Raw genomic sequence first — 112,570 nt, forward strand, 5'->3', positions numbered from 1 at the left:
GATTGTCAGTTTGTAGACATTTGACTCTGTTATAGAAGGCTTTGGCCTAAATCTGATTTTCCCCATTCCTAATCAGTTAGAGCTCTTCTCCTTCCCTCTTTGTAAGGGACCAAGCCTTGGGAAAGAGCGGTGACTTAAGAAATTGCCCAGGACCACAAACTTACCAAATCGAATAGCAGGGCAGCAAAGATTGCCTGCCCCCTGAGAAGTCTTAGAACCTTGCTCAGGGCCAAAGCTTTCCTGCATAATAATGGTGACAGTAAGGATGAGTGACTGCAATGACACAGAGCTACCTTATTCAGTTCAGTTCAGTTCAGTCGCTCAGTCATGTCCGACTCTTTGCAACCCCATATACTGGACACCTAATATTGCCAGGCATGGGACTTCTCTGGTGGTCCAGTGGCTAAGACTTCATGTTCCCAGTGAAGGGGGCGCAGGTTCAATCCTTGGTCAGAGAACTAGATCCCACTTGCTGAAACTAAGAGCTTGCATGCCACAGCTAAAGTGGTGCAATGAAGATGGAGGATCCCACATGCCACACCTAAGACCCAGCACAGCCAATAAGTAAATAAATATTTTTAAAAATTATTTCCAGGCATTACGCCGGTCATCTTTAATATGCGTGTGTGCTAAGTTGCTTCAGTTGTGTCTTTTTGAGCCCACGGATTGTACCCCACCAGGCTCCTCTGTCCATGGAATTGTCCAGGCAAGAATACTGGACTGGTTTGCCATTCCCTTCTCCAGGGGATCTTCCCAAACCAGGGATCAAACCCAAGTCTCCTGCAATGACAGGTGGCATCTTTACCACTAGTACCACTTAGGAAATCCCTATCTTTAACATAATTTGGCATAAGATTCTCACAAGAATCCAGTTTAAAAGGTACCAGCATGCCCATTTTAGAGATGAGAGACTCAAAGAAGGAAGCTAAGTAAGTTATCGCTGTAAGCATCTGCTGCTGCTGCTGGTGCTGCTAAGTCGCTTTAGTCATGTCCGACTCTGTGCGACCTCATAGACAGCAGCCCAACAGGCTCCCCGTCCCTGGGACTCTCCAGGCAAGAACACTGGAGTGGGTTGCCATTTCCTTCTCCAATGCATGAAAGTGAAAAGTGAAAGTGAAGTCACTCAGTTGTGTCCGACTCTTAGCGACCCCACGGACTTCAGCCCACCAGGCTCCTCTGTCCATGGGATTTTCCAAGCAAGAGTACTGGAGTGGGGTGCCATTGCCTTCTCCGCTGTAAGCATCTAGTAGGGTTCAAACCCGGATCAGCCTGAAAGTGCTCTGTGTTCTTTCCATCCCCCTACCCGGCCTCCACACGGCCAGGTTCCAACAAAACACCCAGCGTCTCCCTCAGACACTTTGAAAAACTGTCTCGAGGACTTTAGATGATGTACATGAACTTTGGGGCTGGAATTGCTTCCCAGGAGACTAGAAGCATGCTCAGACACCAGCCTCCTGAGTTTTTATTCCAGTTTCGTTCATGGCCTCTTGAAGAGACTGACTAAATAAACCTGGTTCCATCAAGCGGCCTCCATCTCACCCCGCAGAGAATGAGCTGATCCTGCCCAGCTCCTGATTTCCGCGCCCTCAATGTGAAGCCAACTACCCGCCCACGTGGCCAATGCAACTGCAAATAAACAGTTCTGAAGTTTTACTGCGCTTATTTGGGGATACAGAGTAAGACCATAATGGAGAAATAGTATTCATAGCACATTCTGGTACTTACATCACTGAAAGGGTCCATTGCCAGCGTGGTCAAAACACACTGCACGTGCTGGCTCTCTAGCTCAAAATAACTGCAGAATTAATTATTTTAAAAGGCTTCAAGAAACTTAAAGTGAATGATTTTTTTAATGATTCTACAAACCAAATGACCTTCAATGAAACAGAAGAAACAAACTGTGATCCAGTCATACTGTGAACTATTAGAAATTAGTAAAGACAGATGAAGTATATTACAGCTACTTGCAACAACACAGATGAATCTTAGAAACATAATAACCAGGCAAGACATAGGATCAAATGACTCAAAACCAAGAGGAAAAATAAATACATAAATAAATAGATAAACAGAAAAAACAATGGTGCAGATATTAGTTATCTAATGGGAAAATTGAAATAGTTATTATTTATGCATTCCACCAAAAAAAAAAAAAAAAAGGAAGAGAAAGGATAGAGAATATTACCCAAGAACTGGAATCTGTTTAGGAAAGAGTCAAATGGAAACACATTTGAAATGAAAACAGGAAAATTACTGAAATTAAGAACTGAAAAGGGACTTCCCTGGCGGTCCAGTGGTTAAAACTTTGCCTTTCATTGCAGGGAGCACAGGTTCAACCCCTGGTTGAGGAGCTAAGATCTCACACGCCTCATGGCCAAAAAATAGACAGAGAGAGAAAATAACAAAACATAAAACAGAAGCGATATTGTAACAAATTGGGCCAAAAAATAAACAAGAAAGAAGAGTTGAATAGAGGGAATTCCCTGGTGGTCTAGTGGTTAGGACTCAGCACTTTGAGTGCCGGGACCCTGGTTCAATCCCTGGTCAGGGAACTAAGATCCCACATGCCTTGGGCTTTCCAGGTGGTGGTACTGAGAATGAACTCGCCTGCCAATGCAGGAGACGCAAGTGAAAGTGAAAATGAAGTCGCCCAGTCGTGTCCAACTCTTTGTGACCTCATGGGCTGTAGCCTACCAGGCTCCTCGGTCCATGGGATTCTCCAGGCATGAATACTGGAGTGGGTTGCCATTTCCTTCTTCAGGGGATCTTCCCGACCCAGGGATCGAACCCGGGTCTCCCGCAAAGACATAAGAAACGCTTTCAATCCCTGGGTCAGGAAGATCCGCTAGAGGCCACGGCAAAATCCACCCCAGTATTCTTGCCTGGAGAATCCCATGGACAGAGGAGCCTGGCTGGCTACAGTCCATAGGGTCGCACAGAGTCAGACATGACTGAAGCGACTTAGCACAAAGAGGGTATTATGCTAACTGAAGTATTGATAAGTCAGACTGAAAAAGACAGGTGCAGTGTGATTCCACTTGAATACTAAACAAACAAAATTATTAACATGAACAAATCAAGTATAAACACATATAAACAGAGAACAGAGTAGCGGTGACCAGAGGGGCAGGGGGAGGGAAGGGGAAATGAGTAAAGTGGATCACCTGAACGGTGACAGATGGAAACTGAATTTTTGGTGGTGAGCACACTGTTGCATATACAGAATTAGACATATAACACTGCGCACGTGAGACTTCTATAATATTATAAACCAATGCTACCTCAATTTTTAAAATTTAATTTAAAAATGCCCTGTTAATCAGCTATATCCCAATATAAAATAATAAGAAAAAGTTTTTAATGTTTTAATCTGAAAAAAAAAAGGAAAAAAAGATTTTCTACAAACTCCAAGCAAGATAAATACAGAGACTGTTCCTAGATAATCACAGGAAAATTACTGAAAACCAAAGACAAAGAGAAAGATCTTAAAAGTAGCCAGAGGGAGGGGAAAATCCACATTTTTTTTTCTAAAGAGCAACAACAAAGCTGACAGCTAAAAGCAATAGAAAAAAACAGGAAGTAGAAGACAGTTAAAGGAAATTTTTAAAGTGGTCAAAGAAAGTAATTGCTAACCTAAAATTCTATGCTCAGTGAAAATAATCTTCAGAAGACATACTACAGATATATTCAAGCAATGAAAATCCGAGAGAATTTATTAGTAGTATATAGAACACTAAAAGGATTTTTCAGGCAGAAAGTAAATACTTCTAGATGGAAATGTAATAATGCACAAACGAATAAACAACACCAAAAATGTAAAATGGATGAGCAAATCTAAATTAATATTTATTTACCATATAAGACAATAATACTAGTGTTTTGGAGGGTTCAGAATATATAAACAGAATTAAATATATGTTAACAATAGAACAAAAGACAGAAAGAAGGTAATGGAGTTAAAGTGTTGTAAGATTCTTTTATTGTCCAGGATGTGAAACAAATACTCATTTAAGGTAGGTTATAATAAAATAATGGTACATGTTGCAATCTCTAGGGTAATCATTAGAGAATGATAAAAATAATGTACCAATAACAAGCTAATGGAGCAAGGAAATTGAATAATTTTTTAATGCATGATTAATCCAAAGGAGGAAAGAAAGGAGAACAACTTTAATAAAATACACATGCAGCAAATAGGAAGTAAACAGTAAGATCAGTTTAAACCTTAGTATCAATATTTACTTTAAATATACATGGACCAAAGTCTCCAATTAGAAAACAAAAATCATGAGACTGGATAAAAATAAATAAAATCCAGCCATATGCAACACACAAGTAACACATCTTAAAACGTAGAAATACAGGAAGAAAAGTTGTGTGACAGTTTTAAAACCTAGTCACAAATCCTTTTGCACTCCTCTCATTAAGAAGTGGGGGTTTAACTCCCCTGCCTCGTCTGGACAGGCTTGTGACTCCTTCAATCAATAAATAATGGCAGCAATAACACTATGATTTTTTCAAGGCTAGGTAATAAAAGTCTATGCAAATTTGGCTTTATTCAGTGAAATGCTCACTCTCGGAGCTCTGAGCCACTATATAAGCAGGCTGACTGCCCAGAGGCTTCCAGGATACCCCAAGTTACATATAAAGTCCTCACTGAGCCCAGTCTCCAGTTATCCTGGTCTGAGTACCAGCCAGTAAGTGAAAAAGTCATCAGATAACTCCAGCCCACAATCATTCAGGTGTTCCCAGCCACAACTCCAGACATCGTAGAACAGATATGAGACATCCCTGCTATGCTCGATCCAAACTCCTGACCTAAAAACCTATGACAGAGACAAAAGAGGTGTTGGTTTGTCCACCAGGTTTTGAGGTGCTTTGTTAACAGAGCACTAGATAACTGGAAAATATTGAAACCAAAAGGATGGATGGAGAAAGATACTCACAGCAGAGATCAACTAAAGAAAGGTGGTGTATCCAGACAAGTATCAGACGAAGCAGAGTTTAAGGCAAGGAGTTTTACTGAATAATATTTCCTAATGAAAAAGGGGTTGATAAAACAGAAAAATATAGGAATTACAAATTTGTACACACATAATAAGATAGCTTCAAAATATATAAAGCAAGAACTGACAGAATCAAGGGAGAAAATACAATCCACAATTTAGAGATTTTTTCTTATACTTCTATGTGTGTACTTTAAAGGGTAAATGTCATTCAGATACACTCTCTGATGACAGTTAAACTGAGCAAGAGACTCAAAACAGAAACTTAAACAGGAAACCCCCAGATGTCCAGAAATTAAGAAATATACTTTTCTAAATAACCCATTGATCAAAGTAAAAAAAAAAAAAAAGGTGCATTAAAATATCGTGTCTAACAAACAACAAAAACTACATCAATAAAAAGAAAAGGCAAACACAGATTGGGAGATATGTGCCATACATATGGAAATTAGAAAATATTTTGAACTGAACAGCAGTGAAGCACCAAAATTAATAGATACAACTGAAATACAGATCAAGAAAAACAGCCCACTCCACTCACCAAAATGACTAAAAAATTCTTGCTTAAATAACAATACCAAGTACTATCAAGGATGTACAGCAACTAGAAGTCAAACGGTGCCGGTGGTACGGCACATAAACTCTACAACCACTTGGGAAAGTTGTTTGGAAGTATCTATTATAATGTGTTCATACTTTATGACACAGTAATTACACTCCTCTTACACCTAACAGAAATGAGTACAGACGTGTGCCAGAAGACATATGCAGGAAAGTTCACGGCAGCCTTATTTATAACCACCAAAAAATGGACACAACACACAAGTCTATTAACAGTAGAAAGAATGAATAAACTGAGTGGTTTATTCACAAATGGAATATCACTCAACCTGTGAAGAAGAATGAACAACTAATACGTACGGATAGATGAACGTGGATGAATCTCGCAAATACAATGCTGACTGAAAGGAGGTAGACAGAAGGATAAAGTAAGTGGAAGTGTCTGTGGCTCAGTCATGGCCAGCTCTTTGCCACCCCGTGGACTATAGCCCGCCAGGCTCCTCTGTCCATGGGATTCTCCAGGCAGGAATACTGGAGTGGGTTACCATTCCCTTCTCCAGGGGATTTTCCCGACCCAGGGATCAAATCTGGGTCTCCCGCACTGCAGGCAGATTCTTTATTGTCTGAGCCACAAGGGAAACCCAGACATAAGGATATATACGTAATAATTCCAAAATTAATTTCCGGTGACATGATTCAGAACAGTGGTTACCTTATGGTGAAAGAGGGTGAGAAGGGATGTCAGAGAAGCTGTTAGAGTGTCAGTAATAGGTCATATCTTGATCTAGGTGTAGTTATATAAGTGCATACTTTCTAAAAAAAATAATAATTAGGCTATACACTGAAAGTTTGTGGGGTTTACTGTGATGTATGTTATACTTTGATTTTTTTTAGGTGTTTTTTTTTTTTAAAGCAAAGGGGTAATAAACATGAGATTCAGGATAGTGGTCACTTCTGGAGGACAGACCAGAAAATCAGATAGGAAAGCACACAGATGCTTTAAATTTACATACCGGATGCAAACCTATACCCTTTTGTATGTATCATATATTACATTAAATGTGAACAAAAATCATTTTAGTTAAAAAAAAAAAAACCTACTCAAATATTTAGAATCCATGTGCTGCACTCAGGAAGAATTTGTAAATTAAGTTCATATAAATGACCTTCAGAGATATTTAAATACAGGAAGACAGTTGCATTAATTGAATAAGTGCCCTCCGAGCATCACGCTGATTGTCCCTTCAAGAATCCACTTTGTATGAAGCTGAGCAATAATAATGACAGGCATTATTGAGTATACACGACACTGTCTGTCGAGCATTGTTGTGAATGCTTTACATGCATTTAATTGTCGTATAACCCTATGAGGCCGGTACTGTGATCACCCCAATTTAACAGATGGGGAAACACACACAGGGAGTTCAAGTGATTTGCCCGTGGCCTCACAGCAGGCAAGCATGAGAGCCAGCCTCGGAAGGCAGGTTTTGAATTGCAGTCTGGTTTCAGAGCGCACTCACTTAACCTCTGCAGCACTCTGCCTCCTGCGAGAGGCACATCTCCAATTTCTGGGAGTTCTCAACCATACCCAACTTCCAACAAGGCCTGAAATGGAATTCCAGTGTTTTAACACCTGCCTCCTAGAGAAGGGTGTAATGATGTATCCTCAGTAACAATGACAATCAACCATGTTGTCATTACCTTCAATAACATCAGCAATAAATAATAAATAAAGCCCACACTGTACCATATTACAGAGAGGATTTGAAAGTTGCCATGATGGGACAGTTAACATGTGCCTGCATCCCAGACCCTCATTAAGAAAGGAGGAACCTAGATAAAATATCTTTTCTCTCTGAACTTTTTCCTGTCCTTTCTTGGCTTATAGCATCTAACACCTTAAACTATACACTCAATTTATTTGTGAGGTGTATCTTACCTCTCCTCTGGGAGGACAGAATTAGTTTCTGATTCTTCCTTGCCTTCCTGTGGTCCACATTACATAGACGTAGTAGATGCTCAGCAAATACCTATGTGATGAGGGCATCAGTCAGTTCAGTCACTCAGTCATGTCCAACTCTTTGCAATCCCATGGACTGTAGCACATCGGGCTTCCCTGTCCATCAGCAGCTCCTGCAGCTTGCTCAGACTCATGTCCATCGAGGCAGTGATGCCATCCAACCATCTCACCCTGTTCCAGCCCCATGTCCTCCTGCCTTCAATCTTTCCCAGTGTCAGCATCTTTTCTAATGAGTCAGTTCTTTGCATCAGGTAGACAATATAAATAAAGATGAGTTCAAACACTCCAGTTCTTTAAAAAAGCATGCACGTATCCCTTGACCTTGCCCATCAAATTCACTGCTATATTCCTGGGACTTAGAAAAGGACCTGTAAATTGGTAAATACATTTTGGTTGATTGAATGAAAATATGAAGGACAGACAATTCTCCCACACTGTAAAGTATCTATATCCAATTTCTCAACTGTGCAAATGGTCTGACTGACACTTACAATGGGTCAACATGTCTGTCAACTCAAAGGAATAAGGAATTTGCTGCTGTACTGCTGGGTCTTGATGACAGAAGGAAGAGTTTACGGTAGAGTGATGGGCAGCTGGCTTGAGAGAAACCCTGCCCACTGGCCCAAGCCTGTGGCTGCAGTGGTGGTGGCCTGCCTTTGGGGTATGCAGTGAGCACTTCCTATCATGCAGTCTGGGGGAGGATGGGGTTGACTGTAAATGTCTTGAGTATCTTCAAGAATTTTCTTTTCCCCCGATCCAGCTTTATTGAGATGTAACTGACGTATGCGTGCTAAGTCATTTCAATCGTGTCTGACTCTTTGTGACCGTATGGACTGTAGCCTGGCTCCTCTGTCCATGGGGATTCTCCAGGCAAGAATACTGGAGTGAGTTGCCATGCCCTCCTCCAGGGGATCTTCCCCACTCAGGGATTGAACCCCCATCTCCTGCAGTTTCTTCATGGGAGGTGGATTCTTTACCACTGAGCCACTGGGTAAGCCCATATATCTTCTATATATACCTATATATCTTATAGCTAATATACCTATATATTTTACAGATATAAATATATAGATATAGATATTGTATCTGCTTTATCCATTCATCCAGTAATGGACCCTTAGGTTGCTTCCCTGTCTCAGCTATGGAGAAAAAGGCTGCAGCGAACATGGGAGTTCAGGTATCTGCTGAAGATCCTGTTTTCATTTCCTTTGAATATACACCCAGAAGTAGAATTGCTGGATCACATGGTAGTTCTATTTTTAACTTTTGAGGAACTTCCATGCTGTTTCCATTGTAGCTGCACCAACTGAATTCCGTGTGAGCATGCACAAGGGTTCTCTTTTCTCCACATCCTTGCCAGCATTTACCTCTTGTCTTTTTGATGACAGCCACTCTAAAAGATGACTTTTCCTTGTGGTTCTGGTTTATACTTCTCTGATGATTAGTGATACCGAGCACCTTTTCATGTACCTGTTGAATATTTGTTTTCTTTGGGAAAATGTCTACTCGATTTTGCTGCCCATTTTTTTTTAATAAGATTGTTTGAGCTTTTGCTATTGAGTTGTATGAATTCTTTTATGCTTTGGATATTAACTCCTTATCAGATATATGATTTGCAAGTCTTTTCTCCCATTCTGTGGGTTGTCTTTTCATTTTGTTGATGGTTGCCTTTGCGGTGCAGAAGCTTTTTAGTTTGTAGTTCCCAATTGCTTAGTTTTGCCTTTTTTACCTTTGCTTTCCATGTCAAACCCAGAAAATCATCACCGAGACTGATGTCAAGGAGTTAACCACCTAGGATTTTTCTAGGAGTTTTTACAGCTTCAGGCCTTAAGTTTAAATTTTTTTTTAATTATTGAAGTATAGTTGACTTGCAAATTATGTTAGTTTCAGGTGAACAATGTAGTTATTCAATATTTTTATAGCTTACACTCCATTTAAAGTTATTATAAAATATTGCCTATATTTTCTGTGCTGTACAATATCTCCTTGCAGCTTATTTATTTTATACCTAGTAGTTTGTACCATGTTCAAATCCTTAGTCCAGTTTGAGTTGATTTTTGTGTAGGGGGTAAGACAGAGGTCCAGTTTCCTTCTTCAGGATTTTCTTTTTTTGTCCTGTAAGAAGTCATCACCATAAAGCAATTATCCTCCAATTAAAAGTAGATTAAAAAAATTTTTTAAAAGAAGTAACCAGCAACATCCAGCTTTGTGGTGGGGAGAGGGAAGGAAGTTCCCCTCCTCAGTCTCCCCTGCTCCACGCCCATCTCCCGTTTTCCTTGGGGCATTATTCCTCTAGCAGTGGGGAGGCACATGCTGGCCCTTTTCATATAGGCAACATCACGAGGAAGGGTGAGGGACGCCTCGAGGCACCTTCTGGAACAGACGTCTGGGGAAAGACTGTTCTTGCCGTCCCTTACATAGCAGGCCTTGTTCCTCCACCCGGGACACTAACCCCCTTCCTCTCTCCTCCCCAGTCCTTCGCCTCCTACCCCGCGGCTCCTTCAAGCTCAAAACATAGCTGTCCTGTCCTCTCTTCCTCCCCGCCTCCTCCTTCGGGTCTGCCCCGGGGAAAGCCAGAGCCTGGTCTCAGGAGCAGAGAGAGTCTACAACACAGCCCACGGAGCCTGGAAGAAATGCCCTGGAACGAGACTGGTTCTTGGGGGCCTGGCTCACCAGAGCATCAGAACTCGACACTCAGCCCAGCTTGTCTGTTCAGATCCTTTCATTGCACAAAGTCCACTTCTGGTCACTGTATATTGAGATGTCCCCTACAGGGCATCCATCCGTCAGCAAAGCACCCCGCTTCCCTTGGCTGAGCCACATTCGAGGGGGGCTGCCCTGGGGATGGGAGGAGCCTAATCCTGATCGCTCTCTGACACTGAGGCTCAGAACCCAGTGACTGAGAAGTTTCCTCTAGACGCCTCCTTGTCTTCTAGAAGCATCTATTCATTCTTAACGCTCTGGGTGAGTTTTTATGGCACCTATTTCAACCCCTCTGGGTGTCTTCCAGTGATGTCTGCCTGGGTCCGTTCTCTCGGGCGCTCTCTCCATGTCTTTTTTTGGCTCCTTCTATTTCTTTTTGCCTCTCTCTGTGTGTCTCCCTCTGTCCGGCTCCAGGCCTCTGCACGTTGCCCCGTGTCCCTGCCTCCTTTTCTGTCCCTGGGTTCTCCTCTCTCCTCCATCCTCCAGGAGACCCTGGGAACGAAGCTCGTGGCGCCAGCGCTTTCATCCCGATCCAGGTGGCTACAATCCAGGACAGGATTTACGGTGCCCTGACCCTGAGCCGTCAAGAAGGAACAGCCAGATTAATGGGGTGGGCGGGCTGTGGTAATAATCGTTTGTTTGATGTGACAAGCCTGATAGGCGTTGATTTACTTACAGACTGATGGGCTTTTAATTGAGCACCTCCATCCCAGGCACTTCAAAGGCGGGGGAAGTTGACAAGGGGCCCCTTTCACGGAGGGCTCCCGGTGATTGACAGCCCCCCTTCTGCCCGCGCTCCCCTCGCCCGAGGATTGGGCCCGGCAGCCCTGACCCGGCCCCGCTGGCAGAGTAACACGTCTTTCTGTGCAACTCAGAAATGGCCTTTTGTCTGCTGCCAAGGAAGGCAGGCCCTGCTCGGAAGGGCCGGCCGGTCTCCCAGGAGGATGAGGCGTGGAGGGGAGTCTGAGATGCTGAGAACCGGTCCACAGGACTAAGGCGGGGGCAGCGGGGCCTGCGAACCGGAACCGCTTCTTTGTTCTTCCGATTGTTGCTGGGCCCGCTGGCTTCCGCTCACCTCTTCCTCCTGTCCTCACTTCCTCTCTCTGTTTCAACTCTCCTTTGCTTGACTCCCCAGCTCATGGCCTCTGCCTTCTCCTCCACTTTCCCCTCGCACTTCTTCCTTCTGCGGGGAAAGGCCCCACGAGGTGGAGTTGGCATTTGCTGTCCCCCGGCCTGACCTGTTGACACCACCCCGCTCCCCCGGGACGGCCGCCCTTCCCTTCTCAGGCTGCAGGCGGCGAGACCTCAGCTGGGAGCACCCTGGGACCCCTCCTCGCTGCACTGGTGTAGATGGCCATACAGTGACCAGGGCCACAGAGGCCTAAGGGCAGGGACTCAGGTCCAGTGGGGTTTCCATCCCATTTCTGTTTGGGCTAGAAGAAGCTTTAATCATAGAGGTTTTATCGTGTTCAAGATTTTGAGTATTGAAGGCTAGGACTTCATCCCCACCCATGGGGAGAGACCCTAGACTCCCGTAGGGTTTCCTCAGGCTTCCTCACTAAGTCAGGGGTCAGTGAGACACCCCCGCCCCCTCAGCCAGCTTCAAGTTCTAAGTCAAGCTTCTTTAGTGACTGTGGGAAGCCATGTTCCCTGTGTTTCTCTTCTTCCTCTGTAGTAACTGAACCAAGATCATTGGGCCAGGAAGTGAAAGAGTAGATACCTGGCTAGAAAGGCATCATAATAACTCACATTTGCATAGCATTGCAGAGTTTGGAAAGTAATTTCACATATATTATCTTAATTGGTCCTTTAACCACCATGTGAGGTAGTAAGTGGGATGTTGTTATGGCCATTAGAAGGTGTTAAAATTGAGACTCAAAGGATACCATGTTCCCAAGAGGCAGAATTGGCTCTCAAACTCAGGTATTTCCCTCCAAGTCTGCTCCTTCCTTTGCCACCCCCACTGTAGCTGGAGACTATTGAACTGTTCCTTTGTTGTTCTTTTAATTATTGTTAAATAATTAAAGGTCTTAGTTTTGGCACTCCGGATCTTCGACCTTTGTTGTGGTATACAGGGTCTTTAGTGGTGGTGTGCAAACTCCTGGTTGTGGCATGCGGCATCTGGTTCCCTGACCAGGGATCGAACCCCAGCCTCCTGCACTGGGGTTGGGAAGTCTTAGCCACTGGACCACCAGGGGAGTCCCTGTCCCGTTCCTTTGGAGGCTGCATTTTCTTATGCCAAGCAGATGGTTCCTTCCTACTTTTATTTTTTTGTTTTCCCCCTTTCCAGGCCCTGTCCCAGCTCCCTACCTTCCTGGTCTGGGTGTCCAGTGACACAGCCTCTGGTCCTAGCACCGAGGGGCCGAACCTCTGCCTCTGTCTCTGCCCCCAGAGTCTTGCCTGCTTCCGAACCTCGCCTGAGAATGTGGTGTTCCCTTAAGAGCTGCTGCATTTGGTTCTCTGGTATCGAAGCTTGTCACCTATCATTTGACAATCCACCCCACAGACTCCTCTCAGAGGCCAGAAAACACATGTCCCTTTCTGACCTGCTGCAGGGGCAGCTTCTTCTACAGAGCCAAGCCCCAGGGCAGAGGCTTTCAAGCAACTAACCATCTCTCCCTTTTCTGCCTCTCTGCTTTGGATGTGTTTCCTGGTTGTGCTTAGCGTCCCACATTATAGTGATCTGTTTCTATGCTGGTCTCCTCACTGGAGTCCATGGGCAAGTACACGTCTTTGCATCTTATAGTTCCAGTGTACAAAGTGAAATTTTAAAATATTTATTTATTTGGCTGCACCAGGTCTTCGTTGTGGCAGGCAGGATTTTCCATCTTAGTTGCAGCATGTGGGATCTAGTTCCCTGACCAGGGATCGAACCCAAGCCTCCTGCTTTGGGAGCATAGAGTCTTAGCCCTGGACCACCAGGGAAGTCCCTGAAAATAATGTTTTACCATAGCTGATTCATAATATTATCCTACTTTCAGGTGTTAAACATAGTGATTCAATATTTTTATAATTATATTCCACTTAGTTATTATAAAGTATTAGCTATAGTCCTCCTCCTGCTGTACAATATATCCTTGTAGCTTGTATATTTTATACACAGTAGTTTGTACCTGTGGTCCCTACCCCTGTCTTGCCCCTCCTCCCTTCCCTCTCCCCACTGGTAACCATTAGTTTGTTCACTATATATGTGAGTCTGTTGCTGTTTTGTTATATACATTCATTTTATTTTTTTAGATTTCACATATACATGACAATATACAGTATTTATCTTTGTCTGATTTACTTCACTAAGGATAATACCCTCTAGGTCCATCCATGTTGTTACAAATGGAAACATTTCATTCTTTTTTATGTCTGAATAATAGTCCACTGTATATATGTATCACATATCATCCTTTATCCATTCATCTGTTGATGAATACTTAGGTTGCTTCCATATCTTGACTGCTGTGAATGATGCTTCAGGAAGCATTGGGTTGCATGTATATTTTCAAGTAAGTGCTTTCATTTCCATCAGATATACATCCAGGAATGGAATTACTGGATCATACTGTAATTCCATGGTTTTTCCAGTAGTCATGTATGGATGTGAGAGTTGGACTGTGAAGAAAGCTGAGTTCCGAAGAATTGATGCTTTTGAACTGTGGTGCTGGAGAAGACTCTTGAGAGTCCCTTGGACTGCAAGGAGATCCAACCAGTCCATTCTAAAGGAGATCAGCCCTGGGATTTCTTTGGAAGGAATGATGCTTAAAGCTGAAACTCCAGTACTTTGGCCACCTCATGCGAAGAGTTGACTCATTGGAAAAGACTCTGATGCTGGGAGGGATTGGGGGCAGGAGGAGAAGGGGATGACAGAGGATGAGATGGCTGGATGGCATCACCAACTTGATGGACGTGAGTGTGAGTGAACTCCAGGAGTTGGTGATGGACAGGGAGGCCTGGCGTGCTGCAGTTCATGCGGTTGCAAAGAGTCAGACACAACTGAGCGACTGAACCGAACCAAACTGAACTGTAATTCTATTAACAGTAAAAAAAATATTTTCACGAATGAATCATTTTACTCTATGATTGCAGAGTGGAGATCTTTCTAAAGCATAAAAATCAGAGCCCAGAAGTCATAAGAGAAATGATGGATAAATTTGTCTACATAATTTATCTTTACATATTTTGCAAGCAAAGTCAGATGACAATAAACAGGTGTGTAAGGAACATTTGTACAAATAAATGTGTAAGAATAGTATCAGCATTACTTCATATAATAATAGAACATTCAGAAAACACAGCCATTAAAGGGACCAGGTAAGTACATTCCGGTACATAACGGTGAAATTTTTGTTGAAATGATTCTTGCTGAACTATTTGATGAAAGGCCACAGTATGGTGTGGCAGTAGAGTCAAACAGCCTAGGATATATTCCTAGTTGCACTGCTTGCCCTCGGACAAATCATTTAAATCTTACATTGCCTCAGCTCCTCATCTGTAAAATGGGACAAAAACACCACCTACCTCATAAAGTTATTGTAAGGACTGAATGAGTTAACAACACATTTCATCTAATCATCTACATTACACCCTTATTTCACGTCCAACAACAAAAGAAAAATGCTGCAAAATAATCTGTGATACAATGCTCTTTTTAAGAAATCAATGTCAGAGACATTAAAATGCAAAAAAAAAAAAAACAAACTTAGAATTGATTAAATTTTTCTGTGCAAAACACTTAGAAGAGAGGCTGCACAGTCCACGCTAAGGGAGCTACTGTCCTCATCACTGAATTGCATTCTCTCAAGACTTCTGTCTGAAGAAGGCAATGGCACCCCACTCCAGTACTCTTGCCTGGATAATCCCATGGATGGAGGGGCCTGGCAGGCCACAGTCCATGGAGTCACAAAGAGTCGGACACAACTGAAGTGACTTCGCTTTCCTTTCTTTTAAGACCCCTATCATGGGCAAGTGAATCTTCATTTTATAGGTGAGGAAGCAGAGACTTCAAGAGATGCAATAGCTTGACCAATTCACAGAGCACTGAGCCCCCAGCAGGCATTTCAACCTGCCCTTAGGGTGCACTCATCCAGTGATTACAAGAGCTGACCACTGCCCACCAAGGTGCCAGGGAGTTGGGAGCTGAGTGTTGTTCTCTATTGCATTTGCTTTCCTAAATTGAAGCTTTCCCTCTCTGGTGCAATTACTCTGCTTCTTCCTCCTCCTTCCTCCTTTGTCCTTGACCCTGATCTTGTTACTTTGTTTATGGCTTTGGGTCATACTGTATCTGTGTTTTGGATAGTAAGGGACCTCAAATCTTTTATGGAGGCAAGAGAGGTACAAATAAGTATAAAGGTAAAACTTAGCTTTTAAGGATGACATGTAGCAAGAAAAAAGGAGAGAGAAACATGTCCACGATCACGCACAAGGATACGTAGGCTCAGCACCAACACATCAAGAAAGTGCTTACAGACCACCCTCCAATCCTACCACCGAGGGATTGTGATGCCAGATGTCCTCAGAGCTCAGCTCACCCCCTCAAGCTAGGTTGTCTGCCACAACAGGCTCTTTTTTCCCATGACTCAGTGAGACACTAGGAGGTTGAGGGAGTAGAGGGGAATTTTGAGAGGGAATGGGAGGGCAGCTAACTTTAAGATCTTCTCTGGCTCTGCTTGGCACACCCCCTCCCCGCCTCAAAAAAAGGAACATACACCTGGAAGAGTGTGAGTTTATAGGTAACTATTGCAGTGAGTCTGAGGCAACCAGAGCATCCCATGAGCTCCAAAGGGAACCAATGTCTGTCGGTGTTTTCAAGGAGGCCTATCAGTGTTTTTAAGATCAGAAAGAGAGACTTCAGGACCCATTTCCTCTGGAGTTTTGCAGGGCCTCCCCACAGCCCTAGTGGCAGCTCAGGACCCATGAATCTTAAGATCACAGACAGATGCCATTTGCCACATCTGCGTCATCATCCCAAGTGAGGAATCCCAATATTCTACCTCTTCTACTAAGCTTGTAATGTTCATGTTAAAAGATAATGAACAGGGACTTATGGTGATCCAGTGGTAAAGAATCTGCCTGCCAAGGCAGGGGACATGAGTTTGATCCCTGGTCCAGGAAAATTCCACATGCCATAGAGCAACTAGCCTCTTTGCCACAACCATTAAGCCTGAGCTCTAGAGCCCATGAGCCATGACTACTGAAGCCCTCTCACCTTACAGCCAGTGCTCCACAACAAGAGAAGCCATCCCACTGAGGAGCTCACACACAACCAGGAAAAGTCCATGCACAGCAACAAAGACCCTGCACAGGCATAAATAAAACAAAAAATTTTAAATGATGATGAATACCCAGGTTCCCAAGGACTGACATAATCAAACTGAATGTAACTCAGTTTAATGTTGAAATTGTTAACCACCTTGAGCTACTAGTTAGTGTGATATCCAAGAAGTGTATTTCCTTTAAATTTTAGAGTATCTGGTGGAGCTCCTGTGAGTTCTGGGCACCTTGGTGCAAGGGAAGCTAACTGGTATCTCAAGATGGTTAACAGATAAAGAAAAAAAGAAAATGAATAAAACAGGGCATAGGATTGCACTGGGCTCTTCGCTCCCACGTAGAGAAGCCACCAGTTGATTAGGGCATTTCATTCTTGAATTTTCTTGGGGTTTTCAGGATGGAGAGGGTTTTTCTAGAACTTCTGTTCACTGTCCCACATGCCCTGAGATCCACAGAACACTGAGTAAAGAGTGGAGGTGAAAGAAAGCTGGGTGAAGTAGTGAGATTAACAAGGTTAATTGCATTAGGGAGCTTCGCCATTCTCCAGGTTAGATAAAAAAAAAATGTACTCTAGGCTCCGATCCACCAGAGAAAGAAAGGTATATCAGCAAAGGAGGGGAAAGAGGAAGATGGGTGTTTGGCTATTTATTCAAATACATGCAGTTCATCTCTGTTTAGGGGCCTCCCTGGTGACTCAGATGGTTAAGAATCTGCCTGCAGTGCAGGAGACAGGTTCAATCCCTGGATCAGGAAGATCCCTTGGAAAAGGGCATGGCAACCCACACCAGTATTCTTGCCTGGAGAATTCCATGGACAGAGGAGCCTGGAGGGCTACAGTCCATGGGGTCACTTCTCAAAAAGCAGGTTTGCACCAAATCCCTTCCGATGTCATCTGTATCCAAGCCTCCTGTGAGATAATCCTCTTAATGGAATATTTAAGAAATCAGATATAAATCACCAACCTTTTATCTCACCAGAAGACTCATGTGCCATAGGACGTCTGGTGTATACATCTATCTACACGCAGATGGTTGCAGGTGTCTTTCTGAGCAGATGTCACCGTATTTTTAGGCTCTATATGTTTTCCAATATCTAAATCTATTTTTTTTCTGGGTGCAAAAATTTTAGCAATTTTAGAAATCAGAGCCCAGAAAATAGAGGCACCTGGAGACATTTCCAAATTAAAACACACATCCCTCAGAGAAACCTTTTGTGTCATTTGCAACCAACAAAAGTGCCTATTGTTATGACGTGCTCATAAATAACTTGATTTTGGCATACACTTTGGTACCAAACAGAAGATGAATAAATTAAATGTGATTTACAACCTTTTTCATTTTTATTAGCACTGCTCTGAAGAGTTTATGTAAGGGACGTGCCAGAGCAGTTATGCCAAATGTTTTAAGGCGTTGGTATTGATATTATATAAATTAAGGTGTTTTAATTTGCATTCTTTAATTAACTAAATACTGGCAGAAAAATAAAGCACAAGGGCAGCCCTGACTTATTGCCTCTATTAAACTGCTGACGTCTCCGAAAAGATGCTTTAAGTAATCCAATTCATTCGGAGAAGGGGAGGGAGGCGTATTAACACTCTCTTATTTGGCAAAATATATTGGGGTTTAAGAAACCAATGTTCAGCATTGTTTGCAGGGTGGTTTAGGGGGTGGTGTTTTAAGAAGGTCTGAATTTATGTCCCTAAAGAAGGAGCTGACCCGATGCTTTAACCATCCATCCTATGCAAGTCTGAGCTAAAGAAGTGGAGGCAGCCTGGCCCCACCACTGGGCACGGGCAGGCTCCTGGATGTAGGGCCCTGCAGACCTGGATCGCCTGCCTTTGTTGCCCAGAGCTGTATCACTGCCAGTCTCAGAAAGAAAAGCTGGTTGAGTTAACCCAGTGGTCCAATGGATCCTATATCAACATCTGTTGTTGTTCAGTCGCTGTAAGTCATGTCTGACTCTGCAACCCTATGGACTGCAGCACGCCAGACTTCCCTGTCCTTCACTGTCTCCCAGAGTTTGCCCAAACTCATGTCCATATCATGTCCATATCAACTTAATCATGTCCAGAAATCAAGGAGAGAAATAGCTAACAATCCTTCAGTGGAATTAGCTGCTTCTGGTCAACCCTTCCCTTCCCACACAGAACCCCCCAACCACACACACATACACACACACACACACATACATTCTAATAAGATATGCCAGGAGTACTCTAATTCCTTTCCATAAGCCCTGGATCTGATCACTATCTCCAGTGACTTTGTGTTTTCTTTTCCATTATGGTTTATTACAAGACACTGACTATTGTTTCCTGTGCTATACAGTAGGATCTTGTTGTTTACTTATATCACAAGAGTAGTTTGTATCTGCTAATCCCAACCTCCTAATTTGCTCCTCCCCCATCCTCTTTCCCCTTTGGTAGCCATAAAACTGTTTTCTATGGGAGACTTTTTTAAAAGTTACTCTTACTGTGGAGTCATTAACTTCTTTCTCATCCAAGTTCTTCCTTTCTCTTCACTTTCTAGATCGTTCTTGATTTTTGCTGTTTCTCCTCTCCTGGTCAGGCTTCATCTTTTATCATTTTCCCCTCCAGACTTTTAGGGGGGAACAGTTCTAAACAGCTCTAAGGAAAAGATTACAACTCCCAGTGGTTGGCCAGAGGAAAGAGCCAGCTCCTCAAACACAGGTGAGAGCATTGTATTTCCCTTCCCTAAACCCGAGGGGAAAGGAGCCATCTGTACAAACTTCCCTGTTCTCCCGTGATTCCCAGGGCCTCTGGCTTCACTTCTCTGCCTGGACTGGGAGTCAGCACGTCAAGGGCAGACCTCTAGGGGCTCATGGATGCTTGTTGAGCTGACCGGAGACATCACCCAGGGAGAGGTGGGCTGGAGAGCGGAATTCACCTTTCTCCTCTGTCCACACTCTCTCTGCACCTTCATACACATGGTCCCTTCTGACACCGCCCAATCAGAGGCAGTTCAAAGGCCACCCAAGTCCCCTCGTCCAGACCTCAGAGGACTGTTGTTATGTCACGGCCCCACCCCAGCGTTCTTCCTGGACGCCTTTCCTCACTTGCTCCACAGGATGGATTCCAGCTTTTTAATCAAGAAAATGCCATTCTCCTTCACCAGCCTCCTGCCCGCCTCCCCCAGCCCCACCCGCCCACCCCCCCCAATCGCACTTTCTTGTCGTTCCCCATCTCGCAGCTCTGTCAGTTGTTTTAAAACAAAAACATGTCTCCTGTCATAAATGAGATTGTCATTATGCATGTCGACTGCAGTGGGGGAAAAATTCACCCGGGGCCTGATGTGGAACAGGCATAAACATCATAAGGAAAAGGACACGGTCTCCCCAGCGTTTGCAGCTACTGTACTATTCTGGTTTGGATTATTTGGGTTGTGTGTGTGTGTGTGTGTGTGTGTGTGTGTGTTTTGGTTGTTGCTGTTGTTTTTATCATTTGTGCATTGATTTATTATTTATTTCAGGAAATGAATGAGAAAAACAAAGACACCTGGCAGAAAGCAGTTGTGTTCGATGTATCAAGATGGACGTTGGGAAACGTGGAAGGGGTACCTTCAGGATGCCTGAGAAAGGTCTTCAAGATGGTACAATTCTTTTTTTATATCTAAGTATTTATTTTGGCTGTGCCACACATGGGCTCTTTAGTCTCAGCATGTGGGATCTAGTTCCCTGACTGGGGACTGAGTCCGGGTCCCCTGCAATGGGAGCATGGAGTCTTAGCCACTGGACCACCAGGGATACCCCTAGAATTCTACTTTAGACGGTCTGGAATGAACGTTTATCCTGATTCTATGGCCCATCAATACTCCATGCAGTCCTGATTCCTCCCAGTGTCACAGGGTCAAGGTCACTCACAAAAAGTGAGCTTGGACTCAGTGGACCAAAGAGGCCCAGCCCTGGGCCTGAACTAGAGGAGACAGAGGCTTTCCTGTGCTTCTTTGCAGCAAGAAACTAAGGTGTCCAAACACCTGCAGAACAGCATCATCTGCTGCTCTTTTTTTAGTTTTTTTTTTTCTTGGCAAATGGTCGATAAAGCAGAAAACTCTTATCATCTCAATCCTTGTTGAGAAGTTACATACCCATGCCCTTGGTACCTTTGAATTCTGCAGGCAATACCTATCCAAAAATACAATATTCAAATAAGAACAAAGTGAAGACTGCTCAGCCGCTTTGGCAAGCACTCTGCTAATAGTAATTACTGATGTCATGATTTGATGTCTTCAGACACATCACAAGCCTCATGCTGGAAATTCACAGTGAGAACCAGATACAAACCTCCATGGATACAATAGCAGTTTACGGATTATCTTTGGCACGAACTTCTGCTTTCTTGTGAGCGTGAACGAAAAAAGGTGCAGACAATCCAGCGTTTCTGTTGGGGTTCACTGATTGGAAAGTTGGCAATATTAAAATGTGTATTTATCAAAATCATGGATTCCTTGAGGCTGGACGTAATTTTTCCTCTCCTCTTCCTTCTGCTAAATGAGGGAGAACGTGGGACGAGAAGGAAGAGGAAAGCTAGAGAAGCAGGCACATTCTCTTAAATCCAGAGATGGAAATGGAACCCTTCTTCCTGACCCTTCTCCAGATGAACGGCCCAGAAGTTCCTGGAGGCGTTGCCCTGGCTTTCTTCCCTGAGTCCCTCGGCTGAACTTCTCACTCCAAGGGTGTGTTGGGTCCTACCTACTTTCTTGAAAGGGGCTTGTTTTGAACGCATATAGCTTTCAGCCCTGCAATTCTATTCCTAGGAACTTACCCTATAGTTTTATTAGCACACATGGAGAATGATATATATTATATATATGGTAAGACCCCCACATACAAACAAGTTCTGTTCCAAGAGCGCTTTTGTAAGTCCAACTTGTTCATAAGTCCAACAAAGTTAGTCTAGGTACCCAGCTAACACAATCAGATACATAGGTTTATAATACTGTAACAGTATTAATACTGTTAATACTGTACTACAATAGGTTTATAGTAGTTTTCACACAAGAGATACATATGAAACAAACACACAAAGAGATTTTTAACCTTATAGTACAGTACCTTGAAAAGTACAGTAAGACAGTACAATGATGGGCATCCAGGGGTGGCATCGAGTGAAGAGGGGAGAAGAGTCACTGGAGGAGAGAGAGGAGGTGGGAGATGGCAGAGCTGAAGGATCGCCACCAGCAATAGGAGACGGAGGGCAAGCTGCGATTTCACTCACGCCTGATGTTGATGGAACGGATGTTTGCATCTTTGAAAGTTCCAAACTTGATGGTTCATTTGTAGGGTACTTACTGTATGTCTAAATACACATATAAACATATGTATGGTTATTCACCGCGGGAACAAACACTGGAAACCATCTAAATGTCCACCCGCAGGGGAATGGCCAAGTAAACTCATCACACATCCATGTAACAGTGCAGTGAAACTAAAAAAGTAAATAAATAAAATGCAGAAGCCCATGATGCAATCTCCAAACTATATTAGCTTTTAAAAAAAGCAAGTGCAGAACATTGTGTGCAGTGTGTTGCCCTTCGTGTATAAAAAGGAGGAAGAATACATATGTATTTGCTAATGTATGTACAGAATACCTCTGAAGGATGGACAATACACTCACAGCACTGATGCATGGGGGAGAAGAACTGGATTGCGAGAGGGAGGTCTTTTTCAATGCTCATTCTCATCGTTTGGGAATTTTGCGCCATGGGAATGCACTTAATCATAAATAAATAAGTGCATGTTTCCAAAAAAAGTAATCGCTTAAATCATTTTTAAAGGGGGCTTATTATGTAAATCTCCACTCTGAATGGACTACTATATACTTGGATACTTGCAGCCAGCGGCTTGGTTGGGACCCCGCCTCTTGGATTTCCATCTCCCAGCAGAGGCTGGCAGAGGGCCATGGAAATAAACACTCCTCGAAATTGTTCTGACATCTTGGAATTTGGTTTTATCAAATACAAGCAGCGGTAATTGAGCCACTGCCTGAGCAGCTCTTCCCTTTTCTCTAATCGTGTTTGTTGAAATGAATTTGAAGCTGCACATCCCTGCTAATTGGGAGGCCAGCCTAGCAAAGGGCCTGCTTTGGGCAAGTTGAGAGGCTTATCCACCAGAAGGGGGGGTGGGCATCAGAGAACTATCATCACCTTCATGGCTGAAGCCCACGGGTGTCAGAAGCAGGTGTGACATCTGCCCTGTGCAACTGAAACAGTTGGTTTGCTACCAGGATCTCTGGGGCCCCAGTGGTTCCGGCTGGGAGGGTGTGCTTAGAGCACGGGGGCAGGACATCTGAGGAACCCTGGTCCCTGCTTCCCTTCCTGGGGCCTCCACCCTGCTCTTGGACTCCCCTTATACACAAATGAGAGATGATGCATGAACACACCTGAAATGATGCATACTAGCACCCAGAGGTGCTCAGTAAATGTGGTAGAATCTGAACTGAACATGAAGCAAATGCTTTTTAGAACAGTGGGCAACTGGAATCAACTCCTATGTCTAAAATACATTAGCCACAAGGATATACGGTACAGCACAGGCAATACAACCAACGTTTTATCACAGCTTTGAATAGAGTATAATCTATAAAAAATTGTGAATCACTGCTGTACACCTGAAACGAATATAATCTTGTAAGTCAACTGTACCTCAATTTAAAAAACAATATATAAATAAATTAAAAAAAAAAAGAATAATGGGCAACTAAAGTACAAGGTAATGAGCACGATTTCAGTTAAAGCCTCCTGACTTTTTCTTTTAATCTACAAAAGAAGCCCACAGGTGCCCAAAGGAGAAGATTTCCCTGCCTTTTAGGAGCCAGAAATGTGCATGTCTTGGAGGTGACCAGGACTGGCCGGCCTGCCGTGGTCCTTATCTCCCCTGGGATCACCTCAGGCCTGCACCTACCAAGTAGCCAATAAACAGTACTTGAATGAATTCATTCAATCCAGTTCAATTAATGAAATGAAAGTTCACCTTATTCCCTTCTCTGTGTCAGCTTCCTTTCTACCATATTCTCAGTCCTGGTGCGAGTGCTCAGCCGCTTCAGTCATGTCTGACTCTTTGTGACCCCATGGACCATAGCCCGCCAGGCTCCTCTGTCCATGGGATTCTCCAGGCAAGAATACTGGAGTGGGTTGCCATGCCCTCCTCCAGGGGATCTTCCCAATCCGGGGGTCAAACCTGTGTCTCTCAGTCTCCAGCACTGGGAGGTGGGTTCTTTACCACTAGCTGGAAATAAAAATAAAAACCTGGTTGTGAAGAGCAGTATTCTGGAAGATGGTTGAAGTCATTTGCTATTTTTTAGACAGCATTTTAAAAACCTTTGCCAACAAAGGTCCATCTAGTCAAGGCGATGGTTTTTCCAGTAGTCATGTATGGATGTGAGAGTTGGACTATAAACAAAGCTGAGTGCCAAAGAATTGATGCCTTTGAACTGTAGTGTTGGAGAAGACTCTTAAAAGTCCCTTGGACTGCAAGGAGATCCAACCAGTCCATTCTGAAGGAAATCAGTCCTGAATATTCATTGGAAGGACTGAGGCTAAACTGAAGCTCCAATACTTTGGCCACCTGATGCGAAGAACTGACTAATTGGAAAAGACCCTGATGCTGGGAAAGATTGAAGGCAGAAGGAGAAGGGGATGACAGAGGATGAGATGGTTGGATGGCATCACTGTCTCAATGGACATGAGCTTCAGTAAACTCTGGGAGTTGGTGATGGACAGGGAGGCCTGGCATGCTGCAGTCCATGGGGTCGCAAAGAGTCGGACACAACTGAACGACTGAACTGATATTGATAATGAGACTGTGCCATGCAGCAGGTGGGATCTTAGTCCCCCATGCAGGGTTCAAACCCACGCCCCTGCGCAGGGAGCACTGAGTCAACCACTGGACCTTCAGCGAAGTCCCTGAAGTCTTTAGCTTTCCTGCTGCTCTCTCAGGCCTGCATTCAGATTAGCTCAGAAACAGATATTGCATTTGAATCCTGGTTCTACCACTTTTGAGCTGTGTAATTTGGGTGAGTTACTTAACCTCTCTGAGCCTCAGGGGATCACCTATAAAAACAAGCACACTCCCTACCTCATCGGTTTGTAGTGAAAGGTGAATGAGTTCTTACAGGTAAGGAGCTCAGACAGGCCGGCATACCGTAAGGCTCCATAAATGTTATTACTACCCAGGGTCAAACACTCTCTGCTAATCACAGCCAAGGTGTTGGCAGATTACTAAAGGATGATTCCTCCCAGCAGTATCTGCAACTTAAAAGGGGAATCTGGAAGAAACCTGAAGGCCCAAAGGAACAAAGTCGTCAAGGGTGACTGCCCAGGGCTAAGGTTGATGCATGGGGTGGGGCTGGTGCAGGGAGGGAACTTCAAAAGCACACCTCCTGGCACCCCCCTCCTTCGCTGCCCCCATCCCCACCCCCTAGCCACCCTGCCTATCTCCCTGAGGGCTGATAGGAGATAAACGAAACCACTTCTTCAAAGCACCCAGCTCAAGGACCATGATCAAACACGGGGCTGGAAGATAAGCTTCAGTCTACATTTCCTTTGTCCGCTCCTTCCCACCACTTCTCCAAAGGAAACTCAAGGTGGGGGAGGGAAAGGAGGTAATTCCTCCTTCTTTCATCAAAGGGAGTCACCTCCCCATCCCCGTGGTGGTGGGGCTGTGAGAGGAGATCCAGGAGGCCCTGTTCTGCCAGGACTACCACGTGACTTCAGGCTCCCCCAGAAGCTCTGGAGGCCCCGACTTTATCTGTCAAAGCAGGGGGGAAAAAACACCTGCCCAAAATAACTCAGAAAATTGCTGCGAGATGATGAATGCAAACAGGTATTTGGGGAAAGATCCTTTAATGGGCTCATACAGTTGACATTTTGAAAAATACTAAGTCATCCACCTTTTTGTTTACACGGAGAGGGGAGACAGAGCTAAATAACCCTCCTCCGTAAAGTTCTTATTCATTCATCAACAAACTAGCACTGGACATGGATGGCATTCAGACTGCGTGGATTCAAGCCCCCATCCCCCACCAGCTCAAATTGGCGGCGGGGGTACTTAACCTCTCTGTGCCTCCACATCCTCCTGGGTGAAATGGGGTAACCACACGACCTACCTCCTAGGGCTCCAGTGGGGACTAAAGAAGAGAAATCGTGCAAAGCACTTACACATGCTTGGCTCTCGTGTTAGCTGCAGTGACCACAATGGTTAGACATCCCTCTAGGCAACAGAATACAAAGAGGATGAGAGCTATACAGAAGCATCTGCGGTCCAGCGGGAGGATGGATCAATAAATACTGGCAGGTGCCAGGTGATGAGTGTAATAACAGAACAGAATCGGAGCTGTGAGAACAGAGAAGAAAGGGCAACCAGAGTGGGCTCCCCAGTAAGGCCGGTCCTTCTAGCTTTGCCCGCTTGCTCTCACAGTGCCCCAGGCTCTTCTGGCCTCCCGGTGCCCGGGGCTGTGTCTGAAGCTAGGCAGACGCAGGTAGTGCTGAATCAGGGCTCCTGGCCAAGGCAGTAATTGCCAGCCGCTGAAAGATATTAAGTGCCAGGGAGGAAAACCAAGTCCTCTGTGAGGCAGACTTTTCAGAGTTCTTACAGCTTGTAAAAAAAAAAAAAAAATGTAAATAGTTACCCAGTGAGATATTATTTCCTGTTGTTGCCATTAGGGCTTGAGTGTCATGTAGAGAGAACCCATCATTCAGGCAATTCAGCCTCCTTGACGATGGAAAACTCCGCATTAACGCTACACAACGCACCTCCCACCGCTCCTCCCAGCCTGACTCAGGCGGGTTTCTTTACGTAAATTGAAATTTTGAAAAAAAAAAAATCTATAAATATTCAGAATTTCCTAAAGGATTTTCGTGATGGCTTCTTAGAGGTTATGTTTTTTTTTTTTTTCCAAAGACTTGTTTGAGTGGAGACCGGGGAAGGGGTATTCTCACTTGGGTAGGGGGCTGGGCTGGAGCCTCGGATCCTCCAGGCCTGGGGGCTACTGCTCTGAGCAATCGCCCCACAGATGCTGAGGACACCACTGGTCACAGCTATCACTGGCCTTCCTTTGTGCCGAGCACTAGAAGTGTGACATGCATTGTCTGGTTTGGCCTGCCGACCCTGAGGCGGTCACTGCTAGGTTTTTGTTTTTTTTTTTTTTGCTTAGTTTTAAATATTTATTTCTATGTCTTTATTTGGCTGCATCCAGTCTCAGTTGTGGCACGTGGGATGTTTAGCGGCGTAATGGGTGATCTTTTTTTATTAAGTTGTGGCATGCAGGTTCTAGTTCCCTGACCCGGGATTGAACTTGGGTCCCCTACCCTTAGAAGCATGGAGTCTCAGCCACTGTACCACCAGGAAAGTCCCACACTCTTAGGTTTTATAACTGAGGAAATCAAAGCTCAGAGGGGTTTCCTTGTCCAGGATCACTGCAGGATTGTGACACAGAGGCCTAGTTCCCAGAGACCTACCTCCATGAGAGGACTTTGTCACCCACTGCTCACAGACCTTTGGGTGAGTGACTAACCTCTCCATGCTATGCATGGGAATGACAAAGGTACCTGAAGCATATCGAGAGCCTGAAGCACAGAATGTGACTCTTCCCCACGTGGGCAGGGGTACGCTCAAGCAGCCCCACCCTGCCCTACTGTCATGGTGCCCTCCCTCGAAGGGCAGTCTGGGAAGGGCCTCTTAGCTACGCAAGAGCCACTTTTCTGCAAGGGAAGCACTTGGGCCCTGAACAACACAGTGTCTCACATGGCCTTTTCAGCCACACCCCATCAACCCCAGGAAACACAGCCCAGCTTCTTTTAACCTTATTCTCTCCCAGGTGACAAGTCATTCCTTTGAAAATGGCCTTGCAATAGGCTACTAGGACCCCATTTAGGACTCTGTAGAAGTTAGCATTTCAGCTAAATGAGTATCAATTACCGATTGTAATAATCCTCTAGCATCCAGTGGCAAAGAATCCACCTGCAATGCAGGAGATGCGAGTTCAATCCTTGGGTTGGGAAGATCCCCTGGAGACGGGCATGGCAGCCCACTCAAGAATTCTTGCCTGGAGAATTCCATGGGCAGAGGACCCTGGTGGGCAACAGTCCACGGGGTGGCAAAGAGTCAGACACGACTTAGTAACTAAACAACAATCTTTTCATTAGGCCTCTGGCCTGGCTGAGTATGATTTTCCATTTTCCCAACTAAGGTGATTAGATGGATCCAGCCAAAGGGGCCCCACTTTGCTCATCAGCATCCCAAAGGGAAGCATGGCCCTATTCCCTTGCTAGCATTTTCCAGGAGAGGGGCAACAGGGTTGGTCTCCACCGAAGTGCTGTCTGGCACCCCCAGTTCCTAGTGATGAGCTGTGAACTAAGGGAGCAGGGTTTTTTGAAGACAATATGTGATTCCCTAGGCAAACTCCCCACCCTTCACCCCAAGACTGGTCACCTTGTCCTCACCTCCTCCTCTCCCCTCACCACTTTCATTCATTCCTTACCTTCTTCTTCGCCTTCCCTCCCCAAATAGACAGTAAATATCTTATCATCCTGCATTCTTCTCCCCTCTTTCTGTTGCCTCTTGCCCCTCTATTCCTTCCAAATTCCTACATGCCTTTGTCTCTCTCTCCCCTCCCCTTTGCTCCTAACTAATTCCCCATTAATCATCCAGAACACACATCTGCCCGGTCAGAGCAGGAGTCCTTGGCTGGTGTTCACAGCTGGGCTGGTTGTGATCATCAAGAAGGGGTCTTTCATCTTTTCCTGTCTCCTAGGGCTCCCCTCTTCCCAGATCCTCCTCCTCCAAAGTGGCCTACCAAGGCCCACCGTCTTCATTCTGGAAGGTTCTGCTCGCTCTCTCTGCAGAGAAGTCTCCCAAAGGCCAAATCATCTGGTAGATTGAAGCAGCCTTGCAGTGGTCATTTAAACTTGACACTGGCAGTGGCAAGGATGTCAGAGTGCTCAGAGGCTGGCAGGAGGAGGAGGAGTGGGCAGGGGATAGGGAGCACCACAACAAAATAAATGGGGTCTCCCCCCTCCTTCTTGTACCCTCCTTCCTGCGGTATGGAATACATCACCCAGTCAGGACATCCCTTGGCATTCATTGTAACCTAATTTTATCAGGATTAAAATCGGGGTAGGGAACGCCTGTGTAATTTCTTAGAGGTCTAGATATCCTGTCCAAAAACCAGACCGATCCAAGGAGTACATTCAGTTTAGTGTTTGATTGACGTGGCCTGGGAGTGGTGCCTGGTGCCTTCTCTACTGAGCATCGTAAAGACTGCCATTTGTTATTTCTGTGATACTCGTTTCTGTTGGAAGAACGCCTTTGAAATCGTCTCTGCCCTTCTGGGGATCTCAGGGCGTTGATCAACAAGCAGCAGAGTCAGGGACCGGCAGTCCGGGAACAATATGCCCCGAGTGACAGGCCCGACAATCCGAGTGACAGATGCGGGCTGGAAAAGGGGTGCTCAGAGCGGGGCAGTGACACCAGCGCGCCTCCACTGGCCGCCTAGAGAACCGGGAAAGGGGTCTCCCCAAAGGCCTGCGTACAAAGGGCCAACTTCACCCTCCGATCGGCGGACGGGGGACTCCAACGTCAGGACAGGGACTATGTGAAATCTCTGTCGGGTGCGAAGCTCGCAATGCATACTTTATCCCAAAGGCACGGGAGGAAGGAGACAGGGTGGAGGGGGGGTACTGTTATTTTCATTTAAAAGTTTTTAATTCCGAAATTCCCCTGGGAAAACCTAGGGCATCTTCCCCCTCGAGAAGAAAAGTGGGGCGGGGCGTGGAGGAGCCGCTTCTTTGGCGCTTGCATCGACGTGCAGCGTTTACAGAGACCCCGCCTCTTGTAGGATGCAAACCCCTCCACGTCCCTTCCCACCCGCTACCCCTGAAACAGCAGTCAGGCGCGGTGCCGTGAGAGAATTGTGTGCCCCTAAGCAGCACGCTGTAAGAAACCCGGGACACACCCAAGCATCGAACCTATAAATCGGTGCGCAGGCACCGCGCGCCAGGCGCGTCCCGGCGGCGCGCACCACAAGCGGGGATCGCGCCTTATCGAGACCATCTCACCCCGGAAGGGGAGTCCTCAAACTTGCAGGCTGCGGACAGGGCTGGCTCAAAGTTGCTGGAGCGGTTTTCGCCGCGTCGCGAGAACTGTGGCTGCCTCCGAGGTTCGGGCGCTTCCTAGTGAGCACACCCGGGAGGAAGCCAAGTCAGGGGGGAAAGAGCTGAAAACCCGAGCAGGACCCGAGCCGAGCTGGGGTTCTGGAGGCGCGGCCCGCCCCCAGGCGGCCTCCGGGAGCGGCTGGGACTTGGCAGTCCCGGAGCCGGCCGCCAGGGGCTCCTACCCCATCCCCCAGCCCACCCAGTTCACCCCACCCCAGAGACACACGGACTGCGGGTGACCTGTCCCCCTTCCCCGGCCAGCACCACCCCACCCAACCCCAGCCGTGCGAAGGGAGAAAGCGCAGAGCGACAGGAAAGGGCAGGGCGCAGAGCGACAGGGTCCCCGGAGAAGCCCTGATCTCGCCGGGACCCCGGGGCCCGGGGCGGCCCGGTTGGGGGCAGGGGAGGAGGCCGGCGGTGGGGCCAGGCCGCGGCGCCGCGGCTCGCGGGCGCGGCCCCTTTAAGGCTCTCCCCGCCCACCGGCGGCGCCGGGCGCTCTCCCCGCCCCGGGGTCCCGGCGAGATCGGCGATTGGGCGGGCGCGGCGATCCCTTTGAAGTGTGGCTGCCGATCGCGGCTATTTGACGTGCGGCTCGCGGAAGGCGAAGGTTTTTGTGTTGCTCGCCCGGGCCAGCGGTGGCGGCGGCGGCGGCAGCGAAGGAGGAGGAGGAGGGGTGGAGACGCGGCGACCGCTGCACCGCGCTCAGAGCTACGGAGCGAGCCCACCCGCCCCGGGAGCTCGCCTCCCCGGTGCGCCCCCGCCCTCCCCGCCCCCCCAGCGGCACTGCCTCCTCCAAATGAGCGATTCGCCCGCTGGATCTAACCCAAGGACACCCGAGAGCAGCGGTAGCGGCAGCGGCGGCGGCGGGAAGAGGCCGGCGGCGGTGTCCCTCTTGCCCCCGGCGGACCCCCTGCGCCAGGCGAACCGGCTCCCCATCCGGGTACTGAAGATGCTGAGCGCTCACACCGGCCACCTCCTGCACCCGGAGTACCTGCAGCCGCTGTCCTCCACGCCCGTGAGCCCCATCGAGGTCAGTCCCCTGGTCGCTGCCCGCCGAGCGCCCGCCCCATTCCGCCCACCACTGCCCGGCTCCCTGCGCCCCGCGGCTCGGTGCGACCCTCGGGTCCGGCCCCACTGGCCGACGGAGTGAGAGGAGGGACGGAGATACAGAGGGATCGGAGCCCACTGGGTTCTCCCCCCCGGGCTTCTCCCCGGGGGAGAAGGTTCCCCTTCCACGCTCGCCCTTCGGAGCTTCGCGTTTCCTTTCTCGGATTGGATTTGCTTTTGGAGTGTCCACTGGGCCCTTTACTTTTCCTCGGCACCCAGTCCCCAGGCCAGAGAGTCTATCTCCTGGGCTTTTTTCGGCCCCCCACCCCCACCTCTCCACCCGGGTTTGTTCTCTTTGAAGCCCGATCGCCACCTCCCTCCCCCGTCCCACTCCGCTTCTGCCCCATCCGGTTGGAGCGCACGACGCCCCGGCACTCCCGACCCCGGCTCCTTCTTCCTCCCGCTCCCCTGGGGGCCCTCCCCAGGAGGGAAGGGGGCTCCGAAGAAAGCGCCCGCGGCGGCCCAGGCTCAAGATCCAGCTTCTTCCCTGCTCCTACCCCGCGGCGTCACTGCCAGAAACCCGTCCTAAGCGAAGTTCCCCAAACTGAAGGCATAAGTTTTTAACCCGGGCCTAGAGAGGACGAGATGAGAGAGTAGGGGGGAGTCACGGCCCCTCCCCCAGCCCCGACTCCAGAGAAGTCACCTTCCACCGGGGTGGCCTTCGGTGGACGCCTTCCTCGGCCCGTTCCCCAGGGCCTGCGGCGCCCTCCGGGACCCGGGGCAGCGAGGGATCCCACCACTACCGATGCGCAGTGTAAGCGCAGTTGCGCTCAGCCCCCGCGCTCGCAGCCGGTCTCCCCGAGGCCCTCCTTTCCCATCTCACCCACCCTGCCCCCCAGGTAACGCCCCCCCCCGGCCGCTCCGTGGGTCCCTGGTCTCACCCCCTTCTCCCTCCCCTTGCCGCTGTCTCCCACAGCTGGACGCCAAGAAGAGTCCTTTGGCGTTGCTGGCCCAGACTTGCTCGCAGATCGGCAAGCCGGACCCGCCGCCCTCATCCAAGCTCAACTCGGTAGCGGCGGCCAACGGGCTGGGAGCGGAGAAGGACCCCGGCCGCTCGGCCTCGGGCGCCGCCTCGGCCTCTGCGGCGCTCAAGCAGCTGGGGGACTCCCCGGCCGAGGACAAGTCCAGCTTCAAGCCCTACTCCAAGGGTTCCGGGGGCGGCGACTCCCGCAAGGACAGCGGCTCCTCCTCCGTGTCCTCCAGCTCCTCCAGCTCCTCCTCCTTGTCCCCGGGAGACAAGGCGGGCTTCAGGGTGCCCAGCGCCGCCTGCACGCCCTTCCCCCCGCATGGAGCGCCGGTCTCCGCTTCGTCGTCCTCGTCCTCCCCTGGCGGTTCCCGGGGCGGCTCCCCACACCACTCTGACTGCAAGACCGGGGCCAGCGGGGAGCTGGATAAGAAAGACCAGGAGTCCAAGCCCAGCCCGGAGCCGGCGGCCGTGAGCCGCAGCAGCAGCGGGGACCCCGGCCCTCACGGCGGTGGCGGCGGCGGCGAGCCCGGGGCCTCTGGGCGCAAGTCGGAGCCGCCCTCCGCGCTGGTGGGGGCCGGCCACGTGGCGCCGGTGTCGCCCTACAAGCCGGGTCACTCGGTGTTCCCTCTGCCTCCCTCCAGCATCGGCTACCACGGCTCCATCGTGGGCGCCTACGCCGGCTACCCGTCTCAGTTCGTGCCTGGCCTGGATCCCAGCAAGTCTGGCCTCGTGGGAGGCCAGCTGTCGGGGGGCCTGGGCCTGCCGCCGGGCAAGCCCCCCAGCTCCAGCCCGCTCACCGGGGCCTCCCCACCGTCCTTCCTGCAGGGATTATGCCGAGACCCCTACTGCCTGGGAGGTTACCACGGCGCCTCGCACCTCGGCGGCTCGGGCTGCTCCACGTGCAGCGCGCACGACCCGGCCGGGCCCGGCCTGAAGGCGGGGGGCTACCCGCTGGTGTACCCGGGGCACCCGCTGCAGCCGGCTGCGCTCTCGTCCAGCGCCGCCCAGGCGGCGCTCCCGGGCCACCCGCTCTACACCTACGGCTTCATGCTGCAGAACGAACCGCTGCCGCACAGCTGCAACTGGGTGGCGGCCAGCGGGCCGTGCGACAAGCGCTTCGCCACCTCGGAGGAGCTGCTCAGCCACCTGCGGACTCACACAGCCCTGCCCGGCGCCGAGAAACTTCTGGCCACCTACCCGGGGGCCTCAGGCCTGGGCAGCGCCGCCGCGGCCGCTGCGGCCGCCGCCTCCTGCCACCTGCACCTGCCCCCGCCCGCCGCCCCCGGCAGCCCGGGGTCGCTGTCCTTGAGGAGTCCACACACTTTGGGGCTAAACCGGTACCACCCGTACGGCAAGAGCCACTTGTCCACAGCCGGGGGCCTGGCCGTGCCGTCGCTGCCCACAGCCGGACCCTACTACTCACCGTACGCGCTGTACGGACAGAGACTGGCCTCCGCCTCGGCACTCGGGTACCAGTAACCACAGCCCTGCCTCCTCCCGCGCCCTCCCGCCCCACCCGCCGCCGCTGCAGCCCCCCGCCGCCTGCCCCCGCCTCCGGAACCCCCCCCCCACCTCCCAGATCCCTCCCCTCCCCACCGGACTGTGTATTTATTTACTATAATGTTAGCTTACAAGCTGGGAATATAAGTGCATTAACGACCCACACGAGTCAATGGTATGCAAAGAGTCTGTTCGCCCCTCCCCTCCCCGAATAATAATATTAATCACAGCAGTAACTACATGCCCCCCCCCCCCGCCCCCCTGCCTTTCTTTTCTGTTTTATTTTTTCTTAGATGTAAGTTTGCCACTTTTTTTTTTTTTTTGGATTGGTTTGGTTTTACCTGGAGGAGGGGGCAGCGTGGGAGCTTCTTTTTGTTTTCTCTCGGGGGGACTTGCTTGCATGCTTCCTAACGTTCAAACTACGTTTCCTCCTCCCTGCCCCGCCCCTCTGCCCTTCATTCCTTCTTGTTTCCGTCCATTCGAGGTTCTGGTTTGTTGTTGGATTTTTTTTTTTTCTTTGTACAAGTAACAGAGAGGAGGTATTTTTTTGTAACGCGTTCGGGGGTGTTGGGAGCGACCTTGGGGGCTGGAGGTCTTGAGCTCTGTGGCCCCGGGACTCTGCCCTGTGACCACTCCCCTGCCACTCTCTTCCCCTCTGGGCTCCTTGGTCTGCTCCCTGGTCCCCCAAATTAGAGCCTTTCTCCCCTATCTTGCTCTGAACAGGAGTCAGTGGCTGGAGAGTCTTCCAATAGCCTTTCCCCTTTCCAGACTCTGAAAGGCCCCAAACACCCCGGGGTGGTCCCACCGCCTGCTGGTGAGGGGGCCGGCAGGGCTCATCTCATTCAAGTAAAAATCCTAGAAGGCCCTGCTGGCATGAAACTTTGCTCTTTATAGTTTGCGAAGTGCATTAATAGTCATTGTTTTTTTCTGATAATTGCGGCAGGGGTCCCTGTCCTGGCGATGGGGGCTGGGTCGGTGATTCTTGCTAGATCCTTCCAAAGCAGACCAGTGGCAGTATCAGCTGGCAATACAACCCTTTTAGCACCTTTGGGGGTGTGGGAGGGGAGTCAGGGAGCACACGGATCACAGCAGAGCCCGTCACCCCTTCCCAGGCCTGACCCAAGAGTCCCCAGAGTTGGCCGTGGGCTCCCTCAGTTACTGGGATCGAAGACTCGGCCCAGGGTCTTCTCCCGATCCCCTCCCTCCCACCCTCTGGGCCTGATGCAGGGGGCTGCGGGGCCCGTTTGAGATGAATAGAGCTCTCCCTTGGTAAGACTTATTTTGTTAATAAATGGAGTACTTGGCTATATTCACACCGTGGTGTGTTTCTGTCTTGCCTCACCCACCGGCCCACTTCCAGACACCTAAGCAGATGCCCTTCTTTTATTCTCATTGAAAACACCTTATGGTTTCCTTCTCGGGTTTCCGTTCAAGGACGAGTTTAATGGGTTTTCTCAAGAAAGTGGGGGAGGAAGGGGAATGCGGGAGGTGAGGGAGAAAATCAAACTGCCAGCGCACTACAAATAATAAAATGCCCCCCCCCGCCCATTTTTTTTTCCAACTCGGTTATTTAGCTCCCAAGCTCACTTCAAAGGCCTTGACATCACCTGGGGACGGGGCGGAGAGAGTGTGTGCAAGAGGACTTTTCCTCTAGATAAGGGCCTAGATTCGAGACTCAAGGGGCGGAGAAGGGACCCAAGATCCGGGGCTCAGAGACTCCGCAGCACCGTCCCTGGGCCCCGCGGGCCGGCGAAGACGACGTGCCTCTGGCGCCACCTGGTGGCAGAGAGGCGAGCGACTGGCGCCCGCCGCAAACTCGCCTTTCCGCGCTTCGCACTCAAAAAATGAGGATTTCCTCTCCCTGGCAGTGCCTTTCATGCACCTTGAAGTCCAAGGACGGGTACACGCACCTGCCGCGAAGGGCGCTGCTCACAGCTTGGGGACTCCCTAAGCCTAGCGCTGGATTGTGGGCCCCAGCCGTCTGCGCCCCCAGTTTGGGATTTGCGGAGAAGGCGCGGCAATGACTCGGCATGTAGAAGCCACCCTCGGTTTCCCCGTTTTCTTGAGCTGGCACGATAGATACTGGCTTCTGTATCCTTGAGCAGGCGACAGCGAGGGTGCTGTTTTTCAGGATGATAAGGAAAGGGCCGGAGCACCCCTCTACTGCGCTGGGAGTCTCCGGGGTCGGAGGAGGGGACCAAGGGGCCTCGGGGCCTGCGCGTCTTCCCTGGTGCTTTCTCGTTCCCACCCCACCCTCCCCGGGGCAGGGGGCGCCCCTTGAGGCTGGCCCCTCGCAAGTTCCCGATGCAGGACGCCTGGCGCCCAGCTCTCGGGGTGCAGCGGGCCACGGGGCTTGGATGCTCGGCCTTATGCGCCTGAGGCGTGGAGCCACCTGTTGGGCGCGCTGAAAAATGCCCCCCTTGTCCCCTCCGAGCCGCGCTCCTCTGCGTCAGGCGCCTCGCAGCTTTAGGAGCTGCTGTTGTTGCCATTCGTGTTGTTTTGCTTGACGTTCTCGGTGAAGAATGCGGCTTTAGGGCAATTCCTGCTCCACAAACTGTGTGCTTGAGAAATGTCCGGAGACCCAGAGGTCACGGGGGTCTCTGCTTGCGCTGATTCATCCCACAAATGGCCCCAAACTCCTCACAGGGTGGGTCTTGGATTCATCGGGCGTCATTCCCTAGGGATTTGACAGAACTTCAGCGTAAGATGTTTTGTGGGGTTTGGGACTTGAGGGGTTGCCCCTATAGCTTTGTTTCTGGGCAAAATTCCTTCCCTAGTCAAGAGAACCTCAGTCATCTTCTGCAGAAAATAGTACTCCTGGAGTAAGATCCTGTATGTGTCCCCAGGGAAGGAAGCTGGTCTGCTGGCATCCTTGCCCACAGTGATAAACAGGGTAAGGGAGAGGCTGGAGGCCCTGAAGAAGTCGCCCCTGAGGGGAGCTCAGAGTCTTCCTGAGGGATCATCCTTACCGGACTTCTCAGAGTTCAAACTGGCCCCAAGCTTCAAAAGAACTGAACTGTAGCTACTTGCTTTATTTTTTTCTTTATCTCTGTTATTTTGTTTGCTCTTGGTTAATCTTCCCTTCCTCTCAAATCTCCCTCTTTCTTTCAGGTACCTTTGTTTGTTTCTAATGCCTGCTAAAACTGCTGGAAATTGCTCCTTCCGCAGGGGGAGTTAAACTTTTCTCTTAAACTATGGTCAGGGGCTTCCCTGGTGGCTCAGACAGTAAAGCATCTGCCTACAATTCAAGAGACCTGGGTTCGATCACTGGGTGGCGAAGATTCCCCTGGAGAAGGAAATGGCAACCCACTCCAGTGTTCTTGCCTGGAGAAGTCCATGGACAGAGGAGCCTGATGGGCTATAGTCCATGGGGTCGCAAAGAGTCGGACACAACTGAGCGACTAACACTATGGTCTTCAGACCTTCCTAAGGACCACAGGCTCCCCTTGTTGGGACAGGAGAAAGGAAGAGACTTGGTATCTCCCCATATAATGAAAGAAAGTTGTCTCCAGGTACTTGGCTTCAGGAAAGGTGTGAGAATGCACATTAGAAACTCCTCAGAGGAGGAGGTTTCCCCCAGAAAATGTATCATTGGCTTTTGCAGACCAGGAAGGATGCCTTTGGCCTGATTGGAAAGGCTGGTTCCAGCTCCCGCTGTGACTCAAAGGGCAGGCAGGCACTGTAGCCTGGAGTGGCCCAGGTTTCACCCTCCGCCGCCAGCTCTCCCCACCATAAAAGGGTGAGGGTCCCAAGACATGTGGCTGTTTTCATTCACTGGGGCTGGGGGTGGGGGGGGGGAGTGTTTACTTGCAGGGGCTACAGAAACAAAGTTGCTGTTTTCAGAGCCATAATGCTGCCCACCAGCTGCTCATTTGCATAAATAATTCATCCAGCAACTCTGTGCTCCAGCATCACCTCCACCTTCCATGGCTCCACCTCCTCCTCCTTTCTCTAGCCCTCCTCCCGCCCCTCCTCCTAATCTCTTCCAGGCGCCAGAACCGGGGGCCTGTGTTCCCCAGGCACTGGGAAGGGTGACAGCCACACAGCTGGACCTTTAGACACTGGACGTTCCTGGCTCGGGGTCATAATTTCACACCTCCTGCCTGGTTATTTTTGTGGCCTCATGGACAGCAGGGAGAGGAAGAGAAGGGTGGGGAGGCCTCACTCACCCTCAGATATTGCTCAACAGAATTGCAGGGGGTTGTTTTTAACTTCCCAGTCACCCTTCAAACCCATCCTCAGAGAATCTGCAGCCCACGGGGGAGGTGTGGGGTGCAGGGGCCTCCATCCTTTGCAGCCCTAGCTGCCCTAGCCTCTCCAGCATCTTGGGATGTGTCTCTCAGCATATGAACTAACCCCTTCCTGATGGATGTCTGGGTTTCCGTGGAATCCGTCTTCCAATAATGCTGTGACTCTGTCCTATATTAATCATTCTGCAGGGGAAGCTGCACTCCAGTTTTCTGTTTGACTTGATTTCATTCATCCTGTCTTTTTGCAAAATAGATGGTTGAGTGCATCCGATAATGTATGGTTTAATTTGGAGCACTATGGGTTTGAATTACCATTTTCATAATGCGCTGTGCATTAATGTGTTACATCATTTATAAAGAGGAATGTCCCGGGTTTCAAACTTTCCTCCTGAAAGCCAAAGTCACCTCACGGAAACAAAGCCAGATCACATGGGCCCAGCTCCTCGCCTGGCTGCCTCCTCCCCAAGCCAGGTGAAACCTGCCAACCCCTCCCCGCCAAAACCCCACCCTGAGGCTTTTGTGTCCACAGAATGCAGGTGGGTGTCAAAGTTTGGGGAGGAACTTGCACATGGCTGCCCAGGAGCCATCAATGACAGCACAAAAGCTCCCCCTCATTATCGCATGGCAGCCCGGCCCCTACGAGGAGACCTCCAGTGGTCGGCTCCCCCTCGACCCTAAACCCCACACCCCCTCCCTGATGGCCCGTAATAACACCAGCTGTCTGTTACTCAAACTCTGACTGAGGAGGAAAAAGCACTGATTATCCAAATACAGTCATTAAAGGGGAAATGTGTTTTTAGGACTGTCAGAGTGATTAATGAGAGCTAGCCGTCTTTGCAAATGCACTTGTTTAGTCTAACTGGCAGCTTCTATTTTCCTATTGATTTATTGCAGCCGTTGCCGGGCCTCGGTGTATGCAGTCAGGGCACTTCACAACTGTGCCCTGTTTAAACAGGAAAAGCATGCACCGTTTTTTTGTCCGGGAGGGAGGGAGCAGCCGAAAGTCTCTCCCCTCAGCGCAGTCTCCAGGGCCCCAAACCAACAAAGAAGACATTAAAAACCTGCAGGCCAGAGAGAGCAGGAAACTGCCTCCCCTCGGTCGTCCCGGTTCCAAGGTCAGCGGAGGCGCACCCTGGCCCCTGGACAAAGCCCCCCCTACTGTCACACTCAGCATGCCCTCATCCTCTCCTCCGGTCCCCCCAAACCAGCTGTCAGCCCCTGAGTCCAAGGACGGGAAAGGCACCCAGCAGAGCGGGGAGGTCGGGGAGGGGTCGATGGGCTCGGCCAAGCTAAAAACAGAATCGAAGCCACCCTGCCACACAGGGGTGGGAACAAGGTCGGGGGGTTGCGGGAAATTGATGGAGCCCCATGGTTCATTTGGGGGCTTCCCTGGTGGCTCGGTAAAGAATCCACCTGCCAATGCAGGAGACTCAGGTTCAACCCCTGGGACGGGAAGATCCCACGGAGAAGGAAATGGCAACACATTCCAGAATTCCTACCTGGGAAATCCCATGGACAGAGGAGCCTGGCAGGCTACATCCAGGGGGTCACAAAAGAGTCGGACACGACTGAGCAACCAAACCACAACATGGTTGATTTCAACTTTTAAAAAGTGGGCGGCGGACACAAGAGTGCTATTGACTTCGTTCCACTTGCACAGTTTGTTTTGACAAATGGTGTACCTAATGACCAGCACGGAAATGGCTGCTTGAAAATACAGACCTGGTGTTGGAGAGTCAGACTTCCAGGAGGTGGATCACCAAGGCAGAAGTTACAGGATTCCTGTTATGTGACCAGCGCAACACCGGATGCCAGGAAACACAGAAGAAAACTCAGACCAGATTCCTGCCCAATTTAGTTGGGGGAGACAAGACACACCCATGAGATGGAGAATGAGAGAGTATTCTCTACCACTGCATTTATGCAGATCTAGTAAGCATTCAGTTGTGCAGTGCAGACAGTGGGGAACTTGACCAATTATAATAAGGGGCTAATTGTGCAGATCAGTGGTTGGGCTGCAGCAGCTGGAGGGAGAGCTCGCTGGGGCTACCTTCCCACGGGAGCCCTGATCTGTTGGGAGGCTCCCCAGTTCCCCTCAGGCCCGTCTTCTTCTGAAAGCTGGAAGATGGATGAGACCTTCATTCCATGGTGATGAGCAGGCTGAGCCAGAGCTCCAAGCCAGCAGATCAAAGAACAGGCTCCCCAGAGTTCCCTGGGGGCCTAGTGGTTAGGATTTGGTGCTTTCCCTGCAGAGGCCTGGGTTCAATCCCTGGTCCGGGAACCACCCCTTGGAATACAAGAACAGGCTTCTCTTAACCCATTTGTACCTTCCAGACCTGGAAATGGTTTATGCTTCTTCCTAGATGAAGTGCCTTTACAAGTTTTTCCCAGGGGCAGTGGCCTATCGCCAGCTTTATTAATACTTCCCAAGACAGGAAAAGCTGTCGGTGGGTTTGGATCACAGAGGTGCTGGGAAACTTCTTAAGAGAAAAGAAACGGAAACTGCCGGCTGAGTGGAAATGAAGTGACTGTATGATTCAACACGGAGACCCAGGGTGTGAGTGTCCTTTGGTGGCTTGAGGGAGCAGCCGAAAGTCTCTCCCCTCAGCGCAGTCTCCAGGGCCCCAAACAAACAAAGAAGACATTAAAAACCTGCAGCCCAGAGAGAGAAGGAAACTGCCTCCCCTCGGTCGTCCCCAGATCCAAGGTCAGTGGAGGCGCACCCTGGCCCCTGATAAGTCCAGAAAGTTGTAGTCATCATACGTAGAGTTAGAAAGAGCACTGAAGCAGGGGCCAGAAAAACCTGGATTTTTCTCTGGTTCTGAAGATTATTGCTGTGCGACCTTGGAGAAGTCACTTAATCTCTCTGAGTCTCTTTTTTCCCATTTCTGAAGTGCAACTGTTAGTCCTTATCATCTTTAAGCATTTTTTTATCATGAAGTATTTTATTTATTTGTAGTTGAAGTATAGTTGATTTATAATATTATATTAGTTTTGGGTATACAACATAGCGATTCAATGTTTTTATAGATTGTGCTCCATTTAAAGTTATTGTAAAATAATAGCTATATTTCCCTGGGCCGTAAAATATATCCTCATACCTTATCTGTTTTATACATAGCAGTTTGTACCTCCTACTCCATTACCCCTCTCTTGCCCTTCCTTCTCTCTCCCCACTAATTTGTTCTCTGCGTGTCTGTTTTGTTACACATTCATTCATTTTTTTAGACTCCACATATAAGTGATAATAGACAGCATTTGTCTTTCTCTGGCTTCTTTCATTAAGCATAATACTCTCCAGGTCCATTCACATTGTTGCAAGTGGCAGGATTTTGTTCTTTTTCATGGCTGAGTAGTATTCCACCGTGTGTGTGTGTGTGTGTGTGTGTGTGTACACGCACCACATCTTTATCCACTCTTCATCTGTTGATGGACACTTAGGTTGTTCCCATATCTTGACTATAGTAAATAGAGCTGCTACAAACATTGGGATGCATGTATCTTTTTGAATTTGTGTTTTCATTTTCTTTGGATATATACCCAGGCGTGGAATTGCTGGATCATACGGTAGTTCTATTTTTAGGTTTTTGAGGAACGACCATAATCTTTTGCATGGTGGCTGCACCCATTTAATTCCCACTAAGGGTGCACAAGAGTTCCCTTTCCTCCACATTTAAGCCCTTTCTAATCGAAATAGTCTATGAGTTTTTAAATGTTTCAAGGGTGATGCACTATGCTGGTTGGAGTTGGCTCTGACAGTGGTCCTCAGTCTAATGCAATTCTGAAGTTCCCATCAGGACAGTAAATGTGGAAGATCCAGAAAAAGATTCCTTGTGACTTCACCTCCGTGATGCAGGGCGGGCGGAGGGTCCACGAGAATACGGTAATGTGAACTTTCCATCCAGGGAAAGAAGGAGCATGAAAATACTTGGTTCATTCGACAAAATGCTGAGGGTACGGTGATGCCCGTGTTTTGGAGGCTGCTTGGATGCTTAAGTGGGTCAAGCATTATTATTTTAAATAGTGTTGAGAATCCTGGGAGGTTAAACCAAGGTCTACATAAAGAATCTTATTTTTCACAGCCTACAGCCAATTGCTTTTGGAAAATGGAACTGGCGAGGGAAGAAATGAAAGGCAGAGGAAAATCAAACCACAGTGGGGGACCGTTGCTCTGAGTGGGCAGTGGGGATCTCCATCGATCTTTGGAACAGAAAATAAAATGATCCTCCTGGAGTTTAAATCGGAGGCCAGATTTTAGAATGGAAACAGTCATTTGGAAGATGTCCCTGCACGTTCCCTGTGTCCTGTTTGTTCTCCTGGGTAGGTGGAGGTGTGAATTTGTGTGTGTGTGTGTGTGGTGAGTTATATACGGGCTTGCACCCAGTCCATAAAGGGAATAGTATGACTACACAGTCACACTTATCCTTCTCACTTTTGACAACTTCAAATACAGGCAGCACCAAACAAATACACAATAAGCCAGGCACACCCTAGAGCAGGGGTCCCCAACCTCCGGGATCCAATGCCTGATGATCTGAGGCAGAGCTGATGTCATAGTAATAGAAATAGTGCACAATAAGTGTAACGCACTTGAATCATCCTGAAACCATCCCCCCGACTTGGTCCATGGAAAAATTGTTTTCCATGAAAATGGTCCCTACTGCCAAAAAGGTTGGGGACCGCTGCCTTATGGCATCTCTGTAAGCATCATTTTGTGTATGCCATGGCACAGTTAAATATTTAATATTTACAACAAACCTGCAGTTCACTCTCATGAAAAAACGATTTGGAGAGGTTAAGGAAATTGCTCACGATTTCACAGTGAAAGAGCTGTGGAATCAGGATACAAATGCAGTCCTGACTATAAAACTCTGCACTGAGCCAGTAGCTTCAGACTTTGTACCCAGGTGGGTTTAGATGCTGCGGATGGATAGAATAAGGGGAACTATCCCATCAGAATGTCTTGGCCAGTGTGTCTACATGTGCTGGGACCCTGCTGGACACTGTGCAATTGAAAGTACATGGGTCCTTCCAAGAGCTGAGACACTGCTGAGTGCAGGAGTTTGACTCACTTGTTAAACATTACAGAGTGCCCACTGCGTATGAGGTACTATGGTCTCCTCTGGGCACTAAAAAGATGAGACACACCCTGGCCCTAGCCTCAAGGAGCTTCAGTTTAGTAGGAGATAGATAAATAAGCTAATTAAGATATGATGGACTCAGGATTTATTAATGCTATTGCAAAAGTCGGTTTAGGCTAGATACTGCAATGGCACCCTACTCTAGTACTCTGGCCTGGAAAATCCCATGGATGGAGGAGCCTGGAAGGCTGCAGTCCATGGGGTCACTGAGGGTCAGACATGACTGAGCAACTTCACTTGCACTTTACACTTTCATGCATTGGAGAAGGAAATGGCAACCCACTCCAGTGTTCTTGCCTGGAGAATCCCAGGGACGGGGGAGCCTGGTGGGCTGCGGTCTATGGGGTCACACACAGTCGGACACGACTGAAGTGACTTAGCAGTAGCAGCATGCTGCAGTAACAAATTAACACAGAAATCTTGGGGGCTTAACACAACAAAAGCTTATTTTTCAGCTATACTACATCTCCATCATGGGTTGACAGGGATCTCATATAAATTAGAATTTGACCAGAGAAGCAGAACCAGTAATATATTAATAGCAAGGCATTTATTGTAAGGTGTTGACAACACAATCATGGTGGCTAGCTAAGCAAGTTAGAAATTCTTAAGGCAGGCAGGTAGTCAAGATCACAAATAGGCTGAAACTCTACCAGCATGAGCCCTACAGAGTCTCTGAGCTCAGAGAAGCATCTTTTAATGGGCTCAACTGATTAGGTCAGGCTCACCCTGGGTCATCTCCCTTTTGAGCTACTTAAAGTCATCTGATTAGGGACTTCAATCACATCCACAGAATTCTTTTGGAAGCAGAGTTTGGTTAAATAACTAGGACTCTGGTTCAGTCTAACCAAGGTGAAACTCAGAAGCATCATAGTGTTGCACATAATTAACTAGGCCCCCTGACGTCCTTGCCAGTCTCAGCAGGGGGAGAGCTGGCATGAATAGTCACACAGCTCAGGCCAAAAATGGCACATATAACCTCTGCTCATAATCCTCTGGCCCCTCCTAACTGCGAGGGCAAGTCACTGACCCTCCCTTGTGCCCACAAGGAGAGGGGAGCAGGAGGGGAACCCCCCCAAAGGTGCTTTCTGAGCATTCTGACTGGCTTTCACCCTGCCCTTCCCATAATCAGGGCAAAACTAACTCTCTGGCGAGATGAGGGCATGCAGAGACTGCCATGGGCCACAAAAGTGTGTCAGGGGGAAGCCAGGACAGAACTCACCTCCCCCTCACTCCCTCACCTCCACCCGCTTCCCCAGACCTTCCCCAACAGAAGCCCTTCCAAGCTCACACAGCCCTGTTCACCTGGAGAGAGTTTACGTCTGAAATTACAGGAAAGGCACTGGGATGGAATGCTTTAGCCGGACATGGCTGACCTCGCTCCGGTAGGACAGACATCCCAGGGCTAGGAGATCCTGAAGTTCAAAGAGGTTCATGACCTTCCACATACCATGTAATCTTGAAGCAGCATCTTTTTTTTTAATATCTATGTATTTATGTGGCTACACTGGGTCTCAGTTGTGGCATATGGAATCTTCGTTGTAGCACAGGGTCTCTCTGGTTGCGGTATGCTGGCTTAGTTGCTCCAAGGCACGTGAGATCTCAGGTCCCTGACCAGGGATCGAACCCACCTCGCCGGCATTGAAAGGCAGATTCTTAACCACTGGACCACGAGGGACGTACCCTGAGGCAGCATCTTAACATCCACTCCTGACAAGAGGGGTAGATGTGCACTGCACTTCCATGCACTGCACTTCTGGGCACTGCATTCTGGCAAAGCTTCCATCTGTGAAACTTACAAAAAACTAAGGATCAATTCAGAGTGATAAGAATCGATGGTCACTAACAAACACGTGCCATTAACAGCATGTCCTTGAAGTTCAAAGGAAAAAGGTCTGGACAACCGGACCAGACCCGGCCTTCTTCCTTCTCGAACATTAATTGAGTGCTTGCCGTATGCCAGGCACTGTGCTAAGTACTTCCCACACAAGGTTTTACTTAATCTTAGCACCTCTTCTCTGCAGTAAATCTACTCTTAAACACATTTGCCCAACGTCACCAAGTCAGTGAGCAGAAAAGGCAAGACCCCCTACCAGGTCTATCCAATTTCAGAAATCTATGTTCCTGCCACCAGAGCTGTCCAGACACAGGAGCCTGAGGGGGCTCCAGGGGCCACCCATGACCACCAGCCTGGGCTGCATCAGCCTGGAAGGGAGCGTCTAAGTCCTCCAAAGGCGCCAGGTGGGCGGGGTCAGCATACGGAGAGCATTGCTGACCTCTGACCCTCTCCTCTGAAGACCAGAGGTCAGACAGGAACCTTGAACCCCCTGATCCCAGGCTGGCTTCCTGATGTCACCACTGAGCCTTGTGGAGTCTCCTGTGAGAATATTCCTTGAAAACCTGCTAAGTGTGCTAAATGCTATCAGAGGAGAGAAGACACGTCAGACACACACCCCCAACCCTCGCACCAAACTGCTTGTGGTCTGGTAGGAGAACCTGGACAAACACACACTAGTAGGGCTTCCCTGGTGGCCCAGTGGTTAAGAATCTGCCTTCCAGTGCATGGAACGTGGGTTCAATCCCTGGTCAGGGAACGAAGAGCCCACATGCCTCGGGGCAGCTAAGCCCAGAGGGCCACAACTGAGGGAAGCCCCCACACACCACAGCCAAGAGCCTGTGCATGCATGCTGAGTCCTTTCAGTCCTGTCTGACTCTTTGCATCCTCTGTGGACTGTGGCCCTCCTCTGTCCATGGGATCCTCCAGACAAGAACACTGGAGTGGGTTGCTGTGCCCTCCTCCAGGGGCTCTTCCTGACCCAGGGATCGAACCCATGTCTCCCGCATCTCCTGCGTGGACAGGTGGTTTCTTTGCCACTAGCGTCACCTGGGAAGCGCCCCGTTGAAGAGCCTGTACAGCCAAAATTTAAAAATTAAATTAAAATAAAATTAATTGAAAATAAATACATGCTAACAACATGACATAAAGTCTGACATTAACAAGCGAAGGGGAGCCATGAAGACTGCAAGGCGTTTGGAGCACTCTGGGGGGTCTGGGAGGACTCCCTTGTTCACTAAACCCCCCGGAAGGAGCAAGAAGGGGTCTTTCCAGGCCAGTGGGGCAGCCTGAACAAAGCCAAAGCCGGACTGTGCCAGGGGTACGGGGACGTCCTCCAGCCCATGCCAACCAGCTGCCATCTGCAAGGAACACGGACACCTATGGATGTAACCCTCAGGAAGTCAGTGCTGGGGGCCACCCGCAAGCCTCAGCTCGGGGCCCGGAGCTGAGACCCACCTCCCACGAGCTGGCCCACATCCCGGCATCACAGCCAGTCACCCCGGACTCTCCTGCTCCAGGGCCAGCTTCCTGGCTCCAATTACAGCCTTGGGGCCCGGAGCCCCCCACCAGGGGCTGGGGAGCCCCTCAGTGTGACCCTGACAGGTGGGTCTCCATTGACAGTGCCCTTTTCTTGAAACTCACCTGTCTCCCCCTGACCCCGCCCCCTTCTCCAGGGGTGTTGCAGGAGAGACTGCTCTTGGCAGCATCCTCCTTGGCACCCCCTTGCCCCTGTAGCCATGGCCCTCTGCCACCGCCTGCCCGGGGCCATCCGTCCCCCCAGCACCGCACACACTTGCCCCCTCTCCCTCCCACCTCCTGTTCCTCCCCCCCACCTTCCCCTCCATTTGTTTCAATGAACAGCCCCTTTTATCTATTCTGTAGGTACAAATGAAGCTGTCAAATTTGATCAGGCGCTTGATATGACAGGCTGTGGGAGTCAGGACCCCTGCAACAGAGTGTGCCTTGTCCGTCACAGCCCGCCCGACACTTTCCATAATGCCCAGACTGATGGGATTCTGAGTAGGGCCCAGCACATTTTCAACTCTATTTTGGGTGAAAACCCTTCTTGAAAGATCTTGAAAGGAGCTGGCAGTTCAGCCGCCCGGATGATTAATGAGGGTTGGCTCCGCTGGATGGATTTCTCCGGGTGCCAACGGCGTCCTCCCAACAGGCCAGAGGCTGGCCATCCACTTCCCCAAGCCCCGCCCCCTTCCCAGCAACACAGCCCCCCCAAAAAAAGCCTCTCCCCAAACCCTCCGACACACACGCCCCCACCACCACCTCACCTCCGCCCACACCCACTTCTAGCTCTCCAGGCCGTTTCCCCTTTCTCTGATACTGGAGCAGCCCCGCATATGGAAAAAGTTACAAGTCACACGGCACAGCCGTGAGGCCTGGGGCGGGGTGCGCAGGGCCTGCTGGGGAGCCCTGCGGGCCTGCAGGGTGCAGAGGGGATGAAGAGGGGGGATGAGGAGGCGGCGACCCAGGCTGTCCTTGAGCGCCGTGTCACACGCCCCCGTGGTCAGGGGTGGGCCTGTCCACTCTCCCCACCCCGAGGATCTCAGGAGCTCTGGGGATGGAAACCACGGGCATCCTACACCCCCAAGAGTGAAGCATCAGAGTCCTTATCTTTCTCTCATGTCAGTGTTTCTCAGATGGGACCCTGGGAACAAGACAACTCCCACTTGGGAAGGCATCTCCCATGTAGGGCAGAAAGATGAGCATCCTCGGTCTCAAGACACTACCTGTCAGATTGGGAAAGTAGCATTTATATATACACACATATTAATACCACCACATGTAAAATAGATAGCTGGTGGGAAGCTGGTGAGAAGTTGCAGTGTGGAAAAGGAAATGGCAACCCACTCCAGTATTCTCGCCTGGGAAATCCCATGGACAGAGGAGCCTGGTGGGCTACAGTCCATGGGGTCGCAAAAGCATCGGACATGACTTAGTCACTCAATAACAACAACAAAAACCTGTTGCATAGTGCAGGGAGCTCAGCTCAGGCTCTGTGATGACCTAGCAGGGTGGGGGGTGTGGGAAGGAGGCTCAAGAGAGAAGGGATTTACGTGTACTTATAGCTGATTCATGGGAGAAAGCAATGGCACCCCACTCCAGTAGTCTTGCCTGGAAAATCCCATGGGCGGAGGAGCCTGGTAGGCTACAGTCCATGGGGTTGCGAAGAGTTGGACACGACTGAGCGACTTCACTTTCACTTTTCACTTTCATGCCTTGGAGAAGGAAATGGCAACCCACTCCAGTGTTCTTGCCTGGAGAATCCCAGGGACGGGGGAGCCTGGTGGCCTGCCATCTCTGGGGTCGCACAGAGTCGGACACGACTGAGGCGACTTAGCAGCAGCAGCAGCAGCATAGCTGATTCATGCTGCAGTGCAGCAGAAACTAACACAACATTGTAAAGCAACCACACTCCAATCAAAACCAAATTTAAAAAATTGACACTACTGGCTGGTATTCCCCACCCCACGCCCACCAATCGTAGAGACAAAGTACAATCCCAGCACCCCCAGGGTGGTACCAGCCCTGGCTGAGGACCACCTTTGGAGTCAAGGGTCTCCTCCCCATCCCTCATGCCTTGAGGGCTTCACCCTCTGCCCTGCCTCCCTCAGCTCTCATACCCTCAAGCCCGCTCAGCAGGGAGACCCCTGGAAAGTGGGGAAAGAGGAAGTGGGTGCACTCCCACCGACCCCCAACACTAACACCCCCCTCCCGCTGCTCCCTCGGGCCAGCCCTGCTCTGAGCTGTTTTCTTCCCTCCTCTTCTCCTCTCCCATCTCCCCAGCACACTGTGGCTCGTCCACGAGTACGGCAAAAGAATGGTCCCCAAAACTTTTTGGGGTTTCCAAGCTCAGAAGCCATTAAGAACAGGCTGGTGGAGGGTGGTTGGGATCAGGAACGGGCTGTTTGGTTCTTTCTGGAACTTGCATAGCTGTCTTTTTCAAGCCAGGCTCCCAGGTCTGGGGACTCCATCTAAGGAGAAGTTGGTCTCTGAAACCAGGGCCATCTCCCAGTGTCTCTTATTGGAGAAGCTAAGCATCCTCCATGGGGCCAGATCATGAGCAGGGTGAGGGGGGTGGGGGGAAGGCCCCAAGAATGCCAAGTCATGCTTACCCTCTTCATGCCTCATTTCTTTATTAAAATATAGCTGATTTACAATGTGGTGTTAGTTTCAAGTATGGAGCAAACTGACTCAGTTATATATACATACTCCTTTTCAGATTCTTTTTCATTATAGGTTATTCAATTCAGTTCAGTTGCTCAGTCATGTCCGACTCTGCAACCCCATGGACTGCAGCACACCAGGCCTCCCTGTCCATCACAACTCCTGGAGTTTACCCAAACTCATGACAATTGAGACGGTGATGCCATCCAACCATCTCATCCTCTGTCGTCCCCTTCTGCTCCTGCCTTCAATCTTTCCCAGCACCAGGGTCTTTCCCAATGAGTCAGTTTTTCACATCAGGTGGCCAAAGTACTGGGGTTTCAGCTTCAGCATCAGTCCTTCCAAGATACTAAATATAGTTCCCCGTGCTATACAGTAGGGCCTTGTTGTTTAGCTATTTTATATCTGCTGCTGCTAAGTCACCAGTCGTGTCCGACTCTGTTCGACCCCATAGACGGAAGCCCACCAGGCTCCCCCGTCCCTGGGATTCTCCAGGCAAGAATACTGGAGTGGGTTGCCATTGCCTTCTCCAATGTGTGAAAGTGAAAAGTGAAAGGGAAGTCGCTCAGTCATGTCCGACTCTTAGCGACCCCATGGACTGCAGCCTACCAGGCTCCGCTGTCCATGGGATTTTCCAGGCAAGAGTACTGGAGTGGGGTGCCATCGCCTTCTCCGATTTTATATATAGTGGTGTGTATATGTTAATCCCAAATTTCTAACTTATCCTTCCTCCACTTCCCCTTAGTAACCATAAGTTTGTTTTCTACGTCTGCGAGTCCATTTCTATTTTGTAAATAAGTTGACTTGTATGTTGTTTTTTAGATGCCACATACGTGATGTCATGTGGTATCTGTCTTTCTCTGACTTACTTCACTTAGTATGATCACCTCCAGATCTACCCATGTTGCTGCAAATGGTGCTATTTCATTCATTTTCATGGCTGCTCACTTCCCATTTTCTGCTCTCTCTTTCCTTCTGAAAAAGACAGAGAAATCCCTCAGTTTCCCTACCCCTAGGCCACTGTGTGGAGAAGGAAATGGCAACCCACTCCAGTACTCTTGCCTGGAGAATCCCACGGACAGAAGAGCCTGGTGGGCTACAGTCCATGGGGTCACAGAGAGCCAGACACAAATGAAGTGACTTAACAGCAGCAGCAGCAGGCCACTGGGTAAATGCCCAACCAGCTCTGAGATCATCCAGCCACAAGACGGACCCAAGGCATTCAGTCCACATCACCTCCTGAGTACCCAAGTCACACCTGGCACAGGGCTGTACACTTGTGAGCAAAACGACACTCAGCGCCTGCCTTCATGGCGGTTACAGACTAATGCAGGGGAAAAACGAAACAGATCAATATATAATTACAAACTGAGGGGCTTCCTTCGTGGTCCAGTGGTTAAGAATCCACCTTGCAATGCAAGGGATACCGGTTCGATCTCTGGTCCTGGAGGATTCCACATGCCAGCGGCTCTAGGGCCCAGGCACCATGACTCCCGAAGCCTGCACACTCTAGAGTCTGCAACGAGAAGCCCCCGCAGGCAGAAGCCTGAGCACCACACCTAGAGAGTAGCCCCCCGCTCTCCACAACTAAAGAAAGCCAGAGTGCAGCGACAAAGACCCACTACAGCCAAACAAACAAAGCTCTGAAAAAACAATTGTAAACTGTGGTGGCAGCAACGACAAACTGTTTCGCGGTGCGTACAAAGAGCGGGTAACAAGGAGTCCTCGTTTAGAACAAGGTGGCCAGGGAGAGTCTCTGGGAACGTGACCTTGCGGCTGAGCCGTGAAGGCTGAGTGCAGTCAGGCAGGTGAGGCAGGGAGAGTGTCTCGGGCTCAGAAGTCCACACCCCATCAGCAGCCAGGTTTTCCCCTGCCGTGCAGACACTATCCCCTGTAGCTGTGCCCCCACGAAGGACAAAAATGCAGGCTGGGCCCTGGAAGAACCAGGAGGGGATGAATTGGGAGAAGAAGGGATGCTGGGACTAAGACACCAGACCAGTCAGCCCGCGCCCAGGGCCACCAGCCACAGGAGCGAGGCAGAGCTGGGAACCCACGCAAGCCAGAGGGAGACGGAGGTAGAACTGGCATTGCCAGGACCTCTCAGAGTCACGGGGACACCCCAGGACAGAGCTCCCAGAGCTGTGGCACGGATGGCTGCTGATAGAGACCAAAGTTCAGCTGATGATCACTCAAATCAACCTATAATTACATGGTTCTGGCCTGGAATGTAAAGCTTGAGAGGGAACTCAGCCGTCCCTCGTTCTGAAAGATATATTTTTGATGAAATAGGCAAGGGTGTGTTTCTTACTCCTGGAAACCCATGGGCCTTATCTACCTAAGGCCAAACCTTTAATCCAGCTTTCAAGTCCGCCACAAACTGACCCATACAGACCAGTCCATCCAGATGTTCCTTCTTTCCTTCCCCACGAGTTCAATGGTCCTTTGACCCCAGCCACTTGTCGGTTTCCCTCGCTCTGAACCCCTTAAGCCCCTTATTTTATCCTCTTTCTAGTTCTTCTCTATAAGAGGACACCTCATCACCCTCCATACGTGCTAAGTCGTGCTAAGTTACTTCAGTCATGTCCAACTCTTTGCAACTCCCACCAGGCTCCTCTGTCCATGGGATTCTCCAGGCAAGAATACTGTAGTGGGTTGCCATGCCCTCCTCCAGCGGATCTTCCTGACCCAGAGATCCAACCTGCGTGTCTTAGGTCTCCTGAATTGGCAGGTGGTTCTTTACCACTAGCACCACCTGGAAAGCCCTCTGCCAGCCCATAAATTCCTTAAAGGCAAGAAGGATCTTTTATTCATCTTGTGTTCCCTGCGTGCTTGGGACAGCTCCAGGTATGTGGTGGACAGTCAGTGAAAGTTTGCTGAATTCTATTTAATTGGAAAACAGCGAAAGGGTGTAGGTATTGGTAAGTATCTATGAACTGAAGTCCTTAGTTGGCTGAGAGAGGAGACCCAGGGGTGAAACTCAGAGGACGGACCACAGACAGAGCCACCAGGGAAGAGAGCAAGAAAGCACACCCTGCACTGATACCTGAAGTTTTTCCTTCTCGTCAGCACAGAGGTGGTCCTGGGGACAAGGCGGTCACCCTGGGGAATCCTGGTTGGAGTGGCAAACCCTCAAGGCAGGCAGAGGAGACCCACATGGGGACGAGGCCGTCGTTGACCTGCTTCTTCTACCACCTCGCCACAGTGGCTGAAATAGCCCCCACTCAACTCATTCCTTGGAGTTAAGGAACAAAATCCTGAAAAGATATCATTAGATGTGTTTGTGAAAGGGGTCCAGGGAGAAGGCGACATGTCTGAAGACATCAGTGCTCACCTGTTGGGGAGCAGCCCCACCTGGGTAGGCAGAGAGCGGGGGGCTGCTGGGAACGAGACGTCAGCTGGGAAAGCTCTGGAACCTGACCATTTTCCCAGATGCTTGTGTCCGAGGAGGAGCCAGCAGGCTCACAGCACACGCACCAAGAATGCAGAGGAAGAGACTCCCCAACAGAGAGCAAGCCTGGGGCCACACAGACTCTGTCTCTGAGCCCCATCTCACCCACTCACAGCCGCCACCCCAAGGGAGGGACCCGGGTCCGTGTTCAGCGCTGCTACCCCAGGGTCCAGCCCATACCTGGCTCATCCCAGGCACTCAGTGGATATTTCTGGAACAAACGAATGGGTAAGGCTGTAGAGAGGTGTTGAGATTAGACCCCAAGGAGAAACAGTCCTCGGTCTCAATTCTGCAAAGGGACCCAGAAGACCCGTGGAAATTCAGACCCATGTGGCTGAAAGTGATCCCCCAAATTCGTCAGGTTCCCCCCACCCATCTACCAGACACGGGTTCACACCTGAGGACGCACTTGACGAACTGACCCCACCAGCTTTTGGAACAGAACTGAGCTCCCTGCTGTCTTTCAGAATTTCTTCAGGGAGAAAAAGAATTTTCCTGGCCGTGGGGCTAAAATAGAAAAACAAGGCTACGTAAAACAGGCCTAAGAGGGAAAGGGTAGGCCAAAAACAATATGCTCCTCTCTCCCCTGTTTTTTTAGGACCTGGGCTCCTTTCCGCAGCTGGAGGAGGACAAGGAGGGGAAGGGGAGGGGGAAGAGGGGGAGAAGAGGGGCTCAGCCTAAGGACCCCCGCCCCCTCGCCAGGACAGGGGCCCTCACAGGCAGAGAGTCAAAGAAAAGTTTTCCGAGACTGATTACTGAGAGGGTAACTGGGTCCACGGAGCACATGTGAACAGACTCCTCGTTTCCAATTCAGGACTGTCAGATGGTGATTAATGACTAACAGCCACAGAGCAGCCTTGATTGCCAAGTGCCGTATTGTTAATGCTGACATTTAATGATGCCGGACACGACTCAGGCACAATTCCACACCATCATCCGCAAATAGCGCCCGACGGACTTAATTGGTTAAGTGCTTGTGAGTGAGTGTGTGTGTGTATGTGTGTGTGCGTGTGTATGAAAATGAGAGGGAGGTATAAAAGGCAGAAGAAAGAGGTGAGACGTCTATTGTGAATTCGCCCTACACTCACGTATGTTTTCCTAGGCGTCACCAAGTTGTCGCAGGAGTCAGAGTCCAAACGACTGTATCTGCAGACCCACAACATCACCTCAGCCCTGACCACGGAAAGGTCTCGAATACAGCAAGGCGCCCCCAGCCCGACTTCCCCACCGGCCCCTCCTGACCCCTGCTGTGGTCACCGCCACCACCATCACCGTCTCTCAGGGACAGCTGGGAACGGGCGTGTTTGTGCAGTTAAAACACAGGAAAACGCGTTGAAAGAAGAAGCTGTCTGGAAGTGGGCCTGGATCCAGGGCTCCTGAGAAGCCACTTTTTCACTGGACTCAGATCAATGGTCCCTTGGCCGCCTGGCTGGGCCGGCCCAGCTCTGCCAAGAGGGAGCTCTTACCCCCATTCCGGAACTCAGCCCTCTCTTAGGAGAGGAACACACTCCATCCAATTGTTCTAGAAACAGAGTCCTGGGCAACAGGGACAGAGAGATGGCGCCCACCAAGGATTCTTGGGGCCACTGAGCAAGGTGACAAAGGGCACAGGAGAGAAGTTCCAGGCTCCAAGAGGGCAGATCAAGTCAGGGCTTCGTTACTCATGGAATCCTGGCTCCACCGAGACAGAGGAAGGGAGGGGGAGACCCAGGTAGCTGCAGTCGAGTTGGGGAAATAACAAGTATAGGACAACTGTGGCCCACGGATGCTGAAGCCAAAGGAGCAGCGCAGATGCTCAGGGCCACCAGCCTTCAGAGGAGAGGTCGGTTCAGAGGAAGGGCTGGAAATGTCTAGAAAAGGCGGAGAATATGCAAAGTACTCGTACTCTGAAAGATGGCAGCCCTCAGGTAGAAAGAGCTGGGAAGCCCGTTCTCCAGGAGAGGGTTTTAAAAAGTTGGACTCACATGGATTCCCTTTGAAAGGCTTGCTCCTCAGAATGTGGGCCCTGGGACTGCCCTGGTGGTCCAGTGGTTAAGATTCCACCTTCCACTCAGGGACTGCAGGTTCGATTCCTGGTCGGGAAGCTACGATCCCATGTGCCTCGGGGCCAGAAAACCCAAACATAGAGTATGTGCCTAGTAGTGGGATTGCAGAAGACACATGTATCCCAGTGTTCCTTGTAGCACTGTTTACAATAACAAGGACACAGAAGCAGCCTAGATGTCCATCATGACCGATGAATGGATAAAGAAGCTGTGGTACGTGTATGCAATGGAATATTACTCAGCCATAAAAAGGAATGCATTTGGGTCAGTTCTAATGAGGTGGATGAACCTAGAGCGTATTAGAGTGAAGTAAGTCGGAAAGAGGATAATAAAGATTTTTTGTATATTAATTAAACATTATTTATTAACTAATAAGTATTAATTAATACATTAATTGTATATTAATGTATACATATGGAATCTAGAAAGACAGTATTGATTAAACTATTTTCAGGGCAGCAGCAACAACTCCCCTGGCAGGGCTGTTCACAGGGCTACTCATCGTAAAAAACCCAGATTCCCACCTCACCCTCGTCTCACCCGCCGCGGCCCAGTGAACCACGGCCAGAACACTGCAGAGAATCACCAGCATAAGTCCTGCTGCTTTTTTTCCATTTGAAGCAGGGACCTGAAATGGACAGCCAGACAGACTCGGTTTTCAGGCTATGCTACAATGGGAAGGTCCCAGCTGGATGGCTTTGCAAGGCTCACCCCCATCTGATCCCCGCTGTGAGCTGAAGTGTGTGGGTCACAGGAGTAGGTGAATCTCTCCCTTGGGTGTCCCTGGTCTGGGGTCTTTGTTCCAGCTCAGTGGTTGGGACTGAAACACCCCAGCTGAAAAATCCCATGTATCACTGAGGCCTGTGCCGTGTCATTACCGCCTGGCTGGCCTTCGTTCCGTCTGGCACTCCTGACCTCTCCAACCGCCTCCTCAGCTGTGGAAGGGTCAGCCTCAGCAAATAATAATCAAGAGCTAATGTTCTTGTGACTCTGAACCGAGGGGTCCCCCTGCTGTGAACCCCTTCCCCTTCCACATCCCTCAGATGAACCAGTACATCTTCCCCGCCTGGACCCCTCCTCTGTGAAATGACAAACCGTTATGCACTTTTCTCCCTAGCTGCCTGTTCTTTCTCCTTCTGCCAAATCAAGCTTTTCTCCCAGCTTCATCAAGCTTCCTCTCATTCTGAACTTTAGGAAAGGCTGAGAGTCCAGAGACCTGGTTCCAGCCCCTCCTGCTGCCTGGGTGACCAAGGGTGACTCATTCCACATCCCTGGGCCTCGGGTTTCCCGCTCCCAGAGGGAGAGGTCTGGGTGAGATGGGTTCTTAGCAGGGTTCTTTCCAGCTGGGACACCGTGATCTTGTTTCAGAGGATCATTACGGGGATAACGAACACCGTGTTATTGAGGGATTTACAATGATACACGCACATTTGGCAATAAGGAGTCTCCTTCCTGGAATCGCCCACCAGCGTGTCTTTGTAAATGTCCTTATTGCATGCATGGTTCCTGGTTTCCTTGGCAGATTGGGAGCAACACAAGGACAAAGTTGACGGTTTCTATTTCTTTGGTATCCTTTCTTGGTGACTAATACTCAGAGAAACCACTCAACAATGTTGCTGACTGGGTGACAGACTGATTACCCCCCTGGCTGCATGTTCATTTAAATGGACTTGTAAGAAACTGAACAGAAAGTGGTCACCTTGGCTTCTCGTTGGTGGGTGGGAGGGGAGGGCAGGGAAGGCGGGGTGGAGGTAAAGAACTTCTTTTAAATATGCAAGTCTCACTTCTCTTTAAGAGGGAAAAAAAAAGACGTTGCCCCATTGAAACTAGCTGGATTTGGAAATTCAAATGGAATTTTTAATACTGCCTTGCAAATGAGCACATACCAGCATGCCCAAGGCTTAATTCCATTCCCCAAGTGCTCACTGAGTGTACTGCGCGCTGAGTGCCAAGCCCCTGCTCAGTAAAAGGGGGGAGTACAGAGGAAGAAATACTATAACAGAATTTTTTTTAAACAGTTTTAACAGGGCTTAGACATCAAAATACTGTCCCACTCAAAATGGATACTTTGGAATGACATACATTTTATTCTATTCTCTTACCTTGCTTGAAATGCCATGAACCTCTTTTAAAATCATCTTTAAAGCCCATCACATACCTTACAGGCAATAACAAAGTTGTGTGTGTTGATTAGGGGAGACAAATGTCTATTTTGTGGATAGAGGCGCTGCGCTGTGCAGCATGTGGGATCTTAGTTCCCCAACCAGGAATCGAACCTGTGCCCCCTGCAGGGGAAGCTCAGTCTTAACACTGGACTGCCAGGCAATTCCAAGGGAGAGAACTGTCTCTTGAAGCCAAGCTGGATGGTCAGGCTTATTCAGTTTGGTCAAGAATATAAATAATGCTGTTGTGAGAGTCTCTCAGCTGTGTCCAACTCTTTATGACCCCGTGGATTGGAGCCCACCAGGCTCTTCTGTCCATAGGATTCTCCAGGCAAGAATACTGGAGTAGGTTGCCATGCCCTTCTCCAGGGGATTTTCCCAACCCAGGGATCGAACCCAGGTCTCCTGCACTGCAGGCGGATTCTTTACCGTTTGAGCTACCCTGGAAGCCCAGTCGAAATAGTGGGCATCTTCTAATGATGCTCTTCTTCACACATACGATAATGCACGGCCTTCCCATGTGAATGCTTTGAAGGTCCTCTTTCACTCACTTGCGTGGGCTCAGCCATGCCTGGAAACACTGATCTCATGATGGACTTCCTGGCTTATACCTTTGCCGACGCTCTATCCCCAACCCCCATTGTCTATTTCAATCCAGCAGCCCAAGACGGCTTTTAAAAACACCACTCAGATCATGTCACTCATCTGCCTGAAACCCACAAGGGCCAAAGCCCACAGGGTGGCTTCTGAGACCCAACATGGTCCAGATCTCTATTGTCTCTCTGGCCTCCTCTCCCATCACTGCCTCCTCCAACGCTGGGCCTCATCCATATGGCCTCTGTGCTTCTCCTCAAGAGGCCAGGCCTGCTGCAACACAGAAATCTTTTTGCTGTCTAGGGCTCTTTTTCTCCCTGAGATCCACTTGGACACACCCCTCATTTCCTTCAAGTCTTTGGTCGGTAGTCACCTTCTCAATGAGGCTTTGTCAGACCTTGCACTTAACACCTTCCATTTAATAACTTGACACACAAACACACACATGCACACACTCACCTGCTCGCTCCTGATTCCTCTTACCCTGTTCTTTTCCTTTTTTCCCTGGTACTTATACTTTTCACGAGACTATGTAATTTACCTATATATATTATTTATAGTGTTTATTGTTATCTGTATCACCCCTGCCCAGAATCTCAGCTCAAAAGAGGTAGATCTTCTGTTTGGGATTAGTTGAATCCCAAAAGCCTAGAACTGGCACTTAATATGTAATATGTTGAACTGAACTGAAGTCCCAACTTAAATATGGTCCAGTTTCCTGTTGCTCACAGATCTGTTGGAGGGGGCTAGAGACACACACATGAAACTGACAAAACGTCCTTTTTCTTCTTAGCACTTGGCACTGAGCTCCTCTCTTCCTCTGCTGCTGCCCAGGCCCCCGTCAGCCCACACCTTGGGTTATGGAAACCTGAGACCCCCCTTCGGCCTCCAGGTGCTCAATGACTTACACGGCAGACAAAATCTACATCAAGAGACATATACCATCACAAGCCAACGCGGCAGTATCTGAAGCCGTCTCGGGCCCATCATCTGTCACCTTGTGCCGTGACCTATGGTGGTAGGTCACAATCACATCAAATCTTACGAAAAGGAAAAGGTCAGCCTGCCAGGAGTGAAGAAAGCTTTGGGCAAGTATGGCCCTGCTAGTGCGGAAGACACCACAGACAGCAGAGCTACAGATAGTAAAGATGGTGATGACAGTGATCTCTTTGGGTCTGATGAAGAAGGGGAAAGCGAAGAAGCCAGGAGGCTAAGAGAAGAATGCCTTGCACAGCACGAGTCAAAGAAAGCCAAGATCCCAGCCCTTGTTGCCAAGTCTTCCCTCTTACTAGACGTGAGACCTCGGAGTGATGACACAGATACGGCAAAACTAGAGGCGTGCGTCAGAAGCATGCACGCAGATGGCCTGGTCTGAGGCTCTTCGAAACTAGTTCTGGTGGGGTTTGGAATTTAAAAAACTTCAAATACAGTGTGCAGTTGAAGACGACAAAGTTGGAAGAGATATACTGGGGGAGTAGATCCCTGCTTTTGACAAGTATGGGCTGTCTATGGACGTGGCTGCGTCCAACACGATCTAAAATCCATCGTGGATCAGTGCCCTTAAATAAAAGCCTGAAAGACAGCAAAGGAAGAAAGAGAAAATGACCAGACAGTACAAAACAACTCCCGATGAAGTGGAATCCACTGTGACGCTCCAGGAAGCCTGGTGGGGATGATTGCAAGGCTGAAGGAGGGGGAAGGGCTGAACTTTCTGTCTAGTCAAGCAAATCTTCTCCTTGTCCCCAGCACGTGCCCAGATCATTTCAGCCTCTACTCATTCGCTCATGTCATCCCTTTGCCTGAAGTCCTCTATCCTGCTTGCCTCCTTCCCCAAACCCCAACACCCACGGGCGCTCAGTTCAGCCCCTTCCTCTACACAAATTTCTGTGGCTGCTCCAGCCCTCCCTGACTTCTCCCTCCTCTGAGCTCTGACTGCACCTACTTCTGGTATTAGACCATTTATCTTCACATAGAAACATTATGTGCGACTGACGTGTATTATTTCCCCAGCTTAGGACCACATCTTTTGCTGCTTTCCTCTCTCGAATAAGACTGTGCTTCACAGTAGAAGCAGCTGACTTGAGTGCCACAGCTGGCTGGTCAGCAGGCAGACAGAAAAGAGGAGGGTGTTCCAGGCAGAGGAAACTCAAAAGCAAAGACCTCACGGTGGGAATTGACATGATGAGTGTAAAGCTGTTACACCCACAGTTCTCAGCCCAACCGGAGATTTTAATCACCTGAAGGTATTTCCACGGGGGCACCCCATCCCAGACCAATGTTATCAATAAGAATATCAGAGAGGACTTCCCCGGTGGTCCAGTGGTTAAGAATCCACCTGCCAATGCAGGGGACACGGGTTTGATCCCTGGTCTGGGAAGAACCCACATGCCGCGGGGCAACTAAGCCCGTGTGCACAGCAATGACTGAGCCCACATGCCACAGCTACTGAAGTCTCAGCACTGAGAGCCTCTGCTCTACAGCAAGAGAAGCCACCGCAATGAGAAGCCCTCACACCACAGCGAAGAGCAGCCCCACTTGTCACAACCAGAGAAAGCCTTCAAGCGGCAACAAAGAGGACGCAGTGCAGCCAAAAACAAACAGGCAAAAAAAGTTTAATGTCACTTGTTTAGGGGGAAAAAAGTATCAGGCAATGTGGCTTAGGCATCACTACTTTTTAAAGGCTCCCCAGTGATTCTAATATGTTCAGTTCAGTTCAGTCGCTCAGTCATGTCCGACTATTTGTGACCCCATGAATCGCAGCACGCCAGGCCTCCCTGTCCATCACCATCTCCCGGAGTTCACTCAAACCCACGTCCATCAAGTCGGTGATGCCATCCAGCCATCTCATCCTCTGTCGTCCCCTTCTCCTCCTGCCCCCAATCCCTCCCAGCAGCAGAGTCTTTTCCAATGAGTCAACTCTTCACATGAGGTGGCCAAAGTAATGGAGTTTAGGTAGAATTAAAAACAACCATATTATTAGGGGGAAAAAAAGAAGGAAATAAAAGAAAGAGGAATGTAAAGAAAATTATGAAACAGACCTTAAAAACTGATCTTTTCCACTTTGTTCCATTTGGTAGTAGGCCATGGGAATTCATCTCTGTCACAGTAGTCTGGATGGATCAGCTGGGGACAGACGCTGCTATTCTCTGCTGTGGGCAGCACAGACGGTACCAGCTAACTGTGGGCCAGGCCAGGTCAATCTTTGCCCATGGGAGTCTGAAAAGTATGAGGAAACTAGAGGATCAATTCAGATCACTTGCAATCTTATGTTATAATTTCTCCCCATCCTGGGTTTTAGCATTCAGTTTCCTCTCTCTCGTGCCTGCCCATCCTAACAGCCAAAAGAAGTATTCAAAAAGTCAAGCTATCATTTCAGAAAGTCCTAGCTAATTCTTCACACCCTTCTCCTGTTGTTGTTCCATTGCCAAGTCACTGGGGGGCGGGGGCGGGGCAGGGGCGGGGCAGGGACTCTTTGCCACCCCCTGGACTACAGCCCACCAGGCTCCTCTGCCCATGGGACTTCCCAAGCAAGAATATCAGCGTGGGTGGCCATTTCCTGCTCCAGAGGATCTTCCCCACCAAGGGATCGAACCTGCGTCTCCTGCTTGGCAGGGGGAATTCATTACCACTGAGCTACCAGGGAAGCCCTCCTCTTCCTCTAGGTCCTTTGAAATGGAGTCAAAGTTGCACCGCCTGGCTCTAAAATGTCACGTGGCTCAAGCGTATTGAGGAGCAGGCCAGGAACTTTGCAGAGCTGGCGAGTCCTCACCTGGCCTGGCCCGTCACCTATCCCACCCAACTGGTCACTCCCGGTCCACTCCGCCGACCAGGCGACTCAGCTGCAATTCCCGCAAGCTGCCTTCAGGGGGCGCCGGGACAGACCCGCCCGGTCCTCCCACGCACAAACCATCACTGTCAACCAAGTCGCCTGTCGCCAAATGCCACGGTTCAGGACGAGGCTTGACCATACATGTGACTCTGGGAAAGGACACGGGGCTAACATTTAGAGCAGGGCGTAAAGGATTGAGATGAAAGCTTTTCCCGAGCGGAGATCTGCCTGGGGCGGGGGGAGGGGTGGATCGGAGGGTAAGGGGTGGGAAGACTAGAAAAGGAAGAGAAGGGGAAATAATGTTGGCACCTGGTGGCTGCAGGAGGGAGAGAAAGGGGGGGGGGGGTGCCAGGGAGAGCGAGGGGGTGTGGAAAGACGAGGCTGGAGCGCTGATGACAAGCTTTCCCCAACCCCACGCTCCTGCTGGCCAAGTTCCAGCCTGGATCCCAGGGGGCCGACCTGGGAGGGGTGGGGGGCGCCTCCCTACACCTCCTCGCTTCCTGGTCCCCGGGCAGGAATCTGCTCTGGCCGACCTGTGGCCTGTCCACGCGGAACCCGGCCCCTGGAAAAGTGGAGGGGGATGGACCAGCCCCCAGCAGCGAACCCCATATATACCGAGAGGTAACCTGAAACCCCAGAGCTGGGCCAGGGTGGGAGGAGGATGGAGGGGGTCGGGATGAGGTTTTTCCACTTCCATTCGCAACTGTCAGGCGGGTGATTAATGACCAACAGGTTTGGAATCGCCTTTATTGCCAGATCAGTATTGTTGCCCGTGACAGCTAATGAGGTTGGACAGGCTTCTCCACACTGAGCTTTATGGGGCCCGGCTCCCTCCCCTGCAGAGCTCACAAGCCCTGCCAGCTTTTGTGCTCTGGAATGTTCCAGCCCCACCACCCCCACTTCATTCTTCCAACACCACCTCCCCACCACCTACCCCCTGCAAGTGTCCTGGAACCACCATCTCACCCAGAATCTGCCCCAGCCACAAAATGGGTACCAGGGGGTTCCCATCCCAGCCTGATCAGAGAGACCCAGCTGTTACACCCACCCCACTCCACCCCAGGAGCCCTCTCCCCACCCCTGCTGGAGCTGGAGCCCTGGGTGCTGGGGGAACTCAAGAAAGAAAGGAAGGGAAAGGAACAAAAGCAAACCTTTACTGAGCCGGGGAGATCCCCTGGAGGAGGGCATGGCAACCCACTCCAGTATTCTTGCCTGGAGAATCCCACGGACAGAGGAGCCTGGCAGGCTGCAGTCCACAGGGTCGCAAACGGTCGGACAGGACTGAGCGACTAAGTGCAGCACCACAGGGCCCTTAGGTTGGAGACAAGAAGAGGCTTCTATACGCCTGCTATACAGACAGTCTGACCAGCGACCTTCACAAGCCATTCCCTGGACAGCTGTAAAACCCAAGAAGGGTGTTACATACTTAGCACTTGAGTCCAACAAATGTGCTGGGTGAGTCCAGCAAATGTGTTGGGGTGAGGATGGAGGAGTTAGAGAACTTAGGAAGTTTAATAACAGTTACTAATGATTTTTAGCCAACCACCATAAGCCTAGATACACAAAGCCTGTTTCGGTGCAGAAAGCAGCTTGGTCTGAGGTCCCCAGATCAGGAAATACTGGCTTTGTTTTCTGCTCTCCTTCAAATAATCTTTACCTTTGTGCTGGTTCACATCTTGATACGGTTAAGCACGTGTTTGCCTGGGGTTTAATATTTGAAGGAGTTGGAGCAATGTAATAAGCAAACAGCTTAAAAGGCCCAGAAAGACCCCCTCAGCTTAAAAATCTATTACTTTTCAATGTGATATAAATGTATTTTGCTTCTGCTCAGAGCAATTTCCGAGTTTACTCTTATTAAACCAGGAGACGGCTTAGCAGAGTTCCTGATTTATGAAACACATACTAGATTCATTAAAACCTTAAAAGATTTAATACATTTTATCAGGACATTAAATCTGGGCAGGCTTTTTAAATCAAATACCTGCCATATTTCATCCCCCACACCCTGCGCACTTACTCAAGAACACTAAAATGTGAACTGACAAACATCATGGGTGTTTCAGGCCTGACTTCTAAGTGGCATTAAAGTCCTCCCCTCCAAGATTTACAGCCCAGCCTCTCCCCATGTCTCATCTTCTGAAGAACAAGTGATCTCCCTCTTTGGAATTCATTTCAGTAAGATGAGCTGAGATCTACATTCCAAGCATATACACCAGTAGTTCTGTGGGCTTCCCTGGTGGCTCAGTGGTAAAGAATCCGCATGCCAATGCAAGAGACACGGGTTCGATTCCTCGGTGGGGAAGATCCCGTAGAGAAGGAAATGGCACCCCACTCCAGTATTCTTGCCTGGGAAATCCCATGGACAGAGAAGCCTGGTCGGCTACGGTCCGTGGGTCTCAAAAGAGTCAGACACAACTTAGTGACTGAACACATGGATAAATATATGCAGAACAAATGCTATACAGTCTTTTTAAAAATTCCTAATATTATTATGGATTCAAAGATTCAAATGAAGGCGCACCCCAGGCAAACCAAGCCAAGCCACACTTCAGGCCATCAGGCCTCCAGCATAGTTTCCCAGGTGGCTGACTCCTTTCTCAGCATTCCATCACTCCCAAAGCACTGTGGACATTGATCAAGCCGCCTCTCTGAAGACATCCTCCCCTTTGCCCTTTGTTTTTCCAGGAGTGAAATTAAAAGGCTGGATTAAAATCACAGGCAACAGTATATATGTCCATCAACAGCTGAGTGGCTAAAACAAACTGCTGTACAACTGTGCTGTGGAATATTATACAGCAATGAAAAGGGAATGACCTCTTGATCTAGTTAACAACCTAGATGACTCTCCAAGTAATTATTCTGGGTTTAAAAAAAAAAGCTAGACATCCCCCTCCCTCCAAAAGGAGTACATACAGCACGATTCCATACATACATAATTCTACAAACTAAGCTAGAATAACAAGGAGATGAGTTGGCTTGGGAATCAGGGGTCATGGAGAGGGCTGGGAGAGAAAGATTGCACAGGGCATGAGGAAACTGAGGGTGTGATGCATGCGTTCATTATCTTAACTGTCGTCATGGTTTTGCAAGTATGTATGGATGTCAGAACATCAAACTACATGTTTTATGTGCATTTTATTGTATGTCAATTATACCTCAATAACGCTGTAAAAACACAGTCACAAAATGATCTCTAGGGGACTTCCAACTCAATTTTGTTTTCGTGATTTCTCTTTGATCCTTTTACAGAACTCCCTTGAAGAAATGTCATTAGCCCCAAGCAAATATCCTTTTGTTGTCCCAAGACACCAGCCCTAGGTTTGCCAGCTGGAAAAGTTCTGAGTAGCCCTCGTAATAACTAAGGTTGCAGTTCTTCACTCCTTTTCCCCAACCAAAATCTTACTGGGATCAAATGTCCTAAAAGATGACCTCTATTCTCTGTTTAGAGCATTAGCTAAAGAAGAAAAATCAAAATTAAAAAAAAAACAAAACTTTTTCCAGCAAGTTCCACTCTTGTGATATAGATGAACTGAAGCCAAAGATTTTCAGAGCTGCCTGGTTGCTCCAGGGCTAACCCAGTTATTGATGAAAAGGGTTCTAATGTGGAAAGAAGGCGTCTCTTCCATTGTTGGAGTGGCACCTTCATCAACAATTAACTTGTTGGAGGACTAAACAGCTATCCAGAGATTGGGGGACGTGGATAGTTGAGGTGAGCATGTTTTTTCAAAATCCTGCTTCAACTTCCAAAATGAACCAGCCCAACTTAAAGTTCCACAATATCTGACCACTGATCTACATTCCTGCAAAGTTACATCTGAAATAAACGTGGTAAGTGTGTATGTATGTGTTTTAAGTTGCATCATTATTTTCTAATTCATCTGCTCTAATGAAGAAATAGACTTGGGGTCGTTTGAATTTATGGGCTTCACTGGTGGCTCTGAAGGTAAAGAATCCACCTGCAATGAAGTAGACCCAGGTTGGATCCCTGGATCAGGAAGATCTCCTGAATGGCAACTGAAGGGAATGGCAACCGACTCCAGTATTCTTGCCAAGAGAATTCCATGGACAGAGGAGCCTGGAGGGCTATAGTCCATGGGGTCGCCAAGAATCAGACACGACTGAGTGACTAACACTTTCACTTCATTTGAATCTGGCCTTGGCAACTTAAAAGCTTTGTGATTTGGACACTCCTTTAACTTCTCCAAGCTTCAACATCCTTCTCTAAAATAGAGTTGAACTCAAAGGGCTAAGCTGAAGACTATAAAATAGGAAAGGCACAGGGCCTGGTATGTGGAAAACATTCAGTCATGCTTCATGAAAACTGTATTGTAAACATTTATGGAGGTATCAGTTTGGAATCCCTTATCACTTCCTCTGTTAAGCCTTCATCTAGTTACAATTCAAAACCATAGACCTTAGAGCTCATCCTTCTCTCACTTTCCGTCATATTAATAATCTGAATCCAGGACTTCTCTGGTGGTCCAGTGGTTTAGAATCCACGCTTCCAATGCAGGGGATGCTAGTTCAATCCCTGGTGAGGGAAGTAAGATCCCATGTGCCTCAGGACAACTGAGCCCTCACTCCGAAACTACTGAGCTGCCAGCTGAAATGAAGGTCCCACATGCGGCTGCAACTAAGACCCAATGCAGGCAAATTAAAAATGTTTTAATTATAATAATAATCTGAATTCACAGACAAGAATGCATTAAGGAAAGTTCTTATTTAAACCAGCAAGAGCTAATGCTTATTGGACACTTAAAATGGGGCAAGGGTGGTTGTACATGCTTTTCTCGGTTTGTCATTTAATCCTCACAATAGTCCTGTAAAGCTAACCCCCATTTTACAGATGAAGAAACTGAGGCACAGATGAAGTCATTTTCCCAAGGTCCCAAAGCTAATAGGAGGCCGGGGAGAGGAGGGGGCGCAGGATTTAAACACACACAATTTCACCATGGAGTATCTGCACTTTGCCACTCCTCTATACTGCAAGTTGGTTTTTTTTTTAATGGATTTTTAAACACAGACCTACCTGTGGTTATGTTGGGTATAGAGTCATAAAAATCACAGGCCTCTTAAGGAGTTTTTGGAAATATTATGTCCCTCTCAGTCATGACTGACTCTTTGCAACCCCATGGATGTAGCCCACCAGGCTCCCTCGTCCGTGGAATTCTCCAGACAAGATACCGGAGTGAGTTTCCACGCCCTTCTCAGCAATATTAGGTCATCATTTAGTTACGGTTGTAGGCAGGGCCGTAAGTAAATAACCCAGACCTGGTAAAAGTCTCCTGAGAAAGAAACCCCACCGCTTCCGTTCATAGATCATTCCAAAGTTTAGTCAGGAAATTCTTAAATGATAACTAATTTAACTCTCTTATCTGCAAGCTAAGTCCCATTCCTCCGGCTGATAAACCCCAGCATTTCCATTTCTCTTATTCATTCACTTAACTGTTAAGGAAACATTTGTTACATGTGAACTATTAACAAAACTTCCATTAAGTATGTGGGGCCCAGTTCTATCACTGAACTTGGAGAGGAAACGCTTTTAAGTTCTGATAGGATCAATCAGGAAACTGGCCAAGCCTGTGTCCACCTGTGTGTGTTGGAGGTGCGGTTGCAGTGACAGGGTCGACAGGAGACCCTCACTTACGAGGTGGGCACGAGGATCCAGGCAGCCCACTTGTGGACTTAACATACAATGAAACCTCTCAACACAAACTCACCCAGTGCAATCCCCCAGGAGATGGTGAGAGAGGAGGTTGGAAATAGGCCAGTCCCCAGCAGCCATGTCTGGAAAACCTACACTTTCCTTTTCCTGCGTCCTAAATCTGTCCAACACCCCCAGCTTGCCATCTTCCCTGTGTAAAATGCTTTCCAAGTACAGAAGACTGTAATTACGTGGACTCTCTCTTCCACGAACACAATAACTTCAGTGGCTAAATTAGAAAGGTCCCGGTGTGATGCTGTCGACCAGTGAAGGCTGCAGACTGGGAGACACGAGGTCTGGATGTTGGCTCTGGATCCACTGTGCTGCTGTCTGTTTTTACTCAGCACCGAAGTGACTGGGATGCTGAAGGAAGACCCTGTCTCCACCCTCAGGGAACTTATAATCTAGCTGGAAGATACAAGTACAAGACCCTGTGAGGAGCCAAGATCCCCTGGAGAAGGAAATGGCAACCCACTCCAATATTCTTGCCTGGAGAATCCCATGGACGGAGGAGCCTGGTGGGCTACAGTCCATGAGGTGGCAAAGAGTCGGACACGACTGAGCGACTTCACTTTCACTTTCTTTCACTTTCAAAGAAGAGTTAGCAGATGACACCACCCTTATGGCAGAAAGTGAAGAGGAACTAAAAAGCCTCTTGATGAAAGTGAAAGAGGAGAGTGAAAAAGTTGGCTTAAAGCTCAACATTCAGAAAACTAAGATCATGGCATCTGGTCCCATCTCTTCATGGCAAATAGATGAGGAAACAGTGTCAGACTTTATTTTGGGGGGCTCCAAAATCACTGCAGATGGTGATTGCAGCCATGAAATTAAAAGACGCTTACTCCTTGGAAGGAAAGTTATGACCAACCTGGACAGCATATTAAAAAGCAGAGATATTACTTTGCCAACAAAGGTCCGTCTAGTCAAGGCTATGGTTTTTCTAGTGGTCATGTATCGATGTGAGAGTTGGACTGTGAAGAAAGCTGAGTGCCGAAGAATTGATGCTTTTAAACTGTGGTGCTGGAGAAGACTCTTGAGAGTCCCTTGGACTGCAAGGAGATCTAACCAGTCCATCCTAAAGGAGACCAGTCCTGGGTGTTCATTGGAAGGACTGATGCTGAAGCTGAAACTCCAATACTTTGGCCACCTGATGCAAAGAACTGGCTCATTTGAAAAGACCTGATGCTGGGAAAGATTGAGGGCAGGAGGAGAAGGGGACGACAGAGGATGAGATGGTTAGATGGCATCACCGACTAAATGGACATGAGTTTGAGTAAACTCTGGGAATTAGCGATGAACAGGGAGGCCTGGCGTGCTGCAGTCCATGGGGTCGCAAAGAGGTGGACACGACTGAGGACTGAACTGAACTGAACTGAAAGCCAGTCGACTATGATTCAGTTACCCTCGCACTTCATTCAACGTAGATTTTGTTCATAAAAAAATTGAGATAATTCCTGCTTAATCTACTTTACGGTGCTGTAGGGACCTCAGAAGCGAAAGCTCCTAGAAAAGCATAAAGGGCAGTTCACAGTAGGGACTGTTGATTAGCGACGTAATGGTGCTAATCTGCACATTTAAAGGATGTTTCATTCAGCGGTGCTACAGGTTAAGTGGAGCTGAGAGCTAGAACGGTTGCAATACTCTGGTAACCTGCTCCAGCGTTAAAAAAAAAAGAACAGGTTTGATCTAATGTGGAGGGGAGTCCGGAGCAGACTCCAAACTCAAATCCTTTGAAACTGACGTCTCTGTCTGAGCACCCACGGCCACTCCGCTGGTTCCCGGGGGTCACCCGAAAGTCTCACATCGGGGTCCCGAGAGCCCGGACCGAGCCGCGGGCGCCCCCTGGAGGCTATCCTCGGACACTGCCCGCTCGGGGCGCGGGGGCGGGGTCGGCCATCGCGGGGTGGGGGGGTGGGGGTGTGGTCTTCTCGCGTGAACAAATAGCGTCATCGAAGCGACGGGCCCGGAAGGAAGTAGCGTGCGGAGGGGTGTGGTGGTTTCTGCGGTCGCATTGGGGGTTTCGGCAGAGTACGGAGCGCCTGGAGGGACAGACAGCGTGGTACGCGGCCCGCGCCCCTTTGCGCGCGCGCTGGGCCTCGGTGAGGCCCCCGGGCCGGAGCTGACTGACGAGAGGCCCTCCCGGATCGCCTGCACAGCGCCCTGTGTCCCTCGGGAAAGGGCGAGCAAGCCCTTCCCGTCTCGTTCCTGCCCCGCTGTAGCCTCTCGGCGGGGCCGAGCGGGGTCCCCGGGAGGGCTTCGACCCCGCGGCTCCTGAGGGGCCGCGCGACCCTCTCTCTTGGAAGAGGGCGGGGACGGGGCGCGCGGGGGGGCGGACGGGAGAGGGAAAGGCTTTTTTCCGCCGCTGCCGATCGGTAGCTGGAGGCTGCGAGGGAACGTCGGAAAGCCTCGCAGACCGACGTCCGCGCCCGAGTTCAGTCAGACCCGGGGGGCAGAGTCCACGCCTCGCGCCTGCGGGCCTCGGGGCGCTCAGAGTCGGGAGCCTCGCTGTCAGTGTGGAGAAGGAGACGGCACCCCCACTCCTGCCTTCTTGCCTGGAGAAATCCCATGGACAGAGGAGCCCGGCGGGCCACGGTCCGTGGGGTCGCAGAGAGTCGGACATGACTGAAGCGACTGAGCACGCAGCGCGCTCTCAGTTACTGTCGTTTCTTCCAGATCATTCGGGGTTCAGGAAATGAGCCTCTGGATGCTCATTCTTTCGCGTCCCGGTGCCTGAATGCTGTCGACCCAGGAGCCCCAGTCTTCCCAGGCTGGGGGACCCCCTAACCGCCCCCCCCCCAAAGTGGGCTGGGAGAACCTGCCAAGTGCAAAGTGCCAGTCAAGCATATGGGGCCGGAGCGTGGCTTCATCCTTGCCCAGAGCCCTGTATCTGGCTAGGGCCAAAGGAATAACGGAGAAGGTGGAGGAAAGGCCAGAGAATCCCGCCCTTCTGAACTCTGCTCGCAGGCTGTCTCTGTGGCTCCAGCACCCGAAAGGAGTCAATAATGGTTTCCTTTGAAATGGCAGGCAATTAGGACTGGGAGGCTCTGACCAGAATTACACAGCCGCAACTGGCTGTCACTTGACATCCTCTGTAATTTGGGGCCAACGTAAATGCAGCTGCCTCTTTCCCCGCTGCTAACATGAGTGGCTCCGGTGACAGCCCGTTGGTGTTCACAGGAAGAGAGGGCTGTGTTCTGAACACTGCCCACCTGGCACTGGTTCTTCCCTGGGCCACGGGCTGTGTCTGGAGCCACTGCCTCTTGCAGAAGGCGGAGAGTGTAAATTCCACAGCTGAGGCTCTGGGGTGTCGACTGAGAGCAAGGAGGAAGAGGTGTAGATCTAGCCTGGTGTTCACACTACTACAGGTTGGACGTGAGCCACTTGCAGGAGCTCAGCTTGGGGAGCTACTCTGGCTGCCAGAGCTCTCCTCCCACAAGTCAGGGCACACACATTTTCCTGTATCTTTTCCCCCAGGGTAAGCGTTCGCCGATGGCTCAGTTGGGAGCGGTTGTGGCTGTGGCTGCCAGTTTCTTTTGTGCATCTCTCTTCTCGGCAGTGCACAAGATAGAAGAGGGACATATTGGGGTGTATTACAGGTAAGGCAGTGACAGGGAGAGCCTGCGACTTCCTGTTCGGTGACTCTCTCCTAGTCAATGTGTAACAGATTGTGCTGGCCGGTTGCATTTATATTGTGTTCAATAGGGAAGTCTTCAGACTGAGCTTTGTGCCAGTGACTAGGGAAGGGGAATACACTCATGCACGTAAATATATAGAGAAATGTAAATATGAAACTTACTAGTCTGATGCCATGGATGGTAACTGATACACGTGTTAGGTTTAGAGACAAACGTAAAGGCAACCATGCTCCTTGAAGATCATCTCTGAAACAGTTTTCTCCTACTTCCCTGTGGGCATCTTGGTACCACAAGCTCACCTCTGAGGAGTGCCAGTTCTTCATGGCAACTTGAGATATAATTTGGACCTAGGCCTTAAAATTAACATTTCAGGGAAAATGAAAGGGCCTGCAGGTTGATTTGTACCCATCAAGGCTAGCTCTAGGATAGTGGTTCTTAAATAACCTATTCCATCACTTTATTTTGACTGCTCTTTAAAAAAAAAAATGTATCTGTGACTTAAATAACATGAAGCAAAGAAACACTTATAAATCTTGGGTTGCTTTCCTTTGAGTAACCTCCATAACCAAGTTTTTGCTTTAAATCTATGTGAACTCCTTCTTATATGCCTCTATGAACTCCTTATTAAAGCCCTTTGATGCTTTTTCTCAGGCTGCCAATAGCAAGTTCTGGAAGTCTGATTGGCTTCCACTCTCCCCTTTAATTGTGTCTTCCCACCATCTGCTTCTATGTCTTCCAAAGTGAGAGTCACTCAGTTGTGTCCGACTCTTTTAGACCCCGTGGACTATACAGTCCATTAAATTCTCCAGGCCAGAATACTGGAGTGGGTAGCCTTTCCCTTCTCCAGGGATCTTCCCAACCTAGAATCAAACCCAGGTCTCCCACATTGCAGGTGGACTCTTTACCAGCTGAGCCACCAAGGAAGCATGTCTCCCAAAATGACTTTTAATTCTATTACCATTCACATATAGCATGCCTACAAAGGTAACTCCACTGCCCCCCAAAAAATATTTAGATGGTTTATAAAGTTTCCTTAAAATTATTCTTTTGGTTGTTTGTGTCACTGAACTCCAACATTAGTATCGTTAATTGGTCACTGTATTAGTGAACTTAACTGACCTTGTGGATTGTCACAAGCTCAACAGATGTGACAAAACACACCTCCTCTCTTAGCTAAGAATCTGCCTGCCAAAGCAGGAGTTGTAAGAGACATGGGTTTGAATCCCTGGTCAGGAAGATACCCTGGAGAAGGAAATAGCACCCCACTCCAGTATTCTTGCCTGGAAAATTCCATGGACAGAGGACCCTGGTGGGCTACAGCCCGTGGGGTTGCAAAGAATCAGGCACAACTAAAGTGACTGAGCATACACACCTCTCTTATCTCAAGTATAGCCGGGGATTCTACTGTCTTTATTCCACTTTGTCTGTGTGCCGTTTTTCTCTCTGCAAAAGCGTGAATAATGGTTTTAGGTTTTACCATCAGGCTTCTTAGACTATTAGGGTCGAGCTGAGAGGAAGAAAAGGATCCGTGGACATGGCTCTGACACCTGTCCTTCTTTCTTAAATGCTTATGGGGCTGCAGAGAAAGTGGGCCCAACCCATATTGATGTAACAGACATGTCTTTGCTAAACTGAGCCTGCCTCTCTCTTCCTCCACTGCAGAGGTGGTGCCCTGCTGACTTCCACCAGCGGCCCTGGCTTCCATCTCATGCTTCCTTTCATCACATCATATAAGTCTGTGCAGGTATACTGGGCTTGGGGGTGCAGGGTTGGATGACTGCAGATTTGGGGTGGTGATTAATGCATGATTTAGAATGATTTAGCCCTTGGATGAGTGGATAAGTATGATGCCTTTTCAAGGAATTCATTTAGTAGATCATATATATAATACAGATTAAAAAGTCTGAGGCTCCATGAACCATCTACTCTGGAGTTTTACTTAATTGTTGAAATAGCTGAATGGGGTCATTGCCTTGGCCCATCGGTCCCAGGTGGGAATTATGTCTCCACTTCAAGACAGCCAGAGAAGAATCTGTTCTGAACGCATAGAAGGAAAAGTAGGGTGTGTGTGTGTGTGTGTGTGTGTGTGAGATAAACCACAGGCTCCCAAGATAGATGGAAATAAAACATGATAATTTTGTTGGTTCTTATTTGAACATGAGCGATGTGAACATAACTTGTGGGGGGTGCGGGTTGTTGAACTTAATGAAGGGAAATGACATCTAAAATAGGGATAGGATTAGCCATGACAGATCTAAAGCCAGGCCGAATTAGACTAGTCATCTTTGAAGTATGTCCAACAAGAGGAATAAGAAGATTTAGAGAATGACTTTTAAACTAACCCAGGAAAGTGTCCTGGGTTACCTCATCAGCATTTGCCCTGTAGGTTTCTTCTGCCATTTGCTATGCTTTATGGTTTTCAAAGTGTGTTCATGCATATTATCTCGTTTGAGTCTCCCAGTAATCCTGAGAATGGGCTGAACAGGTTTTACAGGCTGAGGGGTTAAATAATCTGCTGTTTCCAGACTGGTAAATGGAAGAGGTGAATGTAAACAGGGTCGTGGGACTCCTAGTCCAGGGTCCTTTGCACTAAACCATCATTACTCAGCTTGTTTGTATGGTGGTGCATTTACAGCAAAGCTGGGGTGGCACTTTTGCCTGGTTTGGTCTCACACACTGCAAATAAGGAGGATTCAGGGGGGTATTCACGTTTAACAGAGGCAAAGCTTAACCCAGATAAGTATTCAAGACCAAGGCCAAGGGATTCCCTAAAGAAGTCACTTTCTTGGTCACTTCTCACCTTACAGCATCTTCTGTCTCTCCTATTTCCAGACCACACTCCAGACAGATGAGGTGAAGAATGTGCCTTGTGGGACAAGGTAAGGTGCCCAGAATCAAGCTGTGAAGACAAATAAGAGGCAGGACCATCTGACTGGCTGCAGTAAGCGACAGTGGAAAGGGACACCCCCCTGGGTGGTTTCACCGAGTTCTCTGCCCCCAAGCTCCCTGTGTTCTGAGTTGAGTAGGTGGTGGAGACAGGTTTGGAAGGGCCTTGAACGCCATGATGAAGGCTTTTAGCAGGTAAATAACTTGATAGAGGAAGATAAATGTAACAGAACTAAATGTGGAGAATGTTGGATAGGTGGTAGGAGAAGACTGCAGGGCAGGGAATTGAAAGAGAACCGCTGCAGTGGTCTGATTGAAAAGTCAAGGTGGTCAGAACAGGGACAGAGCAACAAAGTAAACCACACGCTCGGACAGATACAGAATCGGAATTTCCCACAGGATAGCTGGCCTGATCTCATCACAAAGGCTTTGTATTTGGAGGGCTTGGGTCGAAAAAGAGACATAAAGACATAAGCAATGCAGTGGTGAACCTTGATTAGAGCCTGGTTCCAAAAGAACAGCTCTAAAAGATGTTATGGAAACTGTTAGTCATCTTGGACTGCCATAGCGGAATACCATCGCCTGGGTGGCTGAAACAATAGACATTTATTTTTCTCACGGTTGCAGAAGCTCAAAGTTCAAGATCAGGGTGCCAGCAAGGTTGGTTCCTGGCCTGCAGGTGACTGCTTTCCTGTGTCCTCACACGGCCTTTCCGCTGTGCATGTGTGAGGAGAGAAAGAGATCTCTGGTGCCTTTGTCTTCTTCCCTTTACCAGTCCGGTCAGTTTAGGGCCCCATCGTTATAACCTCATTCAACCTTAATCACCTTTGTAAAGGCCCTGTCTCCAAATGCACTCACTTTGGGGGCTCCAGTTTCAGCATGTGGATTTTGGGGCTCACACAAATTCAGTCCATGATGGGAACTTGTGGGAAAAATTAGAGAAGGGCCCGTTAGGTGAAGAGGAATTATCGCTAATTTCCCAGCTTTAGGAATGGTATTTTGACTCTGCAGGGGACTGTCATCGTTCTTAGGTGATTGGTGCTTGCCAAGTGTTAGGGGGAAAGTATCCTGACTGCAGCTTGCTTTGAAATGTTCAGCAAAAAAAAAAGAAAAAGTAGATCAATCAATAGGTAATTGTTCATGATTGTTAAAGTCAGGTGTTGGTATATGAGTGTTGTACTGTTCTTTTCTGTATGTTTGAAAGTGTTTTCTAATGAATATTGAAGGTAGGTGGGGAGGGAGCTGAACTAAAATGATGGTGAAAACAGTGAGAAACACTGACCAAAACATTCCACGTTTTAAAGTTCTGAAAACTCCGTGACCTTCCTTAGTCTTTTCCCTGCAATTGGTAGCTTTATTCAAAAGTCATTGCAGAGTCAAAACATATGAACTACTCTTCTTGTATCCCAAAAGTTTCACTTTTGTCCTTGTGGAGATGTTTTTAGGAGGTATGATTTCTCAGGAGATTATGATAGAAACTCAGAAGGTCTCCTGCCTTGAGATCCACACACCTGTGACCCCCATGAACCCTCCTCCTTTCCTGCCGAGTCCCACACACGCACACACGTACATATACCACCACCACCCCGGGAGAGGCCCAGTATCCCCAAGCTCAGCACTGACCGCGCTGTCCGCGCTTCCTCCGACAGCGGTGGCGTGATGATCTACTTCGACAGGATCGAGGTGGTGAACTTCCTGGTCCCACACGCAGGTACCTGCTTGCAGTGCACCTCCCCTACCCCCCTTCACCCCCTCCCCGCAGCCCACTCTCCTGGCATCATCCCCGAGTCTCCCCCCACCCAGCCCCCGTGTCTGTCGCAGCATCTCGGGAAGGGACGGCCCGTGTGTCTGAGAGCGTGGCGGGTCCGCCCTCCTCACTCTGAACGTCTCCTCCCCCTCAGTGTATGACATAGTGAAGAACTACACAGCCGATTACGACAAGGCCCTCATCTTCAACAAGATCCACCATGAGTTGAACCAATTCTGCAGTGTCCACACGCTTCAGGAGGTCTACATCGAGCTCTTCGGTAAGAAAATCTCTTCAGATGATCACCTGCTGCCTGATTCAGCTGCCCACGGGGCAGGGTGGGTACCGAGGGACCGGAGTGTTGAAGATCCAGTGCCCGGGAAGCAGGCAGTCACATGGGGCACTGCCGGGAAACACGGGTGCCGATGGAAGAAGATGGTGAGAGTGGCTGAGTGTTGGACACGGGAGTCATAGTGAACGAGAGACTCACTCCTGCCCTGCATCAGACCTGGGATGGAAATATGTGCCCATGTCCCTAAACTTCCTTCTGTAATGAAGAGGGGTCAGTTCCAGAAGAACCTTAGAGAATACCCAGCCCAGCATCCTCCTTTCAACATAAGGATACCAAGGTCCCGAGGGAGAAAGTCCCAGAGCTGGCTGGGAGCAGAGGTGAAGTCCAGACCTCCCTCCTCTGGCTTCTGGCTCCATCCACCTCACCCTGGATGAAGGGCACCAGGACAGGGTGATGAGAACCACGGGGTTACATTTTTGTTATTGTTTGCTTTAGTGTGTTTGTATTTCCGCCGCACCGCAAGGCATGTGGGATCTTAGTTCCCCAGCCAGGGATCGAACGCACACCCCCCGCACTGGAAACATGCAGTCTCAACCGCCGGGCCTCCAGGGAAGTCCCACGGGGTCACATTTAATTCTAAAAGTGGGACAAGGACTGGAACTACTTGGAGTCCTAGAGCCTGGGTGGGTTTCAGTTGTTGTTAGTGATGGCTTTTACCCTGTGCCCATAGAGAAGAATAGGAAAACGCGTAAAACAGGAAGGACCCACTTTGGTCTTAAGTTGACACTTTCTTTCCTTTTTTCCTGATCAAGAAAACATAGCCTGACTTCAGCAACAATGAAAAGAAGCATTTCAGTAATTGTTACAGCTCATTTGGGGTAAAGCGTTCTGTTAAATTCACTGCTAGGAGTGTTCTAGAAGCCAGGGCTAAAAGCAAATGCACTTTGCAACCAGTGGTACCACTGTTCTTAATGCCAGGACCAGACAGTGGTTTTCCCCAGGAATCTTAATTTAAAGGGCCTGGAGTGAGAATATCCTGTAGACAGAGGTGGAGTCGTTGGCCACACCGGTGATCTTAACTAGGCAAACAGCCTTTTGCCCTGTGTTTCAAATTTGGAAAGTCATCAGAAGCCATTTTAACTTTTCTGCAGAAGAAAATAGGTTTAAATTCACTTTATAGACTTTGAAGTTTCTTCCCACGTTTGGATTTGGTGTGCTGTTTAGAAAAATTCTGTAACTTTGCCTTTTTTTTTTTACCTCAACCCGATAGAATTTCATAAAATATCATTAATTTTCTCTCTAGTCATCGTTTTAGCACTAGTGCCAGTAAATGAACATTACAAGCATTTGCAACAACGAAAGATCTCTAATTTCTATGAAGAGAGAATTAAGATGTAAAATTGTTCTGCATTAGAAAACTTCTCACTGTCTTGTCTTGCAGATGAACTTGGCAGCACAGTAAAGTAAAGCTTTGTGTACAGAGGAGCTAGGGATTTATGTTTGCGTTGGAATATTTTCCTTTTTGAAGTTCATTCTTGCCAGCAAGCACTGTTTTGCTTAGCGTCCATTTGCATCTGCAAAGGAGAAACTCGCGTCTCTAATCCTGGGTCCTGATAATGGAAAGGTTTTCTCTGCTCCCCTCCTCCCAGTACTCTAGCCCTAACTCAGCTTGATGCAGTGTTTATCACCGCCTACACCGAGACATCCGTGTTTCCCGTTTGATGAAAGTGTTATCCAGGACTTTGTGTTTACTTAGTTCAGTTCAGTCACTCAGTCGTGTCCAACTCTTTGCGACCCCAGGGACTGCAGCACGCCAGGGCTGCCCTGTCCATCACCAACTCCCAGAGTTTACTCACAGTCATGTCCATCGAGTCGGTGATACCATCCAACCATCTTATCCTGTCTTCCCCTTCTCCCACCTTCAATCTTTCCCAGCATCAGGGACTTTTCCAGTGAGTCAGTTCTTTGCTTAACTTAATCAGTTCTTAACTTAATCAGCGTCTGTCAGCATAACCATCACCCATAAACAACTTGGTCCTGGTGTAAATTTGTTAGTAAGGTATCTTGTAAAATATTTCCTCTAGATTTTCCTGGAAAGTTACTAGCCCAGGGCCATGGGTATCTTCCTTGACTCAGATAGAATTTAATCTGAGAAACAACCATGTTATTAGCTTATGGAGGGTATGAGCTATTTCCCTTAAAGTTTGGCCAGTCTCTTATTTAAAATAGAAAATATGGAATGTTATGTTCATCTCTAGCCGTCAAATTGTTACACCCATGTCAAGTGTGAGGTGCTGCCCTTACAGGCATTTCTGCCTCAGTGCTGAGAGGCTGGTGGGAGTTAGACTTGCTGTTCCTCAAAGGCTCCTGGACCAAGGATGGCCACATAAAGCAGCTGGCCGCTGACAATAAAGGAGATGGTTCCATGTAGGTGTCCCAGGCTGGTTTCAGGGCGTCCTTTTCTCAGGGCCCTTCAAGGAGCTTATTGAGGATCTTGTGGGTGGGGGCAGGGAAGGGAAGGCCCAGGCCAACGTTGACAGCCTGTTCTGGGTCACAGCTAGAGCGGTGATCAGTTACAGGTCTTCTGACACTTAGCCATAAAATGACTCACAGACAGAAGAATCAGAACCAAGGCAAACAACACATCAAAAGACTCAGGCTCAGGACTTTCCTGGCAGTCCAATGGTTAAGACTATGCTTTCAGGGCAGGAGGCGTGGGTTTGATCCCTGGTCAGGGAACTAAGATCCCACAAGCTGAGTGGCTCAGGCAAAAAAAAAAAATTTTTTTTTTTTTTAATGTTTAAAAAAAAGACTCAGACTCCTTTCCAGAACTGTAATGGTCCTTTTCCCCTTGACTGATGGAGTTCCTGATGGAATTAGTCTTCCTTGGGGCCTCTTTTGATGTCAGAGTCTGTTTTTGTTTTAGAAATTTATTAATAGATGTAGTGTGTTTGACTCCTTTCAAAATACCTGACGTGACCGTCCCACCTTCCTTCTTTGTGAAAGATGGGCGGCCACCTTCTCTGGCTGCTGTCTGTAGGGAAGGGCCGCTTCCTGACTCAAGAAATGTGCTGGAGTTGTTGTTTGTTCTTTTAAAGCTCGGTTCCCTTCTGGGCGAGGTTGATGTTTTCTTGAGGCCGCAGGGAAAGGACACTCCCATCTGGCCACATAGCGGGCCCAGTGGGTGTCCGCCGTGAGAGTCTTCCAGGGAGTCTTCAGACGTTCGAGCTCTGATGAGCGCTCTGCCTCGGGAAGAGCTTTGGCCCGTTGGGTACATTCCTGAGCTGGTGTCTTGCCTTGCTCTCTACCCCATGCGTCCCTCCACCCTGGCTAGAAAGCATCTCAGCTCCGTGTTCTGTCTGTCTTGATTCCAGATCAGATTGATGAAAATCTCAAACTGGCTCTGCAACAAGACCTGACCTCCATGGCCCCTGGGCTTGTCATCCAAGTGAGCACCACCCTGGTGGGACACCCCCCACCCCGCCCCCGCCCCCAGGAAGGCACAGCCCCTCTTCCAGAGGATGTCCTGTCTGTGCAGGAAGACCAAGGACCCGTGGGAGCTGGTCCTTCCACACCCCCATGCCCCCATCAGATGCTGTATTTCTCTCTCTCCAGGCTGTGCGGGTGACAAAGCCCAACATCCCAGAAGCCATCCGCAGGAACTATGAGCTGATGTGAGTGGGCCCCGCGCCTAGGCGGAAGCACCGCCCTGCCCACCTCCTGCTCATCCCATCCCAGGGCTGACCAAGCCGTGGCGTGCGTGTGGTCCTCTCTGGAGTATCTGTGCAGCCGTCGCCCTGAAGACAGGGCAGGCGTGTCAGGCCGCTCACCTGGGCTCCGTGACCAGAAGGCACGGACGCTCTTCAGAGGGTCAGGGAGTCTTGTGCTCCCTTCACGGCTCACGCCAGAGAGGACGGGAAGGCGACTGAGTGGGCAGGCGGGTGCCTGTCACTCAAGTCAGTTATGCTTTATTGCTCACAAGTGGGTTTTGAAGGAGAAGGCTAGCCGTGTTACTGTCTGCAGCACATTCGCCTTCACCTGGGACCTAAGGAGCCTTCCAGGGCCTTCTCTGGCAGTCAGTGGTTAAGACTGCACTTCCAGGGCAGGGGCTGTGGGTTCAATCCCTGGTCAGGGGACTAAGATTCCATATGCCGTTCGGCACAGGCAGATTTACAAACAAGACCAGACCTCCCGAGGGTGGAAGGAATGACAGCTTACCTCTCACAACAGGGCAGGGGGCTTGGCTTCCCGGGGGCCAGGAAAGTTCCGAGGAAGCTCGTCCCCAGTGGCCTCACAGCTGCACACTTTTCTCCCCTTCAGGGAAAGCGAGAAGACTAAGCTCCTGATCGCAGCCCAGAAGCAGAAGGTGGTAGAGAAGGAAGCCGAGACAGAGCGGAAGAAGGCCCTCATTGGTCTGACTGTGCTTTTGCGGTCCAGGCGACAGAGGGGCTGGCGGGGTGGGGATGGCAATTCAGGAAGCCTGGGACACGGTCCCCCGAAGCCTTGCCTCACACAGGAGCAGCCTTCGTCCCCCGGGAGCAGAGCTGAAATTGTCAGATCGTGGCCGAGGGTCGAGCTTTGTGTTTCCACAAGCCTCTTAAATGAAAGGAGCCCTTCTGCTAACCCTTCATGTACAAAGACAGTAGCACTGATGAGCCCTTACAATGAGCCTCGGATTTTTCTAAACACTTGTGTGCAATTCATCCCGCTCCTCACCCCCCCTCCCCTTCCCTGGGTGAGGAAGCCACGGTCTGTAATCTACTCTCACTGAGCTGAAGCTCAGAGAGGCTGAACTACTGCCCAGGGTCCCATGGCAGGGGAGCGAGGGAAATGGGGTTCAAATCCAGGGGCTCACCTCCCAGCCCTGGCTTCTCCACCACTGCTCCAGACTGCCAGCCACGGCCCTGGCCACTTCCGAAAGTGCAGTGGCAGGAGGGAACTCGCCCCTTAACCCGTAAAATATCCCTTTGGAAGGAACACCCTGTGACTTACAAGCGAGGTCGGGGCCGGCTCCTCACTTAGAGAAGTAACTCCCCCCTGGGGCCGGGCACCCCCACTCACTGTCTTGCACTGATACGCGGGCCTGTGCTCCTTAGGGTGTCCCACCCCTGCCCGGGGGACCCGCATGACGGCCCTCTGGGCCAGTGGCCCTTCACCTGGGCCCACCCACTGCCCTGCCTCAGGGCCTCAGGTCGGGTGAAAGGTGCACACTTTTGAAATATCAGAACTCTGAGGCTTTTCTCCACACAGAGGCAGAGAAGGTGGCGCAGGTGGCCGAAATCACCTTTGGGCAGAAGGTGATGGAGAAGGAGACAGAGAAGAGGATCTCAGAGATTGAAGGTGAGCAAGCCCGAAATCCCTGCCCCCTCCTTCCTCAGACCCCGCCATGCGGCCGGGCCCGGGAGGCCTTTCCTTTGCCCTGCCTTCTCTGTTCTCAGACGTCATGGGTTCTTTGGAACATCCCTCGTTCTCTGTGCTCTGATTCAAGTTTTGGGGAGATGCAGGCCAGTGTGGGATTAATTTTCCACTTCAGTCATTCATCAGATTTGACTTGGATGCCTTCAGGACTCTTCCGCTGGGCTGGGCTTCGGAAAAAGGGGAAGCACGTGGTCCTGGCTGTCCTGGGCCCCAGAAGTCTGGCCCGGAAGTAAACCAGGAAGCCAGGGCAGAGCAGCAGCCCACTCCCCCGCCTGCCCTGCCTGCCCCGCCCCCTCGTCCCAGAGGCCTGTGAACCCTCTCGCTTTGGCCTCTCAGGTCCCTGTGAATGTTAAGTCAGGTGTGAAGAAGACACCTGTCAACACCAGTATCACAAGCTGGAAAAAGGTGTTTCCTTGCTGGCTTTTCTGGTGTCACTCACCTTCAGGCCCCTGCCCTCAGCCCTCCGCTCATCCTACAACCCACCTCCTCCTCGAGCAAACTGTAGGCCGAAAACGACCTCAGGGCCCAGCCCCAGGCTCCACAGCTCCTGACCTGCCCTGTTGGCCCACGGAAGAGCCAGTGAGGATTTTATGGATCAGTGCTTCCTCACTGGGAGCTTTTAGCCGAGCGACACATTTTTTGTTTCTCGTAAACACAAGTCACCAGGTGCTAAGGCAGTTGAGTTGGCCGCTTGCTCCCCGGCCGCCCTGCAGGCCCCCACCACCCGGGGCCCTGCTGAGGCTGCACAGTGAGAACCCACCTTGCTTCCCGGGTTGTGGTCCAGGTGTTGCTCACATGAGGTTGGCCTCACCCCCAAGGACAGGGAGGAAATATCAACAACTTTGTATCAGTTCTTGACGGAAAGCTGGTCTCAGCAGATTAAGGAAGGGGATTGTTTACCTAGTAGAAGCTTAAATCATTCTTAGTCCAAATAGGTGTTAGTCTGGACCATGGCCTGTAATTGTTTTTGAATCCGGCCAGCTTAACCAGTGCTAGAGCCTTTCTGAAATGACTGATGGAAATGAAGAGAGAGATGAAGTTGGAAACGAGCTGTGCTGTTTTGTTTACGCCAGTCGGTTTCAGGGCAGCTCCACCTCAGGCCACATCCAGAACCTTCTGGCTTCTCTGGCTCTTGCTGTGTGGCACAGGGGGAGAGGGCCAGGGCAGAGAGCTCAGAGACAGGAGGCTGAGGCCATGTCCCAGCCCTCTCCTCCCCGGCCCCAGAAGGGGTAAGCAGGTGGAAAGAGGATGTGTGTTTCTATGACGCCATCAGAGAAGCCGCTGCCAGGCACAGCGACAGGCTTGCACGTGGTCAGCCAGTCCCTGCCACGGGAGACGCTGGCACAGCACTTTTGCATCCTGGTCAATTTTCACAACTTGCGAAATAGGAGAAAATGCCTTTTCCCCAGTTTCGTAAATAAGAGGATCAGAGCCCAGAGAAACCAGAGCAGTGTGCCTGGGATCACGGGGCCAGCCGGGCGAAGTTGCGGGGACCTGCTTTCTGATGGCCTCTGTGCCCTGATTCTCTGCGTTCTCTCCTTAAGATGCTGCGTTCCTGGCCCGGGAGAAGGCCAAGGCAGACGCCGAGTGCTACACTGCCATGAAAATAGCCGAAGCAAATAAGGTAAAGGGCCAGTGCTGCCTGCCGAAGAGAAAGTGTACACTGTTTTCGGGAGACCGCTACCTCCCCAGCCTGGCCGTGATTGAGGGCTCCTGTGCCCTGTGGGCAGGGCCTTCCCTTTCCCTTGGACCCTGATAGAAGTTTAATTGTGGTGATTTTTAAAAAATATTCATTTATTTGACTGCATCAGGCCTAAGTTGCAGCGCTCAGGCTCGGTTGTTGCCATGCGTGGGCTTTGTTGCCCCGCAGTGTGTGGGATCTTAGTTCCCTGACAGGGATCGAACCCCATGCCCCCTCATCCCCATTGGAAGGCAGATTCTTAACCACTGGACCATCAGGGAACTCCTTAATTTTGCTGTTAAACACAGAAATTGCTAAAATTCTCACAGTTCTTACCTTGAATACCTGAGATTCACGCTCTCCCAGAGTAGTGGTTATACAATAGTTGTTCAGTCACTCAGTCATATCCAACTCTTTGCAACCCCAAGGACTCCAGCACACCAGGCTTCCCTGTCCCATTATCTCCCAGAGTTTGTTCAAACTCATGTCCACTGAATCAGTGATTCTATCCAACCATCTCATCCTCTGTCGCCCCCTTCTCCTCCTGCCCTCAATCTTTCCCAGCATCAGGGTCTTTACGTGGTTACTAATATAACAGGGAGACCAGGGAGAGGAGACGGGGTGTGGTTCTCACGGAGACACTCTCCCTGAGAAAAGTCAAGGGATGGCCCCCAAGGCTTTTCCCTGATCTGGCCTCACCACCGTCGTCTTTGCTGTTTTTGCTTCCAGCTGAAGCTGACCCCTGAGTATCTGCAGCTGATGAAGTACAAGGCCATTGCTTCCAACAGCAAGATTTACTTTGGCAAAGACATCCCTAACATGTTCATGGACTCTGCGGGCGGCGTGGGCAAGCAGTTTGAAGGACTGGCTGACAAGCTGAGCTTTGTCTTGGAAGATGAGCCCATGGAGGCAGACTCCGAGAACTGAGTGTTTCCGTCCGCAGCCTCCAGTGGCACTGGAGAGAGATCTTTATTTTTTAACGAGGAGCCAGGATGTCCCCTCCCTTCCACCCTACCTTCTTTGACTCTCTTCCACATACCATGGTGAAAAAAAGAAGAAACGGACCTAAATCTATTTTCCTTCCTGGGAAGGGCAGGGCAGGGACTGATGAACTGGGGTTTTATTCAGGTAAGTAGGTTACGTGACTTAGGTTAATCGACTTAGGTTAAGCTTTGGAAAAGGTGGGTTAGAGCTCTGACCTCCAGGCACTGATTTTTGTCCTTCTGAGGCTGGCTTAATTAGGGATGCTATCAACAAGAAGTGGGAGAAGTGCAGGAGGTCACCTCCAGGTCTGCCCTGGAGTGGGAAAAGGCAGCAAAGCTGCCTCCACAGTGAGAGATGCCCATGGGTGAGGCCCAGCTCCTGAGCAAACACGTGCTTGTGAGTTTGCCAGCAGAGAGTAGAGAGGCGGCCTTGAAGGATGTTGGCTCTCCTGGCATTTCTGGCCAAGTGTCCGTGAGTCACCACCCAGGGGCACTTCCTCAGGCTCTGGTGAGGGTGATCTGGTGCTAGCTTTGCAAGCTTTTCTACACACCACCCTCTCTGCCCCAGAGCATGGTGGCTTCTGACCTCATTTCTGAGTCAAGATTTGGCCACCACCCCCAGTTCTTTTTAAAACTTTTCACCTATTCCGTGATTTGGTTTTGTTTTTTTTCTCTACATGTTCATTGGTTCCACTCAGTATCAAGAAGGCAGGAACAAAGAACTCTCCAGTGTCTTAAAAGCTACTGAAGTGGGACCACAATACCCGTTCGCCTCTGTGGTCCCTGCTTGGCAAACAGTATCTGTTCCTTGAGATCAAGTGTCTTTTTATTGTTGTGGAGATTCTGCGTTGAAGAGCTCCTCTGGGTGAGAAGGATGGGTTGTCCAAAAGCTGTCCCAGCCTCAGCGTCTATGACTTGTGCTGAGAGTTCATCTGATACGGTGATAAGAGGGAGCCTGTTCTCTGAGCAACTCGTGTCTTTAGACCAAGGGTTCAGGGGTCACAGAGAGATAGCTGTTTGGGTTCGAGTCAAGAGTTCCTGCCCGAGTCCCTGTGTCAGAAGGGCCACATCAGAATCCACTCAAATGTGTTTTCATTACTAATTTGGGGATTTGGTTGAGGGAGCACAAACCAGAAACAGAGGTTTCCTCGAGTTCTGGAGTTGGAGTTGGGCGGGGTCGTGCACCGGTTCACCAAGTGGAGGGCAGCTGCTGGACTGAGCTTGCAAGCCTGTTGATTTCGTCCAGGACAAGCCCTGGCTTAGGATTTGTTACTAGCTGCCCCCACCCCCACACCAAGAGAAGCTCCCACTGTGCCCCCCTCCTCTTGGTGGAACATGGTGATGATATCTGGGACAGATTTCTATGTCATTGTTGACCCCACACCCAGACTTCTGATTTATTGGATGGTCCCAAAAGCCGGGAATTGGGGGAGCATTCGGCCGGCCTAAGAAGACACAAAGGGTTAACTTGTCTTAATTTAAATGTTGCCCTTCTCTGTTCTAATTTCTGGAACTTTGAATTCTCAAACCACCAGTCCTGGTCGCACTTTGAGCGGGGATCCAAAATGTCCGAGGAGTGATGGATGTTAATGTGTTCAGGCGTCTTTGCAGAAGGCAGTTAGTCCCCTAAGACCAACACAAAACATCCATCATTAAGATACACTCACCCTCACTTCAATGCCATGAATCACCTGTCAGGAGCACCGTGTCACATCCAGCATCCCTGACTTACATATTTTTCTGCTTTGAGACTGGCTGCCTGAGCTCAGAGAACACTTATTTCCAATGGGATACGCAGCATGGACATCTCAGCCTGTCCGAAAGCACGCTTGCTGGGGTGGTTAGACAGAACACCGCTCTAACACTAGCGTCCCGTGATGGCCTGTCCCTTGCACTACACAGGAGCGCCTCAGTGAAGTCCTGCTACCCCTGCCCCCCCAATGTCAATGTCCTTCTTCTGTAAGCAAAAATACAAGTATTGTAGTTCCCATTCGCTTAATTCCAGTGGTTGTCTATACCTGCCTGAATAGGAAAATCATGGGAATGGGCTGTTGCCTTGGCTTGGGACAACTAACCAGTCTGTCTGTGTGATTTCGTTTTGGTAATGCTTACTAGAGAACCTGATGTGAAAACATTTGAATTCTAAACATGTAAAATATGACAGCCTGCCATTTGGCAGGCAGTAAACTCATGGCTGCTATTGATAAATGGAACCTCTATCAAAATAAGGAACTGTTTCTAAAATTCAGCTTTTGTAGGATTTTCCAAGGAAAAGTCACCTTGGTTGAATGTTTCTCACTCATTAAACTTTGCAGAAATGATCCATATTCAGTACCTGTTTTTAATCACTTTTTAAATATCAGGACAGAATGAAAGGAAGCCACAGTTTGTTAATTTTCATCTGACTAAATCTGGAGGGATCTGTGATCATAATAAATTGAGGAGAGGGCAGAAATTACTGGAAGAACTTTAGCAATATAGTCATTCCTCTGTATCCATAGGGGACTGGGAGCCCCGAGGATACCAAAATCTGTGGGTGCTCAAATCCCTTATATAAAACGGTGTCGTACAACCACCCTCCGTACCCATGAATCCACAGCTACAAAGGGCTGACTGTATTGATCCAAAAAAAAAAGAAAGTGGATTTTTTAAAATGATCTTTTGCAGTTTGTGGGTCTCTGTATCTTTCAACACATAACTTCACCATTTATAGAGTAAATGGTGGAAGTGAGATCGGCGTATTTACTGACTTACCCAGGTTTGAGGATAAGTGAATCCTGACTAGTGGCTTGTCCACCAACCACTGATGCTTTAGTTCTGTTCAGCAGGTTCTAGTCACGGCTTCTGTTGTTGCCTTTTAAAAGAAGTGATAGCCAGTCACTTTGTATTTTCATTCCTCTCTATTTCTGCTTTTGAGCAAGCTGATAATTGAATGGTCAAAACCAATTCTACTGGCAGAGAGCCCTGAGGACTGAATGACCCTCTTTGTAACTGAGAAATGATTCCTGTTATATTAATCATTCTACAAACAATATGCTGGATTCATTTGCCCTGGGTTGATAGATGGAGGAACTCTTTTGGACAACCCTAAAGCTGTGATTTTATGTGTTAGTTTTATTTTCAGTCTTGCTAAATAAAATGAGTCTTTGTATTTATTTTTCTTTTATTACAGTGAAATTTAGCAGTAGCAGGTATTAGGCTAGGAGATACAAAGAGATAAAGCATCTCTGCCTAGTGAGTTAAGTCATGACCCCAAAATATATTCTGATGAATATCTATTCCCATTATCAATGTAGAAATAATAAACACAGCTCATTTATGAAAATGGCGTCATTGTACAACACAGGAGAACAACCAGTATTTTTAAATGAATGTGAATGGAGCATAGCCTTTGAAAATTGTGAATCACTTACCCTACACACCTGTGACAAGTAACGCTGTCCAACAGCTACAAGTTGCAGCGGTAACTTCCCTGGTGGTCCAGGGGTGAAAACGCCCCAAGTTTCCACTGCAGGGGGCCTGGGCTGAATTCCTGGTCAGGGAACTAAGATCCCACATGACGTGCTGAGAGTCCAAAAAAAAAAGGTTGCATCATGGTCAGTTGGTATTCTCTAGCTCCTCAGAGACCAAAGAGGAAATTGGCTCACAGAATAGAGCATTTTAAAAGATTTTACTGAAGACTGGCTAAAATTGGAAAGTGTCAGACACACAGCTTAGCAACTGAACAACAAAATGTGAAACGGAGAAGCAGTCATCTGCACATAGGAATCAAGTCCAGAGATTAACACGGACAGCGTTGTCTTCTCTGATGGCCTGAGAAACTGGGGCCATTCTCTGCTGTTTGGGATGGATTAAATGTCCACCTCGCCATAGGAAAGACCACATGGTCTCTCAAGGTCCTCCCCACGCCTCGGGTTCTAGAGTCTGTATTGCCATTTCAAAAGCCAAGTGTGACAACGTGTTTGCTGAGGGGTTGCTGTCACGGCTTCTCTCACTGAATTCATTTAAACTGGAACACGGGCATTATTTGTCCATTTCTCTTCAGTGTCAAGTAACCAGGCAACAACTTTTTTTATTATGTTATCTTTTTTTTTAAATCCTCCCAAAAGAACCACAGTAAACTCAAGGGGAAACAATTTAAAAATCCATAAGTGTTTTTTCCCCCACAATTCAGGGCCTTAGACTACAGAGGTGAATGTTTTAAAAGCTTGATGGCATTTATGGTGAGAACGTGTACTAGATTTTTAGAAAGTTGTTTATAAAACCTATTTCTCTGGGTATTTGATTTTCTAATCTCTTTTCCTGTTTGTCCTTGCAAACCGCTGGAGTGATTTAAAGACAGTTACTGGTGATGAGGTGACTTTCAAGGATCACATAGTAGGGAAAGATGAAAGGTTAAATTAGATGGTCGATGTCCCAAAAAGAGGAAGAGAAGAAATGGAAAAAAAAAAAAAAAGGAGGAAAAGGTAGAATAAAATTCACTCAAAAGTACAGCTGGTTTTTTTTTTTTTTTTTTAAAGGAAACGATAATGAGACTGGAATCCTCGTTTGTCTTTACAATCTTTTTTTGTCTTTACTTCTGTTTTTATAAGGTCACAAAATGTTAGAGATGAAAAGTCCCTTAGAAATGAATCTGCAAGAAATCCTGCCCTACTCACCTTGGTCTCCTCCGGTTTCTCTACAGAGAACATGTCTCAGTAAAGGTTGTCTAATGGATAAGGTGTAGGGGCGAGACGCGTGTTCATTGAGCACTCGCTTGGAGGGGCACTCTGCTAAGCTTGTGTCATGGGTCACCTTGACTGGTCCTGACGGCAGCTCTGAAGACGAGACGGACTCTGTTTTATCCACAAAAAAACTGAGAAGTTCAGTTGCTTACCCAAGATCACAGTTTAGTGATGAAACCAAGATTCAACTTGGGTCAGCCTTGTGCCGCTGCCACCCAGTCTCGCCACCACTCTCCTCATTAACTCCAAAGTTTAAATCACTCTTCTGATACTTTTGGGGGAGCCACATTCACATACATCATTGAGGTGGGGAGGCTGACCTTGCAGTTCAAAGACCCGACCTATTAACTGAAGATTCTTCTACTTATTGTCATAATGACCTCTCACCCGGTCTGTTGAGTATTTATGGTTTTTAAAATGTTTTCTAAAAAGCATATCTTCAACTTCCATGGTGGTGCAGTGGTTAAGAATCCACTTTGCTACGCAGGGTGGTTCAATCCCCGGTCAGGGAACAAAGATCCCACATGCTGCATGCCAACTAAGCTCACAGACCACCATGAAGACCCAGAACATCCCCCCAAAATTTTGTAATAAAAAGCATATCCATTTTAGTGTGTTATGCTCACCCAATCCTTCCTCCATACAACCCTTCACCATAACCCTCATCACTGTTTAATCTTGCTCCTCCCACCACTGACTGCTGGCTAGCACCTTCCAACTTTGCATCTCTACAACAAGCATCTATGAGTATATTCACACCGTGAAGGGCTAGTCATGTTTTAATTTTTATCACTCTGGCAGGAGGAGAAATTATTAAGTCCAGAGACATGTTACTTGAACACAATCACTGCAACCTCAGTTTACAGAAAACCCAGTTTTGTGTACCTGGTAAATAGAAACTTCCCCAAAAGAAGTCCTTGATGACAAGGACCCTGGGTTTTGTTCAAAGTAATTTTCCCAGAGCAGACGTGAAACTATCTTAGTCTCCCAGGGTCCAGGAAGACAGTGAGAGAAGAATGAACGTTGCCCTTTCTTTCCAGAAGGCTCAAAGTAAGCCCAGTCACAAGACAACCTGGAGAGCAAATTTTAGACCCTTCTCCAACAAAATAGCATCTCATTCATTAAGCTGAATTAACGTTTGAGAATCTTTCAACAGTCCAGCCATACAGCCAAGAGTATTTTCCTTAACAAAATCCATCTCTTTCTACTTGCCCAAAGCACCTAGCGTTTCATCATCCAACTACTAAACTTAGTATTTTATGGAGTTAACTTCTGTGTTACTCGGCGCCTCATCCTGTCTGTGACTTTCATATGGCCCAGATGTGGACACACAGACCTAAGAAACAGGCTGAATGTGTGTGGGGCCCAGGCTGGACTGTCTGAAGCTGTCTGGGCCCTCCTCCCAGAAGCTGGCTCCTGCCACTGGGGAGACTGCCGTGTGGACAGTCAGATCAGCCATAAAGTCCTAACTACACACTGGGATTTGTAAATCAAGTACAGTAAGAAAGAATACAAACATCTCATTTTCTATTGATTACATATTGAAACTTTACTTTGGATTTACTGGACAATGTAAAATGTATCGACTTAAAAAGACGCACAGAGTGAGAGTTGCCAGTTAAGTTTTGTTTGGGGCAAAATGGGAGGCATTATCTCAGCTCTGCGAGACTGCTCTAGAGAGGTATCTGAAGTGCTGCCTCCCGGACTACAGTCCACATTTTGCCCCAAACAAAACTTAACTCGCAACTCTCACGTTGTGCATCTTTTTTTAAGTCAACAGTTAGGGCAACCGACAAAGCGACCCAGAGTGGACTTCCTTCCTTGGCCTGGACTCCACGAGGAACTGGAGCTTTGGTTCCAGCAGCGGCCCCTTGCGCCCATCCGCCTCCTCAGGGAATCCGTACAAATTTGGGGAAGTCTCTCCTGGTTCTCAAATCTCACATCGGTTGAGATGCTGAGTTTCATTTGGCAGTGGAGCAGGTTACCCGCCCCCTCCCAGTTGGAAAGATATGGGGGAGCGGGGAGCCGGTGAAACATCCAGGGCTTACCCACTCATGGTCTAGACATGAGTGCGGCTCCGCTCGGTTGAAAGATACCAAGAAATTCCCACCCAGTGGAAAGGTACTGCGTGGGAGGTGGCTGAAAGATGCCAGGTGAATTACCACCCAGTGGAAAAGTACTGGGTGTGTGTATGGGGGAGGGGGTTGCTCGACTGAAAAAAAAATCGAGGAATACCCAGGGCTCAGCTGAAAGATGCTAAGGTCACTCCTTTGTAGGGGACTAACTGGTCTTGGCTGAGTAGTGAGATAAGAAGCTGATCTGACTACCTCAATTCGACTGCCTTTATAGAATCTGTCGGGATACAAATGAGAATGTATGAGAGCTTTGCTGTGAAAAAAGGGAACAAGACTCCTCTTGGCTGGTTGCGCTTTTCTCAGGAGACTGAGAAATTTATGGGGATGGTGGAGGCCTAGTCCTCATATCATGCAGTGGTCCCATAAGGAAACCCACTCACTAAACTACTTGCTCGTCCAGGGGTGACACATAAGAACTGACCATCCAGCCATCTGAGCAGCCACAGCGGTCTTAGACTGCTGGAGGCAGAATCGAGACATGTAAGACGGCAGAAACGACTCTGGAGTGACTCCTGGGGGAGTTAAGCTCACAAGAAGCACACAGGCCCACTACACAATTTCATTAGTGACTTTTATCCCAATCAACTTAAAGTGGGAAACAGGATCTCTCAAAAACAGAAACGAGGGGCATCAGAAAACCAACCACTGACTAACACTCCACCCAGATTCACATGCAATACATATGGTGCCCATACTTGCAAGTACCTAGTTAACCAGGGAAATTATACCTAAAAGAGATCTCAACCTAAAATGGCTAAATTGGGGCTCTTTTGATATCTCAAAATTGATACTTTAGCGCACACAATTAGAAATGGCTGGCCCTGCTTACCTTAACTGATATCTAGAAGTTGCTAAAAGAGGAAATGATAGAGTAACATTTTTGAAGGAAACCAACTTCCCCTGTAGCTCAGCAGAAAAGGATTGGCCTGCAATGCAGGAGATCCAGAAGTCATGGGTTCGATCCCCACATCAAGAAGATCCCCTGGAGGAGGTTATTGACAAAAAAAAATGATGTACAACTTGAGAGTTACAAGTTGAGTTTTATTTGGGGCAAAATGAGGACTGCAGCCCGAGAAGCAGCAGCTCAGATAGCTCTGAGAGCCTGCTCCAAAGCGGCAATGGGGGAAAGTCAATATATAAGGTTTTGGTGAAGGGGGAGTTTAATACCATGAAGCACTCATTTTACAAAAGGTTTTTTTTTTTTAGTCATGAGGGTCTGATGTCACTATGAAGGAATTCAGTGCTTCTCTAGATATGAGACGATGAAAGGATTGAGATCATAAAATCTGTTACGAAAAACAGGCAACTATTTAAAGACCTGTCCCACCAGATTCCCTGGAGCACAGAGTGCCTAAACTCCACCCTGAACTCCCTCCAGGGTTGTTGAAGGTCAACAGCTGTAGCAGCATGAGGTTCAATCTCCTTAGAGGCAGATGGCAAACACCTTTTTTCACTCGTTGGCAATGCTCTTGCTGCTGCTGCTGCTAAGTCACTTCAGTCGTGTCCAACTCTGTGCGACCCCTAAGATGGCAGCCCACCAGGCTCCTCTGTCCCTGGGATTCTCCAGGCAAGAACACTGGAGTGGGTTGCCATTTCCTTCACCAATGCATGAAAGTGAAAAGTGAAAGTGAAGTTGCCCAATCATGTCTGACTCTTAGCGACCCCATGGACTGCAGCCTACCAGGCTCCTCCGTCCATGGGATTTTCCAGGCAAGAGTACTGGAGTGGGGTGCCATTGCCTTCTCCGGCAATGCTCTTGGTAAGTGCCAATTTGTAGTTGACAGGGGCATGGCAACCCACTCCAATATTCTTGCCTGGAGAATTCCATGGACAAGAGGAGCCCAGTGGGCTACAGTCCATAGGATCACAGAGTCAGACATGACTGAGAATGCACGAACCACAAGAAATTGCTTGAAACTGTATCAGAACTAAAAATTAGGGCTGCTAGCACTGACTCTGCCAGGTCGCAGGTCTAGTGAGACTGGAAAGTCACGTTCAGCATTTATGCCATTTAACTTCTGATTTCTGGTCATCACTTTTACCATCTTTTGGGAACACTCTTGTCACTTGGCTTTTGATTTCTGGGCATCTCTTTGCCTTTTGTTTTATTTACAGTGTGATCCCTGGCAGGTGAGGTTCTGGTTTGGTTTGGTTTGAGCGTGCAACACAAACTTCTCGAGCTAATGTGGGAAGCACTTCCTCTAAGGTTCCACGCTCCACCTGGGAACCCCTTGGGAAAAAAATTTTTAATGAGTGGTCACCCTAGCTATGATTCAATGACAAGAAAACTGGCCTAAAAATATTAGCTCTTTATTGACACAGGCTAGGAAAATGGACCCAAGTTCCCTTATCTCCAGAGTTTTCTCCTATAATCAAAAGCCTGGGGCTGATCAAACTAAGAACCCCACTTCCCGAGAAGGACAATCCCTGCTGGGACCAATCTGCCCTTGTTATCAGAGCCAATTTGAGCACTCTCTGGTCTAAATTTTGGCTATAAAACTATGACCACAGAGTAGGGAGCTTGCTCAAACTCATGTCCATTGAGTCAGTGATGCCATCCAACCATCTCATCCTCTGTCGTCCCCTTCTCCTGCCTTCAATCTTTCCCAGCATCAGGGTCTTGTCCAATGAGTCATCAGGTGACTCTTCGCATCAGGTGGCCAAAAAAAAGATGATTTTTGACAGTGTGGTCACAATATTCTTTAGACTCCAGAGAAAGCCTAGTGTGCTGCAGTCCATAGGGTGGCAAAGAGTCGGATACTTAAGGACTTAACGACTGAACGGCAACAATGAGCTGTTAGATAAACTCTATTAAGAATAATTATGCTTTAGGAATGTCTGTCTAATACAGTCACTCCAGATTAGGGTAACTTGACTTTCTAAGGGTTGTGATTGTTAACTAAAAGACATGCACAACTTTAGAGCTACAAGTTGAGTTTTATTTGGGGCAAATTGAGGACTGCAGCCTGGGAGGGAGTACTCCCGATAGCTCTGAGAGACTGCTCCCAAGAGGCAGTGGGGGAAGCTCAATATATAAGATTTTGTCGAAGGTGGAGTTCAATACAATTAAGCGCTCATTTTACAAAATATATTCAGCCAGTATCTGTTGTCATCATGAAGGGATTTAGTGCTCTTCTAGATATGATGAGATGCAAGCAGCTGTTGACCTTCAGCACCCCCTGAGTGAGTTCAGGGTGGAGTGAGGTACTCTGTGCTCCAGGGAATCTGATGGCACAGGTCTTTATATAGGTGGATATTTCAGGAACAGGTTTTATGATCCTGATCCTTGCATCTAGGAAAGCACAAAATTTCTTTGGCATCAGATCCTCCCGACTAGGGGGAAAAACTCTTACAAAGTGATTGCATTGAATTTCCCCTGCACCAAAATCTTATATATTGACCTTCCCCCACTACCTCTTTGGAGCAGTCCCTCAGCTATGGGAGAGAAGGCAATGGCAACCCACTCCTGTGTACTTGCCTGGAGAATCCCAGGGACCGGGGAGCCTGGTGGGCTGCCCTCTATGGGGTCGCAGAGTCGGACACGACTGAAGCGACTTAGCAGCAGCAGCAGTAGCAGTAGCAGCTCAGCTGAGCTGCCGCCTCCTGGGCACCTCATCTTGCCCCAAATAAATATGCAACTCTCAACTTGTACATCGTTAGAGGACAAATGTATTTTTTGTGTGCCTATTCGAAAAATTTAAATTACGTATGTGGCTTACAGTGGGCAGCACTGAGTTGAAGGATAACGAAAGGAAAACAGCCACGCATATAAATCCTGCAAGTTCTTTAGTAACAGCTTTCTCTCTCTTAACGGTTCCTCCCAAGAATATCTGAGATAAAAGTCACGTCTCCCCGCTAGAGGAGTAAGACCTCGGTAGCACACTAGGTTCTCTGCACCTCTCGGCTTCCGCGGGGGCGGCGGGGCGGCGGGGGCAGCGGCGGCAGCGGCACCCGGAAGGACGCCAGCGGCACCCAAGAGCCTCACAGGGCCTCCGAGGCGACCTCCCCAAGATGGCGTCGCCGGGGGGCGGGGCTGTCCGCCACACCACCTCCGTCCCACCCTGCGCTGGCGATTGGCTAAAACGACTCGGTGCTTAGTGGTGATTGGGCCTCACGGAAACCCGCGCTGGGCGGGACCGGAAGGGGTCTCTGCCCGGGGTGCGCGGGCCCGGGGCTCCACGTTGGTCCCTGGGGGATGTGGAAAGCTGGCAGCATGTCGGCGGAGCTGGGGATCGGCTTCGCTCTGCGAGCCGTGAACGAACGCGTGCAGCAGGCGGTGGCGCGGCGGCCGCGGGTGAGGAAGGGGACCGCGCGGGGACTGTGGGCGGCCGCGCCGAGCAAGGGGGACACCTGCGTGGGAACGGGTCGTCACAGTGACGCAGAGGGGTCTCCTGGAGGGGCGGGACCTGCCCGCTGCCTTGGCACTGAAAAGCTAGCGAAGGCTAAGGGGGTTCCCCAGCTCCTGTCAGATTTTCTGAAGGTTAGCGATCCCAGGAAAATGACCAGTCTCTAGGCAGCGCGACCATTGTCCAGCCTGCTTCGTGGTAGGGGTCAGCAGCCTTGGCGGAGGGGAGAGGGGCCAGGCCTGTATCCAGAGACTGCAGGAGAAGACGCCCACTACAGGTGCACCCAAAGGAGGCCAGGTCTGCCGGGGGTCACGTGTGTGGCAGCGTCTCAGCCAGTAGATTGCTCATAAAGTAAATGTCAGCGCCTCCGCCAGCGAAGGAGAGGGTGAATTGACCCGACTTGAGGAGCACCCGGAGCTGCTTTTGCACGTTTGAGGCAGCAGGGAACTGACATCCAGTCCCAAGCAGTTTATGGGGGAGTTTTTTCCTCCCTTGTTTATATTTAGTCTTCTCTTGGAATTTATTTAGACTGAAGGTCAGTACCTGCCTCCCTCAAGTGCAAGTTTTATTTTGAATGGTGTGGAGTGAGCCAGGCTTGAATGGAGAGAAGTCAAAGTTCTTAGTTCAAGCATTTATGGTATATGGTTATCAGAGCTCAGAGACCTGCATTAGCATAGCCTTTACTTGGCTGTTAAATAGATGTTAACCTTGAAAGAAAGTGAAGTCGCTAAGACCGGTCTGAGTCTCTGTGACTCCACGGACTGTAGCCCGCCAGACTCCTCTGTCTATGGGATTTTCCAGGCAAGAATACTGGAGTGGGTTGGCATTTCCTTCTCCAAGGGATCTTCCCAACCCAGGAATCGAACCCGGGTCTCCTTCATTGTAGGCGGATTCTTTACCGACTAAGGGAGGGAAGCTTCAGTTTTGCCACTGTTTCTTTTCTTTTTCAATATTTTATTTGGCTGTATCAGGTCTGAGTTGCACCACCCAGGATCTTCATTGTGGCACGCCCCCTTGTCTCTAGTTGTGAGGTGGGCTTAATTGCCCCAAGGCATGTGGGATCTTAGTTCCCTGATCAGAGATGGAACTTCATTGGAAGGCGGATTCTTAACCACTGGATCACCAGGGACACCCTTCTCCCACTGGTTCTGCCACGTAAATTACAGAGTTACCCTAAGGCTGCTTCTGAGAGGCGGTATTGTAGGCAGTATTGATAACTACCCCAGGATCACAATGAGTTTCCAAAACTGTTGACCTTGGGGTTTTAGGAACTGGAAGTGGCCTCCCTTCTAGTCAGAGATTGATGCCTTTTCTTAACTAAGTGATTCTTAAACCTCCAACCTTGCCATGCAAGAGAGTCAGCTGAAGAGTTTGTTTTAAAGCAGATTCTCAGACTCCAGTCTGAGATTCACACCCAGTGGGTCAGGAGGGGACCCAGGTGATACTGGTAATATTGGTTAAAGACCACACTCCTAGCAAATAAAGTTTTTTACTTACCTGCCCAGCTCTCCTGAGAGAGAAAGGTGTTCTGCTAGATTTTTTTTTAATTTAGTTTTTACATGTATTTATTTTTTGGCCATGCAATGCAGCATGTGAGATCTAAGTTCCCCAACCAGGGATCAAACCCATGCCCCCCTGAAAGCACAGACTCTTAACCCCTGGACCACCAGGGTAGTCCCTTCTGCTCTGCTAGATATTAAGGTGGCTAACATATTAGATTTAGATGCCATGCATACAAAAGACATTTCATCAACATTATTTGATACTGATAGCCCTGCTGTCTTGGAAAAGTGGATCTTATCAAATGCCAAGTAAAGATCTCTGTCGATCCATCCTACAGGATGTCCTACAGGACTTATCAGGATAATAAGTCCAAACATTGACTCATCTGGCTCTTTTCCTCTTGGCAGGATCTCCCAGCCATCCAGCCCCGGCTAGTAGCAGTCAGCAAAACGAAACCTGCGGACATGGTCATAGAGGCCTACAGTCACGGGCAACGCACTTTCGGGGAGAACTATGTACGTGAGGGCCCTTTTCCCGCCCATAAGCTGCTCTCAGAAGAGTCGAATGTGCCAGGCTTCTGACTTACTCTGTTTTTTACCCTGTAGGTTCAGGAACTGCTTGAAAAAGCATCAAATCCTCAAGTAAGTGGAATCTGAATTCTTTGTATCTAAATCTTGACTGTTCAGTTGGAAATTAGACCCACCTTGGTAGTTGAGTTTCAGAGCAGGAGGTCAGGCTGATGGTAGAAGTGCCTGCGTTCGCCGTGAGCCCCAAATATTTCTCATCTAGATTTTCTCTCTCAACACCGTCATTTTCTTCTTTGTGGCTTTTTTGAAGATGGTGATTTTAGAAGCTTGCTGTAACCTTGAATCCTTTTGAGATTTAAAAGCTTTAATCAGTTTCTTCTCAAGGGGAAGTATCTGAAAGAAGGGGAGAGTTGACAGGAACAAGGAAGAGAAATAGAAGCCTTCAGTTTTTCTCTAAGTGTCTTTAAGGGCCTGACTGAAGATGCAATAGTGGTTTATCGCTTAGACCGGAAAGGTGAGACGGGAATGTGCGAAGTGTGTGAGCTGGCAAGCCCTCCACAGACTCTGAGTTAAACGCAACCACCTCTTTCTCTTCAGATTCTGTCTTCGTGTCCTGAGATCAAATGGCACTTCATTGGCCATCTACAGAAACAGAATGTCAACAAACTGATGGGTAAGATAAAACTCTAAATATGAAGACACAGTTTTTTTCGTCATTGTATCACATACAGTCCGTTCTGTGGAAGAGGAAATATTTTAGATTATCCCTCAGTCATCATTTATGCTTCAGGGATTCTTTTGGGAAAGAAATCTTAGTTCTTGATTAAAGGGAAACATCATGATAAGAACAAAATGAACTCACAGTTGGCTGGGTATTATATACTTGGAAACCTACCCTAGCACACATTATGTATTTTTTGGGCTGTTTTTGAAATAAACGAGAAGGAATTGAAGCCCGTAAAAATTTTTTGGCTAGCACAGGAAACACTTTTGCCCTTTTCCTTTTTTTTGTTTGAGGTTCATTTTATTGTGTAATGAACATAATTTTCTTTTTATCTTGGCTGTGCTGGGCCTTCGTCACTGCAGGTGGAGGCCACTCTTCATTCTGTTGTATGGGCTTCTCGCTGCAGTGGCTTCTCCTGGTGTGGCGTACAGGCTCAGCAGTTGTAGCTACTATAACCTCACCTCCCTCTCGTTACAGCTGTCCCCAACCTCTCCATGCTGGAGACGGTCGATTCTGTGAAGCTGGCGGACAAAGTGAACAGTGCGTGGCAGAAAAAAGGTTCCCCCGAAAGGTTAAAGGTTATGGTCCAGATAAACACCAGCGGAGAGGCGAGTAAGTGAGCAGACGGGGGTGGCAGACTTTTTCCCCTTAGGATATGGTGGAGCGCGGGACAGATGGCAGGCCTGAACACCCGATGCAGTAGGTCACAGAAGGAGCTCGCGGGGCCGTTAAATAAGCTGTCGTGTGTAGGGTCTCGGTGGCACAAGGACCTCCAAACCAGTCCACGTCTAATTCTTTAATGCGTTCTTAGTTTCTGAAGAGGCCAGCAAGGAGACTCAAGAAGGGGCTTGTGTGACTTTGATCCTGAAAATTCCCGGAGGTCACCCTCCCTCCCAAAAGAGATTGCGAATTTACATGTGTAATACTTCTCAAACCTTAACAAATCATGTTTCCATTATTGGGAGAAAATCGAACAAAACACACTGTGGGCACCAGTCAGGGAATATCTTGACAAGGCTTGGGTTAGCAGTATAGCACAGAAGTCAGCGCCTGGGCCTGGAACAGGCAGACCTGGGGTTTGAGCTCTGCCACGCTCCAGCACTGGAACCTTGAGTGACGTGCCTGACCTTCCAACCCTTCATTTTCCTTACCTGCCAGCGATAGCAGAGCGGTAGTTCCGAGGGTGCTGCGAGGCTTGAGTGTGGAGATGGAGGTAAAGCTGTTGGTGCAGGACCCTATGCATCTTACTTGTTAGCTGTTTGCTAAGAATCCGTGTTTACAGACCAGTCGTTTGCTGATAGAGCTTAGGTTGAAGTAACAAGCCTGGGGCCGGAGTCAGGCTGCCAGGATCCACGTCCCAGTTCCACACTTCCTGGCCCTGTGGCCTTGAGAAAGGCCCTTAGCCTCCCAGAGCTTCAGTCTCCTCTTTTTTTAGAATGGAGAGAGTGAGAACACTTACTTCACAGAGCTCCTGCATTAAATAAAAAACCGTAGGGACTTGGCATGTGTGCCTGGTACGTAAGCATTTAATATGCTATGCTTTGCTAAGTCACTTCAGTCGTGTCCGACTCTGTGTGACCCCACAAATGGCAGCCACCAGGCTCCCCCATCCCTGGGATTCTCCAGGCAAGAACACTGGAGTGGGTTGCTTAACAATCAGCATTGTCTGTACGTGCACCTAGATTATACGTTGCTGCTGCTAAGTCGCTACAGTCGTGTCTGACTCTGTGCGACCCCATAGATGGCAGCCCACCAGGCCCTGTCATCCCTGGGATTCTCCAGGCAAGAACACTGGAGTGGGTTGCCATTTCCTCCTCCAATGCATGAAAGTGAAAAGTGAAAGTGAAGTCAGTCAGTCGTGTCTGACTCTTAGCGACCCCATGGACTGCAGCCTACCAGGCTCCTCTGTCCATGGGATTTTCCAGGCAAGAGTACTGGAGTGGGTTGCCATTGCCTTCTCCAAGATTATATGTTACTTTATCCTGATAGGTAAACCTGAAACGGATTCCAGATGGAGTCCATTACAGCATTTCTTGATCAATGGCTATCATTTGCCCTAAAATGCCTTAAAGATTGGAGTGTTACTAGCATCTCTCTTTGTTAAATGAGGGAAGGACAGAATCTGTCCTCATACCTGCATAACAAGTAATGTTTTCCCACAGATTCCTTCTCTGGTTTTTAATGAGCAAGATCGGGTAAATTTTGCGAAGTTCTAGTCAAAACTGTATGATATATACTTCATTTTTATTTGTTTTTACAATTCCACTAATAAATTAATGAAACTGTGAAAGTACCAGATTTGGAAAAATAATTCTCTGGTTAATCTGGCGTTTGGGCAATGTGCGTCTTCTTGGTGTTTTTTTGTTTTTCTTTTTAAATGTTTTGGCTCCACTGCACACCCAACACGCAGGATCTTAGTTCCCTGACCTGGGATATCAAACCCGATGGCTTCCCCCCCACCCTCACACAGGAAGCCCATAATCTTAACCACTGAACCGCCAGGAAAGTTCAGATAATTTTTTTTTTTAGATTAATTTTTTTTTCTATTTGAAGAAAAGCAGTGTTTTGGGTATTTTTTTCCTTTTCCTTCTACTCTAGCTGTCCTCAGATGCTGAGGCAGAATAAAGAGAATCCAGTTTATAGCTCTTTCCTTGAGATACTCAGGACCAGGTCAGAAGGGGAGCAACACAAACAGACACCTCACCATTTCAGTCACCAGTTCAGTCTTGAGGACAAGTTCTCCCAAGAAGTCCTCTTGCCTGAGAGTCGCCTCCCCTGTCCTAGGGAACGGTGTTCCTCTGGCTTCCTAGAACCTGTGGGTCTTCTGTCTCTTTTGTGAAGGCAAACACGGCCTGCCCCCTGCAGAGATGGCAGCCCTGGTGGAACACATCAATGCCAAGTGCCCCAGCCTGGAGTTCGTGGGGCTGATGACCATTGGGAGCTTCGGGCACGATCTTAGTCAAGGACCGAACCCAGACTTCCAGGTACTCGGGCCTGGGGTGAGGGCGCTGCTCACATCTGCTGAGGGTATCCGGGGCTGGCTGCTGCCGTCAGCTCCACAGACTTTCCACACATCTCTTGTCATGTTACTTGATAACCCACCTCTTAAACTCTCCTCATACGGAAAACGGGAATAGGTCCCCCAAACCCCCACAGACCCTTCTCCACTCAGTCTGAACCTGCCTGACACACGGTCTTCAGAGAAAAGGAGCTCCGGCTTCCTCTCCAATGAGTGACAGTTTTCTTGAAAGTAGGAGAGTTCTCTACAAACCCTTCCAGTGATTTGTGGTGATTTTGACAGGCCTTGAAGCCATGAGGAATAAAGAAGTAGTTTCTGTCAGAGGTGTTAAGATTCGGCCCCTCTCAGCCACCCTCGGAGAAGGCCGGGGTAAGATGGCGTCACACTTGTCTCCCCGTCAGGTGTTGCTGTCCCTCCGGGAGGAGCTGTGCAGGAAGCTGGGCGCCGCCCCCGAGCAGGTGGAGCTGAGCATGGGCATGTCCGTGGACTTCCAGCACGCGGTGAGTATCTCCCGGGCGCCCTCGGGTGCCTGCAGGACGGGTCCAAAGGCAACGCCTCGCCGTCGCATCGAGGCGCCACGCGGCAGTGTCTCTCACCTACGCTGATGTCCCCGGCCCCTTCTTTTTTTTTTCAAATGAACTGTATAGAAATTATAGCTTGACACCTCATTTAAAAAAAAAAATTACAACTCAGTTTAATTCCCTAAGTGGGATCTAAAGGAAAATCGAAAGAATTTACACTGCAGCTTTTTAAAAAGGCATTTCCCTGTGTTCATGCTTGGGCGTGGTCATATGACACTGAGTCCTGATGAAGTGTCTGATCGTACGCAGAGATCCCCCAGGATGCAGCGGCTCTGAGCACACACTGATAGATGTGCTGTGTTAGCAACTCACATACACAATCTTCCAGAGCGGAGGCTAATTTGATCAAGTTCCAAGAACCACACTGTAAAACTTTCCTCTGGATCTACAGTAGTTGCAGGATTGGAAGATAAGAGTATATTCAGTTCAGTTCAGTCGCTCAGTCATGTCCAACTCTCTGCGACCCCATGAATCGCAGCACGCCAGGCCTCCCTGTCCATCATCAACTCCCGGAGTTCACCCAGACTCACATCCATTGAGTCGGTGATGCCATCCAGCCATCTCATCCTCTGTCATCCCCTTCTCCTCCTGCCCCCAATCCCTCCCAGCAGCAGAGTCTTTTCCAATGAGTCAACTCTTCGCATGAGATGGCCAAAGTACTGGAGTTTCAGCTTTAGCATCATTCCTTCCAAAGAAATCCCAGGGCTGATCTTCAGAATGAACTGGTTGGATCTCCTTGCAGTCCAAGGGACTCTCGAGCCTTCTCCAACACCACAGTTCAAAAGCATCAATTCTTCGGCACTCAGCCTTCTTCACAGTCCAACTTTCACATCCATACATGACCATAGGAAGAACCATAGCCTTGACTAGATGGACCTTTGTTGGCAAAGTAATAGCTCTGCTTTTGAATATGCTATCTAGGTTGGTCATAACTTTCCTTCCAAGGAGTAAGCGTCTTTTAATTTCATGGCTGCAGTCACCATCTGCAGTGATTTTGGAGGCCAAAAAAAATAAAGTCTGACATTGATTCCATTGTTTCCCCGTCTATTTCCCATGAAGTGATGGGACCGGATGCCATGATCTTCGTTTTCTGAATGTTGAGCTTTAAGCCAACTTTTTCACTCCACTTTCACTTTCATCAAGAGGCTTTTTAGTTCCTCTTCACTTTCTGCCATAAGGTTGGTATTTCTACATAAAATGGAATTCGATCCTGTGCTCACTCACTCACAGGGAGGGCTGCTCACCTCTGAAACCCCAGCATATGAGAAGGGCGTGTGGGCCACAGGACGGCTCTCTGTCATGCTGCTGTGTCCCACACGGCTGCCACCCCTGTTGCCCACCCCACTAAGTGCCAGTCGCCTTCCCCAGTCTCTGCAGTCTCTCCTTACGTACTTCGTAAACACCCCTTTGGTGTTTACCACCACTGCCCCACAGTCCTTCAGCTGCATCTGCTGCATCTCGTTATTTTTTTAAACTTAGCCCCTTCTTCTTCCCCACAGATTGAAGTGGGATCTACCAACGTCCGCATCGGAAGCACCATTTTTGGAGAGCGAGATTACTCCAAGAAAACGGACAAGCCCGCAGCAGAGCTGCAGGCCCCGGAGGAGGTGGCCCAGGCACACTGACCCGAAGCCGGATCCAGAAGACTCACCGTGCGTTCACCTGGGCCTCCGCCTTCCAGGGGCCCCCAGTCACCACACCACCACACCCTCCTGGGACCTGACAAAAGCATGCCCAGGGCGATGTGTGTGGTTGGGAAGCGTCTTACCTAGTGTCTGACACAGGAAGCTCACTGCAAGCAGTGGCTTTGGACTGGATTTGAGGAATCCAGACGTTTCTGCAGATCAGATGCCTAGGCCAGGGCCGGGAGTTGAGTTCAGGCTTGAACTTTGCCCAGGAATGCGTTTCCCAGGTGTTGCCTGTAATTGCCACAGTTGGAGGGATTCCTACTCGTCATCCACTTGGATAGAAAATCTCTGTTGCCAGCTCCGTACAGACCCCACAGAGCAGTCGCCTCTGCCACGCTGGAGCAGCATGGTCTCTGTCCCCCCCACTTTCCATCCCACCCAGTTAGCATCGGTCTCCACTCCAGATGGCAGTTTGGGTAACTTCAGGACCCAGCTCGAGTTAATCCTGCACGCCCATATTGTGGCCGATGAGAGTTGTATCATCCATCAACCACCCTATGACCCTGAAAATTACAGGGTGACTACCATGAGCAGGCCTCGGGCCTTCCCACCATCCCTTCCAAACACAGGACTTTGAGCTTTTACCCAGGGCTCTGTGGTGATGAGAGTCCAGTGATACAATTTTTCCCCCCACTGCAGTCCTCGCTGTGGTAATTTCATATCAAACACCAGTGGATCTCCAGTAGCTCCCCAGAAATTAAAGATTTCCCCCAAAGCCAGTTCAGGCTCACAGTTTCAACAAGACTTGGCTTTGAGGGCCCTATTCCTGGGAGTTCTTTTTAGGCGCATTTATAGCTTCCCCTCCCGACTGTATAAGCCAGGATTTTGCAACTCTAGATTGTCAATAGTGTAGCTAGCTCTTCAAAACCCAGAAAGCACAATTCTCGGGCAGTCACGACAGACGGCTGTGGTCTGGGTCATCGTTTGTTTCTAGGTGGATTTTTCTTATTTATTCAAACCCCAGTCTTTTAATTGTATGAAAACAACTCCCATGATAATGCTGCTGAATGCAGTTTTATAAAACTTAAACCATTACGATTCCTATACTGTTTCAATCAAAGCTCTCGTGTGATAATTCAGCATCTATTAAATAAAAATGTGAGTTTGAATTACACCTTCTGTGCTAATTACAAAGCAATTAAAAGATTTATTTTCTACGATCTGGTGTAGTGAGTGAGTCTAACAGGAGAGGGCATTGGACCCAACTGGAAGCCACCACACCCATCCTGGCATTGCACAGCTTACAAGAATGGTGCGCCTTAGGCCACAGTTCAGTCACTCAGTCGTGTCCGACTCTCTGCAACCCCATGGACTGCAGCACACCAGGCTTCCCTGTCCATCACCAACTCGCAGAGCTTGCTCAAACTCAAGTTTATTGAGTTGGTGATACCATCCAACCATCTCATCCTTTGTCGTCCCCTTCTCCTCCTGCCCTCAATCTTTCCCAGCATCAGGGTCTTTTCCAATGAGTCGGTTCTTCTCATCAGGTGGCCAAAGTATTGGATCTTCAGCTTCAGCGTCAGTCTTTCCAATAAATATTCAGGACTAATTTCCTTTAGGATTGACTGGTTGGATCTCCTTGAAGTCCAAGGGACTCTCGAGAGTCACAGATGCAGCCAAAGCCACACTGCAGATAAAAGGAGGGATTCTGAAGTTCAAAGCCTTTGACTGTGTGGATCACAATAAACTGGAAAATTCTGAAAGAGCTGAAGGTGGTCAGGTACCAGACCACCTGACCTGCCTCTTGAGAAACCTGTATGCAGGTCAGGAAGCAACAGTTAGAACTGGACATGGAACAACAGACTGGTTCCAAAGAGGAAAAGGAGTACGTCAAGGCTGTATATTGTCACCCTGCTTATTTAACTTATATGCAGAGTACATCATGAGAAACACTGGGCTGGAAGAAGCACAAGCTGGAATCAAGATTGCAGGGAGAAATATCCAATAACCTCAGATATGCAGATGATACCACCCTTAGTGAAGCAATAAGTGAAGAGGAACTAAAAAGCCTCTTGATGAAAGTGAAAGAGGAGAGTGAAAAAGTTGGCTTAAAGCTCAACATTCAGAAAACTAAGATCATGGCATCTGGTCCCATCACTTCATGGCAAACAGATGGGGAAGCAGTGGAAACAGTGGCTGACTTTATTTTTCTGGGTTCCAAAATCACTGCCGATGGTGATTGCAGCCATGAGATTAAAAGATGCTTACTCCTTGGAAGGAAAGTTATGACCAACCTAGACAGCATATTAAAAAGCAGAGACATTATTTTGTCAACAAAGGTCCATCTAGTCAAGGCTTTGGTTTTTCCAGTGGTCATGTATGGATGTGAGAGTTGGACTATAAAGAAAGCTGAGTGCTGAAGAATTGATGCTTTTGAACTGTGGTGTTGGAGAAGACTCTTGAGAGTCCCTTGGACTGCAAGGAGATCCAACCAGTCCATCCTAAAGAAGATCAGTCCTGGGTGTTCATTGGAAGGACTGATGAAGCTGAAACTCCAATACTTTGGCCACCTGATACGAAGAGCTGACTCATTTGAAAAGACCCTGATGCTGGGAAAGATTGAGGGCAGGAGGAGAAGGGGACGACAGAGGATGAGATGGTTGGATGGCATCACCAACTCGATGGACATGGGTTTAGGTGGACTCCAGGAGTTGGTGATGGACAGGGAGGCCTGGCGTGCTGCGGTTCATGGGGTCACAAAGAGTTGGACATGACTGAGCGACTGAACTGAACTGATTACTGTAAATTCTAAAGGCCAGAAAGTTAAATGTTTGCATTTCAGGAATTATGAAAAGATGTGGCCTCTTGCTGTTAAGAGACTCAGAGCTACCTCTAGGTGGCGACATTGGCCTACCTGAGGGGCAAGCATTGGCGTGCCACTGTCGGCAAATTACCCTGGGAGAGACTGTCATCTAGCATCACCCTGTTTTTAATAAATGTATTTATCTATCAGGAGAATGGTTCCTAATGGAGATTGTTTACTTATTTGGCTGCGTGGCATGGGGGATTTAGTTCTTTGACCAGGGATTGAACCTGGTCCCCCTAAATTAGGAGTGTGGCGTCTCAGCCACTGGACCACCAGAGAAAGTCCCACCCCTTCTCTTTTTCAGCTTCATCTGAGAGGGTACAGATCTGAGAGAGGGGCCGGGATCAGGGAGGGCACCCCGCCCACCAGCTTCACAGCATCTGCCACCTCCCCCTGGCTGCCCTCCAGGGTTCTCCAGTCACCCCTCACCCATTCTTTTTAAGTCAAAACAGAAGCCAGGAAAGACACGGTTTTCCCAAGCGACGTGGCTGACTTCTGCAGAGTCACAAGGTTCTTTCAGATACCTCACTTCTCTGCAAACTCGGCTGAGGGTTCTGAGGGTTCCGTGGAAACTTTGGGAGAGACGTAGTTGGAACAAGAGACCCCTCAAGCTTGTGCGTGTCTGCAGATCAAGAGGAACTAAGGAGGGGATCTGGGCGGGGAACTCTGGGAGGCTGACTCAAACCCAGATCACTAAAGGAAACCAAAGTCCAATATGCCCACCACAGACTAGGACCTTTCGCAGAGAGAGCCAGTTGTGACTTTGTCTTGTTACGTGGGCCAAGCATGAGTATTCAGATTTCCGCCAAAACCCTGACAGCGTCCACGGCAAGTTTCCTGAGTGACAACCGCACGCCATCCTGGATCCCACCCACCTGTGCAGCCTGTCTCTGACGATGCTGTCCAGGCCCCTGGACCCCGGTGGGCCTGGTACCCAGCCCCAGAAAGTCTGGACACGCAGAAATTCCCCAGTGAATCCTTCAAGGTTTTGTCTTGGGGAAGTTCCTCACAGATTCACCGCATCTCTTAACAAAGCAACCTCTTAATATTCAAATGGTCCTCCTCCATCCCCTTTTATAATCGTTTATGACACACAAATTACCATGACTACATCGTCTGATTCTGCCCTCACGGCAGCCAGCAGGGTGATTTAGGCTGCTGGGCGATGTCCCTCTGTGCATGGGGCACCAAGACCCAGAGGAGGTTCTGTGTGCTCCTTCCCTGAGGTCAGAGTGGGTTGGTGGCAGGACAAGAAAGAAACTCAAGACCTTTGATTCCTGTCCAGAGCTTGATCACCACACCACCCTGGCCTGCTCTGCTGTCTCAGCCTTTAATAATTAGTGAGCGGCATATCCTTAGATTTATAAGCTTCATTTAGTTTATTATTGTTTTGATTTCTTTGGCTGCACCGCTCAGCTTGTGGGATCTTAGTTCCCCAACCAGGGATCGAACCGATGCCTACGGCAATGAAAGCTCCGAGTCCTAACCACAAGGGCCTCCCTATAAACGTCACATAAAAGAAAATTCTTACCATGAAAGACATAGATGTTTTCCAGCCTGCAGTCATTGTTGAGAACTGACAAGTCTTAATGCAGAACAAACTTTGGAACCCCAAGTAGAGGGGATGGGAGGGAGGGAGAGAATTAAACCCAGCCTGACTGGACTCACCCTTTGCTTTCTTTTACCCTGTTTCCCTCACGTAGATGCAAACTGTGTCACAGGCTGCAGGGCTCAGAGTGTGTGCATAGTGCCCTTTAGCCCCCATGGCCAGACAGGCGCTGAATTCTGTTCCCCAAGGCTGGGCCAGGAGGAAGGAGGTCAAACGGGGCATTCGGAAAATCCAGGACATCCTTGTCCTTGAGACGAGAAGTGGCCCCAAAGCACCAAGGGTGGATGCCTCACCCCCCTGTTCCTAGAGGGCTTCGATGAGACTAGAAGTGCAGCGGTGCAATTGAGCTGATCTGCGCTGGGAGCCGTGGCTGTCTTTACCATGAAATCAGTTGAATGCTATTACATCAGCCTCGTGACTAAGGGCGAAAGCATCCAACCGTCCACGAGACAGTTTTTGCTAATCTGCCCTCCCCTCAAGCAGCACGTAGGTAGGGAAAGGGTCTCTCTTTTTTTTTCTACGCACTTTGCCTCAACCACACCCAGTCGCGCCCGGCTTTATACCGGTTTGTAGGTATCTCAGGCCGCCTGTGGCTGAGTCTTCATTCGCAAGGTCAAGTCCCTCTCTGAAAAAAAAATCATTTCAGGGTCCCAAAAGGGACCTCAGAGCTGACACTGTCTTCTGTCAGCTCCAACACAGGGGGCTGACATGGCACACGGTGGGGACGGAGAGGGGGTACGGGGCAACGGTGGACGGGGTTACTCTAGGCACCATTTTTTGTATTTAAAAATCAATACACTGTCCAGCTCCTGAGCTTTGAGACCCCAAAGGAGCAGAAGCCACCCTCCGAGTGCCGATGGCCTTCTGGAAGGTTCTCTCCGCGAGCTGGCTGGCTGCGCTCCTGCCTGGAGCTCCCCAGCTTCAGAGCTAGGCTTGACCCAGCTGCCAATCTCCAAAATAAAATCAATGTGTGACCTTATTCACCAGCTGTACCGAAGAAACTAGTGCAAACCAGGGCCAACTTTGAAGCCAAAAAGGGAAGATGAGAAGTTGCGAGAGAGAGAGAGAGAGAGAAAGAACGGGGGTTGGGGGAGAGGAAAACTTGGCTGGACATGAAAGGTGTCTTGTCTGTCTGTTCCCCATTAGGCTCGATTCTCTTGCAATCTGCAGCCTCGACATAATTCTCTTGACCAGAAACTCTCCGGAGAGATAGTGTCAGAAGGAAAAACAAACAGAATGGCATCTCGGACAGTAAAGTCACTTAAAAAGCTATCCGGGGGAGTGGAGACGGTAGGGGAGGGCGGTAGGAGTCAGCTCCTAGAGGGTGCTCCTCACAGCAGGCTGCCCGTGGAGGACCTCTCCCCTGGGACAGACACAAGGAGGGGTACCCCCGAGAGAGGGCTGGTGGGCCAGGCAAGGAAGCAAAACCCCAAATCCTCTGCCCTCCCAGCCTCTCTGACGCCTCAAAACCTACCTTGGCTGGCTTTCCCAACTGTGCGCTCAACACAAAACCCCATGGTGCTGGGCTTTTCACAGCCCGCAGTGCATGGAGGGGACTTCAGAAGGATTACCTGAGAAAAAAGTGCTCCCAGTTTGTCCTAACTCCACTTCTTGTTTCTGACTGCCGCCAGCAGCCAAAGGCTGAGAACTATAAGCTGGCAGCCAGCTCCCCAAGCTGCAAGGCCTGTTCCCCCAGCCCCCTTCGACCTGCCTTTGAGCAAAGCCAGCTCCGTGCCTGCAGGAGCCTGGGGGGGAGGTTAGGACTTTGGAGTCAGGGTGCAGTTCTGCACTTAAGTTTCTGGGGCAGGGATCCTGTGAAAGGAGAGGGTATTGGAAGAAAAACTAATCAGAAGAAGAAAGTAAGAGCTTTTCCCTGCCTTTCAAACTTGTTTATTGCTAGGATATCTGATTTCAGCGGAGGAAGCCGGCACTGAAGCAAGATTTTTATTGGCCCCAAGCAAAAGGCATTCGGGGTTTGCCTTTGAATTGGTTTCCCCAAACCTGGAAGGACAGAAGCGCCCTCGCTGCTTTGATGGTGCAGCTCTGTCCTTTGGGGGCCCCCGGACTCCCTGTTTTCCTTAGCATCCTCTAAATGCCCCTTGGAGGATGAGGCGGGGAGCGAGGGGGCCCAGAGTGGGAGGTGGCCTCGTGGATATTTCAGAGAGGAAAGTAGAAGAAGGGACAAACAATTAAAAAATTCAGGAATTGGCTCCAGGGCTGAGCTCTCTGCCCCCCTTCCCCTGAGCAGGGACCTGGAGGAGGGAAGGTCTGGTTTGGATGAAAGCTCAGTGTCTCTAGCTGACGGGGCTAGGCGGGCTGCTCGGAGGGCCAGGCCTGATGGTTTCAATGTGTGTGGAAGATAAAGCCAGATCTGCAAAGGCAGGCCCTGCCCATGGCCCTCCTCAGCTGGGCCAGCGGGCTCTGGGGAGGGGGGTGCCCAGCTGGGCCATAGGCTCCGGGGGCTGCTGCCGACCCCCGCCCCCTCCCCGGGCTCCCCACAGACACCTTCCTGCCCAGACAGCAGCTGTTTGGGGGCTGGAGCCCCGGCCTGCCCAATCTACCCTTGGGCACAGGCTTCCTGCCTTTCTCTGGATTCCTAAAAGGGCATCTCCTCCCCTGGAGAAAGAGGGGGGTGCACCTCCATTTGGAGGCCTCTGGGTGAGCCCACCCAGCTCACCTTTTACCCTCTCTGCACCTGACAGCTGGCTTTCCCTGGGACTCTCCCTCATCACCCTTCCCCCTGCAAACCACAGGTGACAGGAGGGGCCCCGAAATGGAGGGCTCTAAGTGTCTTTGCAGATTGATCCCTCCACGGAGGGGAGCTTGCTTCTAGGGGTGCCAGGATTTTGGGGTGTGTGCTGATGGTGGAGGGCAGCCCTCTGCGAGGAAAGAGCCTCTGCCCTGGTATGGCCCTCTTCCCAGTCCAGGTTGGGGGCCAGGAGGTCCACAGAGAGCCACCTTTACCCCACCCTCCCAAGGCTCACAGCGTCTCTGTGTCTGTGTGATGGGTCCCTGCCCGCCTCGTTCCCCCCCCAGCCCACTCCCGGAGTACTCTGCTCACCTGGGACGCCCAGGCCCTTTTTGGCAGCCTCTGTGCTGTTTGGCGCTCTGAGCTGAGGCCCGGAGCCTCCCTAGAGCAGGAGGTGGGGAGCAGGGAACAGGCCTCTCACTGTGTCCACTGCGAGGAACACAGGGCATCAAAAGGGTTTTATGGAGTGAGCTTGGGAACCAGCTCCCAGGGAGAGGAGCTGCAGGCGTAGGTGTAGAGGGACTGCACTGGGGGAGGGGAGCTGTGTGCATGCACACGTACTCACACACACACACAGGCGCACGCATGCCCACGAAGCTCATTCCAAGACTCTGACACCCGTCTGTCTGGGTCCAAATTCCCAATCTGCTCCCTGCCAGCCACATTCCCTCGAGCCAGAGACTAAGCCCCTGTGGTGCCTCCGTCCCCCCAACCTGTAAATCGGGCCTCATGGTGTCCTTGTGACGTTTAAATGTGATAAAGCCCGTCACGTGCTCTGCACATAGTAAGTGCGCATTAAGCATCAGGGACCGGCAGGAGACCCAGCCTGGCTCGGCTTTGCAGTCTGCTAGAATCTCTGCGGAGCAATGGGGTGAGCGGAGCGCTGATGGATGGAGCAGATAACTGTGGAAGTGGAGGGGAATCGAGGCGGGGGAAACTGCCACCTTCCTTCAGAAATGAAACAGGAGCCTCTGAGGCTGAGGAAGGGGACCCTCCAAGAGGCAATTAAAGCCCTGAGAGCCCGACAGGCTCCCCTCAGGGGTCTGACACTGGGAGGGTCATGGCGGCCATGGTAAGGCCAGGTTCCCCTTCTGAAGCCAGCCCAGGATAGACACCCAAGCCTCCCCTTCCTGTTCCCCTAGCTTGAAATGAAAGAGCCGGCTGGAGACTGGGGCGCAAAAACAGCAAAAGCTGCCCAGAGTGAAATCAAAACTCCACACTGTCTCACAGGAGAGGAAAGGAGAGAGAAAAGCACACAGAAGGGGGCCTCCCTGGTGGCTCAGTGTCTAGGACCCCTGGGTCCCAAGGCAGGGGGCCCCGGGTTCAATCCCTGGTCAGGGAATGAAGATCCCACATGCCAAATGTCCCACAGACTGCAACGAAGATCTCAGATCTCGTGCGCTGCAGCTAAGACCCAGGGCAGCCAAATAAATACTAAAAAAAAAAAAAAAAGAAGAAGAAGAAGAAAGGAAGGAAGGAAGGAAGAAGAGTACAGAGAGGAACAAAGAAGCAGAGGGAGGTGACAAGACAAACACCAAAGGGCCAGTTCCAGAGCCCCCCAACCCCAGCCCCACGGGCCCACCAGGCACCAAGAGGACAGCTGCTGCCGGGAATCGAGGTTCCAGGCAAAACCCAACTTTTCCAGCCAGTTAGACATCTAGGGAATTCCCTGGAGGTCCAGTGGTTAACACAGCCAAGGGCCCCCGGGTTCAATCCCTGGTCAGGGAAGTTAAAAAAAGAAAAAGAAGTCCACTCTGCCAGGCTGTGTGAGTAAGGACGTTTCTCTGAGATCCCTTGTGACTGGAGGGGCTTCCCACGCGCTGCAGGCGGCGGGAAGTGACCTACGGGCAGGGGGCGGTGGCGCTGGGAGAGGTGACAGTGACCCAGAGGATCGGGCTTGGGAATCTAAGGACCGCCTCTGGGAGGGGCCGCTCCAGAAAGCCACCCCACCCCCGAGGCCTCCTTCCCAGGCTGCGTCCACAAAGAGCAGAGAGGTCTAAGGAGGACCAGGTCACAGCCGCCGCTAGCAGGAGGACTGGAAAGAGGCCCTGCCTTGCTTCTCTTTACAAGCTCTTGCGCGCTGTTCCACTTCTTCACCATATGTGTGTATTCCTTTGATAAAAATAATTCTTGTAAATAGTGGTGAGGGCTGGAAGCAGGCTCGGCTCTAGACAAATGTTTGAGGTTTGCCTCAACCTGGGCCTCCCTGCCACAGGCTTTGAAGGGGAAGAATCACCCCCCACCCAGCCCGGAGCCCCGGGGGGTGACCCCAGACATTGCCAGGCCACCTGCCCAGAATAACACCGCATCCTCCACCACCAGCTGTCTGCTCCTCTTCTGTTTGCCTCAGCCTCCCTGGGGTACAACGGGGGCGGACATGCGAGCCTCGGCCCTGGGCTGCGGAGACTGACCGGGGACTGACACTGCCCACCACAGGGCACGGGGCGGCCGCCGTGGGGGGGATGTCCCGAGAGCCGGGCCCACCCAGGGGCGCCACGGAGCGCCCCCGCCCAGCACGGAGAGGCGGGTGGCCAGTGAGCCCTCCCCACCACACACGCACGCTCACACACACACTCACTCGCTCACACATACACACTCACATGCACCCAGTCACACACGCACACACATATACTCACACACACTCATACACACAGACACATACACTCACACATACACACTCACATACACCCAGTCACACATGCACACACACACATACTCACACACACTCATACACACAGACACATACACTCACACACTCACACATACACACTTGTGCACACATACATGTACTCACACACATACACACTCACACATACACATACACTCACACATCACATACACTCGCACTCACGTACACACACACATATACATTCACACACAATACACACAAACACACACTCATACACACACACTCATACATACACACACACTCACATACACACACATACCTCACACACACACATACACACATACTCACACACATACACACACACACACACACACTCTCTCTCTCAGACACACACATACACACACACAC

At 49.4% G+C, this 112,570-nt stretch overlaps 3 protein-coding genes, 3 long non-coding RNA genes and 1 pseudogene across 10 annotated transcripts; 4 read left to right on the forward strand and 3 right to left on the reverse strand.

Moving 5' to 3' along the window:
* Nucleotides 1–13,495: 13,495 nt before the first annotated feature.
* On the reverse strand, nucleotides 13,496–19,733 carry LOC133239992 (uncharacterized). Its single transcript, XR_009734071.1, has 2 exons — nucleotides 16,487–19,733; nucleotides 13,496–14,310 (listed from the first exon to the last, which is right to left on the reverse strand). It is a non-coding gene; the product is annotated as an uncharacterized LOC133239992 (long non-coding RNA).
* A 10,592-nt stretch (nucleotides 19,734–30,325) lies between these two features.
* Nucleotides 30,326–34,601, forward strand: ZNF703 (zinc finger protein 703). Its single transcript, XM_061404459.1, has 2 exons — nucleotides 30,326–30,744; nucleotides 31,738–34,601. The coding sequence occupies exons 1-2, from the start codon at nucleotides 30,511–30,513 to the stop codon at nucleotides 33,265–33,267; spliced, it is 1,764 nt and encodes a 587-aa protein (XP_061260443.1). The 5' UTR covers nucleotides 30,326–30,510; the 3' UTR covers nucleotides 33,268–34,601.
* On the reverse strand, nucleotides 33,780–52,715 carry LOC133239990 (uncharacterized). Its single transcript, XR_009734070.1, has 6 exons — nucleotides 52,544–52,715; nucleotides 52,030–52,435; nucleotides 51,742–51,952; nucleotides 49,568–49,673; nucleotides 39,038–45,587; nucleotides 33,780–35,965 (listed from the first exon to the last, which is right to left on the reverse strand). It is a non-coding gene; the product is annotated as an uncharacterized LOC133239990 (long non-coding RNA).
* A 1,165-nt stretch (nucleotides 52,716–53,880) lies between these two features.
* LOC133239989 (elongation factor 1-beta-like) lies at nucleotides 53,881–58,485 on the forward strand (annotated as a pseudogene).
* A 9,930-nt stretch (nucleotides 58,486–68,415) lies between these two features.
* ERLIN2 (ER lipid raft associated 2) lies at nucleotides 68,416–85,443 on the forward strand. 5 transcript variants are annotated; one of them, XM_061404462.1, is made up of 12 exons: nucleotides 68,416–68,539; nucleotides 69,955–70,076; nucleotides 71,778–71,859; nucleotides 72,948–72,994; nucleotides 74,651–74,712; nucleotides 74,903–75,028; nucleotides 78,415–78,488; nucleotides 78,656–78,714; nucleotides 79,361–79,452; nucleotides 80,291–80,380; nucleotides 82,003–82,082; nucleotides 82,869–85,443. In XM_061404462.1, the coding sequence occupies exons 2-12, from the start codon at nucleotides 69,970–69,972 to the stop codon at nucleotides 83,064–83,066; spliced, it is 1,017 nt and encodes a 338-aa protein (XP_061260446.1). In that variant the 5' UTR covers nucleotides 68,416–68,539; nucleotides 69,955–69,969; the 3' UTR covers nucleotides 83,067–85,443. The 5 variants fall into 5 exon arrangements, 4 of the variants coding, with proteins under 4 accessions (XP_061260446.1, XP_061260448.1, XP_061260445.1 ...); XM_061404464.1 differs by having other exon boundaries at nucleotides 68,435–68,579; XM_061404461.1 differs by having other exon boundaries at nucleotides 68,528–69,072.
* Nucleotides 85,444–85,789: 346 nt separating this feature from the next.
* On the reverse strand, nucleotides 85,790–88,103 carry LOC133239995 (uncharacterized). Its single transcript, XR_009734073.1, has 2 exons — nucleotides 86,536–88,103; nucleotides 85,790–85,976 (listed from the first exon to the last, which is right to left on the reverse strand). It is a non-coding gene; the product is annotated as an uncharacterized LOC133239995 (long non-coding RNA).
* Nucleotides 88,104–94,108: 6,005 nt separating this feature from the next.
* Nucleotides 94,109–103,526, forward strand: PLPBP (pyridoxal phosphate binding protein). The gene is made up of 8 exons (XM_061404465.1): nucleotides 94,109–94,275; nucleotides 96,238–96,345; nucleotides 96,436–96,471; nucleotides 96,955–97,030; nucleotides 97,559–97,693; nucleotides 99,923–100,065; nucleotides 100,502–100,600; nucleotides 102,181–103,526. Exons 1-8 carry the CDS (start codon nucleotides 94,177–94,179, stop codon nucleotides 102,304–102,306), a joined length of 822 nt encoding a protein of 273 aa, XP_061260449.1. The 5' UTR covers nucleotides 94,109–94,176; the 3' UTR covers nucleotides 102,307–103,526.
* The last annotated feature ends 9,044 nt before the right edge of the window (nucleotides 103,527–112,570 follow it).

This window comes from Bos javanicus, chromosome 27, assembly GCF_032452875.1.
Source record: "Bos javanicus breed banteng chromosome 27, ARS-OSU_banteng_1.0, whole genome shotgun sequence".
Taxonomy (NCBI): domain Eukaryota; kingdom Metazoa; phylum Chordata; class Mammalia; order Artiodactyla; family Bovidae; genus Bos; species Bos javanicus.

What these genes read in the sequence shown, in the direction of transcription:
- ZNF703 (XM_061404459.1), top strand. Translation starts at nt 30,511, where the DNA reads ATGAGCGATTCGCCCGCTGGATCTAACCCAAGGACACCCGAGAGCAGC. An exon ending in CGCCCGTGAGCCCCATCGAG is followed by an intron (nt 30,745 to 31,737) that starts GTCAGTCCCCTG and finishes TGTCTCCCACAG; the next exon opens with CTGGACGCCAAGAAGAGTCC.
- ERLIN2 (XM_061404460.1), top strand. Translation starts at nt 69,621, where the DNA reads ATGAGTGGCTCCGGTGACAGCCCGTTGGTGTTCACAGGAAGAGAGGGC. An exon ending in CGCAGGAACTATGAGCTGAT is followed by an intron (nt 78,715 to 79,360) that starts GTGAGTGGGCCC and finishes TCTCCCCTTCAG; the next exon opens with GGAAAGCGAGAAGACTAAGC. An exon ending in GCGGAAGAAGGCCCTCATTG is followed by an intron (nt 79,453 to 80,290) that starts GTCTGACTGTGC and finishes TTCTCCACACAG; the next exon opens with AGGCAGAGAAGGTGGCGCAG.
- PLPBP (XM_061404465.1), top strand. Translation starts at nt 94,177, where the DNA reads ATGTGGAAAGCTGGCAGCATGTCGGCGGAGCTGGGGATCGGCTTCGCT. An exon ending in CGGTGGCGCGGCGGCCGCGG is followed by an intron (nt 94,276 to 96,237) that starts GTGAGGAAGGGG and finishes TCCTCTTGGCAG; the next exon opens with GATCTCCCAGCCATCCAGCC. An exon ending in GAATGTCAACAAACTGATGG is followed by an intron (nt 97,031 to 97,558) that starts GTAAGATAAAAC and finishes CTCTCGTTACAG; the next exon opens with CTGTCCCCAACCTCTCCATG.